A 144,179-nucleotide genomic window follows, 5' to 3' on the forward strand; every position below is an offset into this window, starting at 1 on the left:
TCATCTGCTGTTAAAAGGAACGGGCCAAGCTGTTCCAGTGTGCTTTTTTTACGCTGACATATTAGTGAGACAAAGGCTGCTATTCCTTATGTCACAGACAGGACTGGAAGATAGCGGCTCGGGGAAGAGCGTGCACACAGCTATTTAATAATGCAAATCTCAACAGCACAACAGAAAGCACTCTTAAATCTTTGCTACCCAGGCTACCGCTTTCATCGCTGGCCTTTGAAGTTGGCATTGTGAAAACAGCAATTTGCACGCTATTACACCTGCCTTAAAATAGACATGTCTACATGGGAGACCAAAATGCTGGAAAGGAGGACTGTGGGGGTAAAAAATTATTTTTTTCTAGAATTGTGTCTAAGCATTACCCTGAATTTCATTCTAAACATTAACATTGCACCTCCTGGTAGGTGAGGGTGCCTAGGCCTCCTGTAGCCTGTATATCTGCAGTATGAGATCTAAGGCACTGTTGCCACTGACTGCTAATCTTAAGAGATTTGGAGTGAGATTTGGTGATGTGACTACTGTACTATTTTTTCTAGGGGCTTTGAGTTGAGAATGCAAAGACTTGCCTCTACTAAGATGGCCACCTCTGACCAAGACACGGTACATCAGTAAGCTGCTGGCAGACCATAGGCAAAACTGGTGACAAGTCTTTTGCCCCCTGATTCACTTTTTCGGGCACAGCTTTTCCAAGTTTAGATCCTTTTTAAGCCCAGTTTGATTTTGCTTTTATTTTAGGGGAGTCCCTATAAAGCTTAAAGTGATATTAAACCATCAGTTTTATGCACTTTCAGCAGCTTGCAACTTCTTTATTCTTTAATCCTGGCCTTTGTTCCTTTTTAAGCTGGTGCCATGAACGCTGCCCCAGGTTTCCTATCTTAGGGTGGCTCCTTTCTGTTGTAGCATCCTATGGAGCCACCCTATCCATGCAAGGGCTAGAGCTGTGCCTTCCTGCACTGTGTACATCAACAGAAACACACAGCCCTTTAGTCTAAGATGGCAAGGCATTCCTCTCCTCCTCCCTTCTTCAATCAGACTGGCTCCAGACTGCACTGTGTCCACTGGTAAAGTGGTTGTAAATCCTTACATATACCCAGTGAAGTGAATAGCCTCAGATAATACACAGAGATAAAACAATTCCTCCTACAAAAGTTTTACTTGTATATCTGCTGTTTTCAGCTTTCTACACTATTTGGAAAGCGCAGATCTCGTTAAATCTATATTCCTCTTTCAGCAGCAGATAGGGGTGGGTGGGGATACTGGAGTTACACTGTGTGAGAGCTGATTGGAGGAAAGGGACACTCCCCCCCCCCCAAATTGGCAGAGGAATGAAGGAACATGCAGAGCTGTAGTCTGAATAGACCAGCTCCCTGCTAATCTCCCTCTAAGCTCCCTCCCCAACACAAATTTTCAGCTACTGTTCTTTCATTTTATTAAAAAAACAAAGGGCGCACCGGCCTAGTGTATTATCTTCAATAATTGGCTTTATTGATTAAAAATGTGTATACTCACAAACAAATGTTATCAAACAGCATATCCAATCCAAATATCTGGAACAATCGGTGTCTGTGCCCTCTGTCCTCAATAGATGATGGCTAATACGTTTCAAGGCTTAGCCCCTTCTTCAAAGCCACATAACTTTTATTTCATGTGTCTGAGAACTTGTCAGAAGTGACTCTGCCAATAACAGAGGAACAGAGCACCAGAGAGAAATGACACTTAGAGCTTTGGAGAGAGAAAAGCAAACACGACAGATATATGTGCTTAGTTCAACTTTCATGAACGGGGTTTACAACCACTCTTATGGGCCATACACACTATAAGATTTTCTGAAGACTTTTTCCTTTAGACTTACCAAAACCATCTAATATGAGGTCAAACCTAAACACTTTCAATTTGTCTGCAATCTGGCAGGCCCTTGCACTACATAGAAAAGGTAAATCTGAAGGAAATCTAACCACAAAAGTTGGATAGTGTGTATCCAGCTTAACTCTTTCCAGTGAAAACCAGAAGTTTAGGGAAGCAGCACTGAGAGGGCCAGTAGCATTGAAAGATGTAAACTGCAAGTGCTGGGGTATTTATTTACCAGTTTACTGGGGAATGTTTATTTTGTTGTATACTACAGAACACTGATGGTTTAATACTACTTTAATTACAGCTTGTTAGACACATGGAAATATTTCAATGTCCGTAGACATTTTCAATTTAAGGTCCCTTTGTCTGCAATAAAATGTTGTTGGTTTCAGATGGTATTAGAAGGTTAATTACTGGAGTACCATAATCCTTTTCTGGAATTATGTAAGTCCAGCTTTCAGTAGCTGTAATGTTGTCCATTTAATTATTTCCAGTCAATGCAGCCCATTAATTTGAGTTTGACATCCCTGTCCTAAATCAACAAAAACACAGCTAATTGTACTTATCTCATAGTTTGTGGAAACGGCCATGTGCAACTCTTAAAATTTAAAGAAAAAAAAACATTAAAAAAGCACCCCTGTATTATTCTGCTCTCCTATCCAGCACCGGGTCTCCTCATATAGGACAAGAACATTGCAATGTGCTCCCATTTCCCCTTAAAATGTAGGTAGCCTGAGCAAACATTTTTAAAAATACATCAAGCTGCTGCCAAAATTACAAGTCGCTCAAAAAAGCAGGAATGTGATGGGTTTCCTGCAGGCTCAGCTAACAAATCAGTTCCATCAGCTAAAAAAAAAAGAGTGACAGGTACACTTTAAAGAAACAAATTCTTAACAATTAAAATGATAAAAAAAAAAATGAAGAGTTTACGTTCACCCCAAACCAATTATTAACCTCTTAATCAAAGCGCTAAGCAATATTTGTCTCTGATCTTTGGAGCGTAACGACCCTTGAATTCCCGTCACCAGATTCAGAAAGCAGGATGTGATATTTGGCGAAGGACGTTTCGGTTTCTGTGCAGCATGGCGAACCTGGATAGGAGACAGAAGAGTGATAGATCAGATCAGAGTCTTACAGTGGGTGGAGAAAGATTACAGACGCGCGGCAAAGTCAGTGTGAACACCCATGCGATGCGATTTTGTCAAGCGCACTGTATTTTGCAATCTGTTTCGGGGTATCGTTCATGGAGCATGAAGCCCCGTTGACATTTTGGCATGCGATTTGTCATGTCGAATCGCATGTCAATCGGAGCCTATTGCCTGCAACGGCACCGGTTCACACTGAGTGCGACTTCAGGGGCAATTTGACATACATCTGTAGGGTTCATACACACATGTCTATTGAAATTGCCCTGAAGTCGCCAAAAGTAGTGCAGAGACTACTTTTGGGAATCGGTGCAGCGCCACAATCAGAGTTGCACAAATTCGGACAGTGACGTTGTCGGCAATAGGCTTTAATTTGACATGTCAAATCTGCCCGATGTGAACAGGGGCTTAATGCTCCATAAACGACACCCCAAAACAGATTGCAAAATGCAGTGAGCTTGACAGAATCGCATTCCTTCGGTGGTCACACCCATGAAATGGGATTTTGATGTGGGGGAAAAAAGGGTCCACATTTGCACCAAAATGTTGTAGGACCCTTTTTTCCCTGCACCTAAATCTTATCACATGGGTGTGAACACCCATGCGATCAAATTCTGGAAAACATTGCATTGTGGGAATTGCTAAAATAGCAGAGAGTTGATTTTTAGCTAATAATGCCAAAAACGCTAACGCCAAAAAACGCCAATGTAAAAAAGCTAAACAACACTGAAAAATGCACTAAAAAGTTAATGGCATTTTATAACCTCCAGTGTGCATGAGGCCTGAATGTAACTATTTTAGTAATACTTAAACCTGTCTGATACCATTGGAAGCTGGAAATCACTGTAGTAAGCATTTCTACTCCAGTGATCTATGCTAGCTTCTGGGCTGCCCTGCTGCATTCTGAACACAGGAGGTCGACTGCTCGGCAGTTATGAATATATTGAGTCAATAGGACCCAAAGTTTGTGAACATTTGACCATCACCTCAAGCAGGTTGGACATCCCATTCCAAAACCATGGCCATGAATAAGAAGTCCCCCAACTTTCCTGGTTATAACAGCCTCCACCCTTCCAAGAAGGCTTTCCACAAGATGTTGGAGTGTCTCCACTCCCCACTCAGCCCATAAACTAAACTAATGTTGGATGAAGAGAAGACTGGCTTGTCATCCCAAGGCTCTGTGCGAGCCACTCGAGTTCCTCTATTTGATGGTTGGACAGTTCGGATGAGAGTGCAAGGATGGTTATTATTCACGACAATGTAACTGAAGTGGTTAAAATCGATGGGTTTAGTTCTGAGTTAAATAGGCAAAATTAAAGCGTAACTAAACCCATCGATTTAACAGTTTTAAAAAGCCCAAATGTTCCATGGAACCCTGGTTGAGAAACCCTACTTTAAAGCATAGCTAAAGGCAAAATGTTTTTTAGTCTTGGATAGAGTGGAGATGGATTGGAACATCTACTAGGACAAATAGAGAAGTTGAATCTCCCTAACGGGGCAAGGACCCCATGAAAAACCTGTTTTCCATTATCATTAACCATTTCCTGACCACCCGCCGCCTATTTACTGCTGCAGGGTTGCTCTCCTGCACAAACCGACGTAGATCTAGAGAGGTTGCGCGCGGGAAGCTAGGGGGAGAGTGTGCGCCGCCGGTGGCACGCTCCCGCCCCCACTTGGCAGCGGGGAAGCCGATGCGTGTGTCAGGCGGCTCCAATTGCCGCCTGACACCCGCGATCGCTCCCCGCTGAGAGAGAAGGACGGGCAGCTGTTGTAAACACAGCTGACCGTTCTTCTCCCTGCAATGACCATAGAGCGCCTGTGATCCTTCTATATAGGATCACATGTCTCTATGATAATTTCAGAAGCCACGGCCCCCCCACAGTTAGAATCACTCCCCTAGGCTTACATTTAACCCCTTGATCACCCACAACGTTAACCCCTTTCCTGGCATTATCATTATTACAGTAACATCAGAGCTAAAAATATGCACTGTTACTGTAGTAATGTCTGGTTCCCCCAAAAGTGTCAAAAATGTCAGTTAGGGGCCCGATCTGTCTGCCCTAATGTCGCAGCCCAGCAAAAAAATTGCAGATTGCCGCCATTACTAGTAAAAAAAAAAAAAAAAACAATAAAAATTACATAAATCTTTCCCGTAGTTAGTAGACGCGATAACTTTTGCACGAACCAATCAAAATTCGCTTATTGCGATTTTTTTCTACCAAAAATATGTAGCAGAAAATAATCTGGCCTAAAATGTTAAAAAATTTTGATTTTAATTTTTTATTTTTTTTGGAATGTCATATAGCAGAATGTGAAAAACATTGTTTTTTTTTTTTTCAAAATTGTCGCTCTTTTTTTGTTTATAGCGCAAAAAAAAAAAAAAAAAGCACAGGTGATCAAATACCCCCAAAAGAAAGCTCTATTTGTGGGAAAAAAAAGACATCAATTTTATTTGGGTACAGCGTCGCGCGACCGCGCAATTGTCCGTTAAAGTAATGCAGTGCCGAATCGCAAAATAGGGCCTGGTCAGGAAGGGGGCAAATCCCTCCGGTCTTAAAGTGGTTAAAAAGTGAAAGTAAAAGAAAATCTCAAATTTTTGGTTGTCCCCAAAAACATAATAGAGGGGAAATCTTCCAATGGGAACACTAGTTCTGGTAACCTGGGGGGTTCCAAGGGATTCTTGTAATTTGCAGGGACGACTTCTCACTTCCTGTTTTGGCTATGGGACAAGAAGTTAAGGTAAACCCCCCATTCCCCCCCACCCCCCAATAATCGGACAGGGGCATATACCCTCCCTTAACTTAAAATGAAAAAATACATAAAGTTTTGCCTAAAGTTCTACTCTAAATTTAGACCAGATTCACTTGTATGGATCACCCTGATCTCCTGCATACGCTCTGCATGGAATCGCTGTTGTAGCTAAGAGAACTCAACAGGCTAAAAGCTTAATATAAACATTTTCCATTATTAATGTTTAGCTTACTTAATATAATAAATAGATGTTGTTTTTGATATTCGGATTTATTGAATGTTTAATTATTTAACGTGCTTTATCTCGTGCAATGCAGAAAGGATCCATATAAATATTACATCAAGCGGAAAAATGGAATTAAACAGATTAGCGCTAAGAAACTGACCAGCTCTGGCGATCACATGACCAGCGGCTGGGTGTCTGAGGCGGTGCTGCTTACAGACTGGAGGCTGCCCTTGTAGATGGGGGTCCTCTTCTCGGCATCGATCCTGTAATTAAAATAAAAAAAGAGAGAGAGAGCGGGCAATCATCAATGCATGCCAAGCTGGGACAAAGAGCCCTGGAGGAACCAGAAGCTCAGCAGATCCTACTACTGTTAGCTGAATACATTCTAGGACTAAAGGTTAATTCAGGCCTAAACAAAGAGCACCTGTAGTCTTAGAAAACAAAAAACTTGGCATTTTTCGGTAGGTTTTCTTTAGGGAAGAAGGTTTTAGGGTGCTTTAGAAGGAAATCATGCGGCATTCTATAGGCTAATCTGCTACTATCACAAGCCAAGCACTCCAGGACTAGAGTGGGTACCATACTTGGCGTTCTTTAATGGGAGAAAACAAAGCACTTATCATTTCCCTTTAGATTTGCTTTAAAGATAAAGGTTTAGAAGGGGTGCTTTAGAAAAAAATCATGGTGCATTGTATAGGCTAAATGGCTACTATGGTGAATAAATGGATTTTTGTAAAATCTTACCGTAAAATCCTTTTCTCTTAAGCTCATTGACAGACGCAGTCCTCTTGATAAATATCAAATTGGGCAGTATAACCCAATTTGATATTAATCAAGAGGACTGCGTCTGTCAATGAGCGACAGAGAAATAATATTTAATATTTAATTAAAAATCTCACTAGAATCCTAGGCGCGCTCACGTGAGGATATATACTCCCGCCCCCCTTTTTCGAAATGGCTACTATAACCAGGCAAGCACTCAAGGACCAGAGTGGGTACCATACTTAGCCTTTGTCAATGGGGAGAAAATAAAAACCCTGGCATTTCTCTTCTTTGAAGATGAAAGTTTTAGGGGGTTTTAGAAGGAAATCGTGCTGCATTCCGCGGGCTAATTTGCTACTATCAACAGGCAAGCACTCAGGAATAAAGTGGGTACCATATGTAGCCTTCATCAATGGGAGAACTAACTACATCATGAATCAGAATTCTGGTCATTAATAAAGTTTGTCAAAAAGAAATAGAAACAAAAATTGTATCCGGGAGTACTGCCACATCCACAAGAAAGACCAAGAGGTTCTATCCCTTAAAGGCAGGGGGGTATGTAGTCACTCTACAGATATTAAAAAATAATACACCCTGTAGTTACCTCTGCCAACATTTATTAGCCAATGGAGGCAAGAGAACAACAAAAATTGAATAAGATCCCAAAGAAAAGTGTATAGTCCTCCCCTAAAATCACTCCAATCGCCTAACATGCCCCTAACTCATAAAAATACCCTCATACAACCACCCACAAGGATTTCCCGCAGAGGCTGGTCTAAAACTCCCCTAATAAGCCCAATGACCTGCCACAGACAACACTAGTAAATTACATTTTCAAAAACCTGTCGATACCCTGAGAGGCCAGCACCTCACCTTAAAACCACAATGGGTGAATGAGATGCTGAAACTCCACAAGGTAAAGACTAAATCCTAATGGAGCAGTGTGACACGAGTGTGTAAACAAGCAATGCGGAGCTCAGTATTCCTCAAAAAAAGCATGAGAGATCGTCCTTATGCCTCGTACACACGCAACGATTGTTGGCCGTGAATTTCCGGCCAACGTCCGATCGGCCAATTTTTGGCTTGTTAGTATGATGCTTCCGACAACCGACTCCGACTTTTCGACCGAACAAAATCTGGTGTGCATGCTATAAACTTTTTGTTGGCCATCAACAGAACGGCCGATTTTCCGTCAGTCAGTACAGATTTCGGCAGACAAAATTCAGATGAGCAAGACTGGGCATGCTCAGAGAAGAAAAAACACACGGAAAGTTAACCATCACATGACATCACTTCTGAAGTTGGTTTTTGTTGGCCGAGAAAATTTGTGTGCAGTCTAGAGCACATTTCAACCAACACAACAACACTGGACAAAAGACGGCCAATCGGTCGGCCGATAATCGTTGCGTGTGTACGAGGCTTTAGGAGCCAAAGCAGATCCTCTGATTGTAGCATGAAGACAAACTTCGTCCAGTGGGTGCAACGAAACATGTAGATGGAAGGATGGTCTAGGGACGAGCCCAGTCCTTGCCCTGCCATATGACTTCACCTTTTGTTAAGCCGGCTATACTTCCCTTTCTGTACTGTCCGAGTTTACAGCATATAATGGGAGCAGCCATCACCATTGTGTTGATTTAATGAACCAGAGAATTCCAGCGCTGAAACTGTGGCAGTCTCATTGATTGATTAATAACTCCACCTGTGGTGCTGCTGTTGAAGATGCTGAACCAGCACAAAGGTACACAGAAACAAAGAGATCAGCACTAGCCTCAGTGGATATAGGGGAACCACAGCCAACATGAACCAATATAGTTTATTGAGAAATAATAGTTGTAATTAAAATCCAAACCGGTATGAAGCCCCTGATGGATGAGGGGTGAACACCAAGCATCGCCGCCGAATGGGGTCCCCTTGCTGTGCAATTAACCAGCTCAAGCTTCTTCCATCTTAGAGCGGACCCCATTCGGCGGCGATGCTTGGTGTTCACCCCTCATCCATCAGGGGCTTCATACCGGTTTGGATTTTAATTACAACTATTATTTCTTAATAAACTATATTGGTTCATGTTGGCTGTGGTTCCCCTATATACACTGAGGCTAGCGCTGATCTCTTTGTTTCTGTTTTGATTTCATGAACCCCAAGGTCGGCACAGCAATGGGAGCCTGCTCATGGGAGACAAGCATCTGACACTATACAACATCAAGTGAGACCATTCAAATGGACTAAGGATCATGAGTACTGGAGCACTAATAGACCCAAGATGTTTGTGTGAATGGTCACATTGGCTGTAGGCAGTTGGGGGTTTGGGTTACTCAATCACTGGGACCAACCCAGTGCTACAGGCCAGACCACACACACCTATGAGAGTCTATGTGTACCATATACTTCCAACATTAAGGACCGGATGCATTGCATATATCCTCCTTTTGGTCTGTGCTTATGTGATTTCCACAAACTGTCATATCAATAGTGAACTGTTACATGGTTGATGATATTATATCTAGACTAGATGTTTGATCATCAACCACCACCTTTGGGTGATCAATCACAGCCTATATGAATTTGTGGTCACACACCGGCATCAGGTGTTCAGCTTCCCTCAGCTTGTTTGTGTCTTCATGCTACGATCAGAGGATCTGCTTTGGCTCCTAAGGACGATCTCTCATGCTCGTTTTGAGGAATACGGAGCTCTGCATTGCTTGTTTTCACACATATAGCTGCTCCATTCAGATTTAGTCTTTATCTTGTAGCGTTTCAGCACCTCATTCACCCATTGTGGTTTTAAGTAGGAATGCACCGATCCGACTTTTTTGGACCCGATACCTGGCGTTGTGAAATCTCCTATACTGATACCGGAACCGATCCGGAGCTACACACAAAGCAAGCGGCTGCAGTACAGAGCAAAGCCGCTGCTTCATGTGTATGGCTCCTCCATTCACAGGCAGAGTGCATCTGATATCACTCCGCCTGTGAGCCGGACCTATACAGGAAGTAGCGGCTCCCATCCCATACTACTACTGCACCTAGTAAGGGATGGCTGAGCCGTTACCAAGCAAAAACCGGATCGGCCAGTGGATCGGTCAATGTTACCGATCCCCCGATCCATCTAAAATGGCAATATCGGCACCGATATCCGATCCGAATATCAGATCGGTGCATCCCTAGTTTTAAGGTGAGGTTACTGGCCTCTCGGGGTATTGACGGGCTTTTGAATATTTAATTTACTAGGGTTGTCTGTGGCAGGTCATTGGGCAGGGAGGAGGGGGCTTCTTAGGGGAGTTTTAGACCAGCTCCTGCGGGAGTATCCTTGTGGGTGGTTGTATGAGGGTATTTTTATGGGTTAGGGACATGTTTAGGCGAGTGGAGTGTTTTTAGGGGAGGACTATACAGTGTTCTTTCAGATCTTCTGCTGTTTTTGTTGTTCTCTTGCCTCCATTGGCTAATACATTTTGCCAGAGGTAACTACAGGGTGTGTCGTATCTTCTCCTTTTCTTTTTTAATGTCATTATTAAAGTACAAGTGCATGTTATCTCTTGTGCTATTTTTTTCAAAATATCCAAACTTATTATAGATCTTTGTGACAGGTCTACTTTAATACTAATACAAAGTTTAAAAGAGAGAAGGCAGAGGCTGGAGAATACAAACACAGAGGTCTCCCTCTGGTCTCTTCCACGCCTCCTTAATCTCACTCACAGGCTGATCTGTGGCTTCTTCAGTTGCTGCTTGCGGTGACGGAGGATGATGACAAGGAAAGTGATCAGCAAGATGGTAAGCACTGCTACAGGAAGAACGATGTACAGGAGGATGTCTCCAACTTGCAGGTCAGTATTGAAGTCTGTAGAAGGAAAACAGTCTAATATTTTATAAGCATGGAGTGATACATACAGTGTTATAGTACAAGTAAAACCTTTGTTGAGAAAAAATATATAAAATAATGTGAAGTCATTTATAAACATTGCATGAATCCCAGCCAACCGCACTTGCAAGTGAGAGCGCTAGGTGGGAGGATCTGCCTGCTGTGATCACACAATCAGTCTCCGTATTGTACAAAGATAAAAGCAGTGAGCCAGTCGCACAAGTAGGAAATTGGATTTCTGGAAACATGGAGAGTGAATACAATTCATCGAGAGGTGCCGTCGCCTGCTTTCAAATGTTTCCACGTGCACCCCGGATGAGTGGGTTTGCCTGTTGGGAGGCCCTGAGTGCCCCCTACAGCCTCTGAGGCCATAGTATGCATCAGTAGATCTGGGTATCTTTCACAGACTCTGGTGGCATCTGGGTTCCCAGGTCCACCTATGATATTTGCAGCAGCTTCTCAGGGACTCTGATGGCACCTGAGTGACCAACCACATAACATGGACTCTGGTGGCATCTGAATATCCAGGTCCACCTATGATATGTGCAGGAGCTTTTCATGGACTCTGATGGCACCTAAGGAGCTTTAAAGAAGAATTTTAGGTATGAATATTTTTACATTGGTACAGCTTGGACCAATGTAACTTTTCATATATAATGCCTGTGGGATCCCTCTAGAACAGGGGTGTCAAGCTTAATTTCATTGTGGGCCGCATCAGAATTGTGGTTGCCCACAAAGGGCCAGACTATAGAAATTTATCCGGGCTTTTGCTTCTCAAAATAGGTGCAGGAACTCAACCACGCCCACCTCCCCTACCCCTCCAAAATGCATTGAATGGTGGATGCGGCCAAGTTTTATCAACAGTGGGAGGATCTTAATGGGGCAATAAATACCAGGAGAGTGTTATATGCAGAGTTCAGGGGTTCAGATAATTCAGGGGTGCACTAGGTGCAGAGTTCAGGGGCGCAAAGTGTGTAAGGTTATGGGTTAAGAAAAAAAGCCCTGGGTGCAAGGGCCACATGAAATGGCCTGGTGGGTCGGAGTCGGCCCATGGGCCTTGTGTTTGACACACATGCTCTAGAACATGGTTTCTCAACCAGGGTTCCATGAAACCCTAGGGTTCCTCCAGAGAGGGATCAATTTCTGCCTCCCAGATAAGTTCCCACTGACACCAATGATCTTTTTAGCTACCTGTAAGGGGGTAATTCTTCCCAATGACCACAAGTGTGAGGAGCATTCTTCCCACTGACCATCACACTAATGTATCATGAGCTGTAGATAAGCGAGGGCTCCCTGAGACCGGAAAGATATTTCAACAGTTCCTCTATGTTGAAGAGGTTAAGAAAAGCTGCTCTAGAAGCTGAAAATCACTTTAGTAGACACTGCTACCCCTTTGATCTTCACTTCCTTCCAGGTCCCATGCTGAAAAGTTATCTGCTGCATAGTGAACATGGAAGGTCGGCTGCTTGGCACGAGAGCCATTGGGAGATTGCTTTGCATTTTCTGAATGCAAAACTTTGTCTGTTTAGACTAGGTGAAGAAGCGGGTTGGTGACATCATGCTCTCCACCTCATTCAATCAGAGAGAATGCTTTAGATCAGGGATTCCCAAACGACAGCCCTGCAGCTGTTGCAGAACTAAACATCCCATGAGGCATTGTAAAACTCTGACATTCACAGACATGACTAGGCATGAGGGGAATTGTAGTTCCTGAACAACTGCAGGGCTGTAGTTTGGGAATCCCTGCTTTAGATTTATTGAGAAAATGCAAAGCATTCTCTGAATGGCGCTAATGTGAAATGGCCAACCTGAAAGCTAGCAGAGATCACTGTTGTAGTGGTGTCTACTATGGTGATTGTCATGCCTCCAGCTTAGAAATAATTAATGTTAGTGGAACTTGCAATACCAATATTGTCCACAAGATGCCACTGTGACAAATACAATTGTTGGACAGTACTTTATGGTATCTCTTGCTCTCTATTACTGGATATTAGTTCCACCCCTCTCTGAGGAAATCTCCATTTTAGACCTTGTGGACAAGCAGACAGCATCCCATGTGCCTGTAGGAGATTCCTGAACTCCTCTTGGAAGCATCGCTGGTATGCCTCAGAACTGTTAGCTGCACACAGTGCATGTTTATGCTTGTTAATGTTTATATACTGATTATATGCCTTTATCTGTTTATTTACAGTTTCACCTGACATAACAATCCTATTTGCATATCCATCTGACTTGTAACCTGTTTCATGTGACCACCATTCTTTCACTGGAATAAAGCCTTAAGTTACAAAAGGACTGGTTACTATAGGATTAAAGGTTTAGCTGTATGTTGAGCTGCACACGCCTGGGGCATACGTGTAGTGAGAACAGAACAGTGATTTTAAACTCCTCAACCTTCTTAATACAAAGGAACCTATAAAGCAGCTTTCCAGTCTCTGGGAACTCCAGGTAATAATAATTATATCTACAGCTCATGGTACATTAGTGTGATGATCACTTGGAAGACTGTTTCTTACATTTGTGATCATTGGAATCCCCCTTTCCCCATACAGAAAGCTAAAAAGATCATTGATGTCTGTGGTCACCAATCTAAGAGGCAGAATTTACTCATTGCTCAAGGAAACGCTAGCAACCTCTGGAGGATACCTAGGGTTCCATGGAATCCTGGTTGAAAAAGTCCTAGAATGATCCTACAGGTACAATATATGCATAGTTACATTGGTACAAGTTGGATCAATGTACCATATTTTCCGGCGTATAAGACGACCCCCATAATTTTCAAGTTAAAACATAGGTTTTGGGCTATACTCGCCGTATAAGACTACCCCCCTTGCGAAGAAAGGCAACACCATTGAAAAACATCAGATTTCTCATAGATCTCCAAGGTACCCCAAGTACTGCAATACATATAATCTCTCATAATATCTCCAAGATACCCTAAGTATAAGTATTCCCAGTAGATGTAATCTCAAGACGCTGGATGTGTGGGAATCCTGTACCGGTATACCGTATGTACCTTAGCTTCGGTTACATACAATATACCGCGCTGAGCCAATCACAGTGAGTGATGTATTCTATTATTGAATGCAAAGCCTGCTCGGATTGGCAGAGTCAGAGAGGCGGGCTGATGTTACTCCGCCAATCCGAGCAGGCTTTGCATTCAATAATAGAATACATCGCTCTCCCTGATTGGCTCAGCGCGGTACACTGTATGTAGCCGAAGCTACGGTACATACAGTATACCGGTACAGGATTTCCACACAGCCATCGTCTTGAGAGATTACATCTACCGGTAATACTTATACTTAGGTTACCTTGGAGATATTATACTCGGCGTATAAGACGACCCCCCATTTTTAGGGGATTTTTTTTGAGGTTCAAAAGTAGTCTTATACGCCAGAAAATACAGTAATTATGTAAAAATATCCATGCTCATATCATAGCTATGTGTTGTGCACTCATGACAAGCTCTGTTCAGAACAGAAGTACGTGGAGGCCTGTATGCTGTATATGCACCGATTTGACTCTGAGGTGTATAGCACTGGGCTGTGTCTGTGAGGGTGCAGGTATTCCTCAGCATTCATAGGCTCAATAGAAAGTTGTATTGCTCACCTACAATCCTGAACATATCAGGATCCCTGGGGGTCACGCGGAGCTCAAAGGATCTTGTCTTGACCAGACTGTACATATCTGGATGACGAGCCTGGCACACATACGTTCCTTCAGAGCTTTCATCAACATTTCTGATGGTGAGAGTGTCAGAGGGTAAAATCCAATCACTGTCCTACAAGGGAAAAAAAAAAAAGATTATAAAGCTGCATAGGACCATTATAGGTATACTTCAGTTCAGTATACTTTTGCGACCTAAATTTAGATGCCCAGGCCAAATTTATCAGCGCATTGTGCGCCTCTTTGACTAGAACTCTATAGCTAGCTCTATTTTGCCATTTTGACAGTGTACAAAGTTGCACAATCCTAGGTCCTGGCTACAAAAAGGTAATTAAAGCTGAATTTCAGGTATGGCGCTGACCAGTCACTTTAAATTGGCCATTTACTCAGACTGAATGAAAAAATAAAAACTAACCGATTCCTCCATAGATGCTATACAGCGAGGAAGAACAAATTCCCCCCTGCAGCTACTGTACTTTGGCCTTGACGGCTGTCTAAATTCGCAAACAGCGACTACATCGGATTAGATGCAGCTGGTGTTCAGCTGAAAATTTTCAATTCAGCTTCAATCTAATGACCTACTTTGGTCAAAAAGTTTCTGGAGTGGGGCTGGCAGGGCCACTCACTGAGCATATTTTGGCCGCTTCCTTGGCAACTGGCTGAAATCCACACCGTGCATGGCCAGCCTTAGGCTTGTTCACAATCAACGTTCCAGTTCAACTCCAAGGTGTTCAGTAGGGTTGAGGTCAGGGCTCTGTGCAAGAAACTCCTGCTCCTTCACACCAAACCATGTCTATATGGAGCTGGCTTTGTGCACTGGGGAAAAGACATGGTGGAACAGTGCAAGACCCTTACCAAACTGATACATGAGTAAAGTCACGGTGGAACAGAAAAAGGCCTTCACCAAACTGGTACTGGGGTGAAGACATGGTGGAACAGAGATGGGCATGCACTAAACTGGAACAGGGTAAAGTCATGGTGGAACAGAAAAAGGCCTTCACCAAACTGGTACTGGTGTGAAGACATGGTGGAACAGAGATGGGCATTCACTAAACTGGGACAGGGGTAAAGTTATGGTGGAACAGAAAAAGGTCTCCACCACACTAGTACTGGGGTGAAGACATGGTGGAATAGAGAAGAGCCTTCACTAAACAGGAACAGGGGGTAAAGTCATGGTGGAACAGAAAAAGGCCTTCACCAAACTGGTACTAGGGTGAAGACATGGTGGAACAGAGAAAGGGCCTTCACTAAACTGGAACAGGGTATAGTCATGGTGGAACAGAAAAAGGCCTTCACCAAACTGGTACTGGTGTGAAGACATGGTGGAACAGAGATGGGCATTCACTAAACTGGGACAGGGGTAAAGTTATGGTGGAACAGAAAAAATGGATTTTTGTAAGATCTTACCGTAAAATCCTTTTCTCTTAAGCTCATTGACAGACGTAGTCTTCTTGATTCTCAAGAGCTGGGTTATGTTGTCTCCGCAGGAGTAGGACTAGGCAGAAAGACAAAACGTTCTGGCTCCACCTTAGGGGCAGTCCCTGAGGGTATATCCTCCCTCTCTCTGCTACAGGGAATCAGTTCTGTTCTAAAGCAGTAACAGAGAATTTAACCCAACCCAACTCAATGATAGAGGGGCGGGTACTACGTCTGTCAATGAGCTTAAGAGAAAAGGATTTTACGGTAAGATCTTACAAAAATCCATTTTTCTCTATCGCTCATTGACAGACGTAGTCTTCTTGATTCTCAAGAGCTGGGACATCCAGAAGCAGTGCCACAAATGAGGGGTGGGATTGACAAAATCAAATCCAATCTAGAAGGCCCAACCGGTGCCAAACTAGAAGTTTTAAAGGCTCATTATAAACAAAGAATGAGACTCAAAAGAAAAATTTCCAACGGAAAAAAACCCTAGAGGTAGACCACTGGTCTCCTCAAATTGCGGCCTGCAAAACCTTGCGGCCAAACGAGGCATCCGACGATGCCATTACATCAACTTTATAATGTTTTGTAAAGGTATGCACCGACGACCAGGTAGCCGCCTTGCACACCTGGACCACTGACGCCTGATGGCGAAAGGCCCATGACGCACTAAGCGCCCGAGTGGAGTGCGCCTTAACAGGGAACGGGGGCTCCCGACCCTTAATAGAATAAGCCTGTACCACCGTCTGTCTGATCCATTTGGAAATAGTCGCGGCAGATGCAGGCAACCCCTTTTTGGGTCCATCCGGGATCACAAAAAGTGAATCCGTCTTGCGAAACGAGTCTGTCGTTTTCAAGTATACCCTGATCGCCCGGACCACATCCAAGGAGTGTAAAGCAAACTCCCGAGGATGACTGGGCTTAGGACACAGGGAAGGTAACACAATTTCTTCATTCAGATGAAATTCTGAAACCACTTTCGGTAGGAAGGATGGATTCGGACGAAGAACCACCTTATCTCTATGAACCACCAGCTATGGTGAACGACAAGATAATGCAGCCAGTTCTGACACCCTGCGTGCAGAAGTAATAGCCACCAAGAAGGCCACCTTCTGGGACAACGTAGGTAGAGGAATCTCCCTAATATCTTCAAAGGGAGGTTTCTGAAGAACCGACAACACTAAATTAAGATCCCAGGGGGGTAACGGCGCGTGCACTGGCGGAGCCAGATGTCGCACCCCCTGGATGAAATTCCGCACCAAGGAATGAGTAGCCAAAGGCTTCTGAAAGAAGATAGCTAATGCTGAGACCTGACCCTTGATAGTACTCAAGGCCAGTTTCTGCTCAACCCCTTGTTGCAGAAAGGCTAATATTCGACTAATCGAATAAGACCGTGGACGGAACCCCAAAGGTTCACACCATGCAATGTAGGACTTCCATGTGCGATGATAAATCTTTCTGGAAGTCGCTTTCCTTGCTTCAACTAGAGTAGGAATAACTGAAGCTGACAAACCTTTGTCCTTCAGCACCTGGGTCTCAATAGCCAGGCCGTTAAAGCCAGCGATCGTAAAGCAGGATGGAAGATCGGTCCCTGAGACAGTAGGTCCTCCCTGAGAGGAAGTCTCCACGGGACGTCCGCCACCAGTCTGACCACGTCGGCGTAACCAAGCTCGACGAGGCCAGTCCGGAGCTACCAGAATTACTGGAATTCCTTCCTCCTCTATCCTGCGAAGAAGTCTTGGCAGTAACGCGAGAGGAGGGAAGGCATACATTAGCTGGTATTGCCCCCACGGGGCGATCAGTGCGTCTGCGGTCTCTGCTAGAGGATCGCGGGAGCGAGCCACGAATCTCTGAACTTTCCTGTTGAATCGTGATGCCAACAGATCCACATCCGGGGTGCCCCACCGTAGGCACAACTGGTGGAAAACGTCTGGATGGAGGGACCATTCCCCCTGATCCAGAGTCTGACGGCTGAGATAATCTGCCTGCCAATTCTCCACCCCCGGAATGAACACCGCAGAGATCGCTGGAACAAATCGTTCCGCCCAGCGAAGAATGCAAGCCACTTCTTTGGCCGCTCGGGCACTCTTGGTGCCCCCCTGGTGATTGACATAAGCCACGGCCGTGGCATTGTCTGACTGGATCCGAACCGGGCTGCCCTGGAGCTGCTCGGTCCAGTGAATCAGACAAAGTCTGATCGCTCTCAGTTCCAATACATTTATCGGTAACCTGGATTCTTCCGGGGACCAAAGTCCCTGGACAGATAACTGACCGAGAATTCCTCCCCATCCGGATAGACTGGCATCCGTGGTCACTATCGTCCAATATATTGGCAGAAATGGCTTTCCCTGGCTGAGCATCGGAGACCGAAGCCACCAGACCAGAGACTCTCTGGTCTGTTTGCTCAATCGGATCTGATTGTCCAGGGATTCCGGATTCCGATTCCATCTGAGAAGAATCTCTTGCTGAAGAATTCGGGTATGGGACTGGGCAAATGGGACTGCTTCGAAGGAAGCCACCATCAACCCCAGAACCCTCATGCAAGTCCGAAGGGAAGACCAGCTGTTGGACAATAACAACTGGACTGCTGATTGAATCTTTCGGAGTTTCCCTACCGGAAGGAAAACTCTTGTCCTGACTGTGTCTAGAATTAGACCCAGATATTCGAGCCTCTGGGTGGGAACCAGAAATGACTTTTGCTGGTTCACCAGCCACCCGAATTCCTGTAAAGAAATCATAGTAAATTCTATGTTTTGTAGCAAGGTCTGAGGAGACTCTGCATGAAGCAGAAGATCGTCTAGGTAACCAAGAATCGATATGCCTCGTTGGCGCAGAAGTGCCAACATTGGGGCCAACACCTTCGTGAAGACCCGCGGAGCCGTGGCGAGACCGAAAGGTAACGCCACAAACTGATAGTGGTTCTCTTCTACGGAAAAGCGTAGAAACCGCTGATGTCCTGCGAAAATGGGAATGCGAAGATATGCGTCCTTGATGTCTATGGACGCTAGGACATCCCCTGGATGCAGGAAGGCTGCTACTGTGCGAATGGACTCCATTCTGAATCTTCTTATGTTGACAAAAGAATTGAGTGCCCTTAAGTCCAGAATTGGACGCACTTTGCCCTCTTTCCTGGGTATTGTAAATAGGTTTGAATAAAACCCTTGAAACCGTTCTGTCCAAGGAACGTGGACTACCACTCCTTGTTGTAGTAAATCTGTGACTGCTCTCCGCAGATCTTCTAAACGATCCGGGGATAGTCGGATATTGGAAGGGAAGAATCGCGCCGGTGGGAGAGATCGAAACTCGATCTTGTACCCTGACCTTATGACTTCACAAACCCATTTGTCCGGGATTCTGGAAAGCCATGGATCCGGGAACCGGCGAAGACGTCCCCCCACCCCAGTTATGGGTGGGGGCGCACCTTCAGGCTTTGGACGGTTTATCTTCAGGTCTGGAGGGGGCGGGCTTTTGCTTGCCCGACCAACGACCCCTGACGCCTCCTGCAGGAGCTTTGGAGGACTTAATTTTTTCACCCCCGGGACGAAAAAACCTCTTGTGAGCAGAAAAAGAAGGCCCTCGTCTTTGGCAAGTTCCTTTACCTTTAAAATTTTGCGGTAAAAAGGTGCTCTTTCCACCCGTGAGATCCTTAATGATCTCATCTAAGTTGGCTCCAAATAGACGCTTTCCTAAAAAGGGGATATTAGCCAATGCTTTTTTGGAACCTTGGTCGGCTAACCAACCTTTTAGCCACAGTGTACGCCTGAGAACCACTGCTGAGACTGATGCTCGCGCCAATAATGGAGTGGCGTCTAACGCCGCATCACACACAAACTGTAACCCCTGTATCATTTGTTCCAACAAATCTGATACCGCCTGAGGGACCTCTTCTAAGTCCCGGCGTAACCACTTGGTCCATTCAGTTACAGCCTGCGAAACCAGACCAATAGCTATTATAGGTCTGAAAGCTGATCCAATCAAGGAAAACATGGTGCGAGACATAGCTTCTATCTTGCGATCCACTGGATCTTTAAAAGACGGAGCGTCTTCTAGAGGAATAACCGTGGCTTTATTCAATCTAGCAATTGGTGAATCCACCACAGGTGGTTCTGTCCATTTCTTAATGAGGGTTTCCTCAAACGGATAACGCCTGTTAATGCGTTTAGAAATAGTAAAAGTGCGTTTTGGCAGACGCCATTCTTCTTCGATTGGATTGCCAAAACATTTGGGCAATGGAAAAACCTTCGCCACTTTGATGCGCTTTTTAGTCCCAAAAGGGATTTCAGTTTCAGCTATTTCTGATGGAATACCCTGTAATCTTAAGGTTTCTTGAACAGATACAATGAGTGCGTTTACCAACGCTTCCTCTCTGGCTATGGCTGATGCCGAAACATCCTCCTCACTGTCTGAAGAGACAGTACCCGAGACACCAATCCCAGATGAGGTACCTGCAACTGCAGAAATAGGCTCAGAGTCTGAATCCGAGGTTTCAGATAATAAGGGGTTAGGCGGGGGTCGCTTTCTTGCGCCCTGTCCCTGACAAGCCACTTCCACCCGGGACACAAAAGTTTCCATAATAGCTGACAATGATTCAATCGTCAGTGGGGTGCTGGAGGATCCTGCAGACCCCTCGAGGGGATCCGGAGGAGATACATGAGTGGCAGGGTCCATGTTAATTCAGGACACCTTTGCCAGCAAAAACAAAAAAACTTTTTTTTTTTGTGTGTCTCCCCCTAGCGCAATAGCGCCCCTCAGAGTACCTGCTTCTCGATCCCCACAGAGAGAGAGAGGGACCCCCAAGGCTCACCAACCGATGCAGTGAAGTTTCCAACCAACTGCAGTCAGCGTCTGTCTTTTACAGACTGGAAGGAGCTGTTGCTTTTTCCTGGGTAGAAGGACGTGGCTCCGCCCCCTGTGTACGCCTTCCGGCGTTCCCAGCTCTCCACGAGGTAGCTGGGCTCATGAAACATGGCCGCCCCCATAGAGGAGACATAAGACTCCAAAAACATGTCGGCCGGCGTGACCTGAGGACATACATGCACTTGGTCTACGACAAAATGGCGGCGGACCGCCGAAAATCGTTTTCCCAGCACATCCACCTGCATCTCTGCTAAGTGGCGATATATGGATCTACAGGAGATACACTACAAATAAGGTAGGATTATACCTCCTATGTCTGCTGTAATGTTACAGTCTGCTGGGTAGAGTGTTAGCTCTCAAACCAAGTCCACTTCCACAAACACATACTGTATTTACAAGGGGGACTTTTTAGTATCAGATATATACTGACCATGTATGGAGGGGCCCATAATTCATACTGCCTCATAACGAGGAAAGAAAAAAGGGAACGTTTACTCACCATACCAAACCGACAGGCACCCTCTCTTCACAATACCCTCTCCACCGGGGTGGGGGGTTGTGGACCACTCCGGACGCCTCGACTCTCTGGTTCCTGGCGTCCAAGCGAGACTTTTAACTTGCAAGGTCAGTCCCTCCACTGGGACTCCGTCGCGGCCGACCCAGCGCGGAGCTCTGGTCTGCACGCGCTCGTAGGCAGAAACCGGGGTGACCACTGGATCTCAACATCCAGCCCGTCGCCCGGCCCCGCATACTTACTTGAATGTGTCGCGGCCGACCAAGCGCAATGCCATGGTCTGCGCGCGCTCGTAGGCCGGCTGGGGTGACCACAAGTGTCGCCCAGTCCGGCGTTTTTGCTTGAAGATCTCACAGGAAAAACACTGGAGAAAAACTACCTAAAAAAATGTCTTTTTCTAAAGAAAAAAGTCTTGCCAGGACCAAAAGATCCCAGCAAGGAACTTAGGTCCTTACTCCTGACTAGACAGAAAAAAACTGATTCCCTGTAGCAGAGAGAGGGAGGATATACCCTCAGGGACTGCCCCTAAGGAGGAGCCAGAACGTTTTGTCTTTCTGCCTAGTCCTACTCCTGCGGAGACAACATAACCCAGCTCTTGAGAATCAAGAAGACTACGTCTGTCAATGAGCGATAGAGAAAAGGCCTTCACCAAACTGGTACTAGGGTGAAAACGTGGTGGAATAGAGAAGGGCCTTCACTAAACTGGAACAGGGTATAGTCATGGTGGAACAGCCTTCACCAAACTGGTACAGGTGTGAAGACATGGTGGAACAGAGATGGGCATTCACTAAACTGGGACAGGGGTAAAGTTATGGTGGAACAGAAAAAGGCCTTCACCAAACTGGTACTAGGGTGAAGACATGGTGGAACAGAGAAGGGCCTTCACTAAACTGGAACAGGGTATAGTCATGGTGGAACAGAAAAAAGCCTTCACCAAACTGGTACTGGGGTGAAGACATGGTGGAACAGAGATGGGCATTCACTAAACTGGGACAGGGGGTAAAGTCATTGTGGAACAGAAAAAGGCCTTCACCAAACTGCTACTAGGGTGAAGACATGGTGTGACAGGGCTTTCACCAAACCAGTACAAGGTTGGAAGGGCACAATTGTCTATAATGTCTTTGTATGGTGTAGCACTAACACTTCCCTTCACTGGAAACACCTGAACTCAATTATTTGGAGGGGGGTCCATATACTTGTGGCCATGCCAAGAGTCCTGGAGGAGCTCTTTAATAAACACTAGGAATGTAGCTTCCATTAGTTCAAGGGGCAAAAAAAGAAGCATTCAGGATCACAGTTTGACTCTCGGTGGGCCATGAGTCCAATAGCATTTGGTGCATCTTCTTTTCCTGTTGTTAAGCCAACTTGTCCGGCATAGCAGTAGATGTAGAAGAACATCTTCAGGTGCCAGGACAGACAGTCCTCTCTGCAAACTATCTACAGCTCTTCCTTTCTATTTATACATAAGTAGAAGAGCAGTTGACAACCAGAAACATCATTTTTTCTTATCCTAATGACCTGATAAGCTAATACCTGCCTGGCTACTCTAGGTGATGCTCATCCCTACTCCTAGTTAGAAGCTGATTCTTCTCACTCACCTCCTGGCTCCACTCATACATTGGCTGGCGGGAGGATGCTGCGGTACACTTCACCTCCACCGTAGAGCCCTCCTCTGCATACAAGATTTCAGACATACTGGTGTACCAGGTGTGCATCTTCTGGAAGTAGATATCCTGCAGATCTGCAGACCGGACACATAGGAACAAATTCACAATGAAGTCACATTTTTTAAAAAAAAAATTTCAATGACATCACAGTAAGCCATTTTAGTACAGGCCAGGAGCTGGTACAACTGTGCAAGACTGAAGGCAAAGCTTTACATATTTAGGGTTTCCCATCACTTTCTATACCAGATAGGATGGTCACCAGGACAAACAGATCAAAATCTCAAAAAAAAAAAACTTGTCAGGATTTTAACCCTTCCAAATGCTAACCAAAACTAAATAAAAAATGTTGGTTTTTTGACCAGTCTTTCAGGTACATTGAAGCAGACCTAAACTGTATCTGAGCACCACAAATTGAAAATGCTATTTAATTATTTTTCATATTCAAAGCAAATCCATCCACGTCTCCATGCTTCATTTTGTTAAGAAGTTACACACCCTAACATTTCTAGCAGCAGCCATCTTGAGTAAGGGCAGACGATTCATGTAGCATTGACTTCCTTGATACAATCTGCCCTTAACTCCGGCATGCAGACAAGAGGGTGTGCTTAACTGAGAAAGCCCCTCCTCCAGATGAAAGAAAAAAAAAATGCCCATGAAAACTCCTGGGATGTATGATGACATTTTGGCCTAGGCCAGAAACCAGGAAGCAACGGAATAAATGAATAAAAAACATACTAAAACAAGTAAATACAATATACTTTCCTACCTATTTACTAATTATTATTATTATACAGGATTTATACAGCAGTTTACATTATAAAGGGGGACAGTACAATTATAATACAGTTCAATACAGAACGGATAGGAGGGGCCTGTTCATGGAGCTTACAATCTAATGCTAGCAGCATATCAATTAAATATAGTTAATGTTGATTGATAGAGAGGTTCGTTCCACTTCAAAGCGCCAAATCAGCCCACTATTTTTTATGGTAATGTTGGACAAACTAGGGAAGCATAAGAAGAGATGGGAGAGTTTGGGTTGAGTAAGGAGATTTCCACTCACTTCCTGTCCCCGTGCCATGGTGTCCCCACGAGACAGGAAGTGAAGACAAATCCCTCTAGGGATGGTACAAACATTTGTTTTGCCCCCCACACTTTAAAATGTATTAACTTTTGTTATTTTTCTTTAAATTACTGATTGTGCCCATGAAAGTAGATTGGGGGCTCTTTCGTGGGAGAGGCTCCAATGTGAGTGGTTCAGCGCTCTCCGCAAATGGCTGCAGCAGAAAGCGTTAAATCAATAAGTGAAATAAATCATAACAGCCCGTCTCGATATTTCCCTGATGCCCAAGGGGAAGTAAAAAAAAAAAAAAAAAACACTTGTCGTCCCCGACCGCCATGGAGTTGATGAGTTGCTAGGGGCAACCCACATTTCTTCCTCCAGACACTCCGACAGACGAGGTTTTATAGCAGAAAATAAACAGAATCCACTCAGCTAATTGCTTTTTTCGTATGCGTTCGATCCGCTCATCATCCTGTCACTCTGTGACTGATCCCTCCCGGGCGAGCATGTTTCTGGAGACGCGATCAGAGCGTCAGCCCCGCTCAGACGCTCATTATACACGCGGCTCCATCTCAATATTTGATGTATTTCCTGTGGCTCTTTGTGGGGCTTAGTGACATTTTGTGATCGCCCCGTGATATTTTTCTCTGTCTCCCGCTGCTTTCATTTGGTGTATTGTTGTGTTCATCACGTTTCCCGGGCCTCCCTGTGCCCTTTAGATGAAAGATGCGGCCTACGATGAACGGCGTTGTGAGGTGTTCTGAGGGCGCCGCGTCCCTCGCTAAGCACGCCGACTGCCAGATATGCTTTAAGGAGACTATACCCCCCTGATAGAGGTCGCTGGGGTTCGCTGTATATCTGGGCCATCGCGGCACATCCATCACTCCTGGCATTATAAAGAACAGAAACCAAAGATTTTGAACAAAAACAACAATCCTAAGCCCAAGATTGCTTTACTTTTTTTTTTTTTTTGGTCAAATGTTCCAAGACTAAAATTATTCCCTAAGATTAGAGCTCTCCGGCCTTTGATAACTGTCTGTTTCTGTCACAAAAATATCAGCACTGTGGTTTCATAACACAGGCTCTTAAAGGCCTAAACAGCACTGTGGTTTCATAACACAGGCTCTTAAAGGCCTAAACAGGTCTGAAGGCCTCATTCATACAAACCTGTGTTTTTATTGGAAACAAAAGTCTTCTTTGGGCTTATAGTGGCCATACATGCCATGATTTTAATGAAGGGTTACTTCACCTTTACCAAAACACTGCCTATGCACCATAAAAACAAACTTTGCAGCTTTGACTAAAGTTGGATAATGCTCTTACTATAGGTGTAGGCCATGTACCTGTTTCAAAGCCTGGCATACAAAAATTCCCTGAGATGGCATCATCCCTTTTTGCCTTGTTTGCAAGGATGTTGCTAAGACACTCCTAACTGTTACTGCTCACCCCCACTATCACAGGAGCTCACCCCCACTATCACAGGAGCAAACTCTCAAACTGGTCCACTATATCATTTACAAGTCTTTCGAAGCCGGACATAAAAACTTCCAGAGATGGCATCATCCCATCTTGCCTTGTTGCTAGGATGTTGCTAAGACACTCCCAGCGGTTACTGCTCACCCCTACCATCAGAGGAACTAGCTCTCAAACCCCTGCACATGTGTGGTCCACTAAGTAATTTACACATCTTTCAAAGCCCGCCATAAAAACTTCCAGGAAACGGTATCATCCCATCTTGCCTTGTTGCTAGGATGCGATGGGGCGCGATGTGAAGGAGGTCACATACCATTGAAAATGGAGCTGTGCTGAATTTCCACCAAATGGCAATGTGTAATGGGGAGTGGGGTTATGCATTCCTCAGTTCCCCTCACTGCAGCTGAGGTCAACTAAACTTCCAATGGCTGGGTTCCCCCCCCCCCCCATAAGCAAACTCCCAGATCATCCCCCCCCCCTCCCCCAGATATTCCCACTTTGATCCCACCTTCCCAGATACCCCTACCCTGGTTACACCCCCAGATACCCCCACTCTGATCACACCCCTAGATTACCCACCCCACCCTGATTACATCTCTAGATACCTCTCTACACACTGAAGAGCACTAGATCTCTACTGGAGAGAGAGAGTGGCTGAGAGAGAAGGGTGGCTAACAGAGAGGGGTGACTGACAGAGAGGGGGGCTGTGTTTAAATAAAGGGCATGAGAGAGAAGGGGGGACTGAGAGAGAAGGGGGGGACAGAGAGAAGGGGGGACTGAGAAAGAAGGAGGGGACTGAGAAAGAAGGGGGGCTAAGAGACACTGGGGGCTGAGAGACAGTGGGAACTGAGAGAGAGGGAGACTGAGAGAGAGGGGGGCACAGAGGGAGGGTGATGAACAGAGGGTGGGGCTGAGAGAGAAGGGGGCTCAGAGATAGGGTGGCGGATAAAGAGGGTGGCTGAGACACAAGGGGCCTCAGAGAGAGGGCGGCAGACAGAGAGGGGGGCTGGGAGAGACACAGAGTGGCTCAGAGAGAGGGTAGCAGACAGAGAGGGGGGTTGAGAGAAAGGGGGGCTTAGAGAGAGGGTAGTGGACAGAGGATGGGGCTGAGAGAGAGGGGGGCTCATAGAGAGGGTGGTGGATGGAGAGGGGAGCTGAGAGAGACACAGGGGGCCTCAGAGAGAGGGTGGCAGAAAGAGGGGGGCTGAGAGAAATACAAGGGGGCTCAGAGAAAGGGTGGCAGACAGAAAGGGGGGTTGAGAGAGAGCAGCCTCAGAGAGAGGGTGGCGGACACAGAGGGGGGCTGAGAGAGGGAGAGACAGGGGGCTTAGAGAAAGAGTGGTGGGCAGAGGGGGAGGCCTAGAGAGAGAGAGAGAGAGAGAGACAGAGGGGCTTAGAGAGAGGGTGGTGGACAGAGGGTGGGACTGAGAGAGAGGGAGCGGCTGAGAGAGACACTGGGGGGCTCAGATGGAGGGTGGTGGATAGAGAGAGGGGCTGAGAGAGAAAGAGAAAGGATGTTGACAGAGATGGGGGGGCTGACAAAGATTGTGGGGGTGACAGAGAGGGTGGGAAGATGAGAGAGAGACCTCAAACCCTGTCCCTAACCACAGTCCCTCCTCTGCCCCCTCCACCCAGTCTGTATCTGCAGTTAGTTCTGTTTCAGTGTATAATGCCCAATACCTTATTGATACTGGAGGTGCTCTGCTGCTCCTTCCGGGCCTTACTGCTGATGCTGGAGCAGAGAGTAGGTTGGAGGGGACCGAGTCCAGGCTTTGGGACTCCACAGATGCTTCTACGCGCCTCTTCGGGACTGAACTCCACAAGAGCTCCATTGAATATGTCCAGCCGAATGCTGCAGCCGGAGGATGACGTCATCGCTGTGAGCCGACCGACGCTCCGATAGCATTGGTATGGCAGTGAGACGGGGCGCACACCGCTACTGAAGGCACTGTGTGGTGCTTGGACAAGCAGTCCCATAGCATCGGAGTGTCAGTCGGCTCACAGCGGTGACGTCATCCTCCGGCTACAGCATTCGGCTCAATCGACTTCAGTCTCCCCTCCGGCAGATATCATAAGACTCCAAGACTCCTGCAGCAGCCGGGAGATTGCACGCCACTTGCGGGTGTCTGCGAGCCGCCGGCCAAAGACTGCCACACCATGCCACGCCACTGCTGGAAAAAAAAATGATTTTGCCGCCCTCCCTACCCTGGCGCTCTAGGCAGCTGCCTAACCTGCCTATTGCTGGCGCCGGCCCTGCACACGGCCAAGGCAAAAAAGGAGTGGCTCAAGCAGAAGCACATTAAGGTCCTGGAGTGGCCTAGCCAGTCTCCAGACCTTAATCACAAGGAAAATATGTGGGGGGAGCTGAAGGTTCAAGTTACCAAACGACAGCCTCGAATCCTTAATGACTTGGAGAGGAGTGGGACAAAATCCCTCCTGAGATGTGTGCAAACCTGGTGACCCACTACAAGAAACGTCCGACCTCTGTGATTGCCAACAAGGGTTTTTCCCACCAAGAACTAAGTCATGTTTTGCGAAGGGGTCAAATACTTTTTCACTCATTAAAATGAAAATCAATTTATAACTTTTTTTAAATGTGTTTTTCTGGATCTTTTGGTTTTTATTCTCTCTCTATAAACCTACCATTAAAATTATAGACTGATCATTTCTTTGTCAGTGGGCAAACGTACAAAATCAGCAGGGGATCAAATACATTGTTCCCTCACTGTAACGTTCTTCCAAAATTCAAATTTAGAATAGTTTAGAAAATAACAAATATACGAAACGAATTCCGAAAAAAAATCATTCTAACATAATAAATATGACAAAACCAAAGTATTAACTTAATCAGCAAATCTAAAATGAAACAAAACGTTTCCGACATGCACATCTCTAGCCATGAGGATTTTTTTTTTTTTTAATGAATATTTGTAGTTTATGCGGTTTTTCATTTTCACAGATGGAGCTCAGTCTGTCTGGTAGTTCAATGTCTACCTGCGTCTGCGTCTACCTGCTTGAGGAAATATCATTCCCTTATGACAGCTGTGCTTTTTCGGAATACAAACTATTCTATTAATACTCTCGTAGTTTTAGGAGTTCACAATTATGTAAAATTGAGAAGCCCAAAATTAAAGGCTTACATTTTGCTTTCCGTTGTACTTCCCTTACCCCCCTAATCAACATGCTAATCTCTCAGCTGGGGGCCCCAGGGTACCTAGCAGTAGATCTAGGGCATGTGCACCAGAGCCCAGGGCCAAGTGATGTCACTGTATGGTTGGCTGACCCTAAATGTATTATTTTGTTATATTACTTCCCTATCGAAATCTCCAGGGAGGAAACAAGGAAATAAATGGATTCCCAGAAAAGCTTTACAAAGAAGTTAAAGGGACTTCTAGAAATGTAGGACTGTCCATTCCAAACCACTACACGTCATACAGCTCAGCCTCCTCCACTTCTGCAATTCTCAGTGCCAGTTCAAGTTTCATATCCAGCCCTATCTCACGCACCTCATTCAAAGTCCCAACTTTCATCTCAGGGATGGAGACGCACAGCCTTAAAGCGGTAGTATACCGCTTTTTGTGATTTTTAACTACAGGTAAGCCTATAATACGGCCTACCTGTAGGTACAATTAATATCTCCTAAACCTGCACAGTTTAGGAGATATTTGCGCTGCATGCAGCCGCTGAGGCGAGCGGCGCATGCGCTCTGAAGGTTCGGCGGACCTTCAGAGTTCCTTGCCGGAAAGTGGCCGAAAAATCACTCCCGCGCGCATGTGCGGGAGTGACGTCATCGCGGCTCCGGCCAATCACAGCGCCAGAGCCGCCGAACCCGGAAGAGACGCCAAGGGATCATGTCCGCTCCCACAGCGATGTCCAGGGGGTCCGTGTCGGGGCTTCGTTCTAAGGTAAGTGTTTCATAATGAGCTAGTACTAGCTCATTATGCCTTTGTCTTGCAGGGTTTTTTTTTTTTCCCTTTGAGTATACAACCGCTTTAACCAGCTGGTGTCTCATTCAAAGTCCCAAAACTTGCCCATACGTAATATACCATTAGGGATGGAGGTGTGTGCTCCTCAGCCAGTCATTTTTAGTTTCAACCCTGTGGCTATCATTTAGCCATTGGATTGTTATTTACTTGTGATCTTGTTATACATTTTGAAGGCTAGTCATAGATGGGGGCAGGTTAAGGGAGGCCCCGGCTACCTCCATACCCACCTGTCCCTCATCTATCCAATAGCTAGCATGTGCTCCCACCGTGGAGACACTTATAAATTGGTAGTGTTAGGACTGCAAGTTACACAGGGTGCCAAATTGGTAGTGTTAGGACTGCAGGATACACAGGGTGCCGTGAAGGGGCCTTGCAGCTTACACATGCGTTTGCAAATGTGTGTTAACTAAACCTCTGTTTTTAACCTACATTGTCAGACAGGTTGATTCGGTTTGTTAGCAGACTGGTCGGTGAGTATGGTTTTCCTAGGGCCGGTTGTTCTCACGCAACTCTTTCAAAGTCCCAACTTTTTCTCTTTAATTTTCATATACAGCGCTACCTGCTGGTAAATTCCCAGACTGCTGCAGATATATTAAGAAATGGTTGGATTTCCTACCACCCACAGGTTTAGTAAAATATGTGCATCTAAGTTTCTACCCGTGCCCATGGACCATTACAAGGGGTCTTCTACCCATTGTTGAATTCTTTAATTCTTTTACATTATGCAGAATGTAGAACAATGAGATTGAGGGTGCACTCTGAGCACGGTTGAACTGAACATGCCCAAATTTGACTGTCCCCCACCCCAATCTATTGATGGTCTACACTCACCCTGGACTTTAAGAAAGTGTTCCCAGGCACACTTACATCATCCCCTCTGCCAACCAGACCACAGTGATCCCTGTGTCTGTGCTCAGAGATCTATGGAGAGTTCTGACCAGACTTCATGTGAACGGTGCCCTGGTCCACCTCTTCCAAGTGGTCCTGGGCATGGTACGCTTAACTGTTCCTCATCCCTAAAACTACACAGTCAAACTGAACCAGGGGAGTAGTGAACCATGCCAGAGCATTGTTTGAAACACCAATGTGAGCTCACCCCGAATGAGACTCCCTTGTTGGATTGTTAGAGGTTGTAACAGGGGTCCACAGCCTGGAACTCTTGCACTGGGGTACCCAAGAGATGCGAGAAGCCATCAGAGGTGCTTGATTTACTAAAGGCAAATAGGCTGTTCACTTTGCAAGGGAAGTTGCACCTAGCAAGGCAATTTGCCCAGAAGAATATTCAATGATGTTAAGTTTCACTTTACAAAAAAAAAAAAAAAAAAACAATCCCATGCAAGGACAATCTAAAAAAATGAATATTTGCTTTCGCTCAATTGGATGATGGAAGTCAACACCGCTTCATCTAATTCTCTAAGCTCTTGGAAAACGTCACTTGCAAAGTGAACAGTTTATCTGCCTTCAGTAAATCAACTCCGAAACATCAATATCCACTCACAACTGAACTACTTTGGCTGGAACTCCGAAACATCAATATCCACTCACAACTGAACTACTTTGGCTGGACCAGCCATTTAATTAGGTATAGTGTAAAACTCAATTAAATGAAAACTCGCACCCCAGAATGAAAAGCCATTCTTTAGGCCACCAAGTTTAGACTGCTATAACTATAGACATAGGAACTAATTACAGAGTATAATGACTCAGCTTGGCTTGGTTGAGTAACTGATGGCCTTCTCATGGCTTCTGTGGCCTTCGATGAGAAGTCTTGCCACCATACATTTCCCACCTTTGTTATCAGTTATCCTATCTTTGCATATTCCAGCTCCTCCTGCTACATTTTCCATAATAACTACTAACAATTCCAGCAGAGATTGTAGGAACCCATTAGAACGATGCAGACCCAGGAACTCGGTGCAGAAAAGTTATTGTCTTTCAAAAATATAACAGCCCCCCAGTATCCATTACACATGGAGAAATCAATTTTGAATGGGCTGACCCTTTAACTATTATCCTAAAGTTACATTTTTGGACTTGCATGGAGTCATGATGATGGCTGAAAACATCAGAAATCTTTATACTTACAGATTACGGGGACAGTGACGTTTTCAGAGACTTCTGTGCTGTCATTCATTGTGCTTGCACAGCGGTATGGCCCAGTCTGCCACTCAGAAATGTCACTGAGTTGAAGGAGCAAACGGCCGTCAGAGCGAGAAATGTTGGCATTGAAGAACCAGCATCTGAGATACCGACTGGCGTCCAGCTGAAACCAACTTCTCATCCACTAATGGAGAAGAAAGAAAGAACAAAATTATATATTTATAAACAATATAAATATCTTTATTAAAGTACAAAAAAAAAAAAAAAAGGGTTTCGCATTGGACAATCCATTACACCAGGGTTGGGCAATATTCTGAGCCTGGTGTGCTGAAAATGTTGGTATGAAGAGTGCAAAACAGGGGCACTATTAGAAATCTTGGGGCCCTATGCAGTCTACCTGACAAGGTCCCACATCATTTAAACCCTACCCATTCTCACTGTGCCCGCAGGAAAACATTGCATGCATTCCCTGACATGCGTGCCCTGGTTTGCTGACCCCTGCATTACAGTAATTGCCCACAAACTACAAAGATGGAGGTCAGGTAAAGGCAGTCACCTTCCCATACACAGACGCAGTATGAAGGATTTAATACATTTTTGCCTAAGGGCCGATAGGGTGAAAAATATTTTGTTCTACAACATACACTTAGCAGGTAATACATGTCCTTACCTTCCAATATCCAATGTCCATACCTTTCAATATATATACACACATACATATATATATATATATATATACATACATTTCTTTTTCCATTGTTCCTTATTTCACATGCTTATATGGATACTGTTCTCTACATTTACATGCAGACCAAAAGTCCACCAAAATTTCCACCAGTTGGAACAAACTATAATGGTGGCCATACACTCTTTGATAATTGATTGCTTTATTTTCCCATCGATCTTTCCCGATAGGAATAATCAATCTATAGTCAACAACCCAATCCATCCATATGCCACATACAGGGAAATGGATTTTGATCCATAGCTGGAAGAAATAACGGCATGGCATCAATAGGTTCCAGAATTATACAGTGAGGATTAGGAGGATATCTGGGAATATCCTAGGTTACAATTCGTATCCGCCAGAAACTGCTTAATTCAGTTTAAGGTCCTACACTGGATATATTTTAGGCCTCAGCGATTGCACAGAATTTACTCATCCACTCCCTTAAGATGCTGGCGTTGCCCGGCGGATTCGGCTGCCTTCACCCATATATTTTGGTCTTGTCCAGTAATCCAAGTATTCTAGGGGGGGATTTTGCGAAATTTATTATTTTTTTTAACTAACCACTTTTCTGGTACCACTGCCTAGTGAATAATGTATTTTGGGGCTGATTAACTCCCTGGCCTCTACGAGGGTGCTTGGGACTCTCTTAGAGCTCTTCCTGTTCTATGCAAGAAAGGCTATTATCCTTAAATGGAAATCCTCTGTTGGCCCTACTTTGAATTACTGGAAGCATCTGGTTAACTTGGCCATTCCACTTTATACATTCACATACGAGTCTAGGGGAAGCCTTGACCTAAGCCTCTTATGAAATGGACAATAAAACTATTCTTCCAGGCAAGGGGAGTGGGCTGTTTTGATGATCAATCCATTGAGGTTCTTGACATTTGGTGTCCGCACTGCATGGCGTTATGTGGTCTGATGGCTATTTTTAGTTACCATTTTGCGAGTATTCACTTTTATTTGGTGTTATATTGAATAAATGCTTTTTTTGGTAATGCACTAGGATTATGCACTGGGATTGCAGTGAAAGCTGTATATCACTGTAGTGGACACCACTACTCGAATGATCTCCACTAGCTTCCATGGCCCCATGCTGAGCAGCTTCCCTGCTGCATGGTGAACATGGGAGGTCGCCGGCTTGGCACGGACACCATTCAGAGAACATTTTGCATTTCGGTAAATAATGCAAAGCGTTGTCTGATTGGGCGCGGTGGAGATCGTTAGGTCACCGCTCTGCCTTTTCACTTCATTCAAAGAGTTGGCTCTAGTGTGGCTGAAAATTGCGTAATAAAAGACTGGTGGAAACAAAGCTACCTAAAAAGGAAAATATAATTTTAAAATTAATAAAGATAAATTCTACAGGTACAGGTTCTATAGTCATTTTGAATTTCTTCCTCCAGCTCAAGGGATGTACTCCAAACACCACGCTTTCCTGGCACCAACATGGCAGCATACATGTGGTCAGTAGACTTCCATGGATTAGCACCAGGAATGGAAAATTACAAGTTAAAGCGGAGTTCCGGCCACAGAATCCTTTTTTTTTTTTTTAATGTCCCCCAAACAGTGGCCCTTCGACCTCTATACATCCGCTAATCCTGTTTCATACATTGTAATAATATGTTTGCAAGCATGAAATCTTACTTTATAAAAATTATTGTGAGCGCCGCCATCTTTGTCCTGGATCCTGGATCGCAGAGTCCGTTGTGGGGAAATGTCTGCCCTGCTTCCTGGTTGTAGTGGGCGGAGGCCGGTGAATCCAGCGCGAAATCTCGCGCATGCCCAGTACTATGCAATCGGCATAGTGGTTTTTTTTTTCCATAGGGACGGCAGCGTCCGCACTGTGCGCCGCCTAACATTGCGTCATTTCCTGTTTGGAAATCACGCGATTAGAGGAGCGGCCGCCCGCCTTTGTCACTGCCAACTGCATCCTGGGAGCCACGAGTAAGAGCTCCCAGGATGCATTGCTGGACAGGAAGTGGCGGCGCGGGCCGCACGGCCGAGGAAGTGGATGGTAAGGCGAGTATATTACGCTCTCTAATAAGGTAAGTAAAAAAAATCCAATTATTGCTCAGGTAAGGATAAGGAAGCAGATGCCATAAAATCTACAGGCATGATTTTGTGGCCGGAACTCCGCTTTAATTATGATAGAATTTTCAGATTTTTTTTTTTTTTTTTTTGCATTAACAAGCAGTATATTGCAGTTTAAAATGCAAAAGCAATTCTACAAAAGACATTTTTAGAATATACCCCATCAACTAAAGGGTCTCACCAACCAGACAACCCCAGCCAAGAATAAGGGCCAAGTCAAGAGTCAGAAAGCTACAAGTTTGACATAATGGCATCACTTCTTAGAAGAACTAGACGACTATTTACATCAAATAAGCTGACACAGAAAACAGAGGGGGAGGTGCAACCATACCTATGAAAAATAAAGGAAGATCTTGCGAAATGTGGCCAGACCGGTTCAAACCACATTGCCGTCACCAACTCACCCACACTTTCCATGCAAGCAAGAATCTGAAACATTAAAACCTTAAAGCGGAACTGAACTCTCTCAATCAACATTAACTATTTTAACCACTTAAGCCCCGGAAGATTTTACCCCCTTCCTGACCAGGTCCTATTTTGCGATTCGGCACTGCGTGACTTTAACGGACAATTGCGCGGCCGTGTGACGCTGTACCCAAATGAATTTGACGTCCTTTTTTTCCCACAAACAGAGCTTTCTTTTGGTGGTATTTGATCACCTGTGCGATTTTTTGATCATGCGCTATAAACAAAAAAAAGCGACAATTTTGCAAAAATAACAATATTTTTCACATTTTTTTATATGAAATTCACCCCCCCCAAAAAAAAAATTTAAAAAATCTAAATTTTTTAACATTTTAGGCCAATTTTGTTTTCTGCTACATATGTTTGGTAAAGAAAAAAAAAAAAAAAAAAAAAATCGCAAAAAGAGTATTTTGATTGGTTTGCGCAAAAGTTATTGTGTTTACTAACTAAGGGAAAGATTTTTGTCATTTTTATTGTTTTTTTTTTTAACGAGTAATGGCGGCGATCTGCGATTTTTTTTGCGGGACTGCGACATTGCGGTGGACAGATCGGACCCTTGACTGACACTTTTGGGGTTACCAGTGACATTACTGCAGTAATCAGTGCTATAAATATGCACTGTTATGGTAAAAATGACACTGGCAGGGAAAGGGTTACCTTTATTTGAGAAGGAGGGGTGTGTCCCTAGGGGCGTGTTTCTAACTGTGATTGGATGTGGCTAGTGATGTAACAGCAGAGATCTAGGTCCTACATAGCAGGACCGTATTATCTCTGCTGTTACACAGGGGAGAATGACAGGCGGCTGTGTTTACATTAGCCGCCTGCCTTTCTCCCGGTGTAACCGACGATCACGAGTGAGCGGCGGACATCGGGTCCGCCGCTCACACGCGCGGGGGGGCGTGAGCGAGCGGGAGCGCACCTCCGGCGGCGCACGCTCGCTCCCTAGAGCCTCACAGGTAGCAACGTAGATCTACGTCGCTTTGCCTGTGAGGGGCTGACCGCCGACGTAAATCGTTGTTAGGCAGTCGGCATGTTGCTTGCCTTAGTAAATAGATAGGAAGGTATATCATATTATACTTGCTTTAACCTTTTTTTTTATCATTTCACCGGTGGCTTCTCGGTTTCTGGCCAAAATGACATCATACATCCCAGGAGTCTTCAGGAGAGGAGGAGGGGCTTTCTCAGCAAAGCACACCCTCCTGTCTGCATGCCTGAGCTAAGGGCAGATGAACTCTGGGAAATAAATGCTACCTGAATCATCTGGCCATAACTAGAAATGCTGGGAGGGGCTGTTTTTCAAAGGGATTTCCCAACAAAATAAAAGCATGAAGACATGGATGGATGAGCGAGTTTGCTTTGAATATTAAAAATGAATTGAAAAGCGTTTTTAGTTTGTGGTGATCAGATACAGGTAAATTCCACTTTAACCCCTATATTTAAAGCTTTCATTGCGCTCACTAAATGAAGGTATGAGGAAGCCGAATAGTATAAAAAGCTGCAAGCAATGGTTTGTGTCTGCTAGAAGGGTAATTAAATTACAGCTTACAATTTTATTTCAGTTCTCTAAATTCAATAATCCCTCCTTAACCTTTATCCTTAGGGACCATTCACACCACTGACGCACATATTTTCCTTCACTGACATTTAGGTGGAACTTTCGGTAAATTTGCAACTTGGCATTAATACATTCCTGATGTCACAATATACAGCAAGTGTCTGCTTTCAAAAAAGTGCCAGCATTTGTCGTTGAAAATCTATTCCTGTGCAGCAGTATGGGGACTTTGTCTAGGCTCAGATGATGCCACCCATCTGCTGCAGGCAGGAGAAAGCATATCCTCGGTCCCCTCCCCCCCCCCCCCCCCCGCGCCCGATTAAACTGCAACATTGTAACTATGTATCAAGTCACAAGGTAAGATGCTGTAGCACAGGATGTTAGACATTTGTGAACATCAAGAACTCCACAGACACCTGGACAAGATTGTGTCCTCTCTGAGCCAGCCTGGACAAAGATGGCTCCATCCTCCTGGGGCAGGGGGTCTCCAAACTTTATAAACAAGGTACCAGTTTACTGTTCTTCAATCTTTGGGGGGCAGGACTGTGGCTAGTGGGAGTAGAAAATGTTCTAGTGTTAGAAAAATTACCCATCTTTGGTATCAGTGTAAGTTATAGGGCCCCATTATTGGTGTAAGTGGGATGAATAGTGCCCCATCACTAGTGTCAGTAGGAGGAATGGTGCCCCATCATTGGTGTCAGTGGAAGGAATAATGCTCCACTGTTGGTGTAGGTGGGAAATAGTGCCCCATTGTTGGTGTCAATAGGAGGACAAGTGCCCCATTGTTGGTGTCAGTAGGAGGACAAGTGCCCTATCGTTGGTGTCAGTAGGAGGTTTAGTGCCCTATCTTTGGTGTCAGTAGGAGGTTTAGTGCCCTATCATTGGTGTCAGTAGGAGGTTTAGTGCCCTATCGTTGGTGTCAGTAGGAGGATTAGTGTCCTATCATTGGTGTCAGTAGGAGCAATAGTGCCCTATCAATGGTGTCAGTAGAAGGGAATAGTGCCCTATCTTTGGTGTCAGTGGGAGGAATAGTGACCCATTGTTAGTGTAAGTGGGAGGAATTTGCAGGAGGATTAGTTCCCCATTGATGTCAGTAGGAGGAATAGTGTCCCATCATTGATATCAAAAGGGGATATAGTGCCCCATCATTGGTGTCAGTGGGAGGAATAGTGCCTCTTTGTTGGTGACAGTGGGCGAAAGGGCGTCAGTGGCATGAATTATGCCCCTTTTGGTGGTGTCAGTAGGAGGAATAGTGCCCTATCATTGGTGTCAGTGGGAGGAATAGTGCCCCATTGTTAGTGTAAGTGGGAGAAATTTGTAGGAGGAATAGTGCCCCATCATTGATGTCAGTAGGAGGAATAGTGCCTCATCATTGGTGTCAGTAGGAGGAATACTGTCCCACCATTGGTGTCAAAAGGGGATATAGTGCCCCTTCATTGGTGTCAGTGGGAAGAATAGAGCCCCATTGTTGGTGACAGTTGGCGAAAGGGTGTCAGGGGCATGAATTATGCCCCTAATGGTGGTGTCAGTAGGAGGAATAGTGCCCCATCGTTGGTGTCAGTAGGCAGAAGGGTGCCAATTATTAGTATCAGTGGGACTAATATTGCTGGTGTCAGTAGGAGGAATAACACCCCAAGGGACAGATAAAGGCACGCAAAGGGCCGGAGTTTGGAGACCACTGTTCTGGAGAGAAAACCAGATGGAACATATCATCAGAAGCAGCACTGTGATCTTGTTGAGGGTAATAAATACCTGAAAGTGTTACATGTACGCATTACTAAGCATGCATGTGCATATATGATGCTTGGTCCACTTCAAGTCAGATGGAAAGAAGTAGCTTGTAGACCAATGGTGGTCAACGTTGTTGGTGATCTCGTTCCTGACATCACCAAAAGGCTGCACATATTATTCAGTGAATATAATGCTATAGAAAACATGGAGTTTAGGATTGCAACAGGAGATGATCATAGACCCTGCTACAAGAGAAGGTCAGAGACTGGGTTCTGGAGTCTGTAGACTCCACAGACTGGAGATGCATTACATGAGACTGCTGCCCTTCACAAATCCATGCTTCCAACATTGTCCTCCTTACAGCCTGCTTTTGCTACAGCAAGATCCATGATAAAAACAGCAGAAAAGCACCACTAAAAGAGAAAAGGAATGGACAGCACAGAAAAGAGTAGGAAAGCAAAAGCATCTAACCACTGGAAGCCAGCCTAAAGAATATTTTTCCTTCGCTGGAGTTGGCATATACGTAAGGAAAACAGACTACTCTGTACAGATTCTCTGAGGGCCACACAATAAGTGCCAAAGGACTGCCTGTGGACAGGTTGGGCACCAGGGTTGTAAACAATGGTGGAGAGGTCTTGGTCCTTGGCCAGCCACCATAAGCCCCCCAAACACCATGACAAAAAGCTGAAACCCAAAGACTAGATGCGTAGCAGAACAGAGCGAAGGATAAACAAGCAAGTGACGAAAGCATCTTCCTGTTTGGGCGAGATGTCATGTTGATAAAGGAAACGTCTAGAAAAAGCAGAAGACAGCCATGTGATCAGCTTTAGAACACTTCCTCCAACAGGCTGGTCACGCACATATCTTGTACTCTTGAACTTGGCCTTCTGTGACTATAAACAGGAGAAGATGGGAGTTTCCAGGTTATGAAAAGCAGGAAAGTGAAATTGATGGTACATACGATGTTTCTGCCACGTCATGCTTGTTGTTAAGAAAAGTAGAGTAGGAGTATCCAAACTTTCTAAACAAAAGGGCCAGATTAACCACTTGCCAACTGCCGCACGACTATTTACGTCGGCAGTCAGCCCCTCACAGGCAGAGCGACGTAGGGATACGTCGCTAGCCTGTAAGGGTTTTGGGAGCTAGCGCGCGCCGCTGGAGGCGCGCTCCCGCTCGGTCACGGACCCCCCCCCCCCGCGCGTGTGCCCGGTGGACCCGATGTCCGCCGGTCACTCGCGATCGTCCGTGACAGCGGGAGAAAGGCAGGCGGCTAATGTAAACAAAGCCGCCTGTCAGTTCTCCCTGTGTAATAATGGAGATCATACGGTTCTACTATGTAGGACCGTTGATCATTGTTCTTACACATCAAGCTACAGCCAATCACAGTTAGAAACACGCCCCTAGGACACACTTAACCCCTCCCTCGCCAATACAGTTAACTCCTTCACTGCCAGTGTCATTTTTACAGTAACAGTGCATATATATATATAGCACTGATTACTGTAGTAATGTCACTGGTAACCCCAAAAGTGTCAAAAATGTCAGTCAAGGGTCCGATCTGTCCGCCGCAATGTCACAGTCCTGCAAAAAAAAACAAATCGCAGATCGCCACCATTATGCGTTAAAAAAAAAAAACAACAAAAATGACAAAAATCTTTCCCTTTGTTAGTAAACGCAATAACTTTTGCGCAAACCAATCAAAATACGCTTTTTGCCATTTTTTTTAACAAACATATGGTAAAAAAAAAGTTGGCCTAAAATGTTAAAAAAAAATTTGATTTTTACATTTTTTTGGGGGGGAATTTCATATAACAAAATGTGAAAAATATTGTTATCTTTGCAAAATTGACGCTTTTATTGTTTATAGCGCATGATCAAAAAATCGCTCAGGTGATCAAATACCACCAAAAGAAAGCTCTGTTTGTGGGAAAAAAAGGACGTCAAATTCATTTGGGTACAGCGTTGCACGACCGCGCAATTGTCCGTTAAAGTCAGGCAGTGCCGAATCGCAAAATAGGCCCTGGTCAGGAAGGGGGTAAAATCTTCCGGGGCTTAAGTGGTTAATGTCCTTCAGACTTTATGGGGGCCAGACTGTGACCAGTGGGAGTAGAAAATGCCCCAGGCTGGGTGGGGAGTGGGAGTAAAAAAAAAAAAATTCATAGTATCTGCTGTCTGATGGAGGAGGAATAGTGTCCCACCATTGGTGTCAGCAGGAAAAATAGTGCCCCAGCATTGGTGTCAGTTTGGAAGAATAGTGCACCATTGTTGGTGTCAGTGGGAGGAAGTGTTCTCCATCATTGGTGTCAGTGGGAAGAATAGTGCTCCATTGTATGTGTCAGTGGAAATAATTGTGCCTCATTGTTGGTAGTAGTAGAGGGAATTATGCCCCACTGCTGTCAGTAGGAGGAATAGTGCCCCAAGGGCAACATAAAAACAAGAAAGGGGTCACATTTGGCCCACAGTTTGGAGACCACTGCCATAGAGAAATCATGCACATAGACTGAATTAGAAGTATGCTCATCAACGCTGGACTTTGCTGCAGCATAAAACGCTGTCTGTAAACCTTTCTATAATGCTCATATGCAAGTGTACAGAGCAAATGTATGCTATTGGTTCTAGCCACCTCCATCCTTGCAAAGAAGGATGCCAGGCAGCCCTAAATGAGTCATTCACTGGTGGCGGAGCATGCGCAGAATGACCTGCCTTTAATCATTCATGATTGACTTGAGGGCTGGTCATTCTGCACATGAGCAGCCGCCAATGAGTGACTCAAGATGACCCTGGCATCAATGATTCACTCAGGGTCGACATGCAAACATCAATGGTGTGTAACCAGTGGCGGCGCCTCCCAATAATTACGTGTGATTATTGACATGTCGGCCCTGAGCAGTGGCCTCCCCCAATGATGCCAACTGCCTTCTAGCAACAAATGATGCTGCCTGCCCTCTAGCTCCTGACACCTAGTGTACTTTGTTGCTAGGAGGCAGGTGGCTCCACTTTGTGTTGTACGCTTGTAAATGTTAGCACAAAAGTCTACATGCCAATAGCGTAAAATACAAGAAAAAAAAAAAGGTTCTACAGATCTAAAACCATTGTGTTTGGTGTACAATGTGCACCAAATCCTCAATCCCAACTCCAGGTATAACAAACTTGCTCTCTCCTCCAGGCCATTAACAAAACACCCAGCCCCAGACTTCGTTTTGTGAATGGCCAGGACAGCATTTCTCAACCAGGGTTCACTGGAACCCTAGGGATCCGTCAAAAGGTTGCTAGAGGCTCCTTGAGCAATGAGCAATTTTTGCCTGTCGTAGAAGTAACCACTGACACCAAGTGTCAGGAACACACCATGCATGATTCTGTATCATCTCGATGGCGTACTGGAGTGCACAGGCGCGGACTCGCTTGTGCCCCTTTAGCCATGAACAAACATTCGACAGTGTGCATGCGTGAAGACGTGCACACGTGACCACGCACAGATGCGCGCATGCGCACGCAATAACCATTATGTTTGGCACCTAGTGGTCTATAGAAGGGCAGCAGGTGCACTTGTCCTTTCCCGTTTTGTCTGCAGCTGCTCCTGTATTCTTGAACCAGAACCTGTTGTATCCAGATTGATGACCCGGCCTGTCTCCTTCCTTCGCTTGATTTCTGCCTGCCCCAACCTCAACTTGTTCCTGTGACTACTCTTCTGCCTCATATCTATCTGTTTATCCACTACGGGATCTGGACCTGCTCACCCCCTGGTGGGGCGACACTGAGGACCGCGACCTGGTGCTAACACGCAGCGAAATCAATCTCCACCACCAGGAGTTCTGGTGAACACCGGTTAGCATTTAGATTTTGCACCTCAGGTTAGCCTGCGTCTTTTGCCAAGGTGACCTGTCTGTGTTTCTACACTACTAGATCCTGTGAGGCTCCCACGGTTCGTCTGTGGCACTCAAACCGGTTCTTACGAGAGGCTTCCCTCCGCACGTCAGGCTCAGCCACGAGGGGCGTGACACCAAGGATCTTTTTAGCCATCTGTAGGGGGTTCTTCCAACTGACCACAAATGTAGGAAGCACTCTTCCTACAGACCACCATCCTAACGCACCATGAATTGTAGCTATTGTAATTATTAGCAGGGGTTCCATGAGACTGGAAAGTTCATTTAACCACTTAAGCCCCAGCTCTATTTCGGACACTTTTTGTTTACAAGTTAAAACCAGTATTTTTTCCTAGAAAACTACTTAGAACCCCCAAAAATTATATATATTATTTTAGCAAAGACTCTGGAGAATCAAATGGCGGTCATTGCAATATTTTTTGTCACGCGGTATTTGCGCAGCGGTCTTTAACGCCATTTTTTTGGAAAATTTTTGAAAAATCACATTTCACTGCATTTAAAAAATACTAAACAGTAAAGTTAGCCTATTTTTTTGTAGATTGTGAAAGATGATGTCACGCCGAGTAAATAGATACCCAACATGTTACGGTTTAAAATTGCGCCCCCCTGTGGGATGGTGACAAACTACGGTCAATAGAAATCTCAATAGGCGACGCTTTAAATTTTTTTAAAGGTTACCAGTTTAGAGTTAGAGTGTAGCTCTTTATTTTAGATTATTGCCCACGCTCTGGCGATCGCGGCGATACCTCACATGTGTGGTTTGAACAGCGATTTCATTCGCGGCTCGACTTCCGTATACGGTGACGGCTAAAAAAATTTTTTTCCCATTTTATTTTTTTTTTTTAACTTTATTACAGTTTAAAAAAAAAAAAAATCTGATCACTTTTATTGCTGTCACAAGCAATGTAAACATCCCTTGTGACACCAATATGTAGTGACAGGTACACTTTATGGAGGGATCGAGGGTCTAAAAGACCCTAGACCGCTCCACTACACTTCCCTGTATGCAAAACGCCGAAAACTGCGTTTTTGCATACAGCCGTTTTTTAAATATGCTGCCTTTTGCAGCAGAGTAACCCGGAAGTGACGTCATAGACACCACCTCCGGGTTACGTCATCGGAGACCAGATCGAAGCCGTTTCCGGCTTTGATCGGGACTCCATCCAGCCGGTGGACGTGCCGGCTGGGTGCTCGGCAGGCGGCGGGAAGGGGGGAACGTCCCCTCCCGCTCACCTGGTTAACGATCGAGCCACATCGGTCGTTACTGACGGAAAGCAGACCGTTGGCACTAAACCACGGTACCGGGATGATGCCTCATCCCGGTATACCCCCGCAAAGTTACCCGATGTATATATACGTCAAAGTACGTCAAAGTTATACGTCACTTTGCGGAAAGTGGTTAAGCGTTCCTTGGGAGTTGAAACAGTTGAGAAAGGCTGGGCCAACAGACGAGGAACGCGAAGGCACAACTTCAGCACTGCGGTCTATCAGACCTGCACCTCTTACATCCAATCGGCCCAAAAGTACAGTGGGAGCTCTACTAAATCGCAGCTTGTAAACCAGCAGATTTGACAGATGTAGAATAAAGCCTGCATGACGGGAGTTTGCTTTTGAAGCAAAGCAAGGTTTACCGACCCTAACCCCAGTTATGTTTATCACGCCGGAATTGGGCTTTAATCTTCCGCAATCAACTCGTCTTTATTGACGTTTGTTCAGCAAGTCATACAAAAAGTGCACTTTTTTTTGTACGACTACTGAACAAGCGTCAATAAAGACGAGTTAATTGCAGAAGATTAAGGTGTGCTGGCAACATATTCTTATCTGAGAAAATTATATGTCACCATCACTTATTCAACATCAAAAATATGCAATAAAAATAAAAGGAAATCTTCACTTCTGTTAAAAAAAAAAAAAAACTGATATGACTATACAGCATTTACATTTTTCAAATGTATTGTTAAAAATTACATTTCCATTTCAATCAGTAATGATTTTCTAAAATCGAAAAAAAAATGAAATCAGCTGTACACTCTATCTTATGCCTCTCAGCTATTCCGTCCTGAAAAATCCATGGTGGAGGTAACTCAGTGTGGGCCCTTGCTGCCCCTCCATGGTGGCTCACTTTTCAGAGGTGGATGGCAGGCGGTGAGGTAGCAATATGTCAATATTTAACCCTAAAAACGCTGAACTACTGTGCTGTAACCATGTGCATTGCATACGGTTGCAGGGCGGTTGCGGCGCAGCCCCAAACACTTAAATAATTTGTGTTTGGCTGCAGTACTGCTGTTCGAATGCGACATGTAGCTTCATTTTTGCTGCGGCTGCTCAGCAAAGCATACAGCCCTGAGCAGTTTCATGCCCTTCTTTAGGTGGGTGGCCAGGAAGCAGTAACCCGCAGTTCAACTGTCTGCTTTTACCCCCCCCCCCCCCCCCGTGTGACTAAGCCCTTTATGTCAGTGGTCCTCAACTCCGGTCCTCAGGGCCCACTAACAGGCCAGATTTTAAGTATTACCCTGGGGAGATGCAGACTAGAGTACTGCAATCACCTGGGATGTATTTCAGTTATCTTGCAAACCTGGCCTGTTAGTGGGCCCTGAGGGCCAGGGTTGAGGACCACTGCTTTACGTGACAGCACTGCTGCTTGGAGATTGCACTGTCACATCAGGTGAGAAGAGTCCTCAACTCTGTGTAAGCTCTGACTAGAGGGACTCGGAGCTCACAGGCGAATTCCTTTTCTCACTGAAATCAAAAGGAAACAAACCGGTGCCTCTACCTCCCATGTTGCTATATCCCTAATGCTCAGGCAAAGGCAGCTGAAACCTCATCCACAGCGATCAATCCAACAAAAAAAGCCAGAACCACAGTGAGTACTCTGCCATCATGGGCTTTATTCAGTGGGTATACAAAATAACAGCCATAAGATGTCAACGCGTTTCAGCCAGTTATGGCCTTAATCATGACTGACACATACTCTGAATCAACAGCCTAAATCGTGCACAACACTCAAGTGTGTGATTAAAAACACATGGGCTCAATTACAAATAAAACAATAAACATACCTACCATACCTAAAATACATGAAAAGAACATTGCCTTTTCTCACTCCTGGTGTCTAAACAGGACTACAGGGTGGAGCACAGGAAAGGTGAGTATGTGCTGTTGGGGAGGGTTTAAATCAGGCATGTCCAACCTGCGGCCTGGGGGCCGCATGCGGCCCAGAACCGCAGGCAATGCGGCCCACTGTCCCCTGACAATTTTTTTTTTTAAGCTGGGGAGTAAGGAAGTCGAGTCGGGGGCACAGCCACAGCGGCTTCCAACTAACTGTAGACAGAGGCTGCCTCGGAGGGGATCATCCACTAGTTGTGTTAAATTAGTGCTGGTGGGGGAGCGCAGCAGCGCGGGAAGGGCGCGGCGGCGTTTTACTTCTTATATACCTTAACTATAGTATATATTTTATATGCGGCCCGAGAACATTTCTCTACACTCAATGTGGCCCAAAGAAGCCAAAAGGTTGGACACCCATGGTTTAAATGGTCAATGGCCTTTACCACATAACTAAAGTTGTGGGTCAATTGCTAAGAAATTGAATCCTCTTATCAGGTTTTTATTTACTTCTCGTCTTGGTGACAATAATCACAAACCAAAAGTGATGGGAAGTCTGGAACAACCGTGCCCTAAGCTGGAATGTCCCTAATACAAACTTAGTGTTGGCTAGCTTAGCCTGGGCTCTGATTGTTTACGGTATCTGGGTTTGTTGGGTTTCTCCTAAGCCTAAAGACATTGTTTGCTTTTGCCTGCTACTGAGGAGTGTTTTCTAGTGGATAGAGTAAGAAGATACAATGTTATGAGTTGTGAATATTCATTTCAACCTGGCCAATCACTGGGAGATTTGTGCCAGTGAGGTCGGCTGGTGAAGAGGTTAAATATTTGGAGAGACCTTCGAGAAGTGTGCTTCCTTCTTGGGCAGGGATCTTCAAACTACGGCCCTCCAGCTGTTGCAGAACTACAAGTCCCATGAGGCATTGTAAAACTCTAAAATTCACAGACATAGCTAGGTATGATGGGAATTGTAGTTCCTGAACAACTGGAGGGCCATAGTTTGAAGACCCCTGTTCTTGGGCTTTGGCAGGAGGGGCAGCAGTGGGGACGGGTAGACCCTTACCACACACAAACTCCAGATAAGTGTCTAGCAACCACAGGGCCACTATGACAGCAACTGCTGTCACACTGTGTCCAACGCGCTCTTTTTCCGCCACCAACGAAAAACAGCAACTATGCAACTAAGAGGTGCAACCACCTCTTAGTTGCATAGGTTGAAAAAGGACACAAGTCCATCTAGTTCAACCAACAAAAGAGAAAAAAATAAAATTATACAATCCTATATACAAAATCCTATACCCACAGTTGTTCCAGAGGAAAGAAAAAAAAACCCAAAGCATTATCTAATTTGCTCCAGCAGGGGAATAAACTCCTTTCTGATCCCCCAAGAGGCAATCAGATATTCCCTGGATCAATTTTACCTATAAAAAATCTAGTTGCTAGAAAGCAAGCAATTGGTCACACATGTGCATAAATAGAAATAGGCAACCGCACTCCAGTTTGAAGGTATGAAGCAATAAAATCCATTTATTGAAGATCCAAACAATTGAAACGATCCATAGTGACAATCAGAGACAGAGACAGGGGACAAGACACAATTGACGCGTTTCACGAAATTACATTCGCTTAGTCATAACACAAGTGCAGTGTACACTACATGACAGTTGGAGCAAGGGAGCAGAACTGACACTGGGTGGTACACTCCATTTTACAACATGCATTAGGACTGTGAGACAGGGGCGCGGTTCTTCATTCTTGTCCTGGGCGCTAACCCAACCTGTCCTGGTACTGCCTGTAGAGGATGTCAATGTGGGATATCCTTGTCTGGCCTCCCAGGCTTTGGCCTGAGGAGGGAGTCCATGTGAAAAAGAGTCTTGGCCTTTCAGCCTTTGCCTGGAAAGCATTTGTGTGTGGAGGGTCCAACTTTACCTTCCCAACCTGCTACCTGGAGAGGGCGCTGTGGTCTGGACGGCGTAGAGAATCTTCTGTGAGTGAGCAATACACCTGCAGGCAGATCGACCATCATCAGCTCTCTGTCGGCCGAGTGACGGTCGGGGGTCACTCTCATTTACACTGGTACAGACCCAGCTGAATTCCAGTGTCGCCAGGTCCACGGCCAGGAACCCTTCACTGGTTGCAGAATCTTCAATAGCCTGTTCCTTGACTTCCTATTCTCTTGAGCCTTGGTATCATCAAGTTTGATGAGCGATCAGAGGCCTACCCTGTGTGCAGCCTACAAAAGACACCTTTATCCCATCTCTTTACATGAAAGCTTCTAACAGGAAACACTTTGCATAGGTTATCCACTATTGCTGGTCGCCATTGCACAGCAATCTCTCCGGGCCCTTGTTGAGCTAGCTGAAGATTCTGAACATCTACATCAAAAGGACTTCTCTACTCTTCTTTTCCTCCCACACAGAGGACTCAGTTCATTACATCTGTGCAAATCAAGGGGAACTCCTACTCAGAAGTTGATTATTGCATTTCTTACAAATTGTCGTCTTATAAATTGTGCCACTTAAGCCCCGTACACACGAGTCGAAATTCGGCTGGGAATTTTCGTCCGACGACCGATCTGCCGATTTTCGGATTGTTAGTATGATGCTTCCGACAACCGACTCCGACCTTTCGGCCGAAAAAAATCCTGGTGTGCAGGCTATAAAATTTTTGTCGACCGTCAAAACACGTCCAATTTTTGTCTCATTAGTACAGATTTCGATGGGGAAAAATCTTATGAGCAAGACTGGGCATGCTCAGAGATGAAAGAACACAAAGAAAGCAATCCAACACATGACATCACTTCTGAAGTAGAATTCTGTCATGCGGGAAAATTTGTGTGCAGTCTAGAGCACATTCCAACCAACAGACACCACTCTGGAAAAAAGACGGACGACCGGTCGGCGGAAATTCGTTGCGTGTGTACGAGGCTTTACTCTCTGGGCCCACGGCATCAGGATTTGAAGGAAGCAGTTTGACCCAGATAGGTCATTCTCTTACATTTATACTTGGGGTTATAGGTTCTTTCAGGGCCTAGTGGGTGTTACCATTGGCTCATTGTGTTTTTCTTTGCATTGCATATCCTTTGTATACTTACTAAGACTAAAGTTTTGATTGAGAGATATCTACTTTAACAATCTTTGCTCTTTTCTGACTTAACCACTTGCCGACCGCCCACAGTATATTTACTGCGGCGGTCAGCCCCTCCTGGGCAAAGCGATGTAGTACTACGTCGCCAGCCCAGGAGCCTGCAGGGGGCAAACGTGCGCCGCCGGAGGCGTGCTCCCACCCCCGCTCGTTCAGGGACATCCCCGCGCGAGTGACCAGCGACTCCGATGTCCGCCGGTCACTCGCGATCTCCCACTGGAGAGGGAGAAAGGCAGGTGGCTGATGTAAACAAAGCCATCTGTCATTCTCCCTGGTGTAACTGCAGAGACTATGCGATCCTGCTATGTAGGATCGTATGTCTCTATGGTTACATCACAAGCCACGCCTCTTTACAGTTAGAATCACCCCCCTAGGGACACACTTAACCCCTTGATCACTAATAAAGTTAACCCCTTCCCTGCCAGTGTCATTTTTACAGTAACAGTGCATATGTATAGCACTGATTACTGTAATAATGTCACTGGTACCCCCAAAAGTGTCAAAAATGTTAGTCAGGGGTCCGATCTGTTCACCGCAATGTCACAGTCCCGCAAAACAAAAATCGCAGATCGCCGCCATTACTAGTTAAAAAAAAAAATGACATAAATCTTTCCCTTAGTTAGTAAACACAATAACTTTTGCGCAAACCAATCAAAATACGCTTATTGCGATTTTTTTTTACCAAAAATATGTAGCAGAAAACAAATTGGCCTAAAATGTAAAAAAATTTTTGATTTTTACATTTTTTGGGGGGGGGGGGGGGGAATTTCATATAAAAAATGTGAAAAATATTGTTATTTTTTTCAAAATTGTCGCTCTTTTTTTGTTTATAGCGCAAAAAATAAAAATCGCACAGGTGATCAAATACCACAAAAAGAAAGCTCTGTTTAGGAAAAAAAAAGGACATCAATTTCATTTGGGTACAGCGTCGCACGACCGCGCAATTGTCCGTTAAAGTCACGCAGTGCCGAATCGCAAAATAGGCCCTGGTCTTTGAGCAGCCAAATCCTCCGGGGCTTAGGTGGTTAAGAATCTTTAGTAAAATACTAATTTCCTTTGCTACAGTCCGGTGTCTGTGTGATTGCATCCTTTCTTTGAATTACGTCCGAACCCAGGGTGTTAGATAGGGGTCGGGAGGCTTGAAAGGTCAGGCCAACCTCTGAGGACAGTCATTTTGCAGTGGCCCTTATGGGGGTGGCGCTACAAATTAAAAGCGCAATGGGCCTTCAGTAGGGTCAAACCCAGCAATTTTATTTTGCAAAGCATAAATGGCTTTTAATCCAAATTGTTTTTTTATTCACAAAAAAAAATAAAATCTGTTATGAATACATTTCTCTTTGTATTCAGCCAAGACACTCAATATTTTCAGAATGAGTAATCTGCCAGTCTGCGGCTCTTTTAATGTGCGTTTTCTATTGTGGTTAAATTCTGAGGCTGAGAGCAACTCCATGGAAACCCATGGAACTGCTGTTAGATCACTAGCTGCAGATGCTACCTGAATTTGTCTGGGCTTAGTTCTAACGAAAGTGAACCCATGGGAAACATCAAAGTTGGAAATGCCTCTAATAGGTGACTGCATAAGTTGCCAATGCATACCTTTCATTTAATGGTCTATCACGGTTACGCCCAAAGCCCTCCCAAAGTATTGCTATGCCAATACCAACTTTCTCAAATTTGGTATTTGCAGTGCACAAGATCACAAGTTGGGCCCCCCTCCTCAGGACACTATACTTCTCTATGCTATGGTGGCATACACATACACGTTGCGCGTTTAGCGTTATCCAGTGTATAATGGCGTTTTTCCACTGCATGGAACCGAACGGTTCGGCTCGCTTTTGTGCTTTTCCACTGCTGGTACCGCATGGTACGGTGTAGGAACGGTACGGTACGGCGGCGCTTTTCCACTGCATGTACGGCTCTCAACAGTACCACCTCGATTGTGGTTCCAAGAGGTTCCATACTGGTACCATATCCCACAATCCTTTGCATGCAGTCACTACTAGCCACTGATTGGTCAGAGAATCCCACCCACCCCGTTGTTATCCCACCCACTTAACTTTAGTACTACTTTAGTGGAAAAGCAAACCATACCGTACCGAACCGTTCCAACACCGTACCATGCGGTACCAGCAGTGGAAAAGCAAACCGGGCCAAGCAGGGCCGAGTAGAGCCGAGCCGGTACTTGCAGTGGAAAAGTGCCAAAAGTAGCCAGAGTTGGTGAGCCTGGAAGTAAACTAGAAGTAAAAGATTGCAAGCAAAAGAGGGTGGGTGCAATGCCTGCATACCAAGTGACAGGCATGGCATCAGCCTAAAGGGCAGTGTTACAGCATGGGTCACTTCCCAAAATCGAATCCCCAGTGTTTGCAGGTGTACAGGGTAGAGTCTTCCCAGCTGAGACAGGGCCAGCTTAAAAAAAACCTTAGAGATAGCAGAAGCCAGCACCCCAAACATCCAAAAATATTACTGAGGTCCCATATCAAAAAGCCAATGTTACAGAGACATGGAGGTTCCAAATATCAAGGTGACAATGTATGCCTTACAGCCCTGGGATTCTCAGGTTCAAATCTCAACCAGGCCACTATGTGCATGGAGTTTGCATGTTCTCCCAATGCTTGCGTAAATTTCCTCCAGGAATTCTGTTTTCCTCCCACATTCCAAAGACATGCTGTTAGGTTGATTGACTCCTGACCACATTGGCTCTAGTATGCGTATGTAAGATAGGGACCTTAGATTAGAGGGAGAGCACTGGTGTGAATGTTCAATACGGCATAAATAGTTGGTGCTATATGAATACCTGTAATCAGGGTTTTTTTTTCTCGGAAAATAGGTGCAGGAACTCCCCCCTTCTGAGTCACCCCTTGTCTCCACCCATTACCCACCTCTGAGCACTGTCCCTTGGTGTCACCCCCTACCCAACTCCCACGCACAACAAAACACCTCACCCAGCAACAAAAAATAGACCCCAGCAACATTAGACCCCCTCCAGTAGCAGCAATGGCTTTCCCAGCCACCAGTATCAATAGATCAACAATAGACCTCGGCCTCAACAGGGGACCCCTACCAACAACATACGACCCCCCAGCAACAATAGATCCCTAACAGGGACAATAGAGTCCCAAGCAGCCAGCATCAAGAGACCCTACAACACACCCTACACCCCTTGCTATTACTTACATTTAGTGCTGGAGGTGGCGGAACTGCGTTCCCCCGCGTTCCTGCTGAAAAAAAGCCCTGCCTGTAATAAATAATAAAAGTCTGATCTATAAGTATACAAACACCAGTGGCATCACTAGGGTTGGTGTCACCTGGTGTGGGCTCCCTCCTGTCTAACCTGCCACAGTGCCCTGCAAGGCATTGAGCGGGCTAGTTTGCGGCCGGAAGTGTGTAAATGATGAGATGGGTTCTGGCAGGCCGATCCTTGCACTGTCATAGATGGGGTGATACTATTGCACTTCCTACTTGATGCTGTCACCCCTCTATCGGGTGGCACCTGGGTGCGGTCTGCACCCCCCCCATCCACTGACGAACACAACGCAAAACATCCAGAGAGGTCCACATGTGACCACCCCAAAAAAATCTTTGTTCCAACTTCTTTTATGGTGGAAGTAGCCAAACACACATGCTAATACTGAATAAAAAAGGAAAGAGAAGCCTTGTCCTTCCAGTACGAAGCCTAGGAATCAGGATGGGGAGCGGAGACATGCTGGCGGTGTTCACTCCGTTAACCAGATTCTTCTCCTTTGAGTGATATAATTGCTGCTCTTTCTTCTTTGTCAAGGTTCGAAAAGGATCTTTTCTGACTGGCTAGCCGTATAGTGTCTCTCTTTATGGTTTTAATAAAAGTTTCAATTGAAGCAAAATTGCCTGGAGGAACAAAAGTGCTTTTCAATTTAAATTGTGCGGCCATTGGTCTAGCTGGGCTGTGATAAGCGGAAAAATTTTGCTTAACTTGTAACTGTCTCTAGAACTGAAAAATCTTCACAACCAATTTAAATGGATTGAGGCGGTTAATGGGGCAAAATAATAAGCCTTGATTAAAAAGTCTGTGTTTTCCTGTTGTAAGTTGACGGCTAGCTACATTTATGTTTGCTTGCTGGTTATCTTGGTTTTTATTGGATGACCTCAAATTTTCCAGTTTTGTGTTCTCTGTAACCCCTCCTGAACCTGCATTGTGATAGCTTCTCGAAAATGGAATTCTTGTTGTAAAGAATGAGGTATCTGTGGTTGAGCAGCAATTCTGTTAAAGGAAATGCTTTCTGTAAGCAAGAAAGCAGGTGGTTTCTTCTTTTGTAAATGGTTACTTCTAGAACTTTGGAAGTACATGAACGCACACCAGGGGCGTAACTACAGGGGTTGCAGGGGTTGCAATTGCAACCGGGCCCCATGCGGCTCCCCTGTACACATGGATAGGATAGGATGTCACAATAGAGAACCACGAAGGGGGTCGGTAAATATGTAATTTACCAGCTCCTTCCTTTTCTGAATGGACAGAGTCATAGTCAGTGACATTGTAATAATACAATTAAAATACCAAAAAATAAAAACTACCAGTGGATGAACTAGAAGGATCGCAAAGGTCACACTTGCGACCGGGCTCTGGCATTCCACCACCGTGGGGAGGCCCCAAGATGGCAGGAAGGGGGCCCACTGCAGAACTTGTGAAAGGGTCCTGCAACAAGAGTAAAGGGCCCCAGGATCAGTGGGAAGAGCCCCAGACTTGAAGGGAAGGGCCCCAGCCAGGGGTCCGGGGGGGACCTTCATGGTTTCTTGCACCGGGGCCCTGAAGGTTCTAGTTACGCCTCTGACGCACACCACAGCATTGGCTCGGGTTAACAGAGTACAAACCACCAATATGTCTCTAGTTTGCACCCCGATTCCTAGCGAATTTACATGAGTAGAACAAGGCTTCTCTTTCCCTTCTTACATGGTATCAGCAGGTGTAATTATTTGGCTACCTATACAGAGGCATGGGACAAAGATTATTTTGGTTGGCACCATGTAGATCGCATTGGATGTCACTCTGGTGTTGTGTGTATTGATATGGACCATATTGTCTTGCAAACTTTGTCACCTTGATAAAAGGGACCTGAACGTTTTTCTAAAACATCAGTAAAACCTTTGGATGTGACCCTGGTGTGCCGATTTATGCTACTTTGTCACCTTAAAAGGGGACCTCCATGTCTCTGAAATGTTTTTCTAATATGGGACATCAGTAAAACTTTTGGGTGTTTATTTTTTTTTCTTCCTCTCTCTCCCAAGAAGCTCAAGGACCCTAGTTACGTGTTCCCATCTACCTTTACTCATTAACATTCTCATGGATGGTACCCCTCCTACACCGCTTATATTTAGTGATGAATAAGCTATGGCACTGTTTTTGACGGCTTGCACCACGTGTGTCATAGTGGCTTGTTCTGAAGGCCACATGTATACTTGTTCTCTATCCTTAATTTTGTGAAAATCTCAATAAACATTTACTATTAAATAAAAGTATATATTTACATACCTGGATCCGTAGTAACTTCCTACAAAAATGTCTTAAGAGACTTCTTAATAGCAATAAGGACCCTCATTCCCAAGGTATTGGAGATACCAGACTGCGCATGCGCGAGTCACGCTGCGAGTCCTGAGTGGACAGGCAATCTTCTGAGACCTGTGGCGTGTCCCAGAAGAGTGCAGGGAGGGAGCGGGAGAGGAGAACTTCCGCTCGAGCCGCTTAGGTGGCCCAAGCGGAGGTGGGAGTGGGTACCTGTCAAAACAAGGTACCCGCCCCCTGCCCCCCCCAAAAAAAATGACAAGCCAAATGTGGCATGTCAGGGGGTCAGGAGCACTTAATTCACTGATCTATTACTCTTTTTCTGGCTGCTTGCACCACATGTCATAGTGGCTTGTTCTGAAGACCATATGTGTACTTATTCTCTATCCTTTCATTGTGTTAAAGAATTTTGTGAAAATCTCAGTAAATATTTAATATTAAAAAAATATATACATTTATGTAACCTCCAACATACTTAGAGCCTTAGTAACTTCCAGTAAAAGTGTTTAAGATTCTTCCTAATTGCACCTACCTAAGGCCCGTATTCCCAAGTTATTGGAGATACCCAAATTCCCCCACTACTCACTGCATGGATTATAGGACCTAACCAGTTGATTAGGATGGGGTAACTTACTGCATGGCTCAAAGATACTTACCAGAAATGTATTTTTGTTTGAAAAGCATGGTCTGGCTACCTACATTTTGGTTACCTTCACACTTGCCTTGGACGAAGATGACCCTCACTTTTTCCTAGCTAACTGATCACAGATACAGTAGAGTCTAGGATGGGGAATGGGGATTGCCAAACCATTGGATTTTGTCCCACCTATCCTTCCTCTTTCTTCCCAACCTTTGCTACCCCCTCCCTCTTGCCTCCATTTTTCATCAATCTCTTGGTCTTTCTCTGCTATGCTGTCCCCCTTTTTTCTTCTGATCTCTCCCAAGTGGCCCAAAGACCCAAGTTTTCAAATTCCACCTACCTTCAGTCATTGATATTCTCAGGGATCGGACCCCTCCTGAACTGCCATATCCAGTGATCTATTGCTTAGTTTTGACTGCCTACAGTCCAGGGGTCCTCAAACTACGGCCCCCCAGTTGTTGCAGAACTACACGTCCCATGAGGCATTGTAAAACTCTGACATTCGCAGACATGACTGGGCATGATGGGAATTGTTGTTCCCGAACAACTGGAGGGCCATAGTTTGAAGACCTCTGGCTTACACCATATGTCACAGTGGCTTTTGCTGAAGGCCATTTGTGTGCATGTTCTCTATCCTTTTACTGTGTTAAATATATATATTTTTTTAAACTTAAATATATGCTATTTAAAACAAAAATAAAATGTATGTAATCAGTGCTCCCATGATGCACAATGCTTTATGCTACCTTTGCTATCAATGACCTAAAGGAGTGGGCAGGGTACGACATAAAATTTTCTGAAGATCCTACGCAGCACTTTAGCTTCATTCCTACAGCACAAAATACGGGTAAAAAATAAAAAAATAAAAATCTTTGAATTACATAATTTTCCCAGTAATGGGTTTGCAGGTTATCTCTTCCTGAAAGCCTTAGATGAAGATAAAATATTTTTTCTTTTTTTGTCAAATCAGTGCAGGGAGACAGATAATTCCGCAGAGTTCACGCCCTCCCCGTCACTGCTGTAATCCTTTTCCATTAGAATAAAATAAACCTGGCTTGTCAACAGCGTAGATTGCGCCTCTAAGTACTCTTATTCGGCGGCGGCGCGAGCGCTCCTGTAAGCAGCTTTATAGACCATCTATCACTGATCGCCCGGCATAAACAAACACGGCGTGACGTTTTGTCGAGCTGAATCAGAGCAGAACGCCGTCGCCGAGCGGGTCCTCAACACTCCTATAATTGTATTTGCTTTTCATTCTTACAAGTAAAAGTTGGTGTTCGGTCTTTGTTTAGAGAAGAACAAACACTCCTAACAAATTAATTTTCTTTTTTTTTTTCCCTCCTGCATAGACACATTTTTAAAAGACAAAATGAAGGTGAACCACAGATTTTTTATTTTCTTGAAATAATAATATTGCAAAGCAGTTGTTATTGATATTATGGCTGATATACGTATATAGCTGCAACATATTCTGTAGCGCAGTACATGGTGAGGATAATAATTTTTATCAGGGCAGATGTGTGACCAGCTGCAAAGATGCACATGTCAATGGCTGGATGAATACTCAGTCACAGTGCAGGCGGCTGGGAATGGCAAGCTAGCTACGTGGGCTCATTCACACTAGGTGCGTTGGGTTGCATTGATCAACGCAAGGACACATAGAAAACAGCAGCAAGAAACAACGTTCACACTCTCTGTGACATCACCAGGCTTGTATAATTCTTGAAGGCAGCCATGGGCGTCCACAGAACTTTTTTCAGGGGGGGGGGGGTCATTTTAAGGTCACCCATGCTCCGCCCCTTTTCGCCCCCCATCGATCCCCCTTTAGAGCAGGCCAGGCCCCCCCATAGATCCCCTTTAGAGCAGGGTGCCCATAGATCCCCATTTAGAGAAGGCCAGGGTCCCCATAGATCCCTCTTTAGTCTTACCTTTTCACCTATATTCCCCATGCTACCAGGTTTTCATGCACCACCAGGTACTCCCTGCAAAGAATATATATATATATATATATATATATATATATATATATATATATATATATATACACAGCCAATATGACCCCCTTTAGAGTAGGCCAGGGTCCCCATAGATGCCCCTTTAGAGAAGGCCAGGGTCCCCATAGATCCCCCTTTACAGCAGGCCAGGCCAGGGTCCCCCATAGATCCCCCTTTAGAGCAGGGTACCCAAAGATTCCCCTCTTAGAGCAGGCCAGGAAATTTCCAGGGGGGGGGGCACTTGCCCCCCCTTGCGGACACCCATGGGGGCAGCTGCTGGGAGCTCAGTTCCTAATGACCTAGCCACTAAGCTAGTGTGCGATTTTGATGTGACTTTGAGTGGAGCTTTGATCCTTTACACTCTCTGGGTCAATGGATCAAAGTTGCATCAAAAGTTGGATCAAATTAGCGCAGGTACCTTTTCAAAGTCACTGATTTTCAAAGTCGCATAGATGGAAACGGGTGTCATTGAAATCAATGGGCTATTACTTGTCATGTCCAAAGTCACATGACAAGCCACACTAGTGGAAACAGAGCTTTAGTCTAAGTTTCCACTATTGCGGATCAAAGTTTGAGAAGTTCCACTCTGGATCAAAGGCGCATTAAAAGTTGCATCAAAGTAGTGCAAGTACCTTTTCAAGTCACATAGATTGGAACGGGTGCCATTGAATAGTCGCATTATTGGAAAGAGACATACTGGCTACACAGGAAGAGTGTCCCTCCCTGGAAGGGATGTCACTAGCTTTCAGTAACCACACCCACTTGCTGTTCTTGGAATCAGCAAGAAGAGGAAGTCATGTCACAGCACTGAATACTGCAAAATAAAGGTAGAAAGAAATTGGATTTTTTTCATTTAACACACAAGGCTGAACTCCGCTCACATGCATGGGAGAATTTATTAGGTATTAGGCTGTACTTCCACTTTGAGAGTTCCTTTTAAAGAAAAAAACCCACACCATAATCCCCCCTCCACCAAATGGTTTTGACTAGTGATGGGCTCGGGTATGTTCAAATTGAGCCCACCAGGAAGCAGTCACTGCACACCACCTATCACAGGCAGTAAGGCAGTTCCCGACCAGAACTGCACATACACACGGTGCCTATGATGGGTGGTGTGCAGTACCGGCTTCCTGGCGGGTTCGATTTGAACACTCCCGAGCCCATCACTAGTTTGGACCAGTGCACAAAGCAAGGTCCATAAAGACATGGATGAGCGAATTTGGGGTGGAGGAACTTGACTGGCCTGCATAGAGTCCTGATCTCAACCCGATAGAACCCCTTTGGGATGAAATAGAGTGGAGACTACGAGCCAACATCAGTGCCTGACCTCACTAATGCGCTTCTGGAAGAATGGTCAAACATTCCCATAGACACACTCCTAAACCTTGAGGACAGCCTTCCCAGAGGAGTTGAAGCTGTTATAGCTGCAAAGGGTGGACCAACTCAATATTGAACCCTACAGACTAAGACTGGGAAGCCATTAACCACTTGCCGACTATTTACGGCGGCGGTCAGCCCCTCACAGGCAAAGCGACGTAGGGCGACGTCGCTAGCCTGTGAGGCTCTAGGGAGCGAGCGCGTGCCGCCGGAGGCGCGCTCCCGCTCGGTCACGGACCCCCCCGCGCGTGTGCCTGGCGGACCCGATGTCCGCCGGGCACTCGCGATCGTCCGTTACACCGAGAGAAAGGCAGGCGGCTAATGTAAACAAAGCCGCCTGTCACTCTCCCCTGTCTAAGAATGGAGATCACACGGTTCTGCTATGTAGGACCGTTGATCTCTGTTCTTACACCAGTAGCCACACCCAATCACAGTTAGAATCACGCCCCTAGGGACACACTTAACCCCTCCCTCTCAAAAAAGTTAACCCCTTCACTGCCAGTGTCATTTTTACAGTAACAGTGCATATGTATAGCACTAACCCCAAAAGTGTCAAAAATGTCAGTCAAGGATCCGATCTGTCCGCCGCAATGTCGCAGCCCCGCAAAAATAAAACGCAGATCGCCGCCATTACTCGTTAAAAAAAAAAAAACAACAAAAATAACAAAAATCTTTCCCTTAGTTAGTAAACGCAATAACTTTTGCGCAAACCAATCAAAATACGCTTTTTGCGATTTTTTTTTACCAAACATATGTAGCATAAAGCAAATTGGCCTAAAATGTTAAAAAAATTTAGATTTTTACATTTTTTTGGGGGAATTTCATATAAAAAAATGTGAAAAATATTGTTATTTTTGCAAAATTGACGCTTTTTTTTGTTTATAGCGCATGATCAAAAAATCGCACAGGTGATCAAATACCACCAAAAGAAAGCTCTGTTTGTGGGAAAAAAAGGACATCAAATTCGTTTAGGTACAGCGTCGCACGACCGCGCACTTGTCCGTTAAAGTCACGCAGTGCCTAATCGCAAAATAGGCCCTGGTCAGGAAGGGAGTAAAAGTGGTTAAAGTTCATGTGCGTGTAAAGGCAGGTGTCCCAATATGGTAATATAGTGTATCCTTTAGAGCCACCCCCCGCGGATTGCGATACATTGCTATTCCATCTGGTTTTGACAGCTTGTTCATTTGAATGGGCTGCAAAATGCACTGAAACGCTGCAAAAAAATTGAGCAAGCACTACTTTTTCAAATTGCACTGCACCAAACTGCATGGTACTGCAGTTCCGTGTGATTTGTAGGCAGCAAATGCACTACATTTGCAAGATGCATTGGGGGTGCCATTAACAATTCATTGGCACCCGCATGCATCTTGCAAGGACAGTGCGTTCACCTGCGCTGTGGGAAACGTGCACGGGATGTGTCCTTCCCACACCAGGTTTTGACGTGCACGGCCCTCAGTACGGGTTTAGTTTAAACATGTTTGTGATAAAGACAAGATCAATTAAAAACCTGCTGGACCGGATTTCACATCCCAGCTCCACGTGACTCGTCATGGTCATAAGATAACACACAATCCTATTTATAACAATGAGGATAAAGGATAAGTGTCTGTGATGCCCATGGCAACTAATCAAACGGGGAATTATTTGGGCTGGTTGCTAAAAAACCAACGCTGAATTTTTAATGTAATCAGTAAGCTTTTAAGGCCGAACTCTTTGTGGAAGAAATCCACAAAGCACAGCAAGATTCAAGGAAGCAAAGAATCAATAGATCAGCAGCACTTACATAGTTAACAAAATTATGGTTCTGGATCTTGGGGGCACTGTTAACCCTGCCCATGATTCGCATTTCGCTTGCCCAAATTTATGCTCACTTTACGGTAGGGCTGGAGAAATCCCAGGAGCCAGGTAGCCAAAGCCCCTTAAAAAATACAACAGGTGCCTAACTTTTGAGGCTTTCTCAAGTTGTTGTCAATAGCACTGGCTCCAAAAAATAAATCCTGTTGGCAACTGGATTGGACAGATGGGCTCCTGAATTCTATAATATTATAAACATGACTAAGTTACTTGAGGACTCTTGGGTGCAAGTCATCTGTACTGAGGGAGGGGGGGGTCTGTACTGAGGAGGCACTATAGTTGGTGGAGGGGTTACACAATGTTTTTTCATCACCGGGTGACACCAACCCTAGTGACGCCACTGCTTACACCCAAGACTTCTCAAGGAACTTAGCCATGTTAAATTAATATAGAATTCAGGAACCAATCTGGGTGCCTGAAGGAATTTTTTTTGAGCCAGCATTATTGAAAACAATTTGAGAAAACCTCAAAAGTTAGGCACCAGCTGTAATTTTTAAAGGAGCCTTGGCTACCTGGCTCCTAGGATTTCTCCAACCCTATCATAAAGTGAACAACTTGAGGAAGTGCTCACATATTGGCCCCTCCGTCCTGCCTATGCTGTGTCCTGGGCCGTATCCCAGGATCACAGCATCAACCTTGTTTGAGCTACTGCACATGCACAGTAATTCAAAAGGGGATTCATTGCAGGGAGTGAGAGTGCAAGTGGGTGGTCCCTGCATATTTAGAGGCAGGGTCTGGGCGAGACAAACCCTTAAAGTGGTTGTGATGGGCGGTCCCCACATATTTATAAATGGTGTCTGTGCAGGGGCCAACTCCTAAAGTGGGCGTGATGGGTGGTCACTACATATTAAGAGGCAACCCATAAAGTTGGCATGATGGGCAATCCCCACATATTTAAAGGCAGGGTCTGGGTGGAACCAACCTGTATAGTCTTTGTGATAGGTGGTCCCCAGATACCTAGAGGTGGTGTCTGTGCAGGGACCAACCCATGAAGTGGGCATGATAGGTGGTTTTCTAAATATATAGAGGCAACATCTTGGTAGGAAGAAGCCGTGAAGTCTGCATGATGGGTAATCCCCCACATATTTAGAAATGGTGTCTGCAGGGGCCAGCCCGTAAAGTCAGCTTGATGGAAAATCCCCACATATTTAGAGAGGTGGTCTGGGTGGGATCAACACATAAAGCAGGGGTGGACAAATCACCAGGACAGACCCCCCTCCACTAAGTACAGACCTCCCTCCCTCAGTTTAGACCCCACTCCATCAGTATAGACCCCTCTACATCAGTGCAGACTCCCCTCCCCTCAGTGCAGACCCCTCCATCAGTACAGACCCCCCCCCCCTCTGTACAGACCTAACTCCATCAGTGCAGACCCCCCCATCAGTACAGACTCCCCTCCCTCAGTACACACCCCCTCCACTAAGTACAGTCCTCCATCAGTATATACCCCCCCCCCCACTAAGTACAGACCCCCTCCATCAGTGCAGACCCCCCCTTCAGTACACCCCCCCCCCCTTTAGTATAGACCCCTCTCCATCAGTACAGACCCCCCTCCTCCATCAGTACACACCCATCCCCCCCTCCATCAGTACAGATCCCCCCTCAGTACAGAAAACCCTCCATCAGTGCAGACCCCTCTCCATCAGTGTAGACCCCCCTTCCATTAGTAAAGACCCTCTCCATCAGTGCAGACACCTCTCCATCAGTACAGACACCCCCTCCTCTCAGTACAGACCCTCCTCCATCAGTACAGACCCCCCTCCCCTCTCTGTATAGACCCCCCTCCATCAGTATAGACCCTGCCTTTAGTATAGACACCCCTCATCCATCAGTATAGACCCCTCTCCATCAGTGCAGAACCCCTTTCATCAGTATAGACTCCCCCTCAGTTCAGACCCCCTCTCCACTTGTACAAGTAGGGAGGTGAGGGTTGTGCTGGGGGGGGGGGGGGTGCGCTATGGGAGGGGAGAGGGCTTGTGCTCTTTTGGAGGGTTGGATTTAAAATCCAACACCCATTTCTAGCAAATGACCTTCCACTCCCCTCCCATAGTGCCCCCCAGCACATGTCCTCTTAGCCCCCCCCCCATCTTTTTTTAACTTACCCCCCTTCCTGGTCACTGTCACCCTCCTCTGTCCATCTACATTACAATGTACATACCTCAGATCAGCACGGAACATGCACAGCGGTGTCCCTCCTCCTGTGTAGATGTAAACTGCTGGAAGGGGGAGGCTGGTTCAGTCTGCTCCGCTGTGTGACAAAGTGAGACAGCTGACAAGGGACGCAGATCAGTGTAGGGGTGCGGTGCCGCTGCCCACAGGTGTCACCCCTCTGGCGGGTGTCAGTCGGGTGCGGTCCACACCCCCCGCACCCCCCTAGTGACGCCACTGGGTGTAAGCCATCTGGTCCTGGTGATTTGTCCATGCCTACTTTATGGGTTGGTCATGCCCAGACCCCACCTAAATATGCAGGGGCCACCCACTTGCACCCTCAATCCCCGCAATGAATCCCCTTTTGCATTACTGTGCATGTGCATTAACTCCTATAAGGTTGATGTTGTGATCCCAGGAAACACCCCAGGACATAGAATAGGCAGGACAGAGGGGCCAAGATGGAGGACCTTCCTGGCAAATCCAGGAGAGTTGGCATGTATGCACTAAGATGCAAAGAGTATTAAAATTGTGAAAACAATATTTTATGTGGAAAAAAAAAAAAACACAAATGTTATATAACTAGGGTTTAGATCTATTGTAACGGTGATGCCATGTGACACCAAGCGCGGTTCAGGCAGTTTTGTGTCAGCTGCATATCACGAGTTATCTGATCCTGAGTACATACAACAAAACAAGCAGCTCCACGCTGATTTCATTTATAACCGGGTCTGTTACATCCTTGCCCGGAAACAGGTTAATGCTTCACTCAGTTACCATCCAGCAGCTCCAAGCCTTTGGCTGAGAAGCCCAAATCCTAACGCAAGACAAGCGAAGCGTAACACTTATCGGCAGCCTGCTGACACACCTGACGCGGCCATTATACGACATCTGACAATGCGGCTTACTAACGACGGCTTAATGACTGACTGAATGAACAACACAGCCGCCTGGTATGTGTACGCAGCCCACTCCTCGCAAATCCTATTAATGGAGACCGAAGCCAAGTCTGTGTACTGCCCGTAGCAGCCAAGTTCAGCTTGCTTTTGGTCTACGCAGCTTGGAAGACGGAAACTTGCCCCAATTGGTTGCTTAGGGCAGCAACCTGGGAAGGACCCTGCTGTTGGTGTTCCTAAGGGCCACCTTACATAATTCCATTTTTTTCTCATTCAGCCTGCAAGAGAACTTCAATAGAGTCGGCCATTTAACAGCATGGAGGGAGGAATCTCCAACGCAAGCTATTGTATTCAACAGCCACAGCATCCTCTGCTGCCTGAATACCCAAACAGCCCTTCCGATGGGATGCAGTCAAAGCTGAACCACAAATGTTCTACCCAACTCATTTAATTTTTTATTTTAATTTTTTTTAAGCCACCAACAGCATTGAATTTTAAAAAATCTGACCTGTCCACAGGGGCCCTAAGGGCCTGTATTGACATGCTTTGATACAAGTCTATGGGAATGCAAAGCCTGCATGAAACGGGTTAAATGCAGATCAGAAGAAGGTCCACTGCAGATCAAATGCACCGGTCGATGAATTCTGAAGGATCTCAGAAGCCTTTCAAACCAATGTCAAAGTGGTACCATTGACACAAGACTAAAGCCGGTCAACCCAGACCTTAAGGGTGGTCATACACATTGCAGTCTGAATGTACAATTCCCTTTAGATCAACAAACAACTATTTGGTGCAATACCCTGCCTGCTTGGATACAAATTGCATTGTAGGCATGGTTTGGGTAAAAATAAAGGAGATTGTATTGTGTACCGACAGCTTTACCATTGCACAATCTCCTTTAGATTAACCAAAATGTACCAGTCCTTAGATGCAGTGGATGCATTAGAGTTCTTTTCTTCAGAATTTTTTTCTCTTTATTTCACCTGGTGATCCTGCCAGTAACACATCTCCCATCCTAGGGTAAAAAACACCCACTCACCGCACTGTATCTATGGAGGAAGCCATTGTTGCAAACCCCCCCTCAACTCCTTTACATAGGGAGGCGTTCTTTTACAGTTCCCAGAAGATAGCCGGGATGTTTGATATTACAGTTTAGTGTATAAGAAGTTACAAGGCTTCTGCAAAGTATTTGCTGAAAATGTTCTTAGCCTGAAAAAAAAGAAAAACTAAGGCCTCTACCATATTGAATGACTGGTATGTGTAGGAGGCCATCTTGGTAGAAGCAGGGCATTGCTTCCTCATGTCAGAGCAGCAATGTAGTGACATCATCAAATCTCACTTCATAACTCCCGAGACAAGCAGTTGGAGGCAGCAGTGCCTTAGATCACACACTTCAGATATACATCCATGAGGATCTAGGTACTGGAGTGCCTAGGCACACTCACATACTGTACATAAGGTTTCTCAATGTTCCCTATAGCATACCATTTTGTTTTTTACTTTTTGAGCCGGGGTCCACCTCAATCTATGATGTTACCATTGCTGATCTACTATCTACTTCTGACAATGCTAGCAGCTCAGCTGTCATGTTGATCCACTTCAGTGCTGCAGATCAGGAAAGTCACAGAAAAGTCCTCGTCTGTATATATTCTGTATTTGCAACTCAAAATTTAAAAACAGGAGACTAAAGCCCTGTACACACGCGTCGAAAATTGGGAGGGAATTTTCGCCCAACGTCCGATCTGCCGATTTTCGGCTTGTTAGTATGATGCTTCCGACAACCGACTTTTCGGCCGAAAAAAATCTGGTGTGCAGACTATAAAATTTATGTTGGCCGTCAACACAACGGCCGATTTTCGTGCAGTCAGTACAAATTTCGACAGGGAAAAATCTGATTAGCAAGTCTGGGCATGCTCAGTGAAGAAAGAACACAAAGAAAGCAAACCAACACATGACATCACTTCTGAAGTAGAATTTTGTTGGGCGAGAAAATTTGTGTGCAGTCTAGGCACATTCCAACCAACAAAACACCACTCTGGACAAAAGACGGACGATCGGTCGGCTGATAATCGTTGCGTGTGTACGGGGCTTTAGCATGACAGGCAGACAACTTCTTCAGACAGGCTTCTTCAAAAAGTTTGCTCGGTAATAGGACATGTTTTCTTAAATGAAGAAGTTTGGTTGATTGTTTTGTGTTCACTTTAAGATTCAGAGCTGTGTCAAGTTAAGCAAGGAATTTTAGATGCGTGCAGTATAACCGTTCTAAAGAAATACATCTGCACCTATTAGTCATACTTACTGTGCTGTATTTTTGGAAAGTGTAATTCTGCATATCCGATCCAGAGTCTGAGAGACACTCCAAGACGACTTCATCCCCCTCCAGCACTGCAGACTCAGGCCCCAAAATATACAAATCGGCAGAAACTGCAAGAAATAAACAAACATTGTTCATCTTACATACTCATCAGCGTCATCCTACATCACCAATCCCACCGGTTTCTGCAATGTCATCCTACATCACTCACTAATCCCACCAGTGTCTGCAACATCATGCTTTATCCTCCTTTACCAACCCCATCAGTGTCCACAACATCATCCTTCATCACCAACCCCATCAGTGTCTACAAGATCATCCTACATCCTCCATCACCAACCCCACCGGTTTCTGCAATATCATCCTTTATCATCCATCACAACCCCCCCCCACCATCACCCACCACCATTCTCACCCCAGTGTCAACAATGCCATCCTTGATCGTCCATTACCAACTCTACCAGTGTCTTCAACATTATCTTGCATCCTTCATCACAAACCCCACCACCGTCTGGAACGTCATCCTAAAAACATCCTTCATCACCAACCCAATCAGTGTCTGCAACGTCATTCTATATTCTCCATCAGCAACCCCACCAGTGTCTGCAACATCCTCCTACAAACATCCTCCACCACCAATACCATCAGTGTCTGCATCATCATCCTTTATCCTCCATCACAACCCCCACCATTACCCACCACCATTTTCCCCCCAGTGTCTACAATGTCATCCTAAAGCCTCCATTACCGACCCCACCAGTGTCTACAACATTATCCTACATCCTTCATCACCATCTCCACCAGTGTCTGCAACATCATCCTATATCACACCCCCTCCACCATCACCCACTACCATTACCCCCCCCCCCCCCCCCAGTGTCTGGAACGTCATCCTACAAACATCCTTCATCACCAACCCCATCAGTGTCTGCAACGTCAATCTATATTCTCCATCACCAACCCCACCAGTGTCTGCAACATCCTCCTACAAACATCCTCCACCACCAATACCATCAGTGTCTGCATCATCATCCTTTATCCTCCATCACAAACCCCCCACCATCACCCACCACCATTTTCCCCCCAGTGTCTACAATGTGACTGTCATCCTAAATCCTCCATTACCAACCCCACTAGTGTCTATTACATTATCCTACATCCTTCATCACCATCTCCACCAGTGTCTGCAACATCATCCTATATCACACCCCCTCCACCATCACCCACTACCATTACCCCCCCCCCCCCCCCCAGTGTCTGGAACGTCATCCTACAAACATCCTTCATCACCAACCCCATCAGTGTCTGCAACGTCAATCTATATTCTCCATCACCAACCCCACCAGTGTCTGCAACATCCTCCTACAAACATCCTCCACCACCAATACCATCAGTGTCTGCATCATCATCCTTTATCCTCCATCACAAACCCCCCACCATCACCCACCACCATTTTCCCCCCAGTGTCTACAATGTGACTGTCATCCTAAATCCTCCATTACCAACCCCACTAGTGTCTATTACATTATCCTACATCCTTCATCACCATCTCCACCAGTGTCTGCAACATCATCCTATATCACACCCCCTCCACCATCACCCACTACCATTCTGCCCCCCAGTGTCTACTATCTAACAAATGGTGTTGGCCCTGGAACGATAAAGGCACCTTCAGATGAGGAAGGGGGGTCAACTATCCACAGCTCAAGGAACCTCTAGCTACCTCTGGACAGAACCCTAGTTGAGAATGACTGGCCGAAGGCCCCCTGTACACTGGGCCGTCCAATTGCTGTTTGTCTTTCCTGGCATTCCAGATACTCATCTTATAAAGCCCTAAATACAAGAACCACTTGGTACAGCATTCAGCCCCGTCAGCTGCAGCCTGCTATAAACTTTGATAGGCTGCATGCTATGGGCTGAACACTGCACCTGGCCCTCCTAGATGTACTAAAACATTGGGAGGGACGCATAGCAGCTAGGTGGTCCTGTGTGTAAATGGTCTACGAGGTGCTTTGCCTCCCTAGAGTGATTTCCTTTCAATGTAGTTTCCAGGACTGGGATTGAAGGGAACTGGGATTGAAGGGAAAAAAAATTACTTGTCAGAGGTTTTAAGCATTTCCAATTCCATCTAATATAAAGAAAAAAAAAACATGTGGCTTTGCTTTAGATTTTAATTTGTAGCAGGGTTGTGCCTTCTAGCCAGCAATAACACAAAACGCAGAAATATACTGCACATCAGGGAAGAGAAAACCTCAAAACAGTGCACTTCGGCTCTTCAGCTTGTTAAAAATAAAATACAATTTCAAAAGGAAGTCCCTTGAAACCACCAAAATCCCCTCAAAACCTATGAGCCACACTACCTATGTAAAAAGACACCTAATACAGCAGTGTGAAAAAGACATATTACCCCAAAACCAGCAATTCAAAACCAGGGTTCCAAGGAACCCCAGGGTTTCTACTAGGGTTGACATCCCATCTAATGATGCCTCTGGGGCCAATGCTACTTTGCAGAGCCAGTGGCATGAGACCGTGGCCATCTGTAAGTGGGGTGGGGGGCTTTCTTTCTACTGACAGAGAATATAAGGAGGATTCTTTCCACTGACCTCCAATGTAAGAAGTCATTCTTTCTATTGACTACCAATGTAAGGGGTATTCTTTCCACTGACCTCCACTGTAAAAGACATTCTTCCCACCGATTACCAATGTAAGCGACATTCTTTGTACTGACCGCCAATGTAAGGGATATTCTTCCCACCAACCTCCAATGTAAGGGACATTCTTCCTATGGACCCCCAATTTAAGGGATAGTCTTCCCACCGATCTCCAATGTAAGAGACATTCTTCTTATTGACTACCAATGTAAGGGGTATTCTTTCCACTGACCTCCACTGTAATGGCGCTTTTCCACTGCATGGAACCGAACGGTTCGGCTCGCTTTTGTGCTTTTCCACTGCTGGTACCGCATGGTATGGTGTAGGAACGGTTCGGTACGGTACGGCGGCGCTTTTCCACTGCATGGAACCGAACGGTACGGCTCTCAAAAACAGTACTACCTCGATTGTGGTTCCAACAGGTACCATACCCGGTACCATATCCCACAATCCTTTGCATGCAGTCACTACTAGCCACTGATTGGTCAGAGAATCCCACCCACCCCGTTGTTATCCCACCCACTTAACTTTAGTACTACTTTAGTGGAAAAGCAAGCCATACCGTACCGTACCGAACCGTTCCTACACCGTACCATGCAGGACCAGCAGTGGAAAAGCAAACCGGGCCAAGCAGGGCCAAGCAGGGCCGAGTAGACCGGAGCCGGTACTTGCAGTGGAAAAGTGCCATAAGAGACATTCTTCCCACTGACTACCAATGTAAGCTACATTCTTTGCACTGATCATCAATGTAAGGGACATTCATCCCACTGACCACCAATGTAAGGGTCATTCTTCCCACCAACCACCGATGTAATGGGCATTTTTCCCACCAAACACTGATGTAAGAGACAATCTTCCCACCATCCTGCAATGTATAGAACATTCTTCCCACTGACCACCAATGTAAGGGGCTTTCTTCCTAGTGACCACCAATGCAAGGGACTGTCTTTCTGCTGTCCACCAATGTAAGGGGCATTCTTCACACTGACCACCAAAATAAGAAGCATTCTTTCACTGACGAAAGTAAGGAGCATTCTTCCCATTGCAGCTGTCTCCCCCGAGAGTAGAAATAGGTTCATAATTTATGTTGGATGTCTTAAAAGCCTCCATGTGCATGAGGTCTTCTGACCTTTAGACGTGTCATTTTATGTAAGATCTTGCTGCCAGCAAAATCCTGTGAAGATATCAGTAAATTAATTATGGCCATGTGCATGAGCCCTACATATCGGGGAATCTATACCATGAAATGCTACAATAAGGTGCATAGACATCCGCAGAATAGTTTCACACATTTTGTGGCAAGAAAGCACTTCATCAAAAGAAAGCCCCTCGAAAAAAAAGCAGTTTATATTCCCCAGTCCTCATGAAAGGTGCGGCGGAGGCTCCCATCGCAAGGCAGCCGATCCAGACAATATCGCTCACAGTGTGATCCTGTAATGTTCACCGTGACTTACACGCCTGATAATTGTAGCGTCCCCAGAGGGGGGCCCCAATCCCGGCAGGATCTGAGACACCTTTGTAGATCAAGTGACAAGGCTTCACAGACGAAATTAAAACCGAACAGAACAAATCTTGTCTTTGCTTTGTACGGGATTAACTCTCATCCGTCTTAAAGAAAATGTACGACTGAAGGGCAGAAAGCTAGTTCAGGAAAGAGTATCTAGATATTGTTCAAACGTCTGCGAATGCTCTGAAAGGCAGGCTTCGCTTTATGAGTTGACTCATTTTGAACTCTTTCGGCCTTAGGTATGAAAGCATCTGTAAAAAGGAGCTGCCGGTGTTTTCAACCAATTCTACCTTTAAAGGGTCAGTCAATCGGACAGTGAAATATGGTGGGCTGTGTTGTCCCATGGACTCCTATAGGTCTGGGATGGTCCTTACCATAATTCTTGACTCTGTTTGGGCTTGTTTACACTTGTGTTAGCCCTTTGAAAATTGGTGGATCATTTTTCAGAGGGTGTTTGGTAGGTGAGGAGGCGATTTGTTTCCTCCTCAAAAGCCTGCACCACAACTGCTTGCATTGCAGGTGGTTGCGGCGCAGTCCCATTCACTTGAGTTCACCAATATTAGGGACATTCTTCCCACCGATCTCCAATGTAACGGTCATTGTTCCCACTCAGTGCTTTAAGTGGCCCAAAAGAGGTGCCGGTACTCTATTATAGCCTATAAATTTTGTCGCCCCCCCCCCACCCCACATCAGGGTTCCCACAGAGCACCCCCCCCCCCCTGGCCTGGGCTGGGACTTCGGAGCAGGGGGACTCACTGGTAGGGACTAGTCTGGCTCTGCAGTGGGAAATATACTTGGGGGGGGGGGTGGGCAATTGAGGGGGCAGATGTCCAAAATGAGCGCACTGGTACGCTAAGGCGCACGGAGAGGTGGCGGTATGCTCAAGAGCCATTTTTGGAAGTGGCGGTACTGAGTACCAGTGCATACCGGCCCACTTAAAGCACTGTTCTCCCACTGACCTTCAAAGTAAGGGACATTCATCCCACTCACCTTTAATGGAAGGGACATTCTTCCCACCCACCTTCAATGGAAGGGACATTCTTCCCACCCACCTTCAATGGAAGGGACATTTTTCCTGCCGAACTCAAATGTAACGGACATTCTTCCAACCGACCTCCAATGTAAGGGACTTTCTTCCCTCTGACCTCCAATGTAAGGTACTTTCTTTCCACTGACCACCAATGTAAGGGACATTCTTCCAACCAACCTCCAATGTGACTTTCTTCCCACCACCCTTCAAGGCAAGGTACATTCTTAGCACCGACCTCCAATGTAAGGGACTTTCTTCCAACTGACCTCCAATGTAAGGGACTTTCTTCCCACCAACCTTCAAAGGAAAGGTACATTCTTCGCACCAACCTTTAATGTAAAGAACTTCCCTTGCACTGACCGCCAATGTAAGAGGCTTTCTTCCCATTAACCTCTAATATAAGGGTCATTGTTCCCACTGACCTTCAAAGTAATGGATATTCTTTCCACCGGCCTTCAATGTAAGAGACATTCTTCCCACCCACCTTCAATGGAAGGGACATTTTTCCTGCCGAACTCAAATGTAAGGGACATTCTTCCAACTGACCTCCAATGTAAGGGACTTTCTTCCCGCTGACCTCCATTGTAAGGTACTTTCTTCCCACTGATCACCAATGTAAGAGACGTTCTTCCAACCATCCTCCAATGTAAGGGACTTTCTTCCCGCTGACCTCCAATGTAAGGTACTTTCTTTTAACCAATCTTCAAGGTAAGGTACATTCTTCGCACCGAAATTCAATGTAAAGAACTTTCCTTGCACTGACCGCCAATGTAAGAGGCTTTCTTCCCACCAACCTCTAATGTAAGGGTCATTCTTCCCATTGACCCCCAATGTAAGGGACTTTCTGCTAGTTGACCACCAACATAAGGAGCATTATTTTCACTGACTAATCTAAGGAACATTTCTCCCGCTGACCACCAATGTAAGGTACATTCTTCCAACCAATCTTCAAGGTAAGGTACATTCTTCGCACCGACCTTCAATGTAAAGAACTTTCCTTGCACTGACCGCCAATGTAAGGAGCTTTCTTCCCACCAACCTCTAATGTAAAGGTCATTCTTCCCACTGACCACCAATGTAAGGAACTTTCTTCCAGTTGACCACCAACATAAGGAGCATTATTTTCACTGACTAATCTAAGGAACATTTCTCCCACTGACCACCAATGTAAGGAATATTCCTTCCCATCGACTTACACTCCACAATCATGGCAAAATGATGCTGCATTTGGGGTTCCATTCAAGATGAGTGGCACCTAAACATGGGTTGACCGTAATTTGGAATCGCAGTGAATCTGCCCACAACTCCAAACTGCGTATATGTGAACAGAGCATAAAACCTTGCTGAAGTCTGGGTGAAACAGGACTTACTTGGGAGGGGCAGCTCATTACAGCTGCATGAAACAAACAAGTTCCCCGGTCACATTCCAGACGACTTTTAGAGTCACAATAAATGCAATGGTCTTAGTTGCATACAATTGCAAATGTCTACGAAAGCCATGCACCGTTTTGTAAGAGTATGCGCAAATACAATGAAAGCCTTTGTTTTGTTACATCCAAAAGACCTGATCTTGTCCTTTATAACGGCACAACAAAGGTCCAATTGTCAGGAGGCTGGCATCGCGCTGCCCTGCTTATAGGGGACTCGTTTTCATATTCTATTGTCATTAAGAATGAGGTCTCCAACAATAGACATCTAAAAATGACTCCCTCACCATTAGCAGAAGTCAGCAATTGATTTAGGATTCAGCAACCATAAAAATTGATTGGCAATACCTTTAAAATAGTGTTATTTTCGGTCACAAAACCAACCTACAAGCTCCTTCTTGGGCTCTAGGGATCACCTCTAGTGTTGAATTACATTCTAAGATGGGAGTAGAGGAGGAGCAGGCCCAGCCGATGACACCTACATGGTGATGGACGTGGTGACAAGATGACATCAGATATTTAGATAAAGGGAATCTGAGGGCTGACAACGCTCTAAGTTCAGCAACAGAGCCACGGCGTTGTCAGCTCAGCATTGAAAATGAGGCCACAATAAGCAGACTGGCAGGATCAACAGGTAATTATTTGACAACTAAAAGTAGCAAGTTTAAAGTAACACTGAAGTGGTTGTAAACCTCAAATATTAAATATGAACAAAGCATATCCTTCTAAAGTGTGTATTTGTCTCAATCCAGAGCACTAAGTATCATTTCTGTCTGCTGCCTCCTTCCTCTGCTATCAGTATGAATAAGGTGAAGAGAGTGGTGCAGGAATGTGAAGGTAAGGGTGAAGGGAGTGGTGCAGGAATATGAAGGTAAGGGTGAAGAGAGTGGTGCAGGAATGTGAAGGTAAGGGTGAAGGGAGTGGGGCAGGAATGTGAAGGTGAGGGTGAAGGGAGAGGGGCAGGAATGTGAAGGTAAGGGTGAAGACAGTGGCACAGGAACGTGAAGGTAAGGGTGAAGGGAGGGGCGCAGCAACATGAAGGTAAGGGTGAAGGGAGTGGCGCAGGAATGTGAAGGTAAGGGTGAAGAGAGTGGTGCAGGAATGTGAAGGTAAGGGTGAAGGGAGTGGTGCAGGAATATGAAGGTAAGGGTGAAGAGAGTGGTGCAGGAATGTGAAGGTAAGGGTGAAGGGAGTGGGGCAGGAATGTGAAGGTGAGGGTGAAGGGAGAGGGGCAGGAATGTGAAGGTAAGGGTGAAGACAGTGGCACAGGAACGTGAAGGTAAGGGTGAAGGGAGGGGCGCAGCAACATGAAGGTAAGGGTGAAGGGAGTGGCGCAGGAATGTGAAGGTAAGGGTGAAGAGAGTGGTGCAGGAATGTGAAGGTAAGGGTGAAGGGAGTGGGGCAGGAATGTGAAGGTAAGGGTGAAGGGAGTGGGGCAGGAATGTTAAGGTAAGGGTGAAGACAGTGGCACTGGAACGTGAAGGTAAGGGTGAAGGGAGTGGCGCAGCAACATGAAGGTAAGGGTGAAGGGAGTGGGGCAGGAATGTGAAGGTAAGGGTGAAGGGAGTGGCATAGGAATGTGAAGGTAAGGGTAAAGGGAGTGGCATAGGAATGTGAAGGTAAGGGCGAAGGGAGTGGCATAGGAATGTGAAGGTAAGGGTGAAGAGAGTGGCACAGCAACGTGAAGGTAGGTAAGGTTGAAGAGAGTTGTGCAGGAACGTGAAGGTAAGGGTGAAGGGAGTGGCGCGGAAACCTGAAGGTAAGGTTGAAGAGAGTGGCAAGGAATGTGAAGGTAAGGGTGAAGGGAGTGGCGCAAGTATATATAAAAGGTAAGAGTCAAGGAGCGCTGCGGGGTTGTGAAGGTAAGGGTGAAGTGAGTGGCGCAGCAACATGAAGGTAAGGGTGAAGGGAGTGGCACAGCAACGTGAAGGTAAGGTTGGAGTGGCAAGGAATGTGAAGGTAAGGGTGAAGGGAGTGGCACAGCAACGTGAAGGTAAGGTTGGAGTGGCAAGGAATGTGAAGGTAAGGGTGAAGGGAGTGGCGCAAGTATATAAGAGTCAAGGAGTGCTGCGGGGATGTGAAGGAAAGGGTGAAGGGAGTGGTGCAGGAACATAAAGTTGAGGGTCAAGGAACTGGTGAAGGAATGTGAAGATTGAAGAACCCTGTGAGATGGAATCTTTCCCTGCTCTGTCCAACAGAAAGAACAAAGTTTATCCCAGACAAATACTTTCCCTCCATCCCCAGCTGACACAAAGTATCCGGTTACTGTTTAACAAACCATTTGTTCCATGGAAGGCGAGGTGTGAGGTATTATTATAATGTCAGTCTAGTTCCTCTTTGTGAAAAGCTTTGTTGTTAAACTCTTTTAAAGGATAAATGCCCCATAGACTTCCATAGGGTTGTGTCCTGATTGATGATTGTCCTATAGAATCCTTCGGGGCTGTAATACGCATGCGTGGCCAGGGAAGAAATCAAACAGCGAAACCGCAGCCACTGGATTATGATAAGTATATATCTGTGACAGTGGAGGAGGGATGGGTTAGGGGGGAAGGGGACAAAAACTCTGCGCACCGGGCGTGAAGGAGCCCTTTAACACAACGCACTTATCCTTAAAGGGCTCAATCACACCTAGCACATTCATTTGCATTGAGCCGCAATGATCACACCATAATACTGAGATGAGGTGCATTGATGTGCGCTGCATAAAAAGGCGGCATTTTTGCGACTTTGCACTGCGCACCGCACAACGCCACAAGGTGTCGCAACATCCTGCGGTTCATGCAGTAGAGTTTAATAAAATTACATTTTGTAACATTTCAATAAATTAAAAAAAAAAAAAAGTGGAAGCAGTACGACATAAAGGCGTGCCACACCTCCCGTCATACGGCACACGTTACACCAAGCATAACGCATGCGCATTCACACCTAGCGCGCCGAGCTGTGTTGCTCATCCTTAATCACTTCCGGACCGCCCGCCGCAGTTATACGTCGGTACTTTGACGTTAAATACCGGGACTATGGCAGCAGATAGCTGCCCTAACCCCGGTATTTTCTTAAACTGCCATCCCTTTCTCAGTCACCTCCCCCCACACATGTCAGTAAGCACCAGGCATACATTAACCTCTCCCTATGCCAGTGTCATTTTTACAGTAACAGTGCATATTTATAGCACTGATTACTGTAGTAATGTCACTGGTACCCCCAAAAGTGTCAAAAATGTCAGTCAAGGGTCCGATCTGTCCGCCGCAATGTCGCAGTCCCGCAAAAAAAAAAAATTTGCAGATCACCGCCATTACTCGTTAAAAAAAAAAAAAAACACCAAAAATGACAGAAATCTTTCCCTTAGTTAGTAAACGCAATAACTTTTGCGCAAACCAATCAAAATACGCTTATTGCGATTTTTTACCAAAAATATGTAGCAGAAAACAAATTGGCCAAAAACTATAAAAAAATTTAGATTTTTACATTTTTTGGGGGGGAATTTCATATAAAAAAAATGTGAAAAATATTGTTATTTTTTCAAAATTTACGCTCTTTTTTTGTTTATAGCGCGAAAAGTAAAAAAAAAAAAAAAATCGCACAGGTGATCAAATACCACCAAAAGAAAGCTTTGTTTGCGGGGAAAAAAAAGGACGTCAATTTCATTTGGGTACCGCGTTGCATGACCGCGCAATTGTCAGTTAAAGTTGCACAGTGCCGAATCGCAAAAAGTGGCCTGGATGTAAGACAGCAAAATCCTCCGGTGGTAAAGTGGTTAATATTAAGGTTAGGGGTTAGAATTAGAGTTTAATATTAGGGTTAGGGATTAATATTAGGGCTAGGGTTTTATTTATTAATGGTTATTATTATTGATGAATTTTATTTATTATTATTTATTTTCATTTAGTTATTGCCTTTGAGCAGAAAAACGCTCAGAAACACGTAACAAAATGCACTACAACACTAAAAAACATACAAATCAAGCATTTCTATGGAACAAAACACACACCGATCTGCCCGATTCGAGCTACAAAAAAGCTCTGGAACTATTTTGGGCTTCAAGAGTTTGGCTTCCGGTGACTTGTAGCGGAGATTGGAACCATTTTCACCGGAATCGGATCGCATGGTGGTTCACACCTATGCCATCCGATTCATGTCCGAACTGACAGTTGGTACTGCGATATGCGATCTGATCTGTGGGTGGCGTTAAAGTGGTTGTAAACCCACTCTTAAAACTTTTACCTATAGGTAAGCCTATAATAAGTCTTACCTATAGGTACTGTAAATATCTCATAAACTTGCATAATTTAGGAGATATTTACAATTCATGCAGCCGTTCACATGTGGGCGTAGCGGATCACGGGAAGAATCACCTAGATTCTTCCCGTGATTTGGAATCATTGCAAATCGCGGGACGCCTGTGCGATGCCCGTGATTTGCAATGGCACCTCAAATGCTGTAACGATGTTGCCGCGATTTCCGCCTGCCGAATCGCTGTAACAGAATCGCGGGACGCATGACGCCTAAAAAAGCTTCCTTTGTGCGTCATGCGTCCCGCAATTCTGTTTGCGCAATGTTACCGCGATTCGGCAGGCGTAAATCGCGGCAACATCGACAGCGTTTGGGGTGCCGTTGCAAATCACGGGCATCACACAGGCGTCCCGCGATTTGAAATGATTTCCGGATCGCGGGCAGAATCACGGTGATCCTGCCCGTGATCCGCTACGCCAACATGTGAACGTAGCCTAAAGAAGCAGCCGCCCGTGGTCGCCTGACAAGTCGCCTGCCATAGATTAGCACAGGACCCGTTCTAATAGGAGCGACACAAGTCGCTCTGACTTAGAAAAAGGGTCCTGTACTACTTTGGGGCGACTTGCATTGAATTCAATGATATGAAGTCCGTGCAAGTCACTCCGAGGTCGCGGTGCGCGATGTGCACCGCGACTTCACAGGTCGCCCCGGCAAGTCGGATTGCCTCAGTGTGAACCGGCTCTTAAGCGCCGGTTCACACTACCGCGACGCTACTTTAGGTGGCGACCTCCGAGGTCGCGGTGTGAGCAGCGCGTCGCGACCTCGGAGCGGCCGCCACGGACTTCATAACATTGAAGTCTATGGCGGTCGCCTCCTGGTCGCCCCAAAGAAGCTCCGGACCCTTTTTCTAGGTCGGAGCGACTTGTGTCGCTCCTATTAGAACGGGTCCGTAGCTTCCCTATGGGAGGCGACCTGCGGCGACCTGTGAGGCGACCAGGTCGCCTCACAGGTCGCCCTAGTGTGAGCCGGCACTTAATGTTCCCTACTCTACCCAATACAAAAAAAAAAAAATAATAATATTTTGACTTTAGATCCTGTTTTTATAAATAAAAGGAAACAAAAACAGACAATGTAATCAAAACAAAAAACAACTAACAGGAAAACAAACAATTCGATCAAAAAGTACAAAGGAAGCGACCAGCTGCCTCCCACTTACAGCGACCGGTCAGACTTCAGACAACGCTAAAGTTTTAAACATCGTTTTTTTAAGAAAAAGTTCCTCTAAAAGTTTTATTCTAAGTTTGAGAAGTTTGTAAAAAGTTGAATGAGAAGAATAGGGGGGGGGGGGGGATTCTCACCTCCATTCCCAGCCAGGGTGCAGAGCACAGAGATCAGGGAGAAGCACACCACAAACTTCATCTTGCTGCTTCTTGTTGGGCTCCTTTGTTTTGTAATAAAGTTTCAGCTTCCTGGAACAAGAGATGACAAACACAATCAGTACATGTGACACCCAGGAGGAGGCGTGACCCCAGCTCAGCACACTCCCCAGGCACTGTTTATACATTTACAAAGGCTGGGCCAATAGGAGGGCAGCCTGAGCACAGCATCGCCTGTCGCTAGGCGGATGTACACCCTGGATATTGGGTGGACAAGTTACGACGTATACTATATTACCAAAAGTACTGCGACGCCTGCCACACCCACATTAACTTTAAAGTGTGACTCCACTTTTGCTGAGAAAAAAAAAAAAAAACAGTCCCCTCTGGGTGATCTCTGTACATTGCAAGGATTGTAACAAACATTGTTGCAGATTTCTACCTTTTGTTATTCTGAAGAAATCATTGTTTGTTCCTCTGGGCTGAGTGAGTCTAATGGGAGGGATTTCATAATTATCTATCAGCTGTGGCAGCTGCAGGGCACTAATGAGGAAATCTGCTGGGCCTGCATCCCTTTAGACGTGTTCCTATTGGGATTATCGCACCAAAAATGACATTTATGTTGCAGGGGATGCCAGAAATCTGACTTAAACTGGATACACACTATGCAATTATCTTTAGATTTTTTCCTTTAGATTTACCAAAACCATATAATATGAGGTCAGACCCAAACAATTTCAATGTGAATGCAATCAGGCAGGCCCTTCCACTACATAATTGAAGGTAAATCTAACGGAAATCAAACAACAAAAGTTGTATAGTGTGTGTCCAGCTTCAGGCAGACTTCTGGGAAAATCAGTGAACCAATCACACAGGCAGGAAATGATGTTTCTGGGGGTGTGGTCAGTATACATTCTGTGTACAGAACACCTCCAGGCGGCCATATTGTATTGCATTTTCAGAAAATTACAGCGGCTGCAGATTGAAAAGGAAAGGTAATTTTTAATAACATTCAATTACAATATGATTTGTGTCACAATTGTATACGCTATATTGCTTTTTCTTTATCCACTTCCCACCCGCCCGCCGCAGTGTAGGGGCGGCCCTCCTGCGCAAACCGACGTAGGTATACGTCGGTCGTGCGCCTGCAGCTAGGGGGCGAGCTCCCGCCCCTACTCAACAACAGGGACTCCGATCCATGGGGCAGGCGGCTCTGATTGCCGTCCGACACCAGTGATCGCTCCCCGCTGAGAGAGAACAACGGTCAGCTGTTGTAAACACATCTGACCGTCCTTCTCTCTGGAATGATCACAGAGCGCCTGTGATCCTTCTATATAGGAACACAGGTCTCTGTTATCATTTCACAAGCCACACCCTCCCACAGTTAGAAACACGCCCCTAGGTACACATTTAACCCCTTGATCACTTACTGTGTTAACCCCTTCCCTGCCAGTGTCATTATTACAGTAACAGTGCATATTTTTAGCAATGATTACTGTAGTAATGTCTCTGGTACCCCCTAAAGTGTCAAAAATGTCAGTTAGGGGTCCGATCTGTCCGCTGCAATGTCGCAGATCGCCGCCATTACTAGTAAAAAAAAAGCAAAAAAACAATAAAAATTACATAAATCTTTCCCGTAGTTAGTAGACGCGATAACTTTTGCGCAAACCAATCAAAATACGCTTATTGCGATTTTTTTTTACCAAAAATATGTAGAAGAAAACAAATTGGCCTAAGATGTTAAAAAAATTTTGATTTTTAATATTTTTTTTGGGAATGTTATATAGCAGAATTTGAAAAATATGTATACCCCATTTTTGCCGATAAATGTGCCACAACTACGTGCTTGCTTGAGTGTGCAGTGCTCAGTGGGCTTGCCACCCACCGATTGCTACATGTTGGCTTTGCCTTAGACGCCGCATAACTGCTGATCTTTTCCGCCCTCATCAGAACTTTTCTTAGTGACGCCGGGTTGGGCAAGAAGGGGTTAGAGGTACCAGGAACAAAAGTGAGCAGGGCAGGGCTCCCCCGGCACTTCAAGCAGGAACACAGTTCCGGCACCTCCAGCACCTCAGCAAATGGGGTACCGGGGGGGGGGGGGGTGTGCTGGAGGGTCTATTAATGCTGGATGCTGGGAATCTATTGTCGCTGGGGGACTCTATTGTTGTGGGGATGTCTGTTATTGCTGGCGGAGGTCTATTGTTGTGGGGAGGTTAATTGTTGCCTTTTGGGGGATCTATTGTTGCGGGGAGGTCCATGGTTGTGGGGGTGTCTATTGCTGCTGCTGGTGGATCTATTGTTGCTGGGGGGGGGGTAAATTGTTTATGGTAGGGATCTACTGTTATAGGAGGAGTCTATTGATGCTGGCTGCTGAAGGGTCTATTATTCTGCTGGCTGCTGGAAGATCTACTGTATTGTTGCTGATGAGGGGTCTATTGTTGCTGGGGGGGTATTTTGTTGCAGGGGGTCTTTTGATCCTGGCTGCAGGGGATCTATTTTACGGCTTTTCTTGTCATCATTAACACATTCTGAACAAATTACTTAGCACTGCCAAACAATACTTGGTTCTGTATTCTTTAAAGGGGTGATACTGGTAGGAGGGTGAAGGGCGGAACCAAGGGATGATGGTCAGAGGTGGGTAGGAGGAAGAAACTAAGGAACGATGCTCAGGAGGTGGGTAGAGGGTAGAGACAAAAGACAATGCTCAGAGGTGGGTGGGGGGTGGAGACAAAGGGAAGATGCTCAGAGTTAGGTAGGGTTGGAACCAAGGGATGATGCTCAGAGGTGGGTAAGGGGTGGAGATGAGGGACGATGCTCAGAGGTGGGTAGGGGTGGAGACAATGGATAATGCTCAGAGGTAGGTAGGGAGTGGAGACAAGGGACAATGCTCAGAGGTGGGTAGGAGGTAGAGATGAGGGACAATGCTAAGAGGTGGGTAGGAAGTGTGGACGAGGAACGATGCAAAGAGGTGGGTAGAGACATAGGACGATGCTCAGAGGTGGGTAGAGACATAGGACGATGCTCAGAGGTGGGTAGTGGGTGGAGATGAGGGATGATGCTCAGAGGTGGGTAGGGGGTGGAGACAAGGGATGATGCTCAGAGGTGGATAGAGGGTGGAGAAGAGGGACGATTCTCAGAGGTGGGTAGAGGGTGGAGACAAGAGAAGATGCTCAGAGGTGGATAGAGGGTGGAGAAGAGGGACGATTCTCAGAGGTGGGTAGAGGGTGGAGACAAGAGAAGATGCTCAGAGTTGGGTGGAGAAGAGGGACGATGCTCAGAGGTGGGTAGTGGGTGGAGACATGGGACGATGCTCAGAGGTTGGTAGAAGGTGGAGACAAGAGACAATGCTCAGAGGTGGGTAGGGGGTGAAGATAAGGGACGGTGCTCAGAGGTGGGTAGGGGGTAGAGACAAGGAATGATGCTCAGAGGTGGGCAGGAGGTAGAGACAAGGAATGATGCTCAGAGGTGGGCAGGGGGTAGAGACAAGGAATGATGCTCAGAGGTGGGCAGGGGGTAGAGACAAGGAATGATGCTCAGAGGTGGATAGGGGGTAGAGACAAGGAATGATGCTCAGAGGTGGGCAGGGGGTAGAGACAAGGAATGATGCTCAGAGGTGGGTAGGGGGTGGAGACAAGGAATGATGCTCAGAGGTGGGTAGGGGGGTAGAGACATGGGATGATGCTCAGAGGTGGGTAGGGGGTAGAGACAAGGAATGATGCTCAGAGGTGGGTAGGGGGTAGAGACAAGGAATGATGCTCAGAGGTGGGTAGGGGGTGGAGACAAGGCGTGACTCAGAAGCAGGGAGTACCTGCATTTATTCTCTTAGAAAAAAAAAGCCCTGGCAACAAGGATCAATTTTCCCCAGAGTTCCGCTATGAATTTTATCCATTTATAAGAATGTTTACAAGTGTGTTTATTGATGGTATTAGCGGCATTTTTACATGCAGTAACGCACTAGTCCTTTAAACGTTTTATGTTACAATGAACGCACAGCTTGCCTGTTAAAAGAATGTCGCCAAGAAAACAGGTTTAAGAAGTAACATTAATTCCCCGACTAAAACTATTAATCAGTCATGCCTACTTTGTATTTTAAGAAGCGTTTTGTGCCTAAAATACCTCTACAGTGCAAAACATATTATTTCCAGCCCTACAGTCGGCCTTTTTAAAGCGATTTTCTGGCGAGCCCTGAAGACGGAAGATTAGGGTATTTGGAAGTTGGTTAAATAGAAATTACCAACATAACATGATAAATTATAAGACAGGCGACCTACTTTAGAAGAATGAGCCATTAGAGGTCCCTATAACATTTTTATGGTGATGGTCGCTCGAAAGAAAACGTGCCGCACTTGCGTTACGAGGGTAATACTTTAGAGATTATAAAAGCGGGGGAAGGGTGGACGCGTTTAAAGTGTAAGTCCAATCAAAACTTTTTTTTTTTTTTTTATTATTGCATAAAGTGGAAAAGAATAGAATCCAGGGCTCCTTTAGATAGGGTGACCAGACGTCCCCGGACTGAAAACACTGTCCCTGGACCAAGCCTGTGCCCAGATTCAGGGCCAGAATACTATAGACAGGGCATCCCATGCTGGCTGAGAAACAGCCTGGTGGCTCAAATGCCGACGTCTCTGTATATTATGTAGTCCTGTGCCCAGCGCTGTGTGTTATTCATTCCTGTACCCACCGCCCTGTGTATTATGCAGTTCTGTACCCAGCGCTCTGTGTATTATGCAATCCTGTCCCCAGCGCCCTGTGAATTATGCAGTCCTGTACCCAGCGCCCTGTGTATTATGCAGTCCTGTACCCAGCGCTCTGTGTATTATGCAGTCCTGTACCCAGCGCTCTGTGTGTTATGCAATCCTGTCCCCAGCGCCCTGTGTATTATGCAGTTCTGTAACCAGCGCCCTGTGTATTATGCAATCCTGTCCCCAGCTCCCCGTGTATTATGCAGTCCTGTCCCCAGCTCCCTGTGTATTATGCAGTTCTGTAACCAGCTCCCTGTGTATTATGCAGTCCTGTACCCAGCGCTCTGTGTGTTATGCAGTCCTGTACCCAGCGCTCTGTGTATTATGCAATCCTGTCCCCAGCGCCCTGTGTATTATGCAGTTCTGTAACCAGCGCCCTGTGTATTATTCAGTCCTGTACCCAGCACCCTGTGTATTATGCAATCCTGTCCCCAGCTCCCTGTGTATTATGCAGTCCTGTACCCAGCTCCCTGTGTATTATGCAGTTCTGTAACCAGCTCCCTGTGTATTATGCAGTCCTGTACCCAGCGCCCTGTGTATTATGCAGTTCTGTAACTAGCGCCCTGTGTATTATTCAGTCCTGTACCCAGCGCTCTGTGTATTATGCAGTCCTGTACCCAGCGCCCTGTGTATTATGCAGTCCTGTACCCAGCGCCCTGTGTATTATGCAATCCTGTTCCCAGCGCCCTGTGTATTATGCAGTCCTGTACCCACTGCCCTGTGTATTATGCAGTCCTGTACCCAGCGCCCTGTGTATTATTCAGTCCTGTACCCAGCGCTCTGTGTGTTATGCAGTCCTGTACCCAGCGCTCTGTGTATTATGCAATCCTGTCCCCAGCGCCCTGTGTATTATGCAGTTCTGTAACCAGCGCCCTGTGTATTATTCAGTCCTGTACCCAGCACCCTGTGTATTATGCAATCCTGTCCCCAGCTCCCTGTGTATTATGCAGTCCTGTACCCAGCTCCCTGTGTATTATGCAGTTCTGTAACCAGCTCCCTGTGTATTATGCAGTCCTGTACCCAGCGCCCTGTGTATTATGCAGTTCTGTAACTAGCGCCCTGTGTATTATTCAGTCCTGTACCCAGCGCTCTGTGTATTATGCAGTCCTGTACCCAGCGCCCTGTGTATTATGCAGTCCTGTACCCAGCGCCCTGTGTATTATGCAATCCTGTTCCCAGCGCCCTGTGTATTATGCAGTCCTGTACCCACTGCCCTGTGTATTATGCAGTCCTGTACCCAGCGCCCTGTGTATTATTCAGTCCTGTACCCAGCACTCTATGCATTATGCAATCCTGTGTCCAGCACTCTGTATATTATGCAGTCCTGCGCCCAGCGCCCTGTGTATTATTCAGTCCTGTACCTAGCGCTCTGTGTATTATGCAGTCCTGTGCCCAGCGCTCTGTGTATTATGCAGTCCTGTGCCCAGCGCTCTGTGTATTATGCAGTCCTGTGCCCAGCGCTCTGTGTATTATGTAGTCCTGTGCCCAGTGCTCTGTGTATAATACAGTCCTGTGCCCAGCGCTCTGTGTATTATGCAGTCCTGTGCCCAGCGCTCTGTGTATTATGCAGTCCTGTGCCCAGCGCTCTGTGTATTATGCAGTCCTGTGCCCAGCGCTCTGTGTATTATGCAGTCCTGTGCCCAGCGCTCTGTGTATTATGCAGCCCTGTGCCCAGCGCTCTGTCTATTATGTAGTCCTGTGCCCAGCGCTCTGTGTATTATGCAGTCCTGTGCCCAGCGCTCTGTGTATTATGCAGTCCAGTGCCCAGCGCTCTGTGCAATATGTAGTCCTGTGCCCAGCGCTCTGTGTATTATGCAGTCCCGTGCCCAGCGCTCTGTGTAATATGTAGTCCTGTGCCCAGTGCTCTGTGTATTATGCAGTCGTGTGCCCAGCGCTCTGTGTAATATGTAGTCCTGTGCCCAGCGCTCTGTGTATTATGCAGTCCTGTGCCCAGCGCTCTGTGTATTATGCAGTCCTGTGCCCAGTGCTCTGTGCAATATGTAGTCCTGTGCCCAGCGCTCTGTTTATAATGCAGTCCTGTGCCCAGCGCTCTGTGTAATATGTAGTCCTGTGCCCAGCGCTCTGTGTAATTAACATATGTTTGGTGCATTCAGGGCTTTTTTTTCTTAGAGAATAGGTGCAGGAACTCCCCCTTTCCAAGTCAATCCTTATCCCCCCCCCCCCCTACCCATCTCTGAGCACTGTTTCTTGATTCCACCCACCTCTCAGTACCACCCCTTTAAGAGAATACAGAGCTGAGTATCATTTTGTGGTGCTCACTAGTTTGTATAAAATGTGTTAACAACAAGAAAAGCAGTAAAATAGATCCCCTGCAGCCAACAATAGATCCCCCAGCAACAACAGACCCCGGCAGCAACAATGGACCCCTGCAGCAACAATGAAGCCCTTCCAAAAAATACCTCCCCAGCAACAATAAACCTTGAGTAGCAACAACAGATCTCCCAGCAGCCAGTATCAATAGAACCCTGCCGCAACAGCAGATCCCTTCCAGCAACAATAGACCTCCCCAGCAACAATAGACCATCATGCAAAAATAGATCCCCATCAGCAACAATAGATCCCCCCAGCATCAATAGACCCTCCAGCACCTCTTTCTATTACATACAGTACATTCAGTGCTGGAACTGCATTCCTGCTGAAAAAAAGCCCTGCTTCTAGTGGTCTGGGAAGTAAGTCTGTTGTTTTTCACAGCAGAAACTCTCCAGTAGAATTGATCCGATTACATGGATGAGACAAACCCCAACAAGGATGATTAAAATGATCAGCTTTAACCTCTTATGGATCGCCCCACGCAGATATACTGCGGCAGGGCGGCCCTCCTGCACGAAATGACATACCTGTACGTGATTTCGTGCACTGGGTCTGGGGCGCACACGCTCAGCCGGCAACCCGCTCCTGCTTTGATTGGACACAGCGGGAGCCAATCAACGGGTCCCAATGTCTGCCAGGACCTGCAGACCGTTCTCTGGAGAGGCAGAACGGCGGTCTGCCTATGTAAAAGTCAGACCGGAATTCTTTTAGAGGAGAAAATGGAGATCTTGTGTTTCTGCTAAGCAGGACCACGGATCTCTGTCTTCCCCCAGTCAAAGCACCTCCCCCACACAGTTAGCAAGCACTTCCTAGGAGTACATTTAACCCCTGATGTTAGCCCCCTCCCTGCCAGTGTCATTAGTACAGTGACAGTGCATTTTTTTTAATGATTTATGGAACAACATTTATTTATGTCATTATTACAGTGACAGTGCATTTTTTTTTACCACTGATCACTGTATTAGGGTCACTGGTCCCCAAAAAGTGTCACTTAGTGTCCGATTTATCAACCGCAATGTCGCAGCCCTGCTGAAAATCCCTGATCACCACCATTTCTAGTAAAAAAATAAATAACCCTAATAAGTGACCCTAATACAGTGATTAGTGCTAAAAAAAAAAAAAAATGCACTGTCACTGTAATAATGACATAAATAAATAAATGTTCCATAAATCTTTCCCATAGTTTGTAGACGCGATAACTTTTGCGCAAACCAATCAATATACACGCATTGTGATTTTTTTTTTTTAACCAAATATATGTAGCAGAATACACATTGACCTAAACTGGTGAATAAATTAATTTTTTTTATTGTATGTTTTATAGCAAAAAGTAAAAAAATATTGTTTTTTTATTTCTAAATAGTTGGCCTTTTTTCTGTTTATAGAGCAAAGAAAAAAAAAAAACCGCACTGGTGATCAAATACCACCAAAGCTCTATTTTTGTAAGAAAAAAAATAAAATGTAATTTGCGTACAGCGTTGCACAACCGCCTAATTGTCATTCAAAGTGCGACAGCGCTGAAAGCTGAGAATTGGCCTGGGCAGAAAAGGGGTAAAAGTTCCCAGTAAGGCAAGTGGTTAAAACAGTTTTTAATACTTTTGGGTGCACAGTAACCCCACAGGCCGGGGCTCCTAGCACATAAATAAAAGGTCCCCGGGACCCCATAATTCCAGCAGCAGGAGCCGGGGACAGAAAAGGGACTATTTACTCATTTTTGGGAGCAGACAGGCTATTCAGCCTTTGGGGCTTCATGATTTCTAATGGCAGCCCTGACCCCCCTACCTTGCTGGTCATTGTATACCCCTATGCTGGGACTTGTAGTTCTACAAGTTGGAGGTGCTTTTGACTCAGCGGGAGCTGTGAAATCCCCACGTCTTTCCTGTAAAGGGCGGCCAGTAAGAGGAAGGGGATTCTGCTAGAGAAAGTGAAAGCGTCCAATCCTGCATTATGTAATGGATATAATGAGTGCACAGGGAGCGCTCACATTCCAACCACTGATAACTCCAGGTCTCCAGATCAACACAGACTCATTGAGACTCAAAGAACGCTTATTTACTCTTCGGGTATGATAATAATTATTATAAGGAGGTTGGCTGCTGTCATTTTTCTCATTAAGAGAACTAGCCAAAGTTACTTTTAGCTGGATAATTGTGCCAGCCAATGAAATATTGCGCATTTTGCCCATAGCAACCAAGCATGTCGTTGGGTGATCATACAGAATATATTCATTTGTTTAACCAACCTGTAATAGCCCTTTGATTTAAGGCAACTTTCCAGGTTTCTGTCCTCTTATAGTTTGACTGACAAGTACTCTGTCATGCAGCACTGTGCCCAGATACAATATATATATATATTTATATATATTTTTTAGCTTTTTGCAGCGCAGTGGTATTTATGTTTACTATATAAAGGGGAAAAAAAGCAACATTTGGCATTGCTTACATTTACCTTTCATTGTATCACCTCTGAGAAAGAATCCCACAATCATTGGTGGCCGGTAACACCTTAAACCACCCCTTAAAAAAATAAAATAAAAAAATCCCATGTTTGATGGTGGTCAATGGCACTTTAAATCTGCCCTCCCACCACCCTTTAAAAGAATTACAAAATCATTGGTGGTCAGTAACATTTTAACAGCCCCCCCCCCCCCAAAAAAAAAAAATCCCATGTTGAATTTAGTAGCATTTGTGATTTTCCGGCTGGCTTTCCTCTTCCTCTCTCTTCCCCTGCACTGGTCAGGCTGCATTGAGGGGCACTGGTGAGGCTGCATTGGTGGGCACAGGTGAGGCTGCATTGATGGGCACACGTTAGGCTGCATTGATGGGCACAGGTGAGGTTGCATTGATGGGCACAGGTGAGGCTGCATTGATGGGCACAGGTGAGGTTGCATTGATGGGCACAGGTGAGGTTGCATTGATGGACAGTGGAGAGGCTGCATTCATGGGCACAGATCAGGCTGCATTGATGGACACTGGTGAGGCTGCTTAATGGGCACAGGTGAGGCTGCATTGATAGGCACAGAGGTGAGGCTGCATTGATGGGTAAAGGGAAGGCTGCATTGATGGGCACTGGTGAGGGGGCATTGATGGGCACTGGTGAGGGGGCATTGATGGGCACTGGTGAGGGGGCATTGATGGGCACTGGTGAGGGGGCATTGATGGGCACTGGTGAGGGGGCATTGATGGGCACTGGTGAGGCTGCATTGATTTGCACAGATGAGGCTGCATTGAAGGGCACTGGTGAGGCTGCATTGAAGGGGAATGGTGAGGCTGCATTCAAGGGGAATAGTGAGGCTGCATTCAAGGGGAATGGTGAGGCTGCATTCAAGGGGAATGGTGAGGCTGCATTCAAGGGGAATGGTGAGGCTGCATTCAAGGGGAATGGTGAGGCTGCATTGATGGGCACCGGCGAGGCTGCATTCATGAGCACTGGGGAGGGGGCATTGATGGGCACAGGTGAGGTTACATTGATGGGCACTGGCGAGGCTGCATTCATGAGCACTGGGGGAGGGGGCATTGATGGGCACAGGTGAGGCTTCATTTAAGGGCACTGGTGAGGCTGCATTCATGAGCACTGGGGGAGGGGGCATTGATGGGCACAGGTGAGGCTTCATTCATGGGCACTGGTGAGGCTGCACTGATGGCGAGTAACCCTTAAGGCCTGGCTAGTAGCTCAGGACTTGAAATTTTGAACTCTGCACATGTGGTCAGTAGCACTTTGATCCCCCCCAAAAAAAATCCCACAATCATTGGTGGTCATTGGCATTTTAGACACCCCCCAATTTCGTCTTTCATCTGCTGAAATTCTCCTTCCTGCTGTTCACATTCAACATTCGGCCTGCACAGGATGGAGAAGGGGAGCTTACTTGGTTGTGAATGGGATGAATATCTGAAAAATCCTCTAATGGGGACACTAGTTCTGGGATTACTTCACTTTGGAGGGATTTCCCCTCACTTCCTGTTGTGATTCCGGGACAGGAAGTGAAGGGAAATCTCCTCAATGGGACACAGAGTCCCAAAAAAAAAAAAAAAAAACCCCAACAGGGGCAAGCTATTCAAAATGAGAGAAAAACAATGTTTCCTTTAGTTCTGCTTAGCGCTCTCTCAGTACTGGATTCCTTTTAAAAAAAAGGTGCCAAAACAGATGATTTTCTGCCGCTTAGTCGCCGGTGGCAGCGTAAATTCTAAACGGTAAATCAATTTCTACATTGTTTCAGTCTACTCTGCAACACTCTGCTCATTTCATGTGTGACGGATTGGTTGTGCTGATCAGTTACTAGATGTGAAATTATTAGCGGTTATTCTCGGGGAATACAGACGGGTGACTCATGTTTGTGGCGTTCAAATATTTTTTCGAAGTGCCGATAAAAAAAAAATAAAAATTTCCACGGCTTGTGACCACAATCGGATCATATCCTGTACAGTATAACATGATAAAGCAGAACTCAGAGCCAACAGCTAAAAAAACTGATGAAATACATACAGGAGTGCTGCATTCCGTGAGGATTTGCATTTCTGTCCATCCAGTCCTGAGATTGACACAGCTCTGCCACATAGCACAGTCTAATCTAGAAGGGGGCCTGATTTCTCTATGCTGTAGTTCGGTAACACTTATGAGTCTTGTTCCTCCCCCAGCCTGTTATTGGACAGTGAAGAGGACAAGAGAAGCAGCAGACTGATGAGCTCAGCTCTCGGTCACTCTGCTCTCTCCTTCTATCAGCATACTCCTTGTATTACTGATTCATTCCGTGTGCAGTCTGAAATATATATATATATATATATATATATATATATATATTTTTTTTTTACATATTTTGTTTAACCACTTGCCTACTGGGCACTTAAACCCCCCTCCTGCCCAGGCCAATTTTCAGCTTTCAGCGCTGTCTTATTTGAATCACAATTGCGCGGTCATGCAACACACTACCCATATTAAATCTTTCTCATTTTTTTCCAAGCAAATAGAGCTTTCTTTTGGTGGTATTTAAACACTGCTGGGGTTTTTATTTTTTGCTGAACCAACAAAAAAAGACCAGAAATTTTGAAAAGATCAAAAAACAGTTTTTATAGTTTGTTATAACATTTCGCAAACTGGTAATTTTTCTCCTTCATTGATGTGCGCTGATGAGGCGGCACTGATAGGCTGCACTGGTGGGCACTGATAGGCTGCACTGTTGGGCACTGAGAGGCGACGCTGATGGGCACTGATAAGGCGGCACTTATAAGCAGAGCCGTCTTTAATATTGATTGGACCCTGGGCAAATATTTTCTTGGGCCCTCTAAAATCCACTTATTACCTTTTTGCGGGCAGTGTGGGCTCAACGGGCTGCTGCTTTGGGCCCCACAACAATGACTGGGCCCGGGGCAGCTACTCCTTTTGCCCTGTGCTAAAGACGGCCCTGCTAATAAGGCAACTCTGATAGGTGGCACTGATGGGCGGCACTAAAGGGCACTGGTAGGTGGCGCTAAAGGGCACTAATAGGCGGCACTCATGGGCACTAATTGGCACTAATAGGTGGCACTGATGGGCAATGAGAGGCACTGGTAGGGGACACATTATGGGGCACTGATAGGTGGCACTGGTGAGCACTGATAGGTGGCGCTGGTGGGCATTGGTAGGTGGCGCTGGTGGGCATTGGCAGGAGGCGCTGGTGGGCACTGGTAGGTGGCACTGGTTGGTGACACTGGTGGGCAATAGTAGGTGGCACCAGGGGCGTAACTACAGGGGTTGCAATCGCTACCGGGCCCCATGTTCCAGGGGGCCCGGTAGCAAACCAGTGGGTGAACTTCTAGGATCTCAAAGGTCACACTTGCGACCGGGCCCTGGCATTTCACCACTGTGGGGAGGCCCCAAGATTGCAGGAAGGGGGCCCACTGCAGAACTTGTGAAAGGATCCTGATGCGGGACCATAATAAAAGGCCATGCAATGAGATTAAAGAGCCCCAGGATTAGTGGGAAGAGCCCCGGGCTTGAAGGGAAGGGCCCCGGCCAGGGGTCTGGGGGGCCCTTCATGGTTTCTTGCATCGGGGCCCTGAAGGTTCTAGTTACGCCTCTGGGTGGCACTGGGGGCACAAATAATACCTCTCCTTTTCGGACCGATGTCCCTCTGACAGCAGCCAGCAATCATTGTTTTTTGCTCCTCACACTGAAAGTGTAAGGAGAAAAAACAGCTGATCGCCGACTACTGTTTACTTTACACGATCAGCTGTGATTCGCTGACAGCTGATCACGTGGTAAGGGGGTGGGATCGCCCCCGATCTCCGATCTGTGATCAGGTTAGTCTTATGGACTCGCCGATCACAGAGCAAGCCGGGAGCACGCAGGTCACTCATTGCCGAGAGGACGCCATTGTACGCCCTCCCGGCAATTCAGGACCGCGCTGTAGCCGTCATTCGGCTATAGCGTGGATGTCAAGTAGTTAACCACTTCAGTTCCAGAAGGTTTTCCCCCCTTCATGACCAGGCCATTTTTTTAACTGACAATTGCGCCGTCATGCAAAACTGTATCCAAAAAATTTTTTTTCCTCGCAAATAGAACTTTCTTTTGGTGGTATTTGATCACCTCTGCGGATTTTATATTTTGCGCGATAAACAAAAAAAGAGCGACAATTTTGAGAAAAAAACCTTTACTTTCTGCTATAAGCTATAAGTTCCAGGGGCGTAACTACAGGGGTTGCAGGAGTTGCAATTGCAACCAGGCCTGTGCAGCTCCCCTGTACACCTGGATAGGAGGGGCGGTGGGGGCAGCATGTAGAGAAATCACTGTCCTCCTTTTACCTCCTGTAGCTGCAGGAGTTCACTTGTGTTCTGCTGTCTCTGGGCCCCTGTGTGCTCCTCTGGGTCCCCCCCCCCACTGTGCTCCCTCCCCTCTCCTGCCGGCTGCTGCAGGTGATGTGTCACAATAGAGAACCAGGAAGGGGGTCGGTAAATATGTAATTTACCAGCTCCTTTCTTTTCTGAATGGACAGAGTCATAGTCAGTGACATTGTAAAAAAAATAAAATAAAATGATAAAAAACAATACAATTAAAATATCAAAAAATATTTGAAACGTTTTCGGCGTTTTGCATACATGGAAGTGTAGTGGAGGGGTTTGGGATCCTTTAGACCCTGGATCCCTCCATAAAGAGTACCTGTCACTACATATTGCTGTCACAAGGGATGTTTACATTGCTTGTGACAGCAATAAAAGTGATCAGATTTTTTATTTTTTTTAAAAAAACCTGTAATAAAGTTAAAAAAAAATAAAATAAATAGGGGAAAAAAAAAATCTAGCCGCCCGTCACCGTTAGCTTGCGCACAAAAAAAAAACCTATACGGAAGTCGAGCCGCGAATGAAATCGCTGTTCAAACCACACATGTGAGGTATCGCCGCGATCGCCAGAGCGCGGGCAATAAAAAAAAAAAGAACTACACTCTAACTCTAAACTGGTAACCGTTAAAAAAATGTAAAGCGTCGCCTATTGAGATCTCTATTGACCGTAGTTTGTCGCCATCCCACGGGTGTGCGCAATTTTAAACCGTAACATGTTGGGTATCTATTTACTCGGCGTGACATCATCTTTCACAATATACGAAAAAATGGGCAAACCTTACTATTTAGTATTTTTTAAATGCAGTGAAATGTGATTTTTCAAAATTTTTCCAAAGAAATGGCGTTTTAAAGACCGCTGCACAAATACCGCGTGACAAAAGATATTGCAATGACCGACATTTTATTCCCCAGAGTCTTTGCTAAAAAAATATATATAATGTTCGGGGGTTCTATGTAGTTTTCTAGGAAAAAATACTGATTTTAACTTGTAAACAAAAAGTGTCCGAAATAGGGCTGGGGCTAAGTAGTTAAAACAAAAAGTTCCAGTAAAGGCCTGGTCTTAAAGTGGGGTCCTGTCCATAGCACCGAGTAGTCCTGGATGACTCCTGGGGCAATCGACCCCCTGAAGTCCCAGCAATCCATCCTCAGGCAGGAAGGACCAAACACCAGACCCGGAGACACAGCAGGCCAAAGCAGATAATAGAACTGTCAAAATCCAAATTTCCATAGCAACCCAACGAGGAGGGTTTTACAGTTACATCACGTCGCCTGGAAAAGGTCGTTGGAAAGGAAGCTGGACTCTGATTGGTTGCTTACTCCACCTATCTTGATAAGTGTAACTGCCATGGCCTGACCAATTACAGTACATGTCACCATGGCTACCATATCTAGCAGTTCCTCTTCACTGACAGACAGCAAGATGGCGTTTCCTCTGTGCTTTGCGATTTTTCTTGCGCTTCTAAGCGCCGTTCATCCTGGGAGGGCTGAAGACCGCATCCTTCAATGCCCAGCTCATGGTCCTTGCCGGAAGGCATTTTTGACCAGCAACCCCATGACCCTAAAATGTGGTGAGTGGCTAGAGGGTACCCCTGTCTCCTGGCAGTACCTGGATGCCAGGGATAATATTAAAGCTGTGACCTTCATATCCAGCAGCGGGCCCGTGGAGCTTATTGATGGCCTGAACACAGAACAGAATCTGACCATCTCCAATTTGATGTCCCGTGCCAAGCTGGCCTCAGGAGTTCTCACCATCCAGTCTCCCAGAGTTGAGGACACAGGGGCATATATTTGTAAAGATGGGGACAAGACGCTGGCCAGCTATCAGATTGATTTCCAGGATGCCACCCACATTCACATCTCCCATGCAGGGCTAATGCAGAACGCCCTTCTGAGCACGGCCATTGGTCTTGGTGAAGAGCTCATTTTGCAGATATTCACTGTCTGGAGTGACTGGCAGCCCTGTGACCGATGTAGAGTTCCTGGAGAAAGGAAGAGGATCGGCTATTGCTATGGCCAAGTCTCCAAAGATGCCATTCTGCTGATAGAACCCCTGCCATGCGGCCTGCTACGAATGGCCTTAAAGGATGCGTCTTTCACCCGTCCTCCAGAATTGCGGATCGAGACGTGCCGAGAAGCTTGTACAGTCCTTCCATCTGCAGAGGCCATTGTTATAGATAACTACCATACCTTGCTCCATGCGGATGCATCATTTCAATGTCCAGAATCTACCATCTACAAGTACGTATCTACATAGCAACTGGTTTTATCTGCACTGCGCAACAATGACAGTTAGATTCAGGGTAGGATAGGCCAGCGACCATTTTGTTCTGTAGCCAGGGCCGGTGCTACCACTAGGCAAACTAGGCGGCCGCCTAGGGCGCACGGCCACCTAGGGCGCAGCCAAGGCCAGTGCCACATTCCTCATCCCCAATGGATGTCACCTCTAGAGAGGGGGGAACTTTGTATATGAAGGGGTGTGCAGGGTTAAAGTGGGGCAGTGTGTATAGGAAGGGGGGTGTAGAGTTAAAGAGGGGCAGTGTGTACAGGAAGGGGGGGGGGCAGTGTGTACAAGAAGGGGTGTAAAGGGTTAAAGGGGGCACTTTGCTTATGAAGGGATGTGTAGGGTTAAAGAGGGCAGTGTGTATACAAAGGGGGGTGTAGGGGTCAAAGGGGGGCAGTGTGTATATGAAGGGGGGTGTAGGGTTAAAGAGGCAGTGTGTATACAAAGGGGGGTGTAGGGTCAAAGGGGGGCAGTGTGTATATGAAGGGGGGTGTAGGGTTAAAGAGGCAGTGTGTATATAAAGGAGGGTGTAAGGTTAAAGGGGGGGCAGTGTGTACAGGAGGAGGAGAGTGGGGTTAAAAGGGGGAGGGGGCATTATGTACAGGAAGGGGGGCAATGTGTTTTTTTTTTTTTGGGGGGGTGCAAGTAGCTAGTCTTGCCTAGGGTGCAAAATAGTCTAGCACCGTCCTGCTCAATACAAAGGTGCCAAAAAACAAATGTTCACTATGTGCTCTGTTCACATTATACATGTACATGCTGTGGTGCATAAAGTTGAATTATTTGCTTGTTATTTAGCTCTACCCCCGCAGGAGCCACTGGTGATTTGGGTTGTTTGGGTCTATTTCCCCCATTCACAGGATGCACAGCCAGGCACACAGCATCTTCACATTCTTCCAGTGGCTCAAGAATTAATCTAGGGGTTTCTTTTAGAGTTTTTATTGAACAGGAACCTGGATAGGGATAGAGAGCATAGGGTACCCTAAACCAAAGGTGCCAAACACAAGGCCTGCGGGCCGAATGCAGCCCCCGGGCCATTTCATGTGGCAATTGCACCTCTCCAGCAGCTGCGGCACCCCCCTTGTCTCTGCCCCCACCTTGTCTCAGTCATCTGCAACAGGGAGGACAGAACTCCTTTGCCTGATCCTGTGCTTCTCTGTGCAGCTGCAGAAAGGCTAATTTTTGCCCACCCCCCTTCTGAGCAGTCCACAACAAAGAGAAGGACAGAATTTCTCCTACAGATCCTGCACCTCGCTGTGCAGCCACAACATCACCTTGTCTCTGCCTCACTTGCAGGGGCAGACTGGCAACTTTCAGCCCAGGGGGCAGGTACAAACCAGAGGCCCATCGTCCCCCTCCCATTTTCTCCCTTCTTCCCGTCCTCCTCCTGACCCTCATTCCTGGCTGATGCCCTGCTTCAGGTACTCTCTACTCACCAGCTGAATCCAGGTTCCCAACCTGGCCAGCAGGGGGCGGTTGGGGGGAGCTGGGGCAGCTCGGTTAGGGCTGGCCAGGGGAGGAGAGTCTCCAGTGGGCCATGGAACCGGCCTGTCCTCAGACACAGTTTACACCGTACATGCTGGAGAGGGAGGCCTGGTTTCTGTCCTTGTCTTCAACCCGTACTCAGTAGGTCAGCAGTGGGGACTTTTTACTTCTCTTCACCAGGAATCCTTTAGGCATGTCTGTGGCAGAAGCAGTGCAGCCTTTTTACAGGACATTAGAGTGGCCCAGGGGGCAATTTCCCCCCTGCCCCCTGGCCCAGTCCTCCCCTGCTCACTTGGACTCAGCATTCAGCAGACTCTGTAAGCTGACTCCAGCACTCCTCCAGACCTTGCACACATTTCTTCCCAGATCCACCTGCATCTTCTTCCTGGCAGCAGGACAAGGTAAGGGGTGCATTGTTATGTAAGGAAGGGTGGGGGACTCATGACTTCTGATGGTGGGGGGGCTCTTAACATTTCATGTAATGGGGAGGAGGGGGTGCTCTGGACATCTAATCTTACATCTATAACCGGCCCTTTGAGGGTAACCATAATGCTGATGCGGCCTGCGATCAAATTGAGTTTGACACCCCTGCCCTAAACTGTAGAACTTGATGACTTGCTAGGCTTCTGGCTGCTCTGTACAAAAATGCAGGCTATATTGCACAACCTTCGGTAGTATGGCATGCTCTTGGCTGTCTTGCACAATTTCTGGCTGAACTACACTGGCATGTAAGATACAGCAACTCACAGTCATTCTCCTCTGTGTTGCAGGATTAAGTACTCACTCAGTCCCAGAAAAGTAGATTTCCCCCACTCCTGCTCTCCTGTCTCAATCCAGACTCTGACCCAGGCACTCTCTCTTCAGTAGGCCCCCCTGCTAGGCCTAGATAGAACCTCATTGTCTTCAAAAGGGACTGCTCAGGCTTTTCCTCTGCCTCTCTGCCTCAGGGGCAGAGCCCCCTTTACACAGGGCCATCTTAATGACTGGGCACACTGGGCAGTTGTATGGGGGCCCCATTTGCCCAGGGGGCCCCACCTTCCCAGGGACCCAGCCAAGCATTAGTCCCAATTCCGGTGTGCATCCCGCCACCGAACTTAGCAGGTGGCAAGCGCCTGCTGTCAGGCCACTTGGGCCATGGAGGGGGAGCCCACAACTGCAAGAATGCCTGTCTGCCTCCACAGGAACAGGCACACATAGGATAGTCGAGTCTGACTCCCGTCCATGTGTGTGTTCACCGGAACCCAGCCGCCGAACTTGGAAGCTGTCATTAGCCTGGCACTGCTGTACCAATAAATATCGCCTTATTGATAATTTGCATTTTTATTCTCGTGGGTGATTGTGTAGGCTGGGCCCCAGTGCACTGCATTGCCCGGGGTCCTTTAACCACTTGTCGACCGCCGCAAGTACATATACTGCGGCGGTCAGCCCCTCACAGGCAGAGTGACGTATATATACGTCACTAGCCTGTGAGGCTCTGGGGAGCGAGCGCGCGCCGCCGGCGGCGGCGCGGTCACGGACCCCCCCGCGCGTGTGACATCGGGTCCGCCGGTCACTCAGCGATCGTCGGGGGAGAGGGAGGAAGGCAGGTGGCTAGTGTAAACAAGCCGCCTGTCCTTCTCCCCTGTGTAGAAACAATGATCATACGGTTCTACTATATATACTATGATCATTGTTCCTACAGCTCAAGCCACAGCCAATCACAGTTAGAATCACGCCCCTAGGACACACTTAACCCCTCCCTCTCAAATAAAGTTAACCCCTTCACTGCCAGTGTAATTTTACAGAAACAGCGCATATGTATAGCACTGATTACTGTAGAAATGTCACTGGTAACCCCAAAAGTGTCAAAAATGTCAGTCAAGGGTCGGATCTGTCCGCCGCAATGTCGCAGTACCGCAAAAAAAAAAAAATCGCAGATCGCCGCCATTACACGTTAAAAAAAAAAAAACAACAAAAATGACAAAAATCTTTCCCTTTGTTAGTAAACGCGATAACTTTTGCGCAAACCAATCAAAATAGGCTTTTTGCGATTTTTTTTTTACCAAACATATGTAAGCATAAAACAAATTGGCCGAAAATGTTAAAAAATTTAGATTTTTTAATTTTTTTGGGGGAATTTCATGTAAAAAAAAAAAAAAAAGTGAAAAATATTGTTATTTTTTCAAAATCGACGCTCTTTTTGTTTATAGCGCAAAAAATAAAAATCGCACAGGTGATCAAATACCAACAAAAGAAAGCTCTGTTTGTGGGAAAAAAAGGACGTCAATTTAATTTGGGTACAGTGTCGCACGACCGCGCAATTGTCCGTTAAAGTCACGCAGTGCAGAATCGCAAAATAGGCCCTGGTCTTTGAGCAGCCAAATCCTACAGGGCTTAAGTGGTTAATGCTCCTAAGATGGCACTGCCTTTACAGGGGACTCTTCCAGAAGGCTGGACCCTGGAACTCTGCACCTTGGCTCTCAGGCCTCAGAACATTTATAGGCTCTCCCTCCACCTACTGGGCACGCCTTCCCAGGGATTGACTGGAGATCCATAAATATTTAGGCTGCCTGTCCTGTTCTCCCTCCCCCTGCCTTCAGAAGACAGGGCAAAGAAGCAGAACAGCAGCCTGTGAGACACTGTACAGCCCAAAGCAATCAACCCCTGCTGCTCTGCTTACAGAGGGGCTAATTACATTTGCCCAGAAGCCTATTCTGAACTAGGAGGGTGCTATGGCTGCCTTAATAACAATGTGTTTTTCACCCACAGACCTGTCTACTGGACGCATGGAAGAAAACCCATCACACGCCTGCAGCAGATGCTCAACAAGACGGCTTACATATTGGATGACGCGACCGGAGGAGGGACCTTGTCCATCCATATGATAAATGAAACTGAGCGAGGGGCCTTCGATTGCTATGTGGACCGCCAGCTGACCGGGCGGTTTATTGTAATATTTCCAAACGTAACGTGTACACCAGAGCCAGAGCAGTACAGTGTGACTGAAAAGATCCTTATGAGCCTCGGGTTGGTCCTCATTGCTGCAATAATTGTTGGTACTCTTTTGGTGTGTCTAATCAATTCATTGTATAATAAATTAAATATGTACTAAACTCCCCCCAACATTTTCTTGCCCACTTACTTGTAATAGTGTGTTTTCTTTAAAGCACATACATACCCACACAGCAAATCCAGCATTGTCCCGCTGCAATCCGCTGTTCAGGTGCAACGCAGTGGGTCTTATGCCACCATCTTGGTCCTCTTCAGCTAGCTACCTCCGGGTGAAGGAAGCCAGTTCCGGTGATGCACCAGACCTGCCCTCCAGATTGCCCTCTGGCTCCTTTGTGTGCCAGTCCTGCAATCTTCTGGGGGAATGTGATGGGGTAAGTATCCCAGGAGGCTGCAGGACCGGCTACACATCATTCTGGCCTAGGCAGGGGCAGGGCTAACAATTAATAAATGTTTAAAAAATAGAAAGGATTAAAAAAATTCTGCAACTATGCTTGTCGGAGGGAATTGGAGGGAGTGTTAAAGCAGGACTAATGGCACTTTTCCACTGAAAGTACCGGCTCGGCTCTACTCGGCCCGGTTTGCTTTTCCACTGCTGGTACCGCATGGTACGGTGTTGGAAGGGTTCGGTACAGTATGGTTTGCTTTTCCACTGTTTATAGTACTGATAAGTAGTGGGCAGGATTACTCTGTGGTTGCACCGCCTCTACTGCCGCATAAACAATGACAGTGATGATTATTGACCAATCAGACTGCATGGGAGGGGTTGTGGAATTTAGTTCCGGTACGGTACGCTTGGAACCACAACCGAGGTGGTACTGTTTTTCAGAGCTGTACCATTCGGTTCCATGCAGTGGAAAAGCGCAGCCGTACCGTACCGAACCGTTCCTACACCGTACCGTGCGGTACCAGCAGTGGAAAAGCAAAAAAGCGAGCCGAACCGTTCGGTTCCATGCAGTGGAAAAGCGCCATTAGTTCCTTTTGGGAGTTTAGTCTTGCTTTATTATCGGCAACAAGAACCGCAGATTGAGTTGTGTTGAGAGGTTTGTAAAGCTGGTTGAAAAAAAACTACCCATTGATGTAGGTGTGGGTTTTCCATAGATATTTACATTTATATATCTTATCTTCTCTTCATATTTTTACCTCCTCCTAGTACTTTCTCCTACTTTCTCCATTTTTATAGGTCTCATATATTTTGGGCTATATTTTGGATTCGTTTTCCCTCTTCCTTGTTTTCTCTTCCTCTATATATATATATATATATATATATATGTATATGTGCATGTCACACAATACAGCCTTGTTGTCCTCTTAAGTTTATATTTTTTTTTCTTGGCAAAATAAAATACTCAATATATGAGGTTATTAAGAAAATGATTGATCTGTATCTAGAATGGGTTGTCTTTTTTGGCAGTGAATTTTGTTTACTGCTAGGAGTTTGGAGATGCTTTTCCATAAGTCCCCATTCACACTAGCGTGACTTGTCAGGCGACTTGGTCACCTGACAAGTCGCGGTGGGTCGCCTGCCATTGATTAGCACAGGACCCGTTCTAATAGGAGCAACACAAGTCGCTCCGAATATGGAAAAAGGGTCCTGTACTACTTTGGGGCGACCTGGAGGCGACCTGCATTGACTTCAATGATATGAAGTCCGTGCATGTCGCGCCGAGGTCCGTGCACCGCGACTTCACAGGTCGCCCCAGCAAGTAGCGTCGCCCGTGTGAACGGGGTCTTATGCATCTACACTCATGGGAATAATCAGCGACCGATTTTTTATCTATATATATATGTTTTTGTTTTTTGAAGTTTTATATGGTTGTCATACAGTGTACTTTTTTAACCATGAACTATTATCAAAGATCTTCTTTAAATATAAAAAAAGTGTTTTACTCTTTTATAGGTTTGGATTCTCTTCATTGGGATCTATACATATATATATATGCGGTCGTTTGGTTTAAATCCCATGAGTGTATGGCTGGACTCCAACATGCACGATTTTTGTTGTGCAAACATTTTAGACTATTATTGCATTTTGCGCATTACAATGTTTATATAGTTAGTATTATGCACACTCTTTCTGTGCATCTTTTTCTATGTGTTTTTTTTCTTGATGAGACATGATTTTAATGTTTTTCCTTGCACTCAGATGTATGTTGTAATTGTATGTGGTCTATACAATATATGTGGCAATTATACACACCTTATATATGCCATTAGTATGGACCACGTTTAAATGCATCTATTTATTTGTTTTTATACATGTTGCTGCAATCTTTTTAAGCATGTATATCTCTGGTTGCAATGATCAGGTGTGGGTGTTCTTTTTCTAATGGATCTGGGTGTGAGAGAAAGAGGTTTTTTGTTTGTTTTTTCTTTCATCCATTGGCTCGTTATGGTATTAATTGTCCACCCCGGTCCATATAAAAGAACCCCCACGTGTGAACCACAATCTGCAATGAATAAGCGCGTGGTGTGAAACGCGTCTGCTGACCCAGTGTCGTCCTGTATGTCGGATTTATGTATCTGCAATAAACTTTCGTTCCTTTGATGCTGGAAGTGCCGCTTCTTTTCTTCTATTGCATGAAAACCATCTAAGGCAGCCTTTCTCAACCAATGTTCCTCCATAGCTTGTTAGGGTTTCCTTGAGAAATGACACCAGTGGTCCCCACTTTTTGGCTATCTGTGCTATTCGGGTAATGGGGTTCCTCTTCCAATGATTACCAATGTATGGTGGCCAGTCTCCCACTGACCACCAGTGTAATGGGGTCCCTCTTCCAATGATCATCAATGTATGGTAGCCAGTCTCCCACTGGCCACCAGTGTAATGGGGTCCCTCTTCCAATGATCACTGATGTATTTTGGCCAGTCTCCCAATGACCACCAGTGTAATGGGGTCCCTCTTCCAATGATCATCAATGTATGGTGGCCAGTCTCCCACTGGCCACCAGTGTAATGGGGTCCCTCTTCCAATGATCACCGATGTATTTTGGCCAATCTCTCATTGACCATCAGTGTAATTGGGTCCCTCTTCCAATGATCATCAATGTATGGTGGCCAGTCTCCCACTGACCACCAGTGTAATTGGGTCCCTCTTCCAATGCTCATTGATGTATGGTGGCCAGTCTCCCACTGACCACCAGTGTAAAGGGATCCCTCTGTAGCACCCTACAAGGTAGGTGCTAGGTAAAAGTATAGTGGGTCTTGGCTGCCTAACAGCAGGGCCATGATTTCAGCTGGGCTGTCAGGTCTCCCAGGTGTGTCTGCTGAGATGGGAGTCTCCCCACTGGCTCCATGAGAGGATTCTCATTGGGCAGTGGAGGAAACCCAATCAGAGAATCATTCAGGCTTGTAGCTACCCCAGAAGGCAGATTCTGCCGCAGAGTATTCTGGGAGTGGGCATAAGTTTGAAGGGAACGCATGACGCAGAAACTTTGGCAGGAAGCAGAGTACCAGGAGGGAGAGTACGGCTGTCTCTCCTCCTGTCAGAGGAAGCGGGTGTCTTGGGTGCTGCCTGAGAATCCAGAGAGTGCTGAGCTGAGTTGCAGAGGGGATCCAGTGTGCCGAGAACCAGCAGAGAGAGAGAGAGGGGTCCAGTTCCAGGAAAGCCTACAAAGGTCGCGAGTACTGTGGACTGCCCCTGGGGGTCTGCCGAGCGTCAGAGGGGACCACTCTGGAGAAGGTTCTAGGGATCCAGGAGTCAGCTAGCTGTTAAAGAGGGTGCTTGGTAAGAGGACGCTGAAGTGTTAGAGGGAGAACCTAGTCAGAGGACCCTGAAGTAATAGAGGGGAGTACCTAGGTAGAGGACCCTGAAGTGTTAAAAGGGGATGCCTGTAGTTTGGGCCCTGAAGAGTCAGTGTACAGTGTGAAGTGTACGAAGTTAAGAGTTGGAGCAGCACAGGTATTTACAAGGAGCTACCTCAGCCAATGAAGGGCTGGAGGGAGCTGTTCAGTGACTTTTGAGCTAAAGCAGTGTCAGGAGTCAAGTATTCTAAAGTCCTGGATCTTCTGAGTTAACAGTCAAGTTAATGTCGAGGTTCCAGCACAATTTCAGTATCACAATGTCTTTAAGTGTCAGGCAGCGCTGGTCGGCATTCAGCTGGTGTCAAGACAGCGCCAACAGGCATTTTTCTGTATAGTGTCCCAGTTAAGCCTAATTTAGACAGAGGAGTATCCCACTCATTCCCTTCTCCCATCCCCTAAATACAATAAAACAAAACAAACCAAAGATGCCGAAATGGTCATTGTCTCAGTTCTCACACCTGGGTTCACAACTCAAATGTGTTGGAGGTGTCACCGGTAACAATGGCAGACCCACATCAGGCCCAAGATCTGGAAATACTGCTACACCTCTTTCAATGATCAACCATTAATGGTTGCCAATCTCCCACTGACCACCGATGTAATGGGGTTGCACTTCCAATGATCATTGTTGTATAATGGCCAATCTCCCACTGACCACCAGCGTAATGGGGTCCCTCTTCCAATGATCACTGATGTATGGTGGTCAATCTCCCATTGATCACCAGTGTAATGGGGTCCCTCTTCCAATGATCACTGATGTATGGTGGTCAATCTCCCATTGACAACCAGTGTAATGGGGTCCCTCTTCCAATGATCACTGATGTATGGTGGTCAATCTCCCACTGACCACCAGTGTAATGGGGTCCCTCTTCCAATGATCACTGATGTATGGTGGTCAATCTCCCACTGACCACCAGTGTAATGGGGTCCCTCTTCCAATGATCACGGATGTATGGTGGTCAATCTCCCACTGACCACCAGTGTAATGGGGTCCCTCTTCCAATGATCACTGATGTATGGTGGTCAATCTCCCACTGACCACCAGGGATGAGCTCAAAGTTCATTCCGAACACAAGTGTGAACTGAATTTTGGCTGTTCAGATGTTTTCCAAACACTGGACGTTTTAGGCTCCGTTCACATGTAGGCGTTTTGGGGCGTTTTTGGGGAGTTTTTCTGCTCTAGGATCAGCTCTCAAAACGCCCAACAAGACAAATCCTATTCATTTTAATGGCCCCTGTTCACATCTGAGCGTTTTGACGCTGTGAGCAAAACGCCTAACGCTCAAAAAAGTACATGAGCATCTTTTTGGGCAGATTACAGGCGTTTTCCATTGGTCTCTATTTAATCTAAAAACGCCTGCAAAAACGCCCATAAAAACGCCTGTAAAAACGCCCATAAAAACGCCCATAAAAACGCCTGTAATAGCAACGCCAAGATGTGAACGTAGCCTTACTGGTTTGACAGGAGCTGAACTTCATGTAAAGTATCGATAGAAATACCACTATCTATGACAACTTCCTTGTTGTCAATGGTTGCTAAGGAAGCAGTGGCTGCTGGCACCTACCACGCTTTTAGCAACCATTAACGTTACCAGCCCCATTCCGGACTGAGATTCCTTGCATACAAAGGGGTAGGGATAGGATGACAAAGCAATGAGAAGGGGAAAGCCGCTCAGGTGTGTATTCCAAACCCGGTGCAGGTCAGATCCGTCATCCGCGAACTGAAGAAATCCAAAATTTGAGACTGTACTCAAGGTAAATGATGAAATCAAACAGGTTTCTTTATTCCTCATGTATAAAGTAGACAGACAGTGTGCAAACAGACGTGCCTGGTTGACGTGTTTCACGACGTTGTAGCTCGCTTAACCCACCGAGTGTGTGGTTATGAGTAAGCGACCTACAACATCGTGAAACGCGTCAACCAGGCACGTCTGTTTGCACACTGTCTGTCTACTTTATACATGAGGAATAAAGAAACCTGTTTGATTTCATCATATACCTTGAGTGCGGTCTCAAATTTTGGATTTCTAGGGATAGGATGACACCATTAACTAAATATGGCCACATTTTTCCCACTAACCTCCAGTGTAATGAGGTCAAAATTCATTCTAAACACAAGTTTGAAATCAGTTTTGTCTGTTCAGGCATTTGTCCAAACAGCTGACTTTTTATTAGTTTGACGGGAGCTGAACTTTATGTATAGAAGCGGTAGGAATACCACTACTATCTATGACAATGGTTGCTAAGGATGCGCTGGGTGCTGGCACCTGCCATGCCTTTAGCAACCAATAATGTCACACATCCCCATTCATTTACTGGCCGGGATTCTTTGACCATCTAAACAAAGGGGTAGGAATAGTGTGACATCACTGACCACATGGCCATATTTAGTAGTCAATGACTTCACAGTCAATGGCTTTTAGCACCAGGGCCCTAGAGATCCTATTTGATGCCAGTAACCAACAAGATTGGACATGTCTTTCGGCTTTGTTCATTATGATTGGCATGAATCTGCATGGCTGGACAACATGATTGACCATGGATGTAGATAAAAAAGTGTACAAGTGTGGATGTACTTACCTTTTTTTTTTTGTGAAAGAGTACTTTTAGTACACATTCCTATGCCATGCGTTCCACAATTCCTGGCTTATTAGCCTAGAAAATGGCCATTACTGTTTTTTAACATTCGGCTCCCATTGACTTCAATTGGATTTGGAGGTTGGATATGCACTGCCTCCTGTCTGAAAGAGACTTGATTTACTGCAGATAGGCAGCTGATACTTGGGGTACACATGACTGTCAAAGGACCGCAGACTTACTGCAATAGTGCCTGGAACTCATATGTAACTTATGCATTTCATTCAAAGCTGAGGTTTAATCTGCTTATCTTTTGCCTTCCCTGGTTTCTCCTTAACCCCCCCCCCCCCCCCCCCCGCAATGCTAATGACATTTTTAAATTTAAAAAAATTCCATTTTCATTACATACATTATTTTAGCCGCAGTAACATCATCACTGGGTCTCTGTGCTACTCTATGTAGGTCATGACTGATGGCAAGGACTTCCTGAAAGCAGTGGTAGGTAATGCCCAAAAAAAAAAAAAAAAATCTACAATCACTTTAATTATTTTCCTGCTGTTTTTTCACTTCTATTTTATAAACTATTAACCACTTTAGGACCGCCTGCCGCACATATACTATGGCAGGCTGACCTGCGCAAACCACCATAGGTATACATTGGTCGTGCGCCTGCAGCTAGGGGGCGAGCGCGCGCCGCCGCCGGCGCTCCTCCGCCCCCACTCGGCTGCGGGGGACTCTGATGCAGCGGGCAGGCGGCTCCAATTGCCGCCTGACTCCCGCGATCGCTCCCCGCTGAGAGAGAAGAACGGTCAGCTGTTGTAAACACATCCGACCGTTCTTCTCCCTGGAATGATCACAGAACCCATATGATCCTTCTATATAGGATCACAGGTCTCTATGGTCATTTCACAAGCCCATCCCCCACAGTTAGAAACACAACCCTAGGTACACATTTAACCCTTTGTTTGCCCCTGGATTAACCCCTTCCCTGCCAGTGTCATTATTGCAGTAACAGTGCATATTTTTAGCTCTAATTACTGTAGTAATGTCACTGGTCCCCCCAAAAGTGTCAAAAATGTCAGTTAGGGGTCCGATCTGTCCGCCGCAATGTCGCAGTCCCGCTAAAAATCGCAGATCGCCGCCATTACTAGTAAAAAAAAAAATTATATAAATCTTTCCCCTAGTGTGTAGACGCGATAAACTTTTGCGCAAACTAATTAAAATACGCTTATTGCGATTTTTTTTTTTACCAAAACTATGTAGCAGAAAACAAATTGGCCTAAAATGTTAAAAAAAAACTTTGATTTTTGAATTTTTTTTGGGAATGTTATATAGCAGAATGTGAAAATTGTTTTTTTTTTTCAGAATTGCGGCTCTTTTTTTGTTTAAAGCGCAAAAAAGAAAAAAAAAAACGCACAGGTGATCAAACACCACCAAAAGAAAGCTCTATTTGTGGGGAAAAAAGGACATCAGTTTTAGTTTAGTAAAATAACGCAGTGCCGAATCGCAAAAAATGGCCTGGTCATTAAGGGGGCAAATCCTTTCGGTCCAGAAGTGGTTAACCACTTCCCGCCCTATAGACGTCGGGAAAGTGGTTGCATTATCCTGACCGGACGTCATATGACGGCGGCAGGATAATGCGCAGAGCGGCGATCGGTGATGCGAGGTGTCAGTCTGACTCCCTGCATCTCCAATCTCAGTAAAGAGCCTACTGATGTAGGCTCTTTACCATGTGACCAGCCGTGTCCAATCACAGCTGGTCACATAGTAAACAGGAAGAGCTTTCCTTAGTATGTGCCTGACAGGCACGAGTAAAGGAGCGCCGATCGGCGGCTCTCCTGACGGGGGGGGGGGGGGGGTCGGCACTGGTAATCAGATCATTGATTACCAGTGCAGACCCTCGGGGGGGGGGGGGTTGCCACTAGAACCACCAGGGATGCCCACCCATGACCCCAGGGATGCCCACCCATGACCCCAGGGATGCCCACTATGGCCACCAGGGATGGCAATCAGGGCTCAGGGAGCCCCCATTGCCCTCCCCATCAGTGCTGCCCATCATTGCCATCTATCAGTGACGCCCACCAGTGCCCATTATTGCCCACCAGTGCCGCCTATCAGTGCCCATTAGTGCCCATCAGTGCTGCCCACCAGTGCTGCCTATCAGTGCCCATTAGTGCCCATCAGTGCTGCCCATCAGTGCCGCCTATCAGTGCCCATCAATGCCGCCTATCAGTGCCCAGCTTTGCCGCCTATCAGTGCCCAGCATTGCCGCCTATCAGTGCTACCTATCAGTGCCACATATCAGTGCCGCCTATCAGTGCCACCCCATCATTGCCACCCTATCATTGCCACCCTATCATTGCCACCCCATCAGTGCCACCCCATCAGTGCCACCCCATCAGTGCCTGTCAGTGCCGTCTCATCAGTGCAGGAAAAAACTTATTTATTTACAAAATTGTATAAACATAAACAAAAAAACTTTTTTTTTTCAAACTTTTCGGTCTTTTTTTATTTGTTTAGCAAAGAAGAAAACCTTGCGATGATCAAATACCACCAAAAGAAAGCTCTATTTGTGGGGGGGGAAATGACATGACCATGCAAATTGTCATTCAAAATGCAACAGCGCTAAAAGGTGAAAATTGGCCTGGGCAGGGAGGGGGTGAAATTGCCCGGTATTGAAGTGGTTTGCTTTGTTTGTTAATATTTTTACACCTTTAACATATATTTACACATTTCACATGGGAAAAAAAAAAGGGCAAAATGGAAAAAAAAATTATTTCATTTGTAAATAACTTTTCATTATTTGTACCATTGCTGAAAGCTGAAGTGGAAACAAAACTGTTGTGCAAGGCATCGGTAATTGGTATCAGCAAAGACTAAAAAAAAAAAAAGTTTGGTCCTTGTAAATAGAAATGGTATTGGTGCATCCTCTAGCCAGGAAATGAGGCGGGGCTCTATCTGACTTGCTGCAACTTCTAATGCACACTGTGAGAAGCTGACAGTGTGCGGTGACATCAGAGGAAGCCGATTCAGTCCAGGAGAGGAGCCGCTACCACTGTGCAAGACTGAAGGGAAGGCCGCAGTTCCCTATGATAAGGTTATCTTGGTATATATTGTATTGAATTGTGCTGATAAAAGGTTTGCTGGGACCATATCAGGACAGACAACAGCTCCAGACTGAACGCGCAATTTTTACATCATTTTTAAAACGCCAGAATGGCCGTGATTGGTGTCATTTTATTGCGAATGCATTATATCAATGATCAAACATGTTTTTCAGGACATGATGAACAGAGACATACATTAGTGAGCACCACCACTTCACCACCACATTTCTCTGTAAAGTAAATATATGCTTTAAGGCAGGTGTGTACCATCCTACAGGAAATTAAATTACAGCTATTGTGCGCTGACCAGCCTGAACCCGGGTGACCCCTCTATTTCCATTTATTCAAATATGCATTTACTTTGTGGCAGCTGCTGCAGTCAATACAATAATGGCATATCTGATACATAAGAACTCAATTGCAACAGCGCCACCTCTAGGCCAAAATGATAACTGCCGAAGAGTATTAAAGTGGTAGTAACCACTTCAGCTCTGAAAGGTTTACCCCCCTTAACCACTTCAGCTCCGGAAGGTTTACCCCCCTTAACCACTTCAGCTCCGGAAGGTTTACCCCCCACTTAACCACTTCAGCCATGGAAGGTTTACCCCCCTTAACCACTTAATCCATGGAAGGTTTACCCCCCTTAACCACTTCAGCCATGGAAGGTTTACCCCCCTTAACCACTTCAGCCCCGGAAGGTTTACCCCCCCTTAACCACTTCAGCCCCGGAAGGTTTACCCCCCCTTAACCACTACAGCCATGGAAGGTTTACCCCCCCTTAACCACTTCAGTCCGAAAGGTTTAACCACTTCAGCCATGAAAGGTTTACCCCCCTTAACCACTTCAGCTCAAGAATGTTTACCCCCTTAACCACTTCAGCCCCAGAAGGTTTACCTCCCTTAACCACTTCAGCTTGGTAAGGTTTACCCCTCTTAACCACTTCAGCTCCGGAAGGTTTACCCCCCTAAACCACTTCATCTCCGGAAGGTTTACCCCCTTAACCCCTTCAACTTCAGAAGGTTTACCCCCTTAACCACTTCAGCTCCGGAAGGTTTGCCCCCTTAACCACTTCAGCTCTGGAAGGTTTACCCCCCTTAACCACTTTAGCTCCGGAAGGTTTACCCCCTTAACCACTTCAGCTTTGGAAGGTTTACCACCCTTAACAACTTCAACTCCGGAAGGTTTACCCCCTTAACCACTTCAGCCCCAGAAGGTTTACCCCCTTAACCACTTCAGCCCTGGAAGCTTTACCCCCCTTAACCACTTCAGCCCTGTTAGCTTTACCCCCCCTTAACCACTTCAGCCCCAGAAGGTTTACCCCCCCCCCCCCAACCACTTCAGCCCTGGAAGGTTTACCCCACCTTAACCACTTCATCCCTGGAAGGTTTACCCCCTTTAACAACTTCAGCCCTGGAAATTTTACCCCCCTTAACCATTTCAGCCCCGGAAGGTTTTGCCCTCTTAATGACCAGGTAATTTTTTTGAGATTCGGCACTGCGTTATTTTAACGGACAATTGCGCGGCAGTGCAATGCCAAATAAAATTGATGTCCTTTGTTTCCCACAAATAGAGCTTTCTTTTGGTGGTATCACCTGTGAGATTTTTTTTTTTATTGCGCTATAAACAAAAAAAGAGCGACAATTCTGAAAAAAAAAAACAAAACAAAACAATATTTTTCACTTTCTCCTATATAACATTCCCAATACACAAAATGTAAAAATAAATTTTTTCCTAATTTTAGGCCAATTTGTACATATTTTTGATAAAAAAATCCCAATAAGCGTATTTTGATTGATTTGCACAAAAGTTATCGTGTCTACAAACTAGGGGAAAGATTTATGTCATTTTTATTTATTTATTTTTTACTAGTATTGGCGCGATTTTTAGCGGGACTGCGACATTGCAGCGGACAGATCGGACCCCTAACTGACATTTTTGACACTTTTGGGGGGACCAGAGACATTACTACAGTAATCAGTGCTAAAAATATGCACTGTTACTGTAATAATGACACTGGCAGGGAAGGGGTGCTTTCTAACTGTGAGGGGGATGGGCTTGTAATATCAGCACAGAAAACTGTGATTCTAAATAGGAGGATCACAGACGCTCTGTGTTGATTCCTAAGAGAACAATGGTCTACCGTGTTTACATCAGCAGGCCGAAATTCTCTCTCCACAGGGAGTGATCGCGGGTCCCCGGCGGTAATCGCAGGCGCCGGCCCTGTAGATCAGCTTCCCCTGTGGCGAATGGGGGCTGGTGCGTGGCTCTGGTGGCGCGCACGCGCCCCCAGGATCGCTACACCGAACCGCCGTACAGGTACAGCGATTCGCGGGAACCTGCCGCTCAGTAGTTCGATATCAGTTTTTGCAGATGACACAAAATTGGCCAGAGCAATAACTGCACAGCATGAAGCAGATATCCTACAGAATGACCTGGACAATATTACAGAGTGGGCAACGACATGGCAAATGAGGTTTAACGTGGAGAAGTGTAATCCACTAGATTAGGAGGCGCACACGTCACACACAACTTGCGGTCCGTGCTGCAGCCGGCCGCAAGCCTTTGCAGGAATTCGTATGCCTATGTTTATGCTGAATACAAGACATCTAATTGTAAGTGCATTATCAACTGTTTTTTGAATAAATCTCAAGGGTAATACACTATTAGCCCTCTTTATTCCTTTAATACACGGTGGTTTTGTGAGCTTGTAAAGAAGGATGAGGCTGTGTTTCTTGCTGGTACTCGTTGCCATCTAGTGGAGAAAGAAAGGTAGAGCGGTTCTACATCCCACTTCAGGATTTTAAAGAGGAAGCAAGGCGGTGGTTTCACTGAACAAGTGCATACCTATTACCATCTGGTAAGAGGCTAATTCTTGGTGATTTACACGTGGTGTTTGTTCACAAGGAGATTGGATATTTTTTCAGCACAAGAAAATATAGTTGCACCTTATTTATTTCCATTTGGTAAGGATGAATTTCACTCGGTGGTGGATACACGTATTATTCGGATAGAATACAATTCTACTCACCTGCAAAATATTTATGGACACTTATGAACTTTTAGGCTACATAAATATGACCTAGGCCAGTGATGGCGAATCTTGGCACCCCAGATGTTTTCGAACGACATTTCCCATGATGCTCAACTACACTGCAGAGTGCATGAGCAACATGGGAAATGTAGTTCCAAAACATCTGGGGTGCCAAGGTTCCTCATCACTGGCCTAGGCTATAAGAAGATTACCAAGGCCCTGAAACTGAACTGCAGCATGGTGGCCAAGACCATACAGTGGTTTAACAGGACAGGTTCCACTCAGAACAGGCCTCGCCATGGTTGACCAAAGAAGTTGAGTGCACGTGCTCAGCGTCATATCCAGAGTTTGTCTTTGGGAAATAGATGTATGAGTGCTGCCAGCATTCCTGCAGAGGTTGAATGGGGGGGGGGGGGTGTCAGCCTGTCAGTGCTTAGACCAGGGGTCTTCAATCTCTGGCCCCCCAGTTGTTCAGGAACTACATTTCCCATCATGCCTAGTCATGTCTGTGAATGCCAGAGTTTTACAATGCCTCATTTGGTTCAGATGGTGTCAAGCGTGTGTGGCGGCAACCAGGTGAGGAGTACAAAGACAAGAGTGTCTTGCCTACAGTCAAGCATGGTGGTGGGAGTGTCATGGTCTGGGGCTGCCGGCACTGGGGATCTACAGTTCATTGAGGGAACCATGAATGCCAACATGTACTGTGACATACTGAAGCAGAGCATGATCCCCTCCCTTCAGAGACTGGGACACAGGGCAGTATTCCAACATGATAACGACCCCAACACACCTCCAAGACGACCACTGCCTTGCTGAAGAAGCTGTGGTTAAAGGTGATGGACTGGCCAAGCATGTCTCCAGACCTAAACCCTATTGATCATCTGTGTGGCATCCTCAAACGCAGGGCCGGATTAAGAGCATCATGGGCTTGGTGCTGAGGATTTTGAAGGGCCTTAAGGGCCGTGCCTTGGCATGCACCCAGAGGAGGAAGGGTGCAGCCATGCATGTCTAATTCAACATGGGATGCTGTCTCTGAAGCCCATAAACACATCCATGCATCGGCAACTGTCCCTCCTTGTCCGGCCTTCGTGCTGTGTGGGGAGGTTCTGAGGGAGCTGCCTGGGGAAGCGAGCATAGAAGCCAAACTTCTGTGTTTACAAGTGACAGAAGAGCGGTAACAGTGAATATGGCCAACCCGGGGCCTATATTAAGGTAGGGGCCTGGAGCTGCAGCTCCTATAGCCCCTACGTTAATCTGGCCCTGCTCAAACGGAAGGTGGAGGAGCGCAAGGTCTCTAACATCCACCAGCTCTGTGATGTCATCATGGAGGAGTGGAAGAGGACTCCAGTGGCAACCTGTGAAGCTCTGGTGAACTCCATGCCCAAGAGGGTTAAGGCAGTGCTGGAAAATAATGGTGGCCACACAAAATATTGACACTTTGGGCCCAATTTGGACATTTTCACTCCGCACTTTTGTTGCCAGCGGTTTAGACATTAATGGCTGTGTGTTGAGTTATTTTGAGGGGGACATCAAATTTACACTGTTATACAAGCTGTACACTCACTACTTTACATTGTAGCAAAGTGTCATTTCTTCAGTGTTGTCACATGAAAATATTTAATAAAATATTTACAAAAATGTGAGGGGTGTACTTACTTTGTGAGATACTGTATACGGTTTCTAGCAAAAAATACTGATTTTAACTTGTCAGCCCCAGTGTCAGAAAAAGGTTTAGGCATGAAGGGGATTATTCATACAATAAGTAACTAAAACATGTAACAGACCCTCCTAAATAACAATGTTTCATTTGTATCCAGAGCGCCCCCTATCCCCCTATTTTGGTGTTGTTGGATGCATGAATCTATTACTGTCCTTATTTTTTTCTAGCAATACTTTGATAAACAATCCTTGTATTAATCCTTGTATCCGTCACACTGCAACCGGCGATAATTACGCGGCATAATTAAAAATCACGCCGCCGCCAACAGCAGCCGTATCTTCCGAGAACAACAACCGCCTTGGGGGGAAAATCCATCCCGGGCAATCAAGTCCCCTGAGATTGGCGCGCTCCATAGAGGACTGCACAGGTCAGGGGTGGTCAGCGTACAATTATTTACCGCTCCGACCATTGCCGGCTGGGCCTGGCGGGAGGAGGAGTGAGGCAGCAAACTACTTCTCCAAGTATGGCTCGCCGCCTTGGCTGGACCCTGTTAAAGCAAATGCTAAATGTTCCTCTCACTGCCTATTGGAACCCTTAGGACCCATTCACACTTGTGTGACTTGGAACTGCATCATCACATGACAAGTCGTACCCCATGATTTCCAATGAGTACTGTTCATATCTGTGCGACTTCAAGTTGCAGTGACTTCAGTCCCTGCACTATTTTGGTCCGACTTTGATGCGACTTGAGGTCCATAGACCTTAAGATTACACAGGCGATGCTTCAAGTTGCGTCAAAGTCGCTTTAAAGTCGAACGGCTTTCAGGTTGTACAAGTGTGAAAGGGGCCTTAGGCTTTATTGAGGAGGGGGGGGGGGGGGGGAAATGCCGCTCAAATGCAATAGGCAGCAGAAGAGGGAGGTTTACATGCATGATGCATAGCTTTTCCTGGCACGTAGCAATCGGCCGCTGCAAGGCCACCTGGCGCTACACATTCAAGCAAATGTAGAAGCGCAGCAAACGCCCCGCACACGCCTGCTATGCAGAAATAAGGTAAATCTGTTCCTCGAAGATTGTCAGTATCCTCTGAAGTGCGATCCTAACACGGATCAGGCTTCAGAGGAAAGGGAGATTTACACGCCCATCTAAATCTACCCTTTTAAATTACACTTGTGATGAGAGAAGTACAAGGACTGCCATTTCTGGCCTATTTCTAGAAATGCCAACTGCCAGGCTGCATAGTTAATCTGGTGGGAGGGGAATGTTAGATGTATATTTAGATACTCCAACAAATCAAAGTTAAATTCCAGCTCACACTGCAGTTTCTTCAAACCGTTTTTTTTTTTTCCTTTTGGGAGAAAGGTTATACATGAATAAATAAAAGCTGATCATTGTAAGCACTAGGGATCGACCGATTATCGGCAAAGACGATATGCACTTTCCCCGATATATCGGAATCGGCCCCTGAGGTTACCGATATTTCGGGAAAGTGCTTGTACCGGAGTGATGCCTGCAGCTAAAGCCATCACCCCAGTATCGGCGTCCACAGCCGACAGTTGGCTGTCTTGTAATGACAACTGATGCAGCTGAGAAGCCGTTCGGCTGTCATTACAAGGAGCGGGAGGGGACGTCCCGCCCCCCCCCTCCCGCGGCTCGCCCGGGTCTCCCATCTCACCAGTAGACCCGGGCAACCATCCTGCACGCCCGCCGAAGACCCAATCAAAGCCGTCATGACATCACTTCCGGGTACTCTGCGCCAAATTCAAAAACATTACAGCATTCAAAACAGCCAAACTTGGCGTTTTGAATGCTTTTAAGTGCAGAGGAGGGGTTTGGGGTCTTTTAGACCCCCAGATCCCTCCACGAGAGTACCTGTAAAAAAAAAAAAAAAAAAATTTTTAACCACTTGCCGACCGCCTAACAAGGATTTACTGCGGCAGTCAGCCGCTCCTGGGCAAACCGAGGTAGACCTATTTCGCTCGCCCAGGAGCCTGTAGGGGACGAGCACGCGCCACCGGAGGCACGCTCCCGCCCCCGCTCGTTCACTGCCATCCCTGTACGTGTGACCGGCAGCTCCGATGTCCGCCGGCCACTCGCAATCTTCCACAGGAGAGGGAGAAAGGCAGGCGGCTAATGTAAACACAACCGTCTGTCATTCTCCCTGATGTAACTGCAGAGACTACACGATACTGCTATGTAGGATCGTATGTCTCTGTGGTTACCTCACAAGCCACGCCCCCCCCACAGTTAGAATCACGCCCCTAGGGACACATTTATCCCCTTAATCACCAATAAAGTTAACCCCTTCCCTACCAGTGTCATTTTGACAGTAACAGTGCATATTTTTAGCACTGATTACTGTAGTAATGTCACTGGTAACCCCAAAAGTGTTCACTGCTTAGCAGGAACACAAAATCTCCATCTTCCCCTCTCACAGAATGGCGGTCTGACTTTGTTTACATAGGCAGACTGCTGTTCTGCCTCTCCTGAGCACGACTGGCATGTCCCGGCAGACATTGCGTCCACCGGACCCTCTGATTGGCTTTCGGTGTGTTCAATCACAGCGTGAGTGGGTCGCTGGTGGCGCGAATGCGCGGGCACCCCAGACCCAGTGCACAAAATCATATACAGGTATGTGATTTCACGCAGGAGGGCCGCCCTGCCGCGGTATATCTGCTCGGGACGGTCCAATACAGGTTAAAAAACAAAAAATAAAATTCCTTTACAATCGCTTTGACCACTAAAAAGAGACAAATGAATGCAGCTTTACATACTTTACATGGCTTGCATTTACGAATCTATATATATATTTATAACCTGAATTCGGATTATCATGCATTCATTTTAGATACGTATTTTTGGGGATTTACAAATGTCACAAAAAAAAAAAAAATCAAGGTCAGGTTTGATGTGACTGATTATATACGGTGTGCGGTATGAAATAAAAATGGCGCATATTTCACACCGGATGGCATTATGCGTGGGATGTAGACATGTCATGTGTGGGTTGCTGAGAGGTATATGATGACAATGCTGTATGTCATAATATAGACCTGGTTGTAATTGATTATTGTCAGAGAACAGAAGAACGAGGAGAAAAGAGGTAGAGAGAGGAACTTGTAGCTACGCTGAGACTGGGGGTGTCCCTTAGATCAGTGTTTTCCAAACAGGTTGCCATTCGGGATCCCCTGGGGTGCCGCGAGCAGGAGACCCAGTTTGCCCTGAGATAGAAGAGAGGACTTTGGGATGCGGGAAACTCTGGAAAAGGGGACTCTGATGTGATGGGGAGATTCTCTCACGGAGGTACCTCTGATGTAAAGGGGGGGTCTCAAATGTGGTGGGGGTACTCTGCTGTGACAGGTGTCACTGATATTTAGAGGGGACTTTGATGTAATGGGGGGACCTCTGACATGATGCGGGATCCTGATGTAAAAGGAAGACCTGTGATGTGAAGGGGGGACCTGTGATGTGAAGGGGGGAGCTGTGATACCAGAGTGGGACCTCTTATGTGAAAGTGGGACCTCTGACATACAGTATAGAGGAGACTTTGATCAGATGGGGGTAATCTGATGTGATGGGGGGATTCTCTCATGGGGGTAACTCTGATGTAAAGGGGGATCTCAAATGTGGTGAGGGTATTCTGCTGTGACAGGGGTCACTGATATTTCGAGGTGACTTTGATGTAATGGGGAGGGGGGGGACCTCTGACATGATGCGGGTTCCTGATGTAAATGGAGGACCTGTGATAAGAAGGGGGGACCTGTGATGCCAGAGTTGGACCTCTGAGGAGAAAGTGGGATGTCTGAGGCGAAAGTGGGGCCTCTGATGTGAAAGTGGGACGTCTGAGGCGAAAGTGGGGCCTCTGATGTGAAAGTGGGACCTCCGAGGCGAAAGTGGGGCCTCTGATGCGAAAGTGGGACCTCTGAGGCGAAAGTGGGACCTCTGAGGCGAAAGTGGGACCTCCGAGGCGAAAGTGGGACCTCCGAGGCGAAAGTGGGACCTCCGAGGCGAAAGTGGGACCTCCGAGGCGAAAGTGGGACCTCCGAGGCGAAAGTGGGACCTCCGAGGCGAAAGTGGGGCCTCCGAGGCGAAAGTGGGGCCTCCGAGGCGAAAGTGGGGCCTCCGAGGCGAAAGTGGGGCCTCCGAGGCGAAAGTGGGGCCTCCGAGGCAAAAGTGGGGCCTCTGATGTGAAAGTGGGATGTCTGAGGCGAAAGTGGGGTCTCTGATTTGAAAGTGGAACGTCTGAGGCGAAAGTGGGGCCTCTGATGTGAAAGTGGGACCTCCGAGGCGAAAGTGGGGCCTCTGATGTGAAAGTGGGACCTCTGAGGCGAAAGTGGGACCTCCGAGGCGAAAGTGGGGCCTCCGAGGCGAAAGTGGGGCCTCCGAGGCGAAAGTGGGGCCTCCGAGGCGAAAGTGGGGCCTCCGAGGCGAAAGTGGGACCTCTGAGGCGAAAGTGGGACCTCCGAGGCGAAAGTGGGACCTCCGAGGCGAAAGTGGGGCCTCCGAGGCGAAAGTGGGACGTCTGAGGCGAAAGTGGGGCCTCTGATGTGAAAGTGGAACCTCCGAGGCGAAAGTGGGGCCTCTGATGTGAAAGTGGGACCTCTGATGTGAAAGTGGGGCCTCTGATGTGAAAGTGGGGCCTCTGATGTGAAAGTGGGGCCTCTGATGTGAAAGTGGGGCCTCTGATGTGAAAGTGGGACCTCTGAGGCCAAAGTGGGGCCTCTGATGTGAAAGTGGGACCTCCGATGTGAAAGTGGGGCCTCTGATGTGAAAGTGGGACCTCTGATGTGAAAGTGGGACCTCTGATGTGAAAGTGGGACCTCTGATGTGAAAGTGGGACCTCTGATGTGAAAGTGGGACGTCTGAGGCAAAAGCGGGACCTCTGACATACAGTATAGAGGAGGCTTTGATCAGATGGGGGTACTCTGATATGATGGGGGGGACCTGTGACATGATTTGGGATCCTGATGTGAAGGTGGGACCTCTGATATAAAGGGGTGGACCTCTGATATAAAGGGGTGGACCTCTGATGTGAAGGTGGGACCTCTGATGTGGTGTGGGTACCCTGTGGTGACAGGGGCCTCTGATATTTAGAAGGGACTTTGATGTAATGGGGGACCTCTGATATGATGCGGGATCTTGATGTAAAAGGGGACCTCTAATGTGAAGGGGAAACCTGTGATGTGAACGGGGGCCTGTGACTTGAAGGGAGGACCTGTGCTGTAAAGTGGGACCTCTGATGTGAAGGACGGACCACTGATATATAGAGGGGACTTTGATGGGATGGGGGTACTCTGATGTGATGGGGGGACCTCTGACAAGATTTGGGATCCTGATGTAAAGGGAGTACTCTGATGTGAAGGTGGGACCTCTGATATATAGAGGGGACTTTGATCGGATGGGGGGACCTCTGACATGATGTGGGATTCTGATGTAAAAGGGATACCTCTGATGTGAAGGTAGGACCTCCGATGTAAAGGTGGGACCTTTGCTATATAGAGGGAACTTTGATCGGATGGAGGTACTCTATTATCTGGGGACCTCTGACATGATGCAGAATCCTGATGTATAAAGGGGACCTCTGCTGTAAAGGGGCACCTTTGATGCAAAGGTGGGACCTCCGATATGAAGGTGGGACCTTTATATATACAGGGGACTTTGACCAGATGGGAGTATCCTGATGTGAAGGCGAGACCTGTGATTTGAAGGGAGGACCGGTGATGTAAAGGGAGGACAGGTGATGTAAAGGGAGGACCTGTAATGTGAAGGTGGGACCTCCTATGTGAAGGTGGAACCTCTGACACGATCAGGGCCGCCTATGTATCCAGGGGACTTTTATATGGAGGGGGAACCTTTATCCCGATGGAGGCCTTTTCATCAAAGTGGTTGTGCGCATCGTCCCAGGCTCAGGTTTCCCATTAATAAGTAGCATTTACATTTTTTAAATTTTCAGACTTTTGAGGAGGGGTCATGGTTTTGCATATTTTAAGAGGGTGCAGTAACTGGATGAGGTTGAGAAATACTGCAATAAATCATAGCTGTAATAAACATCTATGGTAGGTTGGTGCTTAACCCAGGACATTCTACTCAATAGCTTTTCCATTATTTTCTCATAGACCAAGGTCTGGTTGTTTGTACAACAAAGCTCAGACTGGAAGGGGTAGAAGCAGCACAAGCAACCAATCAGTTTTGTTGAAGCGTGAAAGGCATGCTGACAAAGAGGAGAGATCAGAAAAACAGACATTTGCTCATTAATGTGCTGCTTATCCTTTCACTGTTCAGTCACAGGCTTGGTTTGGTGGGGAGACTTGTAAATGTTACTAAGCTACTGCAGAAAAATAGTGTGGGCCCAGGGGCTGACTGGCAACTTTCGGCCCAGGGGGCAAGTACAAACCAGAGGCCCAGGGTGCTGCAACTTGGCCCCCTCCCACTTTCCCTCACTCCCCCCCCCCCACTCTCTCAATCGTCCTCCTGACCCCCATTCCAAGCTGAAGCCCTGCTCCAAATACTCTCTTCATCCCAGCTGAATCTGGGTTCCCGACCTGGCCAGCAGGGGGAGCTGGGACAGCTCAATAGGAGCTGGCTGGGGCAGAAGAGTCTCCAGTGGGGCATGGGACCGGCCTCTGCTCAGACACAGTTTACACCATCCATGCTGGGGGGGGGAGGCCTGCGCTTTGTCCTTGTCTTAAACCCGCACTCAGTAGGTCAGCGCCAGGGACTTTTTACTTCTCTTCACCAGGAATCCTTTAGGCATGTCTGTGGCAGGAGCGGTGCAGCCTTTTTATGGGGCATCAGACCGGCCCAGGGGGAAATTGCCCCCCCTGGCCCAGTGCCAGATAAGGCTGTGCTGTGGGGCAAAGCTGTGTAAATCTCAGGACTGGGTGGACAAACACAAATTGTTTGGCTAGCAAAAGAGCTCTCATATGTCATTTCTGCATTTTGTCTTTTTTTCCTGAAATAATAGCTTGAAAAATAGAAAATAAAATGTAAATAAAAAATATAATAAAATAAAAATAAAATAAAAATAATGGCTTTAAAAACTACTGATTCGACCCATTACCTTTTCTTTCTTTAAAAAAAAAAAAAAAAAAAGAAAAAGTTATCTATTGCAATAAACATTTTTCAAGCTCAGAATCTTAGCCCTTCTGTCATTTGGCCTCCTCTTGTCCATTTATAACCCAAACGAACATTATTTGTCTCTGTAACAATCCTTCCGTAATGCCCGTCATTAATTTTAAGGCCAGGAATATATAAAGCCGGTTTGATTTGTAGCCTGAATTCCAGATTAGCGTTGATAAAGCCGATGGCAGGTCCACTTTAAAAGAGAAAACGTTCCCGATTTTATGGGTGACCAAATTAGCAGGGTGCGTTTTGTACTGTTTTCTGCCGTATTTCATGAGGAAATGCTGCGTGTTTAGTACTGGAAGTTATTTTCTTTATGTGTTGCTGGAATTTCCCAAGTGGCCGTCCTGGAGAATTTCTACACTTTGTAAAAAAAAAACAACAAAACCCTTTAATAAAAGTTAAACTTGCCGAGTAGCTTTCGAAAGATTTGTTTTAATATAGTCAGGATTAAAAAAAAAAAAAAAAAAATCCTAAAAATGTATACATTTTGTTACGTAAATGTAAAATATTGTATGGTAATATTTAGTAATTTTAGGCAATAGGTGGAGATTTGGGCTTCTTATTCAACTACATATTTATGGCATGTAAGACTTTATTGGTTACAGACCTCAGTAGCTAAAGAGGAATTTTTACACACATTTTTCAAGAGCAACATTACACGCACAAGTGAATTTCTCTTTCCACTGACTCACGCTTTATTATGTGCCTCGATCTGAAGCTTAAATCAGACACATGAAGCCTCAATGTAAAACAAAACCAAAGAAAATTCCCAGCTCAACTTATTAGCCAGCCTGCAAGCAACCAAATTGTCCTGACAAACAGTTTGCAATAAAAACAGGGATTTAGCTTGCTCAAGTTTGCAAATACATGTGTAAGCTGCAGAAGACACCCCAATGTTATCTTCAGTCCTAACTATATACATTTTTGAGAGCCTCCATAGTAGAAGCACATGCATAATAATAGATAGGCAGAGGGCAGGTGAGCCTGGAGTGAATCCACCCCTCTTTAAAGGCACACGGCACGCTGGACACCCAGCACATAGCACTATGGTAGCAAAGGTGTCCAGTGCACCCCTCACTAGTATTCCAACAGTACAAACAAAAATGGCCACCGCCTCCACCTATAACTGGCCTTCGAAGCAAGGAGCACATGGAAGGGCAACGCATGCAAAACAAAACCATAGGAAATTCCCAGCTCAACTTACCAGCCTTTAAGGAGGAGTGGGCTCCTTCTGGCTCACCTGCCCTCTGCCTATCCATTACTATGCTTGTTCAGTAGGTGCTCAAAAATGTAGAGCGTTAAGACTGCAGATAATACTGGGGTTACATGAAAAGGGTTTGCAGCTTACACATGTATTTGCAAAAGTGTGTGAAAACTAAACCCCTGTTTTTAATGCAAACTGGTGGGCAGGACAATTTGGTTGGTTACAGGCTGGCAGGAAAGTGGCCATCTAGTACTGTTGGAATAATGAAAAAACAAATTTAAACCCGCGCTACACAGTAGTGATATGTTATTCTGTGAAAAAACTGTGAAGGTGTGCAGCTGCTGCAACACTAAGAAATTCTTAGAATAAATGAATAAAACCAAATTAATGCAGCGCTAGCAACAAATTACTACAAAAAATTACAAATTATTTAAATTGAAACCAATCTATATCATGTGAATACAATATGTAATAATAAAATATATTAATCACATTAAGGTGCATAAATTTCTATAGAAATATTTTAAAGTGCATATTTAAACTAGAATATAAACATTCAAAATGTGAGATTTAAAGTGCAAAAATGGTGGGATAAAGTCCTTATTGATGATCCAAAAAGGTGCCAAAGTGCCAAGTAAATAAAAGGTGCTTGTGAGGTGAAGGTGCCCTCTTGGTTCCCCACTCACCGGAATTAGATAGTATAAAAGCCCTTGGTTTTATTGCACATTTGCCCAGGATCAGGTATGGAATTCCTCCGATGTGTCCTCCGTATGGAAATCGATTACACCCCCTAATCCGGCCAACACGGCACACCGCTCTGCATTCAGACAACAGATATATCGTCAACAGGAAGTGATGTCCTTTGAAGACGCTGTGTGTGACGGCGAAACGCGTTGACGCACTTCCGGTTGCGGACGTAACGTCATTTCCGGTCGGGAACTTCCTGTATGTGGAACGCACGCCAAGAGCGGCGCCACTTGCTTTGTATGCTATATGCCATTTTTATCCTTTGATCTTGTAAGTATTCAATCGTATTTTGGGGAATAAAATTATATCTACGTACTTCACGATGTATGGCCCTCTTTTCTTTTAATGGTGTTATCGGGAACGATTTCCATACGGAGGACACATCGGAGGAATTCCATACCTGATCCTGGGCAAATGTGCAATAAAACCAAGGGCTTTTATACTATCTAATTCCGGTGAGTGGGGAACCAAGAGGGCACCTTCACCTCACAAGCACCTTTATTTACTTGGCACTTTGGCACCTTTTTGGATCATCAATAAGGACTTTATCCCACCATTTTTGCACTTTAAATCTCACATTTTGAATGTTTATATTCTAGTTTAAATATGCACTTTAAAATATTTCTATAGAAATTTATGCACCTTAATGTGATTAATATATTTTATTATTACATATTGTATTCACATGATATAGATTGGTTTCAATTTAAATAATTTGTAATTTTTTGTAGTAATTTGTTGCTAGCGCTGCATTAATTTGGTTTTATTCACTGTTGGAATAATGGTAAGGGGATGCACTGCACTCCTTTGCTGCCATTGTGCTATATGCTGGGTGTCCAGTGTGCCCCTGTACCTTTAATCCATTGGCACCGGCCAGGCGCAATATGCGGCCTCTCGGCGGGTGGGCCTTGGCGCATAGCGGCTGCATATTTGCTATTATTGGTGTCAAGGCAGTTGTGACGAGATCGCGTGCCCTGCAAGCTCCCAGCACAGTTACCGGGGCTAATGGAAAGCTCACAATCGCTACTTGCGTTCGGGAGCTTTCCGATCCCGTGATCACCGTGACAGCCAATCACGGAAGTCACATGATCATAAACCCCGCCCCTTCACCCTAAACCCCTTAAAGGGATGGGAAACGCCAGCTCTAAGGGGTTAAGGAGGGGTGGGCTCCCTCCAGGCTCACCTGCCCTCAATCTATCCATTATTATGTATGTGCTTCTACTATGGAGACTCTCAAAAATGTATAGAGCTAGGACTGCAGATAATACTGGGGTGCCATGAAGTGGCTCTGCAGCTTATACATGTATATTTGCAAATGTGTACAAACTAAACCCCTGTTTTTAACACAAACTGGATAATTTGGTTGCTTGCAGGCAGGCAGGATAGTAAGTTGAGCTGGAAGTTTTCTTTGGTTTTGTTTTACATGTGTTGCCCTTCCATGTGCTCCTTGCTGTGAAGGCCAGTTATAGTTGGGGGCAGTGGCCATTTGTTTGTACATGAAGCCTCAAAGCAGACTCCTACAAACACAAAGCACATTTTGCTTCAAAGGACACTGACTACTCTCTTGTATGTGCTTTTTTCTTGACCTAAGCCTGGACACCAGCTACTCTTTCCTGCCACTTGCCTCATCTTCTGCTTGGACACCAACTATTCTCTTGCCTGCTGCCTGCCTCAAAGTCTGCATGGACACCCACTCCTCTTTGACTGCTGATTGCCCCGACATCTGCCTCCACACCCACTACTAATTCCTGCCACCTACCTCAACTTCTGCCTGGACACGGATCACTCACTTGCCTGCTGCCTGCCTTAACCCATATGTGGACACTGGTTACTCTCTTGTCTGCTGTTTGCCTCGATCTCTGCCTGGACAATGACTACTCTTGCTTTCAAATGCCTTGGTCTCCACCTGGACACTGACTACTCACTTGCCTGCTGCCTACCTCAATATATCTGCTGGGACACCCACTATTCTCTTGAATGCTGCTTGCTTCAACCTCTACCTGGACATCGACTACTCTTGCCTGCTGAACGCCTTGACCTCTGTCAGGACACCGACTACTCTTGCCTGCCAAATGCCTCGACCTCTGCGTGGACACTGATCACTCTCTTGTTGCTGCCTGCCTTAACCCCTATGTGGACACTGGCTACTCTCTTGTCTGCTGTTTGCCTCGATCTCTGCCTGGACAATGACTACTCTTGCTTTCAAATGCCTTGGTCTCTGCCTGGACACCCACTACTCACTTGCCTGCTGCCTACCTCAATATTTCTGCCAGGACACCCACTATTCTCTTGCCTGCTGTTTGCCTCAACCTCTGCCTGGACATGGACTACTCTTGCCTGCTGAATGCCTCGACTTCTGCCTGGACATTGACTACTCTTACTCTTGCCTGCCAAATGCCTCGACCTCTGCCTGGACACTGATCACTCTCTTGCTTGCTGCCTGCCTTTACCCCTATGTGGACACTTGCTACTGTCTTGTCTGCTGTTTGCCTCAACCTCTACCTGGACACTGACTACTCTTGCTTGCCGAATGCCTCGACCTCCGCCTGGACACTGATCACTCTCTTGCTTGCTGCCTGCCTTAACCTCTGCCTGATTATTCTGTTGCCTGCCTCAATGTCTGCCTGTGAACCCCCTACTCTCAAGATACAGTTTAATCAAAGGGATAACCCAGCACAGCATCTACATTCCTCATCCTACTCCTTCCCCACATTAAGCTCATTACCAAACCACCGGTTCAGTTTACATTTGTCTTTAGTGGCTCAACTCCCATGACGCACTGAGCTGTAACTAACAAGGGACTGGATCCATGGGGATCCAACACTCCAAATGTACACTTCTTGACTACTCGCTTTTCTTAATTAATGGCGCCCCATCTGTAATTATTATAAACAATTATCAAACTTGAAAGTATAAAATTACAGTGACACAAAGGGGGCATTCTGATTAAAAAAGCACTGAATCTAGCTGGTTGACTGGCTCATGCAGCATTATTAAACATACAATTATGTTTTTCAAATTAGATGTGGCTGGGCTTGTGTTAAAAAATAGTAGTTTCATTTGTCTCACTTCCTACACTTATTACACTTATTTATAGGTTATAAGCTCCTGTGGCAAAAGAGACAGTGCTGGCTAAGGGTTGGGAGGGGGTCTGTATTTTAAATTGGCTGATTGACAGCAATACTTGCTGCAAATTTGTGAAGTGCGTAGTAGCCACAACATCCTTGGAGGGATACAACCAGGAGTGCCAAGCTGGAATAGCATTAGATTGTAAGCTCCTCTGCCAGAGCAGGGGTGGGATTGAAGAATGGGGAGCTTGAGCAATTGTAGGAGTTAGCCTATGTTATGGTTTGCTGAATGACAGCAGGATTTGCCACAAGTCACAGTAAATAGCAGCCTCCAACTTTAGTAGGGATACAGTACTGGAATAGTTAGTGTGTTCAACTTCCATTAGACTGTAAGCTCCTGTGTCAAAGCAGGGGCAGGGCTATAAATGGGAAGTTTGAGCACTGGCAGGAGGTAGCCTATGTTTCTGTTTGCTGAATGACAGCAGGGCTTGCTACAATTCACAATAAAATATTAGCCTCTGCCTTCCGTAGGGATACAGTGCTGATACAGATGTGTTCAACTTCCATTAAATTGTAAGCTACTGTGGCAAAGCAGGGGTAGGGCTGGAGAAGGGGGAGCTTGAACACTGGCAAGAGTTAGTCAATGTTTCTGTTCCCTAAGTTGACTGCAGGCCTCTGCCTTCAGTAGGGATACAATGCTGGAATAGATCATGCATTCAACTTCCATTAGACTGTAAGCTCCTGTGGCAAAGCAGGGGTGGGGCTAGAGAAAGGGGAGCTGGAGCACTGGCAAGAGTTGGCCGATGTTTCTGTTCACTGAATGACAACAGGATTTGCCTCAAGTCACAATGAATAGCAGCAACTGCTGGACTGGATAGTGCTTTCAAGTTCCATTAGATTGTAAGCTCTTGTGTCAAAGCAGGTCTTAGGCTGGAGAAGAGGCAACCAGAGCACTGGAAAGAGTTGACCTATGTATCTGTTTACTGAGTAACTGCAGGACTTGCCATAAGTTGCAATAAATAGTAATGATTCAACCCAGAAGAACCTTGGCTGGAGCACATGCCGATATCCAGCACATGTTGGAAGAACAGCAGCAAAGTTGCTTTTATATAATGTGAACTATTTGTATGCATTATATACCTGTCTATTTAGTTAGGTGGTTCTATGGTGTTATAATGTAATGTAAATCTCTATTGTATATTTTTCTTGTTTGCTTCTGCTTCCTGTATTTATTTCCTGTCTCCATGATGTGAAGACATCTATTGCTATCCTCCATTCAAGTAAAGCTATTATATGTATTCAAGAAGCTTCCAGCGCATCATTTTAGTACTCAGCCAACATGTTATGGGCCCAGGCACTGGAGAGAATACTACAAGTCAGCGAGTACTGTATACAAACTGCTAAAAGATGGCAAGCGGTTCAGATGTGAAGTTTGCAATCGCAAAGCTGAACAATGCCAATTACCAGCTATGGAAGTTCAAGCTAGAAATGCTTCTCAGCAAAGATGACTTGTGGCAGACCCACAAACGAATAGACGGAGGAATGGACCAGAAGAGATAGGTAAAAGCCACCATAAACTTACTAATGGAAGATGACTAGCTTATCCACATAAGAACAGAGAAAACGGCCAAAGGTATGTGGACTGTAATTCAAAAGCTGTATGAGCGTTCAAGCCTAAACAACAAGCTGTTTCTGCTAAGAAAGCTGTACAAGATGAGACTAGAAGAAGGCCAGCAAATATGTGACCACGTGAAAGTTATGCTAGAAATCATAGAGCAGCTGCGCGCCATCGGAGAGGACATCAAAGATAACCATATTGTTGTCCTGCTCCTCTGCAGCCTTCCTGAGACATATACTGCTCTTATTAACCACTTAAGCCCCGGAAGATTTTACCCCCTTCCTGACCAGGGCCTATTTTGTGATTCGGCACTGCGTGACTTTAACGGACTATTGCGCGGTCGTGCGATGCTGTACCCAAATGAAATTGACGTCCTCTGAGACTATCACAGTGCAGGTGCATTTATACGGAGATTTGATTACACACAGGTGGATTCTATTTATCATCATTAGTCATTTAAGTCAACATTGGATCATTCAGAGATCCTCACTGAACTTCAGGAGAGAGTTTGCTGCACTGAAAGTAAAGGGGCTGAATAATTTTGCATGCCCAATTTTTCAGTTTTTTATTTGTTAACCACTTAAGCCCCGGAAGATTTTACCCCCTTCCTGACCAGGGCCTATTTTGCGATTCGGCACTGCGTGACTTTAACGGACGATTGCGCGGTCCTGCAACGCTGTACCCAAATGAAATTGACGTCCTTTTTTTCCCACAAACAGAGCTTTCTTTTGGTGGTATTTGATCACCTGTGCGATTTTTTGATCATGCGCTATAAACAAAAAAAAAGCGACAATTTTCCAAAATAACAATATTTTTCACATTTTTTATATGAAATTCCCCAAAAAAATGTAAAAATCTAAATTTTTTAACATTTTAGGCCAATTTGTTTTCTGCTACATATGTTTGGTAAAAAAAATTGCAATAAGCGTATTTTGATTGGTTTGCGCAAAAGTTATTGTGTTTACTAACTAAGGGAAATTTTTTGTCATTTTTATTGTTTTTTTTTTTGCGGGACTGCGACATTGCGGCGGACAGATCGGACCCTTGACTGACATTTTTGACACTTTCGGGGTTACCAGTGACATTACTACAGTAATCAGTGCTATACATATGCACTGTTACTGTAAAAATGACACTGGCAGGGAAGGGGTTAACTTTATTAGTGATGCAGTGGCTAAGTGTGTCCCTAGGAACGTGCTTCTTACTGTCCAGGGATGTGGCTTTTCATGTAACAGCAGAGATCTACGATCCTACATAGCAGGACCGCATGATCTCTGCTGTTACACAAGGGAGAAAGACAGGTGGCTTTGTTTACATTAGCCGTCTGCCTTTCTCCCTCTGTAACTGACGATCGCGAGTGACCGGCGGACATCGGGTCCACCGGTCACATGCGCCGGGACCACAGTGAACGACCAGGGGCGGGAGTGCGCCTCCGGCAGCGCGCCCTCGCCCCCTATTGGCTTGCAGGCGAGTGACGTACCCATACGTCACTTTGCCTGCACAGGGCTGACCGCCGCAGTATATGTACTTGCGGCGGTCGGCAAGCGGTTAACAACACTTTAGAAACCAGACCTGAGCAGGATCTAATGTTAGACTATGTCAAAGGCAAATTAATTGAGTATGACAGAAGGAAAGAGAATATGCACCATGATGACAAAGCTCTTAAGATGTACAAAGGCACAAAGCACAAAAAAGAAAGCAGAGCCTGTTTTCACTGTAAAAGGACCGGTCACTTAAAAAAGGACTGTTCCATCTGGAAAGCCAAGCAACGAAAGCTAGAGCTATCCACAAAAGAAAGAGTCAAAGCAACCACAAAGGAAACTGCAGACACTTCATGGAGTGGCACCTTTAAAGTGCCGCAAAGCGGCAAGCCACATGGCTGGTGCAAAGTCTCTGGAGTGACAAGCAACATGACCAGCGATGAGACCTTCTTCACAAATTGATTACAGTGTAAAAGACAACGTTTTCCTAGCAAACGGAAAAAGCATCAACTGCAGAAGGTAAAGGCCAGGGCATCCTGAACTGCATTACACCACAAGGAGGCAAGAACAGTATCCTTGTAAAGAATGTGCTGTATGTTCCAGAACTAGAAGGCAGCCTTCTATCAGCGAAAAGTCGTGCAAACGGTCTCACAGTTAAATTCCAGGGTGATGAATGCACAATTCACAATAGGCGATTCCTCACAAAAGGAAAACTGGATAATCACCTATACAGGCTCATCACCACAGACCAGCAAGCCAATATAGTCTCTAATGACCCACACAGCAAATTTATTCATACAGGCGGCTGGGGCACAGAAGTCCAGAAGCTATACAGGACATTATAAAGAGAGGCTTATCAGAAGATTTGACACCAATGCCTTGCAAAGTGCTCATGAAATGCAAGTGCTATATTGAATTAAAAGCGACACGTGCTCCCCTTCCACAAACTTCTAAAAGAAAAAACACCCATTCTCTTGCAGCTCATACATAGTGACGTATGTGGTCCAGTGAAAACTCCCACGTTGGGCAGGAACAGATATCTATAATAAAGTAAATAACCGTGCTAAAACACAAAAAAATCAATCTGTGAAGAGTTGAATAAAACAAAGCTGCAGCTGCAGTGGGACACACCAAAAATAATATATAAACACGTAAAGCTGCGCTAAGTGATAAATGTGATAAGCACATATAAAAGGAGGATATCCCTAAAGGTATCCAAATAAAAATAAATATAAATGATGATACAAGGTGATATCAAATAATTATGTGCTCTTGCAATTAAATAAAGTGACATCCAATAGTAACAAAAATCACAGTGTCCAATGAATGAGAAAAAAGTCCAAAGATGAGTGTAACAGTGCCCAAAAGCAAGCCTCCACCGCTCAGTAATGCGATCACCGTGCTGGAAGTGAATCACGCTAATGCGCTTACCAGAACGCCATAAATTTAGGCATATAGAAAAGGAAGACGTCATTTGTGACAAAACGCGTACGGAGGGCGTGCTGACGTCACCACGCAATACCCGGAAGTCGGGCGGCTGTGTGTTTTCTTTTGGATCCTGCCGTTTAGCGCTAATTTATCATACACATGTGAGTTTTCTACCTTTTTAATAAATTGTATACCTATACGTACTTCACTATGGTGGTTATCCCTTCTTTATGATCATTGCTGGACCGTGGAATGTCCGGATTTTCGGGGTCTATTATCTGGCTGATCTGAGCGGAACCTCCTTGCCGGTCTAAGTGGAGCTGTCTGTGTCCTGTTTGAGCTGGTTGATTCACCCTCCGAGTTCTATATGCCTAAATTTATGGCGTTCTGGTAAACGCATTGGCGTGATTCACTTCCAGCACGGTGATAGCATTACTAAACGGTGAAGGCTTGCTTTTGAGCACTGTTACACTCATCTTTGGACTTTTTTCTCATTCATTGGACACTGTGATTTTTGTTACTAATGGAACAGATATCTACTGACTTATATTGATGACTATTCCAGGTACATAACTAATTATCTGATGAAACACAAGAATGAAACATCAGAGAAACTTCAAGAGTTTGTTGCCATGTCTAGCAAAAAATTCCAATGGAAACCAGGAATAATACGCACCGACAATAGGGGAGAATACATAAGCAAACAAGTGGCCTCATACCTAAAGAGATAAGGAATAGTACACCAGACAACCACACCATACACTCCTGAACAAAATGGTGTAGCAGAAAGAAAAAAATCGTACTCTTATAGAAATAGTCAGGTGCATGTTGTTGGATGCCAACCTACCCACAAGTACTGGGGAGAAGCAGTCATGACTGCAACCTTCTTACAGACTACCAGACTACCCTCAAGAGCCATTAAAAGGAATCCATTCAAAATGTGGCATGGATAAAAGCCTAGAATAGGGCACATCAGAGTGTTTGGATGTAAAGCATATGCCTATATTCCAAATGAGAAACCATCCAAGCTAGAGAACCGAGCCATCGAGGGCATTCTAGTAGCGAGCAAACTAAAGGTTACAGAATTTTATACCCAAAGACTGACAAAGTGACAATAAGCAATAGTGAAAGCTGTGAAGTCAAATCAGAAAAAAGGTTGAACAAAGCGAACCTGTGCAGGAGTCAGAACAAGAGGTGGAACTCACAGTACTTAAAGCGGAGTTCCGGTCTCAAATACCTTTTTTAACTAAAAATACCCCTATAATACTAATCCATCGCCCTTTACAGAACCGCTATTCTCATACTTGCAAGGTGTACAGTATTGGATTTTAGTCAAAATCTTACTTTTAAAAATGCTGTCTGAGCGCGGCCATCTTGGATGTGGGCAACTGAAGCCACAGTGTAATCTGCTGTGTCCTTCTTCCTGATTCCAGGGAGTGTTCTGGGAGTTCTTCCTGATTCCAGCCTCCTGGGAGTGATGACAAACATCTCCCAGGATGCAATGCAAAGGTGGAAGTGATGTTGGTGGCCGTGGCCACAGAGGGGGGAGGAGGAGGAACTACAATAAAAAATGCCCTGAAAATAAGGTAAGGGACCCCCCCCCCCAAAAAAATTGAAAATGCCCAATTGTTGATCAGCATAGCGAGCACTCCAGGAATCACTAAAGTTGCAAAATAGGCCGGAACTCCGCTTTAAATCAAGTTCCCCACCAGATCCTGCTGAACTGCCTGAAATCAGAAGATCCACTCAGACTATAAAGGGGATACCACCCTGCAATCTGTCATTCACCGTCAAAACACACACCATACTTGAACCAACATCCTGGGAAGACATAGAAAAACTGCCAAAATGTGAAGCCAATAGAGGAAGGCAGCAGAAGAAGAATCAAAGTCGCTTCAGGAAAATAAAACCTGGACACTCACAGAGCTCCCTCCTAACTGCAAAACTTTAGGAAGTACTGTAAGTGGAATCAAAGTAAAGCCAGATGCAGAAGGGAATATTCACAAATACAAAGCCAGACTAGTTGCCAAGGATTAAGCCCCGTACACACGCACAGATTGTTGGCCAACCGATCGGCCGTCTTTTGTCCAGTGTTTGTTGATTGAAATGTGCTCTAGACTTGCACTGGACTTTTGTTGGCCAACAAAAAACAACTTCAGAAGTGATGTCATGTGATGGTTGACTTTCCGTGTGTTTTTTCTTCTCTGAGCATGCATTTTTGTCTGCCGAAATCTGTACTGACTGAGGAACAATTGGCCGTTCTTTGTTGGCCAACAAAAATTTTAAAGCACGCACACCAGATTTTTTTCAGCCGAAAATTCGCAGTTGGTTGTCGGAAGCATCATACTAACAAGCCTACAATCGGCAGATCGGACGTTGGCCGACAATTTACGGCCAACAATCTGTGCGTGTGTACAGGGCTTTACTCCCAGAAATTTGGTGAAGATTACGATGAAACATTCACTCCCGTCGTAAAACACTCCACAATCGGAGTGCTTCTTGGCGTTGCATCGGGAAGGGCATGCGAGTGAAACACCTAGACATTATAACTACTTTTCTATATGGAGACATTAAGGAAGACCTCTACATGGAGGAACCATAAGGGTTTGAACAAGGGTGTGTAAACTTCAGAAGAGCATCTATGGTCTTAAACAATCTGCAAGGATGTGGAATGAGAAAGTGAATGTGCTTACTAGAGACTGATTCTCTAGAAGTAAAGCAGACCCCTGTCTCTACTCCGGGAATCAAGAAGACAGATGGGTATACATCCTTATCTATGTCGATGACAGTATAACTTGTTTTGAAGAAGAAGATTACAATCAGATAGTTCACAAGCTGAAGGAACATTTTGAAATCAAAGAGCTGGGGAACATTGGCTACTATCTGAGAATCCAAATAGGGAGAGAGAAGAAGATGAAAGTTATCTTTTCAACCATATTCCATATGCAAGATGCAAAGGAAGTGAAAACTCCTATGGAACCAGGCTATCAAAAGAGCAATGAAGCAGAAAACTTGCTACCCAACAATGACCCGTATTGCAGAGCAATCGGTGAGCTGCCATATTTTGCCACTGTGACAAGACCAGACGTAGCCGCAGCAGTGGGCTTCTATGCAGGAAAATCTCAGCTCCCTGTCAACGTGACTGGAACGCAGTAAAAAGAGCAATGCGGTACCTCAAAAATGAATTTATGGATGAAGTTACGGTTCAGATGAAGTTACAGTTGCCAGCAACATCAAATCAAGCACTGGTCGGGTATGTTGATGCTGATTGGGCCGGGGACTGCACAGACCGCAAATCCACAAGTGAATTCATCTTCCAGTATTGGGAAAGAACCATAAGTTGGTCTAGTCGAAAGCAGGTAACTGTCCCTCTATCTGCAACTGAAGCAGAGTATATTGCTGGAGCACAGGCGTGTCAAGAAGAGATATGGATTCGTCAACTTTTTGTGGACATTGGGGTACACATGTCAAAACCAATTCCCATTTTTGTAGACAACCAGGGATGTATATGTAGTACTGCCCCCTTGGGAGCTGCTGAGAACGGATTCCCCTGGGTTACCTTTAGCAAAAACTTGTAAATTCTTAGCACTTTAAGTCCTTGGCTCAGTCAGGAAACAGTCCAGGGGATTTGTTTTTTTTGTATTTTATTTGAACTTGAATGGGAGAAGGGATGAGTGGGATACTCCAACTTGAACTATGCACAAATGTTGAGGACACTAACTGTAGAATGCGGCAAGGCCACTGCTTCACCTTGATACTGCAGTGAAGATAGTAAATGTGATCCTGTTGTGTTGAACCTTCAGGGTCCTACCTTGGCACCCCCTTTCTCTACTTGCGTTGTGTGCTAGCCCCTGTCCACTGACTCTCCACTGGAGTCCCATTTCCTGGGCAGACCCCTGGCAAGCTTCCCAGTACTCACGAACACTATTTTTCCCTGGATCACTCTGCCTTCAGCTCCACTGTCAGTATCCTGGACCTTCTGGCTCAGCACCACACTCCTGTTCACTAGGCCAACAGCCCATGGCCACCTTCCTTGCTGACAGGTGGAGAGACCAACGTCACCCTCCTCCTGGGACCTGGCTTCCCGCCCAAAGACGCCCTGTCACATGTGCCCCTGGCTTTTATAGCCTATCTCAGGATGCATCATTCTTGTGCCTTCCCACTGAGATAGCCATAAAAGTCTGTGTCACTGGCTGGGTTTCCTCCACTGTCCAACAGGTTCCCCTATTGGATACAGTGGGGACACTCACTCAGACCAAGTGAATCCCACATGGACACATGTAACAGGCAAAACTATTGATCAGGCTCCCCTGATAAGCAGATGGAGCAAAACAATGCCTTTACCTAGCACCTATCAAGGAGGGTGCTACATAAAGCTTACGCAATCAGAAAGGGTCAATCCTAGGACCAAACACATAAACATCAAGTATCACCTTCTGAGGAATTATCAAGAGCAAGGTTTTATTGAAATTTACTACTGCCTGTCAGAGGAGATGACTGCTGATGCACTCACCAAGCCTTTATCGATGGAACATCATAGTTATATCCAGAAGAAGCTGAATATAATTTGACAAAGCACATGCTGTTGAGAAGGAGTGTTAGAACAACAACAGCAAAGTTGCTTTTATATATTGTGAACTATATGTACCTGTCTATGCAGCTAGGTGGTGCTGTGGTGTGATAATGTAATGTAAATCTCCATTGTATCTGTTCTTGAATGCTTCTGCTTCCTGTTCCATGAAAAGATGTGTTCAGTTCCTGTTTCCATGATGTGAAGACATGTATTGCTATCCTGCATTCAAATAAAGCTGTGATATGTATTCAAGAAGCTTCCAGCGCATCATTATAATACTCAGCCAACAGCACCAAGCTTGGTAGATTTTGGCCAAGCTAGAATATTGTAGTACAGAGGAATCACTAAGGCACATGTTCTTAAGTATACTGCTGCAAGATAGAAAATGGAGGGGGCATGGCTACAAAAAGGAGCAAATTGGCCCAGGAGCGTGCAATACTCAGCTATTCTGCTTACTGAACAAGTACGCACACTAACAAAATAGGAACATTTCTAGGACCACTGTGGGCTAGGTCCGCTTATGCTTTGTTACACTAAGGTAAAACAACCCCTTCAGTAATATCAATCTCTTGCACCCCCTGCAGTTCTCACTGGTTCCTCCACAAACTACAGGATACAGCATTGATGTAGAGGTCAGACGGAGGAACCACAGAGCATTGCGAAGATACATGAGATGGACTCTTCCAGAAGTGTTGGTTTCCCAGTGATGACTTTATAGTCTAAAAGCAGAATTCAGCAGACCAGGCTATGGGAAAGGTAAGAATTTATGATGGTTAGTAGAAGATTAACTCAACTCCAGGAAGACATGGTTTCTCCAAGACCATGCTTCAAGCATCTGTGTTGTGTATTTCCAAAAATGCGTTGGCTTGTTGCCTTTGGATTTTATTAAAACTAAAGCTTAGGGATTTTTTTTGTTATTTTTCTCTTTTTTGTCAAATGATGAAAAATGTATAAAGAATGCCAAAAAAAAAAAAACTGAAGCTTAGGTATGGCAATCTTTACATAGTTACATTGGTCCAGCTAGGGCTAAGTATGTATGCAACATACACGTGAAACACCCAAGGGAGCTGGAAATCATTGTAGTAGGCAACCCTTCTACAGTGATCTCTACCAGCTTCCGAGTCCCGGGATGGAGAACACAGAAGTTTGCCTGCTTGGTATGGGCACCATTCAGAGAACACAATCCATTTTCTCAATGAATGCAAAGCATTCTCTCTTGGACAAAGTAGAGAGGCTAGGTGGGGATTTCATGATCTCCACCTCATCCACTTTAGGGAATTGATAAAATGCAAAGTACGAAGTGTGTCTAAAAAGTTGTGTTACTGGTATCAGAAAACAAAACAAAACAGAAGATGATGCAGACAAATTACCTTTATTGGCCTTCAAAATGATCGCCATCCGTTACAACATACTTTTGGCAACGTTCATAAAGCTTCTGGAAACTGTCAGCAAAGGCCTCTAGGAATAGATCGCAGAACCGCTGTCACACGTTTTTGGATTGCTGCCATGTCTGCAAAACGTGCGCCTTTCATGACTCTCTTCAGGTAGGGAAACAGAAAAAAGTCTGCAGGCATCAGATCTGGGGATTACGGTGGATGATCGAGAACAGGTACGCCACACTGAGCCAAGAATTGGCGCATAGGTCTCATCCCTTGTGACGATGGTTCGCAGAATGGATGGGTCTTGGTCAAACATGGTAATTAAATCTCCAGAGGTTTCCGTTCGTCTGGCAGCTTGTGCGGCACAAACCGGGAATGGATCTTCTGCTTACCCAAATCTTGGTGGACAATGGTGCACACCATGTCCTTGTTAATGCCCAATTCCTCCTCCGTCAATCATAGAGTCAGTTGCCAATCTCACGCCAGCATTTGTTGCACTCGCTCGATCATGTCAGGGGTTCTGCTTGTCATCTCGAATGTGCCTTAGTGCCGGTTCACTCTAGTACGACTTGTCAGACGACTTGGTCAGCCTGGCAAGTCCTGCACCGTCGCGGTCCATTGTGTGGTACAGGAACGGTTCTTATAGGAGCAACACAAGTCGCTCCGACTTAGAAAAAGTTTTCTGTACTACTTCGGGGTGACCTGAAGCGACTTACATAGACATTCATTTTATGAAGTCCGTGCAAGTCGCGCTGCACGCGACTTCACAGGTCGCCCCCCCTAAGTCGGATCGCCATAGTGTGAACCGACACTTAGTCGTTTTCTTCCCATCGCGAAAGTGTTTGAACCAGTCGTAAACACATTTTCTGCTCATGGCTTCCGTCTTGTACACTTGCACCAATATTTCATACGTCTCTATCGCCGTTTTCCTCAGTTTGTAGCAGAACTTGATGTTTACTTGTTGCTCCATTGCACTGTGACCGGACCTCTCACACTGACTACATTCGACTGCCTGCAGCGGGTTTACTCTGACAGTGACATGTACTACACACAAGGTAGTGCTTCTCAACGTGTCTCTGGATAGCCATGTGCATGGGCGTGCACCTGGCCCATGTTGCCGTTGAGATATCAGACCATTCACCAAACTTTTTAGGCACACCTTGTATGCTCTGAATGGCACCCGTGACAAGTTTGTGACCTCCTCCTGGTGGTAGTCTCCCCATGGGTCGGCAGGACTTGTCTGGATTGGTTGTCTCATACATATAATGGTTTCTATTACATAGAAAAGGTGAACGGATTTACATATATACCCATGGCTTTGGAGTGTGTGCATGTTTTTTTTTTTTTTTTCTTCTTCTTCTCTGATGGGTATAGAATGTTTTATGATGAATGCAAATTTGTAATCCTGTTATTTGTGATTTAAAAGCCTAAGGTTTTTTTTACCTTTAGGAATTCTATGTGTGCTGCTCCCCCCACAGCCCCCCAATACTCACCTGCGTCTCCTCCGGATCCAGCAATGTGCATGAGAGCCTTAGCTGTCCCGGGACTCCCTCTCCTCATTGGCTGAGACAGAGAAACTAGGGGAAAGATTTATGCAATTTTTTTTATTTTTTACTGGTAATGACGGCGATCAGCGCCCCCCATTAGACAGTAGGAAAGCTGACTCATGGGGCTGGGCACCTGCAATCACTCCCGGTGAAGAGAAAATGGCAGTCTGCTGTTGTAAACACAGCAGACCGTTGTTCTCTCAGGAATCAGCACAGAGCGCCTGTGATCCTCCTATTTAGGATCTCAGGTCTCTGTGCTGATTGAACAAGCCCATCCCCCTCCCACAAACACCTTCTAGGCATACACTTAACCCTTTGGTCGCCCCTGAGTTAACCCCTTTCCCTGCCAGTGTCATTATTACAGTAACAGTGCATATTTTTAGCACTGATTACTGTAGTGTCACTGGTACCCCCAAAAATGTCAGTGAGGGGTCCGATCTGTCCACCGCAATGTCGCAGTCCCGCTAAAAAATTGCTGATCGCCGCCATTACTAGTAAAAAAATAAAAAATTAAATTGTAAAAATGATTTATTTACCCTAGTTTGTAGATGCAATACTTTTTACGCAAACCAATCAAAATAGGCTTATTGGGATTTTTTTTTTTTTACCAAAAATATGTAGCAGAATATAAATTGGCCTAAAACGATGAAAAAACATTAGATTTTTACATTCTTTTTTTATTGGGAATGTTATATAGCAGAAAGTGAAAAATATATCCTGAATTGTCGCTTTTTTTTGTTTATAGCACAAAAAATAAAAATCGCACAGGTGACCAAATACCACTAAAAGAAAGCTCCATTTGTGGGGAAAAAAAAGGACATCAATTTTATTTGGGTACAGCATCGCACAACCAAGCAATTGTCCGTTAAAGTAACGCAATGCCGAATCCCAAAAAATGGCCTGGTCATTAAGGGGGCTAATCCTTCCAGTGCAGAAGTGGTTAAAGCAGCACTGTCATTGGAATATAATAATAATAATTATAATAAACCAGTCCATTTGGGGACAAGGAGTCTGACACTCCCATAAGTGGTGAATTTGGCAGGATCTTCATCTGGCGGTTTCTCTTCACTTCAGGGGCAGCAGGAGATGTGGGTATTCCATTCTTTTTGGGAACCTAGCCAAAGTAGCAGCTTTTACCACCCCCCATCCTTCTGATTGACACAGAGCTTCATTTGCTTTGTATTTCCTGGCATTTGTGGGGAGGAATAGGACATCATTTTTATTTGGGTACAGCGTCGCACGACTGCGCAATTGTCCGTTAAAGTAACGAAGTGCAGAATCGCAAAAAATGGCCTGGTCATTAAGGGGGCAAAACCTTCTGGTCCAGAAGTGGTTAATATGGCATGATTTGGACAGGGATTGGATGTGGGCCTTAAAGGACAGTTCAGAGTCCAGGGTTACCCCTAGCACCCTGGCGTGCTATAAAATAAATAGGCGCTGGAAACTGATTCTTCCCCATTCAATGTAAAAACAAAAAATAAAAAATGTGTCTGGAGTTCCCCTTTAAAATGATGTGCTGCTTTTCTATAATCAGCTCGGCCTCCCCTTTTATTCACCAGGGCACGATTCACAATTAGGTTTTGTGTGTTCATTAGAGCCGTTATCATCCCCTCTGTGTTCTATACTGTTCTGTATTCTATACTGCTCATATATTATGCAGTCTTCAATCAGCCGGCTTCACATTAAGAATTAAGCAGCTCTCCGCTGTGTGGCATCAATCAGGGCTCGGGCGTTCAATGTGGAGGTGACTGCGTGTATTCCAACCAAAACGAGAGGGGTGAGGGGATCCTACCCAGAAGCAATAAAAATATAGTGAGAAACAAACTGGGCATACACTACACCGAGAACCACCAGAGACGTAGACTCCAGCTCTTCATAAAATCCGGATTACAGGGCCGCGTTTAAAGCAGAACGCGCGGATGGCAATATATTACAGGTCTAATCTTCTAACATTATTACAGCAAAAAAAAAAGGAAAAAAAAAAAAAAAAAACTTGTAGCATCTTTAAAGGGAACGTGTCACAAAAATAAATGAGCGTAAAGATTCCCATAAAGCTCAATTGGGACTTTCGTGTAAGTCCACAAAATATTTTCCAGGTTAATGGAAAGGTTTCTTTATCCCCTTGGAGCCTAAGCCTTTTTCTGACATACGTTTTTTACAAGTTAAAATCAGTATTTTTTGCTAGAAAATTACTTAGAACCCCCAAACTTATATATATATACATATATATATATATATATATATATATATATATATATATATACATACATACACACACACACATACATACACACACCTATACACAAATCCCAAATCCCTCCTTTGCATTTAAAAGCATTCAAAACGGCAAGTTTGGCCGTTTTGAATGCTGTAATTTTTTTATTTTTTTTACATCTGACGCATTTAAGGCTTCAGTACCCGGAAATTATGTCATGACATTGCTTCCGGGTTTTAACAGCGAGACTCGATCAGAGCTAACTTCGACATTGTTCAGGTCTTCAGCCAGCCGGCGAATGTACCGGCTGGTCGCTCGGGTCTCCTGGTGGGATAGGAGACCCAGGCAAACTGTGGAAGGTGGCGGGAGGGGGCGTACCCTCCCGCTCTTTGTAATGGCAGCCAAACAGCTGCTCAGCCGCATCGGTTGTCATTACCAGAAAGCCAACCATTGGCTCTAAACAATGGTACCAGGATGATGCATCTATCTGCAGGCATAACCCTGGGACAACCCCCTGAAGCCGAGGATGCATATTTGCATTCCGTCAGCGCAAAGGGGTTAAAAAGAGTAGAAAAGGCTGTCCCCTGCCAGCATGCTGCTGTGTGGAAGCAGTGGTCTCTCTGCAAAGGTCCAACTCGCTCCCTGTTGAGTCAGAGCCATAGTTCTATCAGAGGGGAGCATGAGCATTCCTGGATTTTATAACTATAGGTCTATCCCGGCAGGAGGCGTCTCAGACCTCTAAAGAGTGACCACTGCTTCTTCGCAGGGAGCAACTGTCCTACTCTGCAGCTGCTGGCAGGGGACAGGTTACTCAGGTGGGCAGAAAACCAATGCTAAGACAGTGAACCCCTTTTGCTGGTCTGGTGGTGTCCAGAGGGCCCAGCTTCAACCTTCTGCAGTAGACAGGGGATACTACTAGTGAAAGCTGTTCACCTGCCCATCACTCCATAAAAATAGACATACCTTTGTAGAACATTGATGTTATGGGCAATACCAGGAAATACAAAGCAAATGGAGCTCTGGAGAAAAAAAGAAAGGAATACCCACCTCTCCTGCTGCCCCCGTAGTAAAGAGAAACCCCTAGATGAAGATCCTGACAAATTCAACACTTTTGGGAGTGTCAGACTCCTTGTCCCACAATGGACTGTTTTATTATAATTATTATTATTACATTCTTATGACAGTGCTGCTTTAATCCATCGCTATAAAGGACAATACATAGGGCGTAACTACAGGGGTTGCAATTTCAACCGGGCCTCATACTCCAGGGGGCCTGTGCAGCTCCCCTGTACACCTGGATAGGAGGGGCGGTGGGGACAGCATGTAGAGAAATCACTGTCCTCCTTTTTTCCTCCTGTAGCTGCAGGAAAAAATACAGTCACTGTCACCCCTATGTCCAGCATCTAAATGTAAGCATGTCAAAGCTGCTGGCTTTACAACTCCTGCCTTTCCGTCTGGAGAATTCTGCCCACTTCCGTGAGCTTGCAGAATGTGCTGTACCACAATGGCAGGTTCCCAGTCGCTATATCTTTTTAAGTAAAGCCATTCCAGTTTTGTACCATCACGTGGAAGGCAATGTTGTGCCATCATTGGGCAAGGCAGCCAGCCGCAAAGTCAACGTTACTGCTGACAGGTGGTTCAGCAAGCATGGTCAGGGATGATTATATTCAGTTCACAGCACACTGGGTAACTCTGCTAGCAGCTCAGAAGAATGCAGGACAGGGCTCAGTGCTGCATCTTCTTGTGCCACCACATCTCCATACAGCTGATGATGCGAGATTGGTCAGCTCCACCCCCTCCTACCCTGCTGAATTGTTCTATGAAGCACAAGTAACCCCTAAGCATTCAGAAGGCATTTTAATGAGGCTAAAAGGTGCGATGCAGTGCTTCAGCTGCTGTGTCTAGGGGACAGGAGCCACACCGGAGCAGAGATGCTTGCAGCTCTGCAGGGGCAGGCCCAGAGGTGGTTCACGTCATGCCAGCTGGAGCCAGGAATGGTGGTGTGTGATAATGGCACAAACCTCCTGTCTGCTACAGAGTCTGTAGCTATTTCAGGCGGTCATACACAGCCAGAGCTTGGTTGGCTGAAATTCATTGGGAATTCCACCTGCCCATGAACCACCTGATTTGTGACATGCCCACTAGGTGGAACTCGAATTTGGCAATGCTGCAGCAGAGGGTCATCAATGAGAACCTGTGTGAGTATGGCACAAGGACAGGCTCAGGCTGGCTCTGCTTTTTTTCCCCAACACCAGTGACTGCTGAGAAAGGATGAATGCACTGTAATGTCACCATTTGAGGAGGCCACAGGGATGGTGAACCATGACAATGCATGCATCAGTGACACAATCCCTGTTGTGTTCCTGCTGGAGCAGACTCTGCATAGCATTATGGACAGGGCACTCGACGCAGAGCAGTGGGAGGAAGAGGAGAACTTCCTTTCCTCTCAAGGCCTGCTTTATGCAGACACCATTCTTGCCACACCACAGAATACACAAGGGGAGAGGGAGGAGGGGGATTCTAGAAGTTTTGGAGGCATTGAAGCAAAAGAAGACATTTGTCAAACCTTAAGAGATGGTTTCCATCCCCAGAACCCTTGGGAGTAGTATGTGCCTGGGAGGAGGCAGTACAGATACTGTAATGCTCAATGACCCTGAGAAGTCTGCTTCTCATGCCTCTGCAAACTTGCGGCGCATGGGCTCCTTCATGCTTCAAAGCCTGCAAAAGGACCCGAGAATATGTGGCATCAAGGAAAAGGACTACTATTGGTTAGCAACTCTCCTTGACCACTGTTACAAGGGGAAAGTCCCAGAATTAAACCTGTCCCCACAGAGTAAGCAGAAGATAAAATCTCTTGAGAGCATCTTAAAGAGGAATTTAGAAGAATTTTCCCGATTCTGGTAGGTAACAGTGACTTAGAAAACGTAGGTTTTGAAGCTTCTGTTGGTCAAGAGAGGAGTGGTAGAAAAGGGGGCCACTTAAGTGATGCACTTCACAATTAGTTTAGTCCTCTGAGCCCAGGGCTGTTAGCTTCAACATCCCGTCAGCAGCGTCTGCATCATATGGTGGGTCATGAGAATAGACAACCGGCCAGAACTTGCCCAGTATGCAATTGAGCTGCTGGGCTGCCCTGCATCCAGCGTGCTTTCCACGAATGCCCTGCATTCAGTGCTGCTGGAGGTTTTGTTACGGATAATAGAGCGTGTCTGTCCACAGACTGTGTGGACCGGCTGACATTTATCAAAATAAATCAGTCCTGGATTACCAGCAGCTATGAAGCCCCTGATGCTGATGTTGCTGATTAAGTGTTTATGGGATGTGGAATCTCTGCAAGATTTCTAGAATGCCTAGCGTTTTTTTTTTATGTAGGTTTCATGGACACAATTAACACCCAAAGATCAATTTTTCTGCACCTATTTGACAGGTGCATATTATTTCAATTTTTGACAGCAAGGCAATTTTTGCTTTTATGAAGAGTACCTCTATAGGATTATGGTGTGAAGGCACCTCGGCCAACCAAAGTCCAATTTTTCTGCACCTTCTTGACAGGTGCATATCATTTCAATTTTTGACAGCAAGGGGATTCTTGCTTTCATCAAGAGTACCTCTAATGGGTTACGGTGTGAAGGCACCTCCAACAGCCAAAGACCAATTTTTCTGTACCGGTTATTTTTATCCAAAGTCTGCAGAAGAGACACCAGAATTTATCCAAAAAATCTATAATCTTGTTCCTAGTGCACTACATTGAGGCCTCATCATTACAGACTGGCTCCCCAAGCAAAATAAAGAAAGCTTGCAGGGAAAATTTCATTTGTTGGACTTTATGAATGCAATTATTTCTGCAGCAGCTTCTATACATATCTGCCACTTTACAGGCAGACTAAGGGGAGCCCCCAGGCACTATATTGAAGGGATTTTTTAATTTTTGTTATTTCTCATTTTTATGCTTTCACTTTAAGCATCAGTAAATCAGTGCTCATTAAAAAAAAAAAAAAAAAAAAAAAACAACACTTTTACTTTTTTCATGTATACATGTCCCCCCCAGAGCAGTACCTGGACCCCCATAACCATTATATGTCCAATTACTTGCATATAAAGCCTTCAAAATGGGCACTTTTGATTTTTCCAGTTTGGGTCCCATAGACTTCAATGCGGTTTGCTAGTCGGTTCTGAACTTTCGTGATGTTCGAAAGTTCTGGGTTGAACCGAACAGGGGTAGTTCGGCCCATCCCTAGTTTGGGGTATATGGCAATGTGCAAAGACTGTCCTCAGAGTTAAAATAAATGTGTGAATATGGTATAATGGTAACGGAAATAATTTTTTTTTTTTTTTTTGCCTTAGTGTGTTTTTAGTTTTTTAATCTGCCCTTTGAAACCGACACTGTGGGCGGTGTGGATACTTTGTTCTAGTTTTATAGATCAGCCCCTCCAATTAATATGATATAAAAAAAAGGGGGGTTTTGTTTGTGTATTTCCCAATTTCTGTGGAAAAGAGGTCAGTTTTCCCCCAGGGAGGGGGTTAGTGCTCCAGCGGAGAGAGGGAGGAGGGGCTGTTTAGAGTGTATGTCGGATTACTAGATACAAGCTAATTATTTTAATTTGTGGATATTGGAACTATTAGCCCCCTAGCGCTTACAGCACTGGCACACTGCGAATGTAATATTCTCTGTGACATTACTTTCTGCCTTAACCCTTCTGCCAACACATCTCCATGAAATACTGGCAGAAGAGATCCAGGGGGAAACCTCAGCTTTAAAGAGCCGCTTTGTCTTTTAATATATGGTTGATGAACACTCTGTTATTATATACCCCTTTCCATGGCTGGCACCTCCACCCCTTATCCTACCATTGCAAATACCGGGCAAAACCCTTGCCTACAGCACACAATATTTTTGAAATAATCTCCAGGGACATTGCAGCTTAACCACGCCATGCACAGGTATTTAGGTATTTAAGGGATGTCTTTGCATAGCTATTCCAAGGCTCTGCTATGGATTGGGGGGGGGGGGGGGGCATGCATTTCTTGAACATTTTTGTATTGACAGCAATGGTATTATATTGCCGGCAATTTAAATGTCTTTTATTTTGTCATTATAAATGTCAGTTTTGCTGCAGCAGCTTCTATAAATGGTACAGATGGGCCACTTTACATGCAGACTGAGGGGGCCCCCCCAGGCACTATATTTAAATACATTTTTCATTTTTATTGTTTCACTTTAAGCATCAATAAAATCATTGCTCCTGTTAAAACTATCTTTTTTAAAAAAAAAAAAAAAAAGGTTTGCATTGATACATGTCCCCCAGGGCAGTACCCGGGCCCCATTACCTTTTTATGGTTAATAACTTGAATGTAAGCCTTCCAAACAGGGACTTTTGATTTTTCCAGCTTGGGTCCCATAGACTTTAATAGAGTTTGTGGCTTGGGTCTTAACTTTTTACATGTTCGGGAGTTCTGGTGCGAACCGAACTGGGAGGGGGTGTGCAGCCCAACTCTATTTCTTATGACAGTCAGCAATATCTAGTGGCCATAATGTAATAGATGGAGCTGAGGAGCATATGTATTTTCTTATGAAAGTCAACGCCATCTAGTGGCCATAATGTATTAGATGAAGCTGAGGAGCATACGTATTTTCTTATGATAGTCAATGTCATCTATTGGCCATAATGTATTGGATGGAGCTGAGGAACATACGTATTTTCTTAGGATAGTCAGCGCCATCTAGTGGCCATAATACATTAGATGGAGCTGAGGAGCATATGTATTTTCTTATGAGTCAATGCCATCTAGTGGCCATGGTGTATTACATGGAGCTGAAGAGCATATGGATTTTCTTATGATAGTTAGAGCCATCTAGTAGCCATAATGTATTGGATGGAGCTGAGGAGCATACGTATTTTCTTATAATAGTCAGTCCCATCTAGTGGCCATAATATATCAGCTGGAGCTGAGCAACAAATTTTTTTTTCTT

At 45.7% G+C, this 144,179-nt stretch overlaps 1 protein-coding gene across 2 annotated transcripts; it reads right to left on the bottom strand.

Moving 5' to 3' along the window:
- Nucleotides 1–6,110: 6,110 nt before the first annotated feature.
- On the bottom strand, nt 6,111–77,101 carry LOC309567962 (basal cell adhesion molecule-like). 2 transcript variants are annotated; one of them, XM_082273515.1, is made up of 7 exons: nt 76,998–77,101; nt 64,780–64,904; nt 31,331–31,529; nt 22,655–22,797; nt 14,210–14,381; nt 10,435–10,594; nt 6,111–6,245 (listed from the first exon to the last, which is right to left on the bottom strand). In XM_082273515.1, the coding sequence occupies exons 1-7, from the start codon at nt 77,056–77,058 to the stop codon at nt 6,155–6,157; spliced, it is 951 nt and encodes a 316-aa protein (XP_082129641.1). In that variant the 5' UTR covers nt 77,059–77,101; the 3' UTR covers nt 6,111–6,154. The 2 variants fall into 2 exon arrangements, with proteins under 2 accessions (XP_082129641.1, XP_082129642.1); XM_082273516.1 differs by having other exon boundaries at nt 10,435–10,576; nt 76,998–77,100.
- Between the last annotated feature and the right edge of the window lie 67,078 nt (nt 77,102–144,179).

Source organism: Pelophylax lessonae, assembly GCF_965119305.1.
Source record: "Pelophylax lessonae genome assembly, chromosome: 12".
Classification (NCBI taxonomy): Eukaryota; Metazoa; Chordata; class Amphibia; order Anura; family Ranidae; genus Pelophylax; species Pelophylax lessonae.

Excerpts from the sequence above, each read along its gene's own strand:
- LOC309567962 (XM_082273515.1), bottom strand. The coding sequence starts at position 77,058 with ATGAAGTTTGTGGTGTGCTTCTCCCTGATCTCTGTGCTCTGCACCCTG. Across the intron at positions 64,905-76,997 it reads CACCCTGGCTGGGAATGGAG|TTTCTGCCGATTTGTATATT; the intron begins GTGAGAATCCCC and ends TATTTCTTGCAG. Across the intron at positions 31,530-64,779 it reads CTTTCCAAAAATACAGCACA|TGGATGAGAAGTTGGTTTCA; the intron begins GTAAGTATGACT and ends CTTCTCCATTAG.